Raw genomic sequence first — 114751 nt, 5'->3', positions numbered from 1 at the left:
TTTTGTACAATCGAATGAATGCTCTTGAAGGAATGTATAGTGCTATGTGTATATGTACATACTATGTGTACACTATATATAACACCATTTATGATATAGATAAGCCATTGGATTTCTTAATTTAAAACTCAAGATAGTTTCTATAGTGCCTTGGACCCTAACGATGGGTCGTCTGGCGGTGGGTTTCGGAATTTATGGACGGTGTCGGACTCGAAAGAAAGAAGAAACAGGTAAAGAGGCAAACGAAAAAAGACAAAGCAAAAGGTAAAAATACCAACAATGAGAAGGAGAGCAACATCAACGAGAACGAGTGTAACAGGTAGTCGACGAGGCTCGGCCTCTCTCTCTGTCTCTGTCTGTCTGCCTCTATGCTTCAGGGGAAAATCCCGCTAAATGTAGTATACCATAGGAGAGTCGCTCTAATCACGTTTCCTTCCATACTCAATGCATGGGACATACAGGTAAATAAATCGTTGGAAATAATCAGCGCCTGTGTGTGTCTGTTTGGGTGTGTGTGTGCGTGAGTGTGTTTCAAAGTACTATAGAAATGCAGTGAAAGCCGGGTTGCATCCTCTCTTAGCCTTTGTCTCAACTTTGCTCTCCTGCTCTATACGGTTCGCTCCCTGTCCATCTCTATGTATCTCTTGGTGACTTGTTTCTTTGTTGACTGCAACTGCAACCCCAACTCCAACATCAAACAACTCCAGCATCCACACACAACCAACTCCATTGTACTGCACGGGTTCCAAGAACTTGTCGCACTGCAAAGAAAACACAAACACCAGCACACAGCAACACACAAAAAATGTTTCGAATATGGGAATATGGGATGCTGTTGCTGAGAGGGAGCGCAACAGAGATGCTCAACTGCAGTTGCAACATCAAGAGCGGCGGCGTTGCCAGACTGGCACACAAATAACATTCCTTTCCTGGCTGCCACCACATCACTCAAGCCAGGCCAGCGGATAATTAGCTGCAGCTGCTGCAATTTCTTTTAGCTTCACTTTCAAAGGACCATCATGTGGTGGCATCACTAGTGAGTCACGTCGCCCTTCCTCGCGCCCAGTCCCCCCGCTGAAGTGAATTGTCACCCTTTTTGGGAGCACAGCTTCCATGCCGATGCGTCCATTAAATCATGTTTAGCACGCGCTCTCTCTCCCTCTCCCTACATGCACAAGAGAAAATACAAGTCTGGCCTGAGCGGGAGAGAGATTGAGTGGCGACTCAAACAAGATCCACCCCATAACAGCACAAGTTACCTGCCCGGCTCTCACGCGCCGCGCTCTCTCTCTCTCTCTCTCTCTTTCTCTTTTTGTACAGCATAACTGGGTGTTTGGTGGTCGTTCCCCCAGCCGCGATAATGCTGCGAGTAAGAGGGCAAGTAAAACGACTCAAGCGGAGCGCGCTCTCGCTCTCGCGCTGCGCTCTCTCTTTCCGTGGCACAACGAAACGCGGGCAGAGAAAACACTGCCCTCCAGTTTGGGCTCTCAGACGAAAACCGATATCCGAAGTGTACGCTTTAGTGCCCGCTGCTGTGTCGGCGTTTAATACTACCTGGGTAACACCGCCGCCAGCCGTCGCCGTTGTCGTCGTCGTCGCCGCTACCGCCACCGCCACCACAGCACCACCACCCGACCGCCCGCGCTTTTCGCTTGAGTTTGAGTTCGAGTTAACGAGTACGATTGTCGCGTTGTCCGTCGTGTGTTTGAGAGCGTTCGCACCCGAAGACTCCGCCGAAGCCGAAAGCTCGCTGGGGGATCTAACAAGAGCGCGCCTGTGTGACCAAATCCAAGACCAATTGTTGATCGTGCCCAGAACCAGACGCAGGCGCACACCACCAAACAAGCACACACACACAAATTAAGAATATTTTTTTTTTTACTGTTTTCGCTTGATGTGCATTATTCTTGGGCCGGAGACTGAAGAGTTATGTTGGACAAGTGAGCAGCAGGCCATAAGCAAGAGCAGCAACAACAAGCCGTAAACGAAACAGCTCGGCAATCGGCAAACGGCAATCAGTCAAAGGAAGAACGAACGGTAAAAGAAGGCAAATCAGCAGCAAGAGCATTATTAACGCAGCAGAGAAAACACCAACGCCAACATGTTTGACGTATTCGGCTCCGTTAAGGGCCTGCTGAAGATCGACCAGGTGTGCATCGACAACAATGTATTCCGGATGCACTACAAAGCCACCGTGATCATCCTGATCGCCTTCTCCCTGCTGGTGACATCTCGCCAGTATATCGGGGATCCGATCGACTGCATCGTCGACGAGATACCCCTGGGTGTGATGGACACCTACTGCTGGATCTATTCGACATTCACAGTCCCGGAACGCCTCACCGGTGTGACCGGCAGGGATGTGGTCCAGCCGGGCGTTGGCTCCCATGTGGAGGGGAAGGATGCGGTCAAGTACCACAAGTACTACCAGTGGGTGTGCTTTGTGCTCTTCTTCCAGGCGATACTCTTCTACGTGCCGCGCTACCTATGGAAGTCGTGGGAGGGCGGACGTCTCAAGATGCTCGTGATGGACCTGAACAGCCCGATCGTGAACGATGAGTGCAAGAACGATCGCAAGAAGATCCTCGTCGACTACTTCATTGGCAATCTGAATCGGCACAACTTCTACGCCTTCCGCTTCTTCGTCTGCGAGGCCCTCAATTTTGTGAATGTGATTGGACAGATCTACTTTGTGGACTTCTTCCTCGACGGCGAGTTCAGCACATACGGCAGCGATGTGCTCAAGTTCACCGAAATGGAGCCCGATGAGCGCATCGATCCGATGGCGCGGGTCTTTCCAAAGGTCACGAAATGTACGTTCCACAAATACGGTCCCTCCGGCGATGTGCAGAAGTTCGACGGACTGTGCGTGCTGCCGTTAAACATTGTCAACGAGAAGATCTACGTGTTCCTGTGGTTCTGGTTCATCATCCTCAGCATATTATCGGGCATCTCGCTCATCTACCGCATCGCCGTCGTTGCCGGCCCCAAGCTCCGTCACCTGCTCCTCCGCGCCCGTTCCCGCCTGGCCGAGAGCGAGGAGGTCGAGCAAGTGGCCAACAAGTGCAACATCGGTGACTGGTTCCTGCTCTACCAGCTGGGAAAGAACATCGATCCACTCATCTACAAGGAGGTGATATCCGATCTCTCGCGCGAAATGGTCGACGATGAGCACAGTGCTCACAAGCGACCATTCGATGCCTAAAATCTAAGCGATGACAAACACGAAAACGAAGACGAAGATGGAAGATCAGGACGAGGACGAGAAAAAGAACGACACCGGGGTGCTCATCCATTCAAGGAGTGGGCGTGGCAGTGTGCCAGAGTGCCAGTAAGTGTCCCCCACACACACACCCACACACATCCACACACACACACAAGAAAGCTCCATCTTTAACGTTTACATATACATATTCCCATTCCAACTCCCAAAAACCCAAAACCGAACCCTCCATCGATCTTAAGACAAAAGAAAGACATTAGTTCGTAGTGATTTAGTTGATAAACCTTTCAATTGATTGTAAACTTTGATTATGATTACGATAATGCATCATTTTCAAAAAACAAAAGGAAACCACCAACACCCACCATTTTTTTTAAACCATTATCTTTAGTCTTAACAAGCGAACGAACTATGCGAGATCTTCATAACGACAATAAAAAAAAAACAATGTTTTCCAATACAGCAAAGAATCACTTTTACATAGAGAGACAGAGAGAGAGAGAGAGAGAGAGGGAGAGAGAGACAGAGAGAAGTTCTTCTGGTCTTACGCGCTCATTTAAGCGTAACCCAAGCAGCAACAACCGGCTCTGGCCTCAGCTCTGGCTTTGGCTTGGGTCTTCACTTGATTTCCCTTAAAGTCAAAACGAGACGGCAACTGCGCATGCGCAACAGCCATCGTAGCCATCTCTAGCTCTGTCCCACTACCACACACACACACACACACACACACACACACAATTTCATAGAAAGGAACAGGGAAAACCAGTTTGACCAGCAGATAGTAGCTGGAAAGATCATTGCCAACAAGGCAAAAGATTCTTACCAACTTCGACTTCGACTTCATCTGGCATTTGGCATTTCTCTTTCGGCTACCCTGTGGATGGTCGAACCTGTCGAGACTGTTGGGATGTACATACATATATATTAACTGTGAGACCTTTGAGACTGCTCGGTTTCACTCACTTTGCTTTTAAACCTTTTGTATATCCCATGAAATGCGGCTGATTCCATGATCTCTAGTTATACCTGATGATCGCTCACTTTTCCATCTCTAGTTACATTTCTCTCTCCTCACTAAGGCTCTCGTTACCGTTATCTCTGTACCGTTTGTTTGTTCTCGCTCCTCACTATCTCAAGCTCTCGTTACCATCTCAAATTGGTTCTATTTTTCCTCAATTTCAACTCAACTCAATGTTACCTCGCTGTCGGGTCTCCGTTCGTCCGTTCGTCCATTCGTCCGGCCGTAATCAGCATTTAGTTACTCAATGTCTGCGCACATTTCGTTGTCGGCTCTCCGTTCTCTGAGACGACATGCAATGCCAATTAGAAGTGGGGCAATATGTGTGGTCGTGGTCGCGTACGTGACAGCTCCCACTAAGTATTGCACTTATCTAATCGAAAGAAACGTGGTTCTCAAAAGAGCGAGAGAGAGAGAGAGAGAGGTAGCCAACCCAAAAAAGGAACAAAGTTGTGATAAGATACCAGATACAGATATACAATAGCTACAGTCAGGCAGAAAAGAGGCTGTTGAGGCTGATGTTGCTGTTGATTGGCGACAAAGTGTTGCAATTAGCACACATTTTCATTCGCTTGGAGATCAGAAAAGATCACAAGATCTCAGTTCCAGACCAGGCCCGTGTCCGTATCCGTGCCGGACTGTAGTTTCATTAATGATAGCAGACACACACACACACACAATTCGTCTCGGGGTCTCTGTCGCTGTTTAGCCTCAACAGCTTTTGATGATCATCATAATCAACAAATAAGCGAATGAAATTTTTGTCTTGCCCTCTCCACATATTAGTACAAGTATGTGTACATCGTATCTGTGTGACCGCCAATTTGGGATATCAATGAATGAATGAATGAATGGTCCGGCCCGGCCCGGACCGCACCGGACCGCTCTATCACACCCAGTACACCTACACATCCAACCACCACCCCCCCCCACTGCACCACAGCCCCACAACCCCACATGGCCTCAACAGCCTTTCCCTGATCGAGTCAATATGAATGAAATGAGAAACAGACACGCGAAAAGCTGTTGGTCTCCATTAAATGCTCTCTGCTTTGTGGTATACCCCGCAATCATTGGAGAGCTAGGGTATACCTGTGCTTTAGAAAACTTTGAGTACGATATAGACAGCGCTATCGGATTTCGATTAAAGCCAGAATTATTCAATATATGCATCGCTTTGGAATTTTTTGCACTTCAGCTTGGGTTACAACATTTCCAGATTAGAAAAGTGAAGGAAAACTGAAGGTATCCAGGTATCCCATAGTCGGAGAACTTGAGCAGTTGTTTATTATGTTTTGTTGTTGTTGTTTATATTAAATTTACTACGCACGCACAAAATTTGTTTGCCTCTCCTTCACACATACATTTCTATGGGATTTTAATTGCATTAATTGGTTTCAATTAGCAAAGAGCATGAGAACGCGAAGAAGAATGCCCCTTACTTGTCGTTGATGAAAATCCATACATATCCCATACATCTGCGAATATTATCTGAGAACAATGGAGGTTCGAGTATGATTTATAGATTTATTGCTTCCCTTTAGTCGCAGGTTTGTTTTTTTGAATGGAATGTAAAGATAGTAAAACAGCTGTGCGATTATCATTCATGGCAGATGTATTGAAAAAGAGAGAATGAGAACAGATCCAGGTACAGATGGTGTTTGGGCACCATCCACCAAAAGGATGATAGTAAGATTAGTAATAGTAATGTATTATAATCAATGGATATTAAGCAGTGTCCATAATTATTGGAGCTACAAAAAAAAAGATTATTTAGGAATGGATCTGAAAGGTTTATACCACCACCATAAACCCAAAAGCTACACCAAACAAATTGTTTAATCTTATCTGCTGTTCTTTGAAGAAGCTTTCACTATCATTTTGTCATAAAAATAGGTTAAACCCATATAAACCCCAGAGAATGATCTAGCACTATTATATATGTATTTAATTTCTTATTGCAGTTTCACGCAGCCGAAATTGGATTAAGATGAGGTTAAATATGGACTCTCCAAGTCGCTGGATGTCAATGTAGACGAGGCCTTTCGAGCTAATTGAACACATATCAACGAATTCCATGATGAATGGAATGGAATGCAGTTTGGAGTTTGGAGAGATGGCGAAACGTATACTGCTGTAAAGGAAATATGAATAACAATAATAGTACACAAATGAATGTAACAAATACTAGCCGAGCCCCAGGGGCTGGGGGTTGCCCCCAAGGGCGCACGACAATCAGAATTTATGTGTGTTTGCATGTATGTATGTATGTTCCGATGCCCCCACACCCCCTGGGCGAAATCCATAAAAGACAGGACAAAGGACATTTTTCAACTATACTATATACTATATTCCATATTGTATATTGTATATGTCGAGGAGCAGCTGCTAACGAATTAAGTTATGGGATAGAGATATATACATACACATCCATGCATATATAATATATTTTTAATAAGCAATTACACAGATATTTATACATACGAAGAGACATACAATATATATTTACGAATGCCACATGCGAGTAATATTTATGCTAAGAGTTGTGATCATTGATTAAGACATCTAAAACAAAAACACAAAAATTACAAAAGTAACAAAAAACAAAAAAAAAAAACATACGGATATATATATCCACGAAAAAATAACAATAATTTACAAGTAGTAAAGAAACGCCAGCATAAAGAGAACCCTATTGATAACACTTATATACAATACCATATATTATATATTCTATTTCAATTTTTACACATATAATTTAGCAATTTTCGCCAGCAATTAGTAATAGTAATTTTTCATAATTTTTATTAAGATTTCCCTTTTTTTTTTTGCATGTTTTTGGTAGCATTTATATAGTTTAGCGCAATTTTTTTTACAATCACAAGATAAATCATCCATAAATGAGAGGAGGAACGGAGAAAAATCTATATATATTTATACAAGATACTAAAATATAGTATATATAATATATATATACATAAAAAAACTAAATGTAAGTTCATGGAAAAGACAAGCAACAAATGAAAGACTCAAAGGCAATATTTAAAAGACAGTTAAAATCGGAAAGCAATCAAAAAAAAAAAAAAAAAAAAAAAAAAAAAAAAAAAAAACAATGAAACATAATGTTTGTCATTTTAGGCTAAGTTTCAATTTCAATTCCATATTTTTATGCCTAATTATAATTGTACGAAATTAATCGAAAACATGATGATTTTCTTCTAAGATTTATCGTTTGTATTCATTCAAGAACAACTCCATTTCATGCGGAAATAAACGACAGAATAAAACAAGGAAAATCAAAGACCGTTTTCTTATCGGGGTGCGCCAAAAGCAATTACAGAACCAAACGACAAAAAAACAGTTGTCGAAACTTCAAAGGTTCTCGCGGTGGAGTGGCACGGCGAGCGGGTGCAGGTGCAGGTGCAGGTTCCACCTTTTTACTGACGAGAACCAGCCGAAACTTGTTGACTTTCAGCAAACATCGGAACGGGTCCCAGAACGATCTCTGGGTGCTAATGGTCTTTGACCCATCTGCTCATTTCGTCAGAATTATCTTCAGAACTTTGTTCTCCATGTGGCTTCATCTGGCGTGTGATTTACCTGGGGGCTACCCCATCTGAAAACCAACCGACTTTCAGAGAGGAATACGGACAGAGACTCATCTTCAAAAGGGTGACCCTCTATGCGTGATGATTTCTTAAAAGAGGCACCCATTCAGCGGCCCAAAAGGGGGCTGTTTTTCCTTCGGAAATTCGGCCCAATAAATATGATTAGCGTTTCCATTAATTCAATTATTTGATGACTTAACGATTACGTAAATCGATCTCTGAGTAAAGTCGGTGACAAAGAAGTCGCATTTATCACTCGTTATTCTGGACAACTTAAAGTTATACGTCACTCGAAATATTCTAAAATATTTGGAAGATGGGCGGAGGCCTTTTTAAAGGAACGCTGGAACTGGAGTCCACAAAAACCCAAAATATATCTACTTTCTTATTCGAAAAGTTGAAAAACGATTAGTAGCATTAGTGGATATCTATTGAAGTTCAATTTTTGTTTTGTTCCGGAGACTGGAAATATTTTCCCTTTCCGGATGGGGCATTGCAACGGAATGCAATGCTGTAATCGCGAGGCGGGGACCAAGGCGCGAGTATTCCAACAATTCCACAATAAAACAAACATTGCAAATTTATGCTGAAAGTAAGGCAATACTAGCCCGTGAGCTGGGGCTATGCAAAAGTGCTGAGAAGATGTTGAGCAAATTACGGGTATCATATCAAATTGAATTAAGCGCTGCAATTGCCCTCAATAAATAAATAAATATAGTACATACATATACTCGTATAAATATTACGGCATGGCATTGCCAAGAAAACGCGAAGACCAAGCGTGGCATAGAAATGGGTATCTCTCTTCAAGCGACAAATGTCAAAGTTCTGAATTGATTGAATTGAATTTTTATTTGCCCCCTCGCTCAAACATTCCGCCGTTAAAATGTACGTACAAACGTGGGAATAGCACGTCTTAGGGGGAACTCTAGAAAAATGAAAAAAATATAACAGTTTTCTTTGGTTCAGTGGAATCTCCAGGGGGTAGGCTTCCTAACTCGTACAGCTACAAAGATCAGGAGGTGCTCTGTGAAGGACAGACATAATTCATAGATTCAATGATTCTTTAGAGGGCCACCTTATGGTCGCAGCTGCTTAAGCGCGGATTTCAGCCGGAAAGGCCAACCGACCGAGTGGCGCTGCTCCATGACGCGCGACACGTTTTAAGACCCTGCCCAAGCAGCACGAGAACCATTTCGTGTATTATGTACTTGTTTCCAGACGAGGAGCTCTATTTGGGTAGATAAAAATACCTCCCCCATTGAAAAATACACATGGATGCATGATTTCTCGGTCGACCTTGCACTTGGGGTGAGTGGGTGTAGCTGGGGGTCTACCGTTTGTTGTCGTTGTTTTTGTTTCTCGCCGGACAATTGTCAAATTAATTTCCCGCAATTTGCACAAAAGCGCTGCAAAACAACACCCACTGCGGCGATCAATTTCAAACAAAATCCGTTGAATCCGTTCCCCAACCGCCCCCAAAAGCAGTGGCGGCCTCTGTCGGTGGCAACACCTTACGTAATGTAATGGTCGTCACGTAAGCGGCTTGCGCCGTGATCTGTGCGGCACTCGTCTAAATTTCAGCTTAGACACAATTTATTTATTTAAAAAGTTGTTTTCGCTGATTTTCAGACAGTCCCCGTGAATCGTTTTCGGTTTGCCTCCTTTTGTTGCCGCTGCCAGATTTATTGTTATTGCCTTTTATTTTTTCCGTGCTGTTTGTCGCAATTGTTTTTTGGTTTTTTTGTACTTCATTTCATTGTGTGTTCTGCCTGAATGCTGCAAATTAGCTGTGAGGGGGAGGAGCAGCAGATCAGCAGTTCAGCAGTTTATTTATCACCTTGCTAAGTAAACATTCTCGACACAAATCGGTCAAGTGTCCAGTCCTTACTTCTACCCTTTTTCTCTATAGGTTCTTGGGCGGGCATCTGCCTGGTTTGGGTTTTTCAATCACATGATTGCAAGGAAATATCTATTGGCAAATATCAAATGGTTTAAACTCTCTGTCTGGTTGAACTATCTACATTTTCTAGCCTTTCTCTATTGTATTATTCCTCTTCTTCCATGGAGACTTGTTTCTATAGAGAAAAATACTTTAAGTGTTTCGGGTATCTTGATGTTGAGGCACGTGTACCTCTATTTTTAGTATATCCAGGTCACAAACGCCTCTACCATTTAAAAGTTTAGTATTTTTTGGGCAAATCATGCTTAGCACTCTATATTCTAGGGTTGCGATTTAGATCGTTTAACGATAAACGAAAAACTTATCTTTGGAGAAAAATGGTTTTTTCTCCCAAAAAAAACACTCGTTTCAGAGAAGTGGAAAAAGTGCTTTGAAGATTGGTTTCAGCAGATGCAAAAGTGTATACTTCATCATTGATCATATTTTGAAAAAATGATACATATTTTGCTGGTCCTTTAGAGACTTACAAGGCCACCCACGTAGGAATTGTTCTACTCCCTTTTGCTCACTCTTCGACTGAAAAGGCGAACATCAGGCGACCTTTAACCTTTTATAAATTGATTAATTAAAAGCCATTTGCTGACACTCGTTAGCCATGAGTATTTTCCACTAATTATGTGGCTGACACCAAACCCAAAACACAGATACATAGTACACATGTCGATGCCTGTTTATCAGCTAAAACTCCTGCATTAGCATAGCACAGATACTACAGTATCTCACAGAGCCCCGCATGAGAATATGAGTGCCTGTATGTAGATATCGTATGCGTGAGCAATTAATATCTTTTTGTTTATCAAAATTGTGTGACTTTGTATGCAAATCCTCGGTGACAGACAGACAGAGACCCGAATGTACGAGTCTGTATACATATGTCAGGTTTATTTTGCTGGTTCTGCGTTCAATTTTTCGGGGATTTTGTTTATGGGTAGGAACACAATTAAAGACCCCAGAATGAGTAATACCCATAGCGAATGACAAAGAGGCGAGTGAAAGAGGGTAGCGGGAATGACTGTATGTATGTCTGTGAGCCAGAAACACACTTTCCGCTCTGCGATTGCGATTGTGATTATGATATGTTCGGGATCATACTATAGAGTAGTTTCTGGCTTTTGGTTTTGTTTCGTTTTGAAAGCATCTTCTTTCATTCTTCCATCGACTTGCGGAAGTTTCAATCGTTTTTAATGAGCACCACAGAAGTGACACACAAAGTCCACTTAGATATCATACCCTTCTGGAACTATCGGTTATTTCGGTTGGGGAAGGAAGTGTAAAAGTATAAAGGCCCTAAAAATTGTATTTTTTTACACATCTCGGGGTGTGAAAATTTGAACAAGAAAAATTAATATGAAAATATTTAATTAAAATATTATTCATATAAAAAAAAATATTTTTCATTTTTAAATATATATTTTCATATTTAAATGAAATTAATTTCCTACAATTGTAGTACATACTGCCTATATATTAAGTTTATTTTAAAGTTTAAAAAAAAATTAATGTTTAAATCAAAGGGAATTCCGCTTAAGGATTCAAAGGATCTGATAGGCCTAGAATGCATTCTAGCACCGCTGAACAGTGGTCAAAACAGCCAGTCTAGCTGAATTAAAGTCAAATTTTTAAATATACAAAGCATTTTTTATGTTGAATTCGATTAACAATACACTAATTAGGCTATCGGTAATTTTTTTTTTTTTTTTAATTTCATCATTGTTATAATGTAAGCATTTGAAGGTAATATTATTTGCAATGTTCATATTTTAAATTGAAATAATTTTTTTTTATTTTTACTGTCATCCAAAAATAAATCCACCATGAAAAGATACTTCTTTATTACCATTAGACTTAAAAATAAAAATAAAAAATTATCATTAAACAAAGTATCTTTTTATTATTTATTTATTATTTCAGCTAGATGGGCTTTTTTGCCCACTGTGCATAGGGCTATACTCCTGTAAAATACCATCAATGAATGATTCGAATCCACATCAAGAGCAGGGTATGCACTCATGCATTATAACCGATAGCATTGCCGATGGATTGCCATATGGATCTGTTTTCTGGCACTCAAATCCCCCCCTCCAGTCCAGCAGCCGCCCGCGTGGACACAATCAGCGTTTCTAATTAGGTGGCCAGACGTGCCAGGCGAGTGCTTATTAGACATTCTATGCACCAGACACTAGAGGAGAAGGAGGAGGTGGAGGAGGTGGCGGTGGCACCGGTTGCTGCTCTGGTTTATAGTTTTCGAAACGATGTGGGCCGATCCAATTGACGCTGGCCGGTGCGGTGCATTCGACACCTTTCGCAAAGTTGGGCAAACAGCAATCAAAATCAACAAATATGCAACAAAGCAGCAAAGCAAACAAGTAACAAGCGAGGCAAGACAAGAGCTTAAACATTTGCCTAGTGCGGCGACAACAGGTTGCATAAATTATTATCGAACAGCGAATGCAATTGCTATTGCAATTGCACGACTTGCCCGAGCACCACAATGCCACCCATCCCATCCTCCATGGCAGAGCGGAGGCCTTACAACCTTGTTACTGCTAATGACAAATGCATGTCGCTCGAATTTGCTCTGTTGCTTGTCTTTCACTTAACTTTTTGGTTGCCGCCCGAAGGCTCCATTAGCTAACGCAACGCAACGCTCCCCTCCCCCCACACCCCACCAGAAAAACCGTCTAAATGGGGTTGTATTTTCATTAAAATTCGATTAGAAAAATCTTAATTCAGCAAAGAAAATATATATCCAACAAACTGTGAAAAGCGTCTGTCTGATTTTATCTGAAGTCTTCAGGTGTATACTAAATCCATACTAGCCAGAAGGAAGCTTTCCCACCCTATATATTTTATAGAGATACATAGATGCATATAGGCATTTCCATATGTGATCGTTAAACACATTCCAAGTGAAAAAAGTCAAAATAAAAATAAAAAATTAATCTCTAATGGCGCTGAATTTTTTAAGTGCAAAAAAACGAAGACATTATCACGAGACAAAAACAGAAAATATCTATCTATCTTTGGATATCTGTACGTTTAAAAAATTATACATACATATGTACTTTATGAGAATTTAATTTTAAGCACTGTTTCGCACCATTTTTCTGGATTTTTTTTTCAGTTATTATAGTGGAATTTTCTAGAGAGACTTTTGGTTAGAATTTTGATCATAAATCATAAGAGATGTAATAATAAAGTAAGATATTGTTTAAAACAAATGAACAAAAAACACGGGAAAAAGATTTTTACATTAGAGTTGAGGCGTTCTGGCGATTTCTGTCAACACATTTCATAATCTTTGATTCTGATTATCGAAAAAATAAATTAAATAAGAAATGGAGCTATCCGAAGGAGTCAAGGAGCGTTTGGGAGTGGTCGTCGGCGTGGTCCAAACGACATTCCACTGGGGATTCGTGCCAATGGTGCTTTATCTGGGATTCTCAAAGGGAGCCGAGCCCGGGATGCCACCATTGTCCATCCTGAGCCTGTTGTGGCAGTAAAAACAAGCTAAGCACACTCTAACCCGAAACATGCCGTGGATCTTCCAATACCGCGGTGTGTGCCATAATTTTGGTACGAATTGGATTTCCTGGCAATTCCGTATTACCTGAAACTATTGCAAATACATTTTGTTTATAAAATATATGTTTCCCATATATTGAAACAGAAAACATTGGGATCGGACTTTATTTCGATTCAAAATAGGAATCGCAAACTTTTCCTTGCAATTGGCATTTCTATTTCTGCCAAAGATACATCCTTATGACTATAGAAATTTAATGTGGAATTATACAAATTAATTGAATATTTTTCCTTGATATGTATATTTTATGAAAACCATACGCTTTAAGAGTATTTCGATTGTGTGTTAACCTACGATAGATTTTGTCTTGGACAAACATTTCGAGCCCAAAGTAGATCAAATGCAAAGCATCCATGGTTATGGGAGGAGGAGATTGCAGTCTTTGGAAATCACTTAGCAGGGCGCTAGAAGTAAAGTTTGTTGGATGGGACAATCAGACAAAGCCGACAGTAGAGTACATATGCCGCAGAAGTCGATGAGCTGCAGTTGAGGGCTATTTTTTTGTAGTTTTTCAAGCGCCAACTGCTGCTAAAGGTGAAATCTGTGAGGTTTCACAGCACAGAAGGTTATCGGTGAGGTTTGGCGGAGAGAAAAGCCAGCTATGGAAAAGATCTCTGAGGTCTCTCAGCGGGGAACTGAGAGAGAGCTGAAGGAAACCCTATAAGGTTTCTATGAGAGGAACTTCAGATCGGATTGTGGCTTATGTGAGAGGTCGAGCCAGAGATCTGATCTATAAGGTTTCTCAGTAAGAAACAACAATTTGTAATGAGGTTTTCGAGCAGCACCTGAGGGCATTCATGAGGCTTGTTTAGAAGTAAATTCAATTGCTACAAATAATCTATAAAACGTTTCCCCCAGAATTACCATAACATTACGTGTATTCTGCGGCTGCCGCTGGCCGTGCAAAATGCAAATGAGATGGAAAACAATTTATAATCGATCCGTATGAAATGGGCTATCAATTACACCAACTAAATGCCAGAAATACCTATGGAGAAACCTTTTACTAGGCAGGGGGCGAATGTGTGCCGGCAGAGGTGCCAGCGTGAATGGAGGAGGTGGAGAATGGAAGCCATAGGAGGGCATAACGAAAGACTTAGGCAACGAACCTGAATCAATGAGCATTTCGGGGCATGCTCCATGCCCCATGCTCCATGCTGTGCAGCAAATTGTACCCCTCTCCACCCTCCATCAGCCCTTTAAAGAACTCCATCGCATAGCTCCAAATAGGCATTTCCCACGCTTGAAAAATGGCTCTCGAATGCAGTCAAAGCAAAACGGAGCTGGAACGAGGCTGGGGCTCCGACCAGACCAGCACAGCTATGGCCTGGTCTGTTAAGGTCTGGTCAACTCCGATTCTGGCCAAGAGATCTCTCTGTGGAACTGTGTCTGTGCCTGTGCCGAGGCCTGTGTCTGTCTGTGTGTACAACATGTCTAGCCATGGTCCTCGCCTTGGCTTGGTCGACGGTTTTGGTGGCGCTTGTTGGCTACCGTTGCACGCCGCACCCAAAAGACTGTGGAGCTTGAAGCTGTAACTGAAAAAAGGCTGAAAACGGTGGGGAAACCGGTTCCCGGCTCAACTCCGTCGGGACACAGAAAAATGCAGGCTGTATGAGGAGATAACAAGAAAAAGACAGACAGAGAAAGAAAGACAGTAGGGTCTCTGGATGATGGCTTTTACCTGGTGCTTTTCTAGACTTTGGTTCGCAAAACAAAAAAGCTATCCTAGAAAATATATTGAGATGCTCTCGGCTCAAAGTATCTAGAGGAGTGCTTGAAAACTGTTTACGAAATTACAATACAATTGTATCTTTAAAATATAGCTGCCATGAAGAAAGAAAACTCTCTCTCTCTCTTTCTCAGTGGTGCTTAGCAGTTAAGGGTGAGTTTTCAGGCGCAGCATCTTTCTTCTAGTGAGAATCGTAGTCCCAAACTGTTTTTTATAGAGAAACATCGTATTTCGAGTGTCTTAAAGGCAAATGTATCTATCGAATATTCTTTCTATTCAAATAAAATGATTTGGCTATTTGTAAACTTGGATAGTGTGGATCTTTAGCTGTTCTCTTTCTACATATCCCTCCTACCAGTGCTCCACTGTGGCTCAATTCATACGAGTATGTATGCACTTATATACAGCACCCAGCACCCAGCAAACATAGAGGTATGTACATATGTATACATATACACAGTATGTATGCGGTATGCGTTGCTAGCTGGCTGCAAAATCAAGTTTTGCATTTTCATTTAAATTTATTGGTTTTCTGCGTTGTCTGTTGCCATGGCATGCCTTACCTTGCCACGCCACGCCACGCCACACCACTCGAAGACCCGACTTGCAACTACGTTTCCAGTCAAGTATTGAGATTCGATTCTCGCTTCTTTTATTCCCCATCCGTTTTGTTGCGCTCTCAAACATGGCGACGAGCCACCACACAACAGAACGCAGCGCAACACACACCACAACGACATTGGAGCCTGTGGCTGTGGCTTTTTTATGGACAGAGAAAGGAATGGATATAGATGGATGGATAGATGGATAGATACAGATAGTGGGGTGACAGAAAGCAAGGTATTTGGAATACGCTTAAGATGTACGCTTAATTAAGGCTGGCTGCCGTTGTCGTTGCCTGGAAGTTAGGATGGACGCCATTTGTCTACATTCGCACTTGAAATTTGCCCGCCTTTGTCAGGTATTTGACGCCCTTGAAGGGCTTGTACTTCTCCCCGTACATGTCCAGGCGATTCACCTTCAGCCCGGAGACGGCCAGCTGGGAGATCTGGAATTGCACATTCACCGACGGATTGGCATCGATGTTGGTCGTGCCCGGTGTGATGGACACCTTTTTGGCGAGAAAAAAAATGGAAGATATCTTAGATATTGTATATATCAGCTAATCAGATCTGGTCTTACCGATCCCCGTATATTGGGCAGCTTGGAGACATCGATGCGGCCCACATCCCAGGACAGCGTCTTGCTGACCGAATCGAAGGTGTACTTTCCCTGATTCGGCGTCAGCAGGCAGTTGAGGACGCACCGCGGCATCGTTAGCTCCAACCTCACCTTGTCCACGGTGCGTCCCAGCGTGTTGCGCGGTCCGATGGTCAGATCCAGGCGTCCCTGTTCGCCCGTCTTAATTGAGAAATTGTGGCGAATGTAAATGGGTATGGCCACCACGGACTGCGAACTTATGTGGTAGGACATCAGGCGGAAATTTCCATCGGGCGGAATGAAGGAGAGCAGGCGCTCGGCCTCCCAGCGCTTGAAGCGCACGCACGGATGGAACGAGACGTCGTCGAAGAGGCGTGGATTCATAAACGACAAGGTAAGATCCGGCATGCCCGACAGCTTGATGCAGCAATCGATCTAAAGGCGCAAAATTAACTCATGCCAATATGTCTTCTACTTCAATTTTAGAACTTACATGCCCCTGGATTTCGGCAAAAACAGTCGATCCGGACTTATCAATGATGGCATCCACCTCCTCGATGACGTCAAAGTAGGCCTCGTTGTTGGTGTAGCGCACACCGCTCCGACGCCAGGGTATGGCCGATAGCTGGCCCGACGGCAGGATGGTGCTGACACTGCAATGCAAAAGGGGGGACGGTTCAGGGAGAGCTTTCTTTTCGGTGATGGCCGAACGGACTTGCTCTTGCCGGTGACGGTGTTGGCAATGGTGCGGAGTATGTTCGGCGGCTTGATCAGCTCCTTCAGGATATTGCTCTCCGTGGCCAGCGGGAAGCCGTTGTCCAGCATCTCGTCGAGCAGCTCGTAGACAACGACATAGTTGTCCTTGATCACCGTCTCCGAGCAGTCGCCAAAGTAGTCCTGAAATGTGTCCACCACACGGTGCAGGAACTCGATCACAAAGAGCGGCGGCACCTCCTGCTTGCAGGCGGCCACCAGGGAGACCGCCTCCCGCTGCACGGTGATGAGGTAGTAGTGGGGCGTGGCTATCACCGGCGGCACATCCTGAAACGAGCTCAAGCTTCAGTACGTGGCAGAACTCATTGTGATGGTGGGAGAGGGGTGGGGTCTTACATATGGTGCAGCGCGCTGGGCATCGAGAAAATATTCGCAAACGGATCGCGAAACGACGGACCGCCAGTGCTTCTCTAAGAATACTTCGCTGTTGGGAGGTGGAGTGGCTGAGATTTTGCTGTTGCTGATTCACTCCTGGCTGTGGTCGCACTTACCCCCCGCTGTTAACAATAAACAGACTGTGTATCATATTTCGGCCAAAATTTGTTTACAATTTGTTTCTTTATTTGTAATTTCTGGCAATGTTGGCATAACGATAGTATTTCTATACGGTAGTTTCCTCAACAGCGCTACCAGACCGTTCCATCGATCAGCTGTTCAGGCGGCGGAGCACACGAATTTTAAGTTTTGTTGGACAAAAATAAATTTGGCAGCTACTTCGCTGAGTTTACAAGCTGCTCCGAAGGCAGAAGATCCAGGGATTGATGGATGCTTGAATCCGCAGAGGCCGCCACATCAAACAGACCGCCCACTCCACTTGAGCTGCCGGCAGAGAGCAAGCAATTATATAATCCCTCCGCTGCGGCTACTCACACATGAATCTATATAGCGGCTCCGTGCGACGTCTGCTCGATAGCTGGCCCGGCAAGCGACGCTTCGGCATCTACCGCTTCCTGCCGCTCTTCTTTGTGCTGGGCGCCGCCCTGGAGTTCTCGATGATCAACTGGACCGTGGGCGAAACCAATTTCTGTATGTCGCTCCCCTTCTGAGCACCCATACCCGTCCTGTCTAATATCTGGGTCTTATCCGCTTACAGATAGAACATTTAAGCGTCGCCAGGCCAAGAACTACGTGGAGGAGCAGCAGCACCATCAGCAGCAGCAACAGCAGCAGCAGCAGTAGTCGTGTAACTGTGGGAATCATGCCCGCTGGCGTGTCGTGGGGTCAGTACACCAAATTCCTGGCCAGCGCAATGCTGGCCATGATGGCCGGTTCCCAGGCGGTGCATCTGTACTACAAGCCTCTCGAAGATCTGCCCGTCTACATAGAGCGGGAGCAGAAGCCGCCCGCCAATCAGGACGCCAGCCCATAAACTACATATATTTGTAGATTCTGTAAGAACTAATGTATTGACTAATGCTAATTAAATTTCAGTTGTTAGACAGAGAGTTCCAGTGTGTGTCCAGTGCGTCCTATTTGTCGTGGACCTTGCGGTGGTTCTTGAGGCACGTCTGCTGCCGGAATCTCTGGCCACACACATCGCACACATAAGGCTTCTCGCCCGTGTGGATGTACTCGTGGTGGCGCAGGGTTTTGCGCGAGGCAAAACACTCGGAGCAGTACTTGCAGGCGAAGGGCTTCAGCTTGAGATGCACCGCCCGGATGTGGGCCTCCAGCTCGAACTTGCGGGCGAACAGCTTGCCGCAGTGCTCGCAGGGCATCTTGTCGGTGGAGTGCATCAGCATGTGCTGCAGCAGCATGAATTTCTTGGCCATGCGGCGGCCGCACACCTGGCACTCGTGCGGCAGGAGGCGCTCCTGGTCCCCGTGCTGCTGCATGGTGTGGTAGCGCAGCGTATAGCGGGAATGGAAGTGTTTCTGGCAGAGCTCGCAGAAGTGCTGATCGCTGCCGCTGTCCCTGGCGGCCACCTCATCCTCGGTGGGGTGCTTGGTGCGCCGGTGGTAATTCAGATTGGCCGACTGGTTGAAGGTGGCGCCGCACTGCTCGCAGATAAACTTGCGCGCCGGCTCCTTGGGGCTGTGTTTCAGCCGCTTGTGCTTCTGCATGGCAATGGAGCTGGTATAGACGCGATCACAGCCGGGCTGGTCGCAGGAATAGCGGCGCTCGCGGGTCGCATGGATCTCCTTGATGTGCGTGTAGAGGCCGCCCATGAAGCTGTAACACTTCTCGCACTGGTCGCACTGGAACGGTCGCTTGCTGCCCTCGTGCACCTTGCGGATGTGGGCGGACAGGGTTAGCTTGTGGGCGAAGCTGTGCTGGCACTGGCTGCACTTCAGGCTGTTTCTCACGCCCCGTGTGGTTCGCTTCTCCACCTTGGCCTGGCTCTTTTCTGGCGGTGTTTCTGCAGCAGGCTCGTCGATGGGATCGGGATCTGGATCGGGGTCTAGGTCCGGATCTGGTGGCTCCAAACTGTGCAGCAACTCTTCGTCCTGCCCTCCAGTGGCCTCCAGTGACTCCTCGTACACAATCTCAAATGAGGGTTCCGTGTACTGCTCCTCCTTCAGCAGATCCAGCAGCTGGAGCCGGCACTCAATCGCCCGCCGGCGGAACTGCTCGAAACGCTGCAGCTCCTGACGACAGTGCTGGCACAGCTGCTGCGGCAGCCACTTCTCTAGCAGGTGCTCTCCCTCCAGCGGCCAGTCCAGGTGTTGGTGGAGAAGATCCTGCAGCTCATGGCGGCTGATGGCCGCCTCATCCGCATCCTGTTCCTGTTCGCTGTCCAGCTTCAACAGGCAGGTGAGACAGTGCTGCTGGGCCGTCTCCCTGGTCAGTTTCCGGTTCATCCTGGCCTTTTCCGCGATATAAACAAACGATTTTCTACGGACGACAACAAATAACAATGGAAAGAGTGTGACCGTATACCTATACTGACGAATTCAAGTTATATTTTACATATTCCTCGTTTTTTATATTCCGTGGAATATTATGAGCTAGATAGAACATTTGGCCACGCACACATAATTGTATCCGATTATTAAATAAATTTCCTACACGACTGGTTAAATTTAACTTTTCATCTGTATTGCATTGTTTATAAAATAAGGTTTAAACAAAAACGATTCCCACTAAATGAAATGTTTTACTTTGTAACTACATGGCAACTACACATTCGCTACATAGCTACTACATTTGTAATGTAATTACCAAAAAGCGGCAACTGAAGGGGACGTAAATACCAGCGAGACCAGCTTTTACTACACAGCACTGGCCGTTGAGGTTGGGCGCTGCCAGATGGTGAATTTTCGAACGTACTCAGCCGAAATCGTATGGTATTCGAGCTTTGGAGTTAGCGCTTAAATTTGAGTGCCAGTGATAACAGATGAAATGAGAAGATTTTTCTATTGTAATTGTAATTACCGCTTGCGTTGCCTGGGGGGAAACTAGAATGATAATGCATTATTAGCCTTCTGGGCGTGATTCCAAAAGTTGGCTCATTTAAGGAACACCTTCCTCTATTGGCAGTAAGCTAAGTTTTTCCTCTATTAATATGTAAAAGCTTTAGTCAAATATAAATATATAACGCGTTGCCATGGAATAATGGCAAAACCAAAAAGCCAGCCAAACCAATTTGAAATACATGCAGGTATGCGCCCAGCAGCTGTGCAGCCGCTGTTCGAAATTTCGAACTCGGCAACAGCTGTTCCAGACCTATAAAAGCTTGACGCCAAATTTTGCGCCCTCTGATAATACACGATATGCTCGAGAGCAGCACTACCTCTGGCCTGCTCCACCAATCGTAGCGCACGCACTGCTCCCCCCCCGAAACCGTGTTGATTTTTGGCGCGCAATTTTTGTGAACCTGCAGAAATTGCCATTCGATAGAATACAATTTTGTTGTGGTTTTTTGCTGTGTCCGTGTCTGTGTTTGTGCGAGGATAATTGCAGGGCGCATTTGAAATATTGATGGGACCAGTGCAGCGATAAATCCCTCAATAATTCAGGAGACTTTCCGAACGGTTTTCTCCCTCTTTCTCCTGTTTTTGGTCGCATTTTCTGTTGTTGCAAGAACAAAAGAAACGGAAAAAAGGAACGGGAACGGGAACGGGAACGGGCCCGGGAACTACAACCGAAACAAAGACCAGGATGAACATGTAAATCCAATTGGAGGCGATGGCATCGAGCAGCAGCAAGCCCAGGTCCCATAGCGCGGCCGGCACGCAACTCCGTTGGCTGGACTGCCTCATCCAGCTGTGCTTGTTTACTCGAGGTAAGTGGCCACCACGAGGGCTTGGGAGGGGAACCATTACCATTCTATTCTGGTTGGCCAGACAGGCCTTGCACGCGTGGTCATTCCATTCGGGAATACGCGGCGTATGCGTAATTTATGGGACTGCTCCCATTGCAGTCCCTCCTCCACCCTCTCTCAACCCCCATCGTAACATAATGGTACTCAAGGAAATTAAAACTGAACAGTTCAGTCCCTCCACCCCTACCCCCTTTTGCCTGCAGCTGCTTGTGGAGGCAGGCAGCCGCGTTAATGTGTAAAATGGACAGCCCCCCGCCCTCCAAAGAGTTGCAGAAGGAAAAGTTTATGGCATTTTATTGAGTATTCTCGGAAAACTGTAGCCTGTTGCCTCACCACAGGGCCCCGTTACCCCTCCCACCACCCAACAGCACTCATTCTGCATGCACCCAAAGAAAATTTGCAAAACAAAGAGGGATGGAAAAGGGGGGAAAGGCAAAGTGCTGCAAAGATAATCCAAGCTAAGTGGAAAACGTATGAAAACAAAACTTTTCCTGTTGACGCAACAGCAATGCAATTATCCAGGCCAAAAAGAGCTGAGCCTCAAGTGTCGAGACTATAAGCCGACTTCTGAGTGGTCAAAAGGGCAGCCGAAAAGCTCGCCGCAGGTCAAGGCTTTAAAAAGGAATGGACCGAAAAAAAAGGGAGATGTCCCTAGGGGGCTGGACTTAAGTTACAAAAGTTAATCAAAATCTATGAAATTTCTGGGATTTTTTCCTTTTTGGGCTTCACAACTCGTCTTAACTTTGCCGAACGTCAAGAAACAATATTGCACGTGTTTGCTTAGACAACCAACGACGTCATTTGGAAGCATAAGTGGAATGAGCGAATGGATTTCAGAAACAGGTTTAAAACTGGATCCGCGCCGATGAGTTCTAGTGGTGTCTCCTTGCAGGTAATTGCACTTTTCCTGATGCGCAATGCATACGATCTGAGTCTTGTTTGAATTGGAGCGCTTGACATGGGTACATTCTTTGTCCATAGCTTCAATCAGCACTTTCGGATGAGCGGAATATTCAATATTTTGCTCGCCCTCGAATAAGAGACGAAGAAACGAAGCGGTTGTAAATGCTCGTTGTACTTGGCTTTGGCGTTGTCTGCCGTTTTCTTTGCTGTTGAACCACAAACACCGTGACACCAGATTTGTAGGTATTCACAAATTATTCTACACCCAAAGAAAAGTCTCTTAGATCAAATGGCACCTTGGAACCATGATAATTTCTACCCCCATTAGGGTTAGAGGGATTCATGGCGTACTTCTCCTGTTGGATTGGTTTGCCATTCACGTGCTTAACTGCCTTGGGGGCATACAGCCACAGATAGTAGCTGTCTTGGACTTATCTCCATGGGATTTACCCTTCGGCGAGCCTCCATCGGTGGCATTCCATAAATAGACACGAATCGCAGTTGGGAAATCTCATCACTCCGCTTAAGCGTGCCACAATGAAAACGCCAGACAACAGGCAGACTCCCTTCGGGCAGTGGACAGTGCACTGAGAGAAATTCCCGTCTGAATGCCAGACATTTTCGAGGGACGTGCGCTAAAGGTGCGACTGTGGCTTCTTCTACGGATTTGTTACTGGTTCACGTGGCATCTGGTAAGCAGATCCCTTGCTGGGGGACCTGTCTTAACTGGATTACAAACGGACTCCCCGGGGGGGCTGTCACAAAAGGGTGAATTCCGCACCCTAGTCGTGCACCTTGCTCAATATGGCGACACTAATCCCTCATCTGCTTCTCAACGCCCTCTCCCTCCCTGCCAGCCGCTCACGTCTGTGTTTGCAGCTGATTAGATGGCAGCACTCAGCGGCAGTGACACTCCATTTACCTGTCATTCGCAGTCGGACCCCCTTCAGCCCTACAGTTGGTAAGGGGCAAGCGTGCGTCTTATGAAGTTGCATTACGCATTTGCCGTCGACGGGGGACTGTTCTGTTGGGTGGCAGCCCGAGTGCTTACGTCTTTTGGCCACGTCAGAGGGACTGCTCAACCTTGCAGCACAGAAGCAGGGGCAGGGGCATGGTCTGCGGCTGAGGGTCTCTTATGCATCCGTTACTCAATTATATAAAAGATTCAAGAGATTTCCACTCCTTCTTCGTGGAAATGAGGGAATAACTTTGGCCCTGATGAAATGTGTCAACAACAATGTGAATAATATGAATACATTCATAAACGTAGCGGGTTTCGTTTCCTACTTTGGCGAATATATTGAATCATAATTCCTGGGCTGCCATTCCGTTCCTTCTGAAGTCTTAAGTGTCTGTGAGTTCGGGCAACAAAGGGATAAAAACATCAAGGGGCTACCGAAGTCTTTGATGCCCTTGCACAGGGATTGTCACCATGGTAGCGATAGGATGTGAAAAGGAAAACAGAAGGATCTGTGGAGACTTTCAAGGCACTATAAAGCCTTAAGTTGTCGTAAATTCGTTGCTTTCAGTGTAAAACGGAATACCCTCTTTCAGGGTAGTAAAACAGAGACAAATAAAGGCATAAACAACGTTTAACTTTAGGTGGAACAGAGATAACCATTGCCCTTTGGCCTTGATGCCACAAGCGATCTAGAAAGGAAAGTTTCAACTGGGCAGGAGATGCGATTGGGGGGCAGACCAACCACCACCTTAACCACCTTTAAGGCAAGCCTCTAGCCCCCATATTTAATAAACTCCAATGAGAGATTACACGTACATCCCATAACTTATTGGGCTATTAATAAGGGGAAATCGGTGGGGGGTCTTGGCGGCTTGAGGAATATTAAATGCCAAGAAAAATGAAAATTTCGCAGGGGTGTTGAACCAAGTAGAGGGGACTCGGCGTCGGGGTCGGGGTCGGGGTCGGGGAGGTACTACCCTTGGCATGTTTATAAACATTGGACGAGCGCCGAAGAAAGTTTCTTGTTTATGTTTTTTTTTGCGAAAATAAACAATAAACAATATGAATTGAAGGATAAATGGAAACTTGAATACACTTTTTGATAGGGGGATACAGAAGTGTCGTCTTTGACTTGGCTTATGGCTTATGGATCCATTTTCGAACAAAACTATTGAGTAATGCCTAAAAAACTATTAACCTTCACACCAATTGTTGGCCCAACCCCCATTAAGCTCTTTGGAGGAGCTACACAAAACTTTAAGCCCTCAAATCTTGGTAAACTTTTTATAATCTATATCTATAATCAGTTCCTTAAGTGGAAAGTAGACCAAGTCTTAAATCATATTGATTTCCCGCACAAATCGTTAAAGTTTTGTTCCTTGGGAAGGTCAGGGTAAGTACAGCGGCATCTTCAACAGTATCTTCAACAATTTGGCACATTATTACACACACAACCACACAACCACACCCCCGTTTCAGATATTCAATTGCGAAGCTTTTCCGATCCCCCGCTTCGTTTCGTTTCGTTTCGTTGGCCCGAAGGCAGCATCTGGCTGCTGTCGCTGTTGCAATTTTTCCAAATTTGTCAACTTTTGTGGTCGACACGCCTCCCCGTTGCTGCCCCCCAATCTGCTGGCCCTTTGTATTTCCTCCAGCTGTCCTCCAAGGACGCGCATGCATATGAAATATGTCGACTTTATTTTGTTTTAACGTAACAAAAAACAAAAAAAAACAATAACAGATGTCCAGGGAGAATGGACTAGCTGATACCCTGTCTCGTACCAGAAACCAGAAATCCTTATCGAAAAGCTACTTTTTCTCTTCACCAGAAAATCAAATACAGAGTGAGCGAGAAATAAAAACCGAAATTTTCGCATCTGACATTGTGTCAATGATGATAGCTGAGATTTGTTTAAGTGTGGCAGAATTATAGTGCGTTTCGGGCATTATGTTCTGCACTTTTCGCATTTTGGTCTAGCCTGGCTTCGGTTTTCGAAGAATAAGGCGCGGGGATCAGCTGGGATCAGCTGGGAATGATCATTGGAATGAAATGAGTAGAATCATATATGATATATAAGGGAATTAGAATGTAGTAAAAAGGGGTAATAGTTGGTTAAATGGAAGCAGGTCTAGATGAAAATTAAAATGTTATTCTTGTTAAGTAGAGCATTGATTAAGCATTATCCATGACGGGCTTACCGGTTCATTTGGATTGATCTACAATACTTTTAATACTCGTATGTTGAGTTTGTTTCTCCGTTTCTCCTTCTCTTGGGCTGCCTGAAATCTCTTGGGATACCCTGCATATACGCTTACACACATTTTCGGCTGCCTCTGGGCCCTCTGCTCGGTGACAGGACTCTGCTCTTCCTCCATTCCATGTTTGCCAACTGCTGCTACTGTATTTGTATCTGTTTCTGCTCCAATTTGGCCCAAACAATTGTTGGCTGTGCCGCCAGAACATCGTTTCCTTTGTGTTCCTTTGACTGCCGCGGGATGACAGCAATAACATTTTGTGCGTGATGTCACGCCCAACAACAAGAAAACTGCAAATGAAATAAAACGCATATTAAAAATAATTATGTCCAACGGATCCTCGCACAGCGGGGGCCCGTCGATTGGGAGTGAGTGTAGGCCTTAACCCTTAACCGAAGGATACAAAACGGAAGGGGGCAAGGGCAAAGGCCACACATGAACAGCGTCACGCAATCGAGTGGGGAATTGCCCTTGATGATGATGATGATGATCCCCAAAAGGTCTCCCCACTTAATTCCGGCTAACATGCAACAACATGCAATTACAGGCCATACCGGCTAAGTGCAACATCTCACTTTTCCTCTAATTTTATTTTCGGTCTGCCTTTTGATTGGCTTTCAATTGAAGTGCATTTGTTTTTTTTTGGGAAATAAACGCCGTGGAGTTCCTTGGAGTCAATCGATGGGTCTAATAGATCTTAAAAATTCACTACCACATGGAAAGTTGAGTCCTTGAATTCCCTGTGTAGCTCAGATGCAGATTCAGCTTAAGGTCCTCAATTGTTTCTCTGGGAGCACTCACTGTTCTCTCTTCCGGCAAGCATTAGCACCCTTTGATTAAAATAGCACTCAGGACACATACTATATGTGCAAGGACATGCACATGCTGATATTTTCAAGGGGCACAGGGCACGGGGCACAGGCCACAGGGCACTGGACACCGGGCACTGGGCGCCCCAAGTGCTTGCAACACGAGACTATTGTTTTCCACCTTCAAACGGAATTTCGCCATGTTTAATTCTTGAATATTTGCATTCATTTCCCACAACTGGTATTAAATTATAGCACATTTCATGAATGCATCATTCAGTCGTTTAATAAGGGATCAAAGGAGTCGTAGGAGACCATGCTCCTTTGGGATCTCCTGCGAGTGCCTTTCAGATGTTAGATACTTGGTCCTTACATGATTAGCTCCTCTCGAATGCTGTGTTCCCCTGGGCTTCTTAATTATTTAAAGTGTCGAAAAGTCCTCTTGTCGTGTCTTTTGTAATTTCATTAGTGCTGACAACATGCTCGTTGTTCCTCCTCCTCCACCTCCTCCTTTATCCTATTATCCCTTCTCCTTGCGCTGGAAAATTGAAAGTCAACTTGAGAAACAATTCGACTCGACTCGACTCGACCCTCCCACTCTCTGGAGCGCATTGAATATACTAATGCAAAGTGACAACCGCCCCCTCCGAAACCGCCCACCGTATCCTGTGAGGGCTCTTCGCAGGAAGCATCGCTGGCAGTGTTTTTGGCTGTGAAAGTTCATTAAAAACCCATTGAGAATAGTCGTATTTAACGTGTGAAATTTTTAGATGGATTACCAACGCCCCTGCTGCAAGCCTTTCTGCTGCTGCTGCCGGCACGCCCCCCACAAAAACATCCCAAAAACAGCCCGAAAGTGAAATGATATATGAAATGTTTTCCCATTGCTCTAATGACCAAAGTGCGGTCGCAATCACAGGTACTCGTAGGCAGCACTGACAGGTAGCTTCAGCCGCTAATCACTTTGAGAGGTTCTACAACAGGTACTGCCTCCCTCCCCAACCAGGGCCGAGGGGTAAGTGGTGGCTCTAATTGAAATCGTCCATCAGGGGAATTTGAGGTCCCTTTGCCCGTGCCCCCCGTCTTGGGGATTAAACTTGTAAGCTGCTCAATGGATAATTACCCAAATGGCCACCCAAAACTATCCTCCTAACGATGTCCACGGCCTCAGGCTCGTCCTCATGTTCGTCCTCATGCTCGTCCACATGCTCCTCCTCTTGCTCCTCCACATGCTCCTCCTCAGGCTCGTCCTCATGCTCGTCCTCCTGCTTCTCCTCATGCTCTTCCTTATGCTCCTCTTGCTCGCCCTGCAACAGTTTTCGTCCACTCAAGTCGAGACTGGGGCCTGAGGATTGCATCGAAATGCAGGGAAATTTGTTTCAGCTTTGTGATGAGTGACCCCCACAGCTGTCTCCAGTCTGTGGGACGCTCGTTCTGTGATGTGTTCCCATCCATGGTATTGCATTTTGCGGCACCCAAAAAAATGCAATTGGTTTTAGGAATCACTTTTCCTGAAGGAGAACTCTATTCTAGCCCTAATTCCTGCAAAACAATAGTACCCAAAACTGATTCTCTCCTTTCTAAAGAGCTATTTGAAAATATTTAATTACAATTTGGATGCGAAAAACCCTACCGCCTTCAAGTGGATTTGTGCAGTGCAAATCCCACAACCAGTAGCCACTTCAACAATGCCAACACCTAGTCTGTGCCATTCCAAAAATGTTTCACATTTTCCATGGCCTCTCGAAAAAAATGCGAAAATTGCATGTTCGTAGCAGTTTTTCACAAGAGAAACAGCCAGAACAGCAGGCAACATGGACAGAGCCAACAAGAGCTGCAGATGCTGGATGCTGGATGCTGGCTGGTGGCTGGTGGCACAGACACTCGTCTGCATCATTGCCAAGCGCCACTCAACACACTGCACTCTGCCCCATGAATTCGTGCAGTTCCTGTATTTTAAAGCGAATTTCCATTTGGGAGATACATTTTCGGATACGTCCGCTTCGCATATTTGATCGGAATATGGGCCTGGCTATTGCTTTTTGTTTGCATTTGAATTCTAATTAAAAGTGTTCGCTTTTGACATGTGATTTTCCTGTTGCTGTTTATTTTTCTCTTCTAAATTTTTAGTATTTCTTGGCCGCACACTGAGTGCGAATAGGGTGGGTCCAAGTGCAGGTTTTTCAAAAGTTTGCGGCACAAAAAACTTAACTTGAATTGATTTCGGTAAAGGGAAACTCTACTAAAGATTTATATGACTCACTTGAAAGATGAATCTATTTCTATCTACAATAGATGGAAACTTTCAAACTGCCACAATAATAGAATAATATAATATTGCCTAAAGATCTCAAATTTCTTTAGAATTACATTAGAAAAGGAAAATTTCTGCCTGGACAAAAAACTTTATCGGAATGATAAAAGATATCTCTATAATATGCAGTTAAATATATATGATAAATATACCAAAATCTATCTAGAGAAAAGAACTTTGAGCTTGTAATTTTAAAACCTTTTTTGGCTAAAAAAATTTAAAAAAATAGTAAAGTTACAGAAAAGTTGTTTAATTTATCCTATAACATTGGTTTTCCTTTAAAAATCGCAATGGAAAATCTCAGCAAAAAGCAGTTGATTGACAAGCTATTTCTGTGCTCATACTTAAGGTAGTGACTGTACATAAAATCATCGAATTAAGCATTCAGGAAAGGAATGTTATAGAACAGTTCTTAAACATAAAATTACCCTTATTAGTCCCCATAGTCCTATATGTTTTCTTCGTGTTGAAGCAGAGATATCCAGAGATACATATAAATATTTATTCATGTAATCCCGACTGGGATAGTTCTCACTGAAGCGAAACTTTTACCTCGATTTGCCTCGAGATATTATGAAAAAGATATATATCTACATAAATATGAATATTCATTTGGTTGGTACAAAAAGTTTTCGGGAACAAGCTATCCCCCCACCAGGGCCAGGGCCGCGTCTGCAGCAGCCCCCGATGATCTGTTGTGCTTGAATGTAAACAAATATTTGGCCATCATCATCAATCAGTGGGCTGGACATGAACTGTTGCCGGCTCGGTGTGCCCACCCCCCCCCCCCCCCCCGCCTGGTCCCATCAATTTCCATTTAGACAAATGCAAAGGTGAAAGCAGGGGGCGGGTCGTGGGTGGAACAGTCGTTTGTTTGTTTGAGTTATGCATATCGGGTCGAAAGGTAAACATGCGAAATATGCTGGCCATCCCAGAGCCCCCCCTACCTCCCACTCTCTCTCTCTAGAAGCCTCGAAGCATCAAATAAACCTAACCTCTAATTTAAATATTAAAGCAACAGACTAAACGGTAGAGAAGATGGACAAATTAGAAGGCAAAAGTCAAAAGCTTAACCCACAATTATGACCATGAGGCAGTGTGAGGCATGAGGTTGTTGGTGGGCGAGCATGGGCCTCTGGATGGTTTATTTACATTTGAAATCAATTTGACGGCTCTGATAATCTGTGGAGAGAGCGAGGGAAAGGAAAACGACAGACAGACAGACAGACAGAACAGAACAGAACAGAACGGCACAGAACCAAAACAAACGAGACAATGCCAGACAAAAGAAACCAGGGCAACCGCAGGCAACGGATAAGGGATAAAGGGGTCTCGAACAAAGGTTGAAACCAAAGCAGAAACCAAACTAACGCACCACCAGCCCCATCATTATAGCCCCGACCCCGACCCCGTCAAACCGCCGACAAATCCTCACTATGGATTGTCTCTGGTCAAAGTTTATCAAAAGTTTCCACTGCATTCGGCCGCGCTCGGATTTCCTTGGCCTACGCGCCCATTGTACGATTCCCATTGATTTTGACTCTGAATCTGAATCTGAATCTGGATTCAAGCTCCATTCAAGGGCAATGCGACGGTCGAACAGGGTGTTTTCGCTAAGTGAGGAATTATGCAGCCTCAAGGACTACAGCGGTAATAGGAGAAAGGACACGCCATTTCGGCACTTCAGCGAGAGCCGGAGAGACGCGAGACTCCAGCAATAATCACTCGTTGTTACAGCACTCGATATGAAAGCACTTTCTATGAATGCATGCATTCGCTATAAAAGCACTCGTTATGAACAGCAGCGAGATCGCAAAAAGAAGAGTCAGTCGGAATTTGTTTAGTTTTCCCTCTTTTAGAAAGAGAGCCAACACGATAGAGAATATGCTTCTAGGAATAGGGAGCATAGGCATAGGAGCATAGAGCAAAGGAATCCATGAATGGATGGGAGGGAAGAAAGGACATCCCCAAAGGCAAAGCCGACAAATCCGAAGCTCCAAAGCTAGAGCATTCGCATATCGCTGTGAGGGAAAGCCAGTAGACCAGGGAAGTCCCTGCTCCATGGGTGACCCAACAAAGCCAGCTCTTGACAAAGTTTTTGTGGTCGAAACCCAAGACATACATATGCTCAAAGGATATGCGGTGAGTGGCTCGAGGGGCGTGTGCGTGTGTGTGTCTGTGTGTGTGTGTGTGGCATAAAGGCATCAATCGTGCCTGATCTGTCACTGGGGCAATCATGGTAATTGGCACTTGGCCGGCGAGGAGAGCCCTGAAGAGCATTCGAAAATCGTAGTGTGCCACACGCCTCCTCCTTCCGTCACTCCACTATCTCTCTTCAAATTACCTTCGATTTTTTTTTGCTTCCTTCAAGGTTGCCCCTTTAAATTCCACCTCTTTGGCTGTGGCTGTGGCTTTGAGCTCGTCCCAAAATCATAAAATTTAATATTCACATTGTGGGCAGGGAGTCGTGGAATTTGGTATGGGAATGCGACTGCGATTGGGTTTGGAATTGGGCTTGGTGCTGCTGCTCCTGTACCTGGTCCTGGTCCTGCCCTTGGGCCGTGCTCTGCAATTGACTTAATATCCTTTTGGGCAAACAATCAGGACAGACGATGGGAAAAAAAACAAAGGGCAGCTAATAAAATGGGGTAAAAAAGCGGAAGAACCCGCAAAAAATAAATAAAACGCGAAATAATCATACACAGAAGACAGGAGAGGGTTCTGGACCCTCACGGCGGGGTCTATGGTAGGGTTGATTAGGCTGAAGGGGGTGGAGGATTTGCAACGCTTTGTTGCACAATTTCCACGCATCCCTGGTAATGATTATCGCTCTTCTGCTCCCTTTTTATCGAGTCTCTTTCAATTCGTTCCCCCATCAAATGGGTCTTTAATGGATTCTGTTCATCCAGGTTTCCATCTGGAGAGTCTGCTGCTTCTTTAGCTGCTTCTGTGCTCGATCTTACATGGTCCATCTTCTTATGTTTCTATTGTTTTTGGTCCACTATGTCCCCTTTCCACTTCACTTCACGGTCCACTTTCACCATGTACTCGGTCCTCCTTTAGCAGAAGATACTCTGATTATTCTCGGATCCTCTTTTGATCTTTCTCCATGGGATTTAGCTACTCATTCCAGCGTTCCTCCTGCTCCTGCTCCTTTCCGTCCTCCCCCTCTTTGGCTGCTCCTTGCATCCTTTTGTTTCCGCTGCTCCATTTGATGCGTGCAATTATGGCGTCATATACATTCTTGCCTTCAAAATGGCCAATCCATGGGACACATCCCCCCCTGGCTCTCCTTGAGTTGCTCCAGCTGCTCCTCTCCTCTCCTCTCCTTTTGCTTTTATTTCAATGGCACTTTCATTGCTGAAGCGCCCTGCTAAGTATACTATAGAAATTTCGTTCGCTTTTCTTATGCTTTTCTTTTCTTTGCCATTTCCATTTTCATTCTTTTGCTCAACTTCTTTGTTTTAGTTGGAGCGAGGCGCGGGGGGGGCCAGGGAGGTGCAGGGAGGTGCAGGGAGGGCCAGGGAGGTGCAGGGAGGGCCAGGGAGGTCCAGGGAGGTCCAGGGAGGTGCAGGGAGGCGGCCCGGCATGTGTATTGAGATGAATGATGGTGAATTATGAAAAGAATGAGAATGCGAACATTTATTGTTGTGCATTTGCTTGGAAATAGTAGGTGGCACTAGTAATGGGTGTGGGGCGTGGGGTGGGGGGGCGTGTGGCCAGAGCAGGTCCCAACTTTTTGGGAAGCTGAAAGGTAAAGCCGGTTTGTTTTGTGTTTGCTTTTTGGTAAGGCAAACAACGAAGGCAACAAGCTGGAGCCCCGACCAAGTGCAAAGTGAAAGTAAATATGGAAGATAAACAAATGCACAAGACTTACGGTAAATATTCTCGGCAAACTGAAAGCAAACTGAGCTGAAAGTTAGATGAAAGCACAGGGCAGGCTCCGCCTGGGAAAGATGCATCGAGATGTGCATCTGTTAGATCCCGAGATGCAATTAAAAGATGCCTGAAGGCTGTATCCATAATATAAAACTCCATTTTCTTGATTTACTTGGGTTTATTTTGCCTCGTTTCGGCCTGCTTTTCTGGCGGTGTCCTTGTTCTCGCTTTTTAATTGCCACTTACGCGTTCTGGCTTAGACCAAAGTCCCATCAAAAGCTCTTACCCCACCCCCGCTGTCCCTCTGTCGCTGTCCTGCTGCTGCCCAATTTATATATATATGTATTTTTTGTTTGGGAATGCTTTTTTATCCCTTTGTCATTTTTGGAGAAGTGGCTGGCGGAGAGGCTGCGACATAAATTAAAGTCAGCTAATTGCGTATACGCCCCGTGAGCCTTAAGTGGGCTTCGGGCCCAAGGACAGCAGGTCTCAGGGCTTCACTCTAAGTCCATGTTGATCCGCTCTCCGCTCTCCTCTCTGCTCTCTCTGCCGTCTGTGTACTTTGGTCCCTTCTCCGTTTCTCGATTCCGTTTTATTATCCCGAAATTCGCTCGAATCCTTCTGAGGATTTGTGCGACCATGATTTAGTAGTGTGCAGTGTCATTAAAATTTAATTAAACGCTCCGAGCACACACATAAAGAGAGAACGCAGGACACAGGACACAGTACGGAGGAAAGGACTCTGATGACGCCACATCGTCATCATCGGAGGGGGCACATCCTCAAATGAAATTTGTTTCGTCTTCGAGCATGTAATAATTTATAACAGGATGAACTTGTCACCTCCCCCCACTCCCTGCCCACAAGGCAGGCGCATACGCATACGCATGCACACGCACATACATGGAAATGAACTGTTATTTTTCTAAATGGCGACAGAGGGACCCAAGAGAACAGACCCAAACTGTAGCCTGTAAAAAGCTCAAGATATGGGAAGGACTATCGAACGTGTCCTGGGGGCCCCCACTTTAATGGGGAAAAACGGATGATCACGATCTGTTTCGGGTCTCGTTTTGGTCTGTTCTGATTTCCAAATATATGAGAAGCCTGTGTGACCACTGCCCTAGCCATGGGAGTATCCTCTGTCGGCTATATAGAGAAATACAGACCAGATTTCTTCAGAAATTCCGCCAGAAATTCTACACTAGGGGTATCCAAGTATCGCATATGAAAATAACCCAGCTATAAACAGATTTCTAATCATATTCTGGTCCCTATACCCGGCACACATGTCCTGTAGCTCTCATTAGCTCATCAGAAATTAATTCTAAACTGTTTTCATTGTCGTATTACTCTCATTTCATAGAGCACCACTCATACCCCTTACATTCGATCGGTATAAGGACAGACCTTGATCGCGAGAGGCGAAGACATGGAGGCAACACCAGAGACTTATTTCATTGTCGAGTCCAAACCAGATCCCACATACCCTGGCAGTCACATGGCAATCATCATTATCATCATCCTCATCGTCATCAGCCAGGTCATGATAATGATAACAATAACAAACAAGCGCAGCGACAATGCCTGTCCGAAGAAGGGGCCAGGACCAGGGGCAGGAGAGGCAGAGGCAGAGGGAGTGAGAGAATGGGTGGGGTGGAAAGATATAAAGATTGTTGCCATATTGCTATCATTTGCACACAATCAACGGCGGCCTCAGCGACAGCGTCAGCGTGAACGGGATGCGAAACGAGGCAGAAAAAGAAGGAGGAGGAGCAGAGGCAAGAGATGGAGAAAAAGTGGCAAAAGAAAGCGGCAAATAGGATAGGCAAAAGGACGGGGGAGTAATGTATGCATGGGGCTCGAACCTACCTCTTCGCCCTCCCTACCCCCCCCTTCCAGGAAATCAAACAGGATGACGCGGAGATTGCTCATCATCGTCATCGTACCCGTTCCCCGTCTCCGTCACGGCTGTTGATTTTTCCCAAAGACTAGATAAAGTATAAATAAATTTCAATAAATAGCGTAAAATCAAATTTCCCATCAGAAGAAATATAAATATGCCACGATTTTGGCCGCCCGACTATTCCACTGGGGGACAATTTCCATGTGGTTGGACAGAATAATACTCTGATTAAGTGGAGCATTGTCTAAGGATGGGCAGAGTGGTTTCACCTCTCCCGAGGCCCAACACTTGTTAAAATCTTATCGCATGTCAATGGGGACATTCTTTGCCCAATCAGCACTTTCGGATGAGCGGAATATTCGATATTTGCGAATAAGCTCTACGTACTTGTTGGCGTTGGCCTCCGATTTTCCATTCCCCAAGAATATTCCGAGTGTCTATTATGTGATTTATACATTCGCGGAATGGCAATGATGTGTTGAACAAACTGCTTGAATGGAAACCCCCATCAATCCCTCAGAGTGTTCTACCGAATATCTGCACAATTAATGGACTAATGGACTCTCAGCTCTGACCAATAATATTTACTCTATTCTCTGCATTGCAAACATCTGTTTCAGATCGTAATACCCTCTGCCAGCAGAGAGAGCCGCACAGAGAATAGATTTGATCGACTTTCTCCTCCACCAGCCATCGTTTAGTGGCTTCTCCGTTCCGACATTTGCCTGTGCCTGTGCCTGTGCCCGTGTACCCGTACTCGTAATTGCCTATTAGTTTCCATTTGTTGATTTTGCTGCGCTCTGACGTGACGTCGACTGACTTTGGTTTTTGGCTTTTGGCTTTTGGCTCTGGTTTCTTGTATCGATTCGACATTTGCTGTCCCTGGCCTCTGGGGTTAATGGTCACAGTGTCGCCATCGGATCAATGATGGATATTTGTGGCCGGGCCGCATCGATGGGCTGCCTGACATTTGAGGGGTCTGTGTGCCAAGGGAAACCTCCATCAGCCAGTTAAATATCGGTTTATTTTTCATCTATTCAAGAAAGCGTATAGCCCTTCGTCGGATATGCCATTAGCGTGGTATCTTTTAGACGGAATATCAGCCATAGCTGTCCCTGGATTCTGCCCAAATTCTTCTTTAATTCATCTATCGACTGGCTATCTTTGTATCTTTGTATAGAACATAGTAAGCCCTTGAAATAAATGTCAAAATTGGAATATATTGTGTGCTTTAATGCATATTTTTACCGATGCAGTGTCGACGCCACTGTCCAATGTGCCACCCCACTGAACATGATCCTTTGTGGCTCCTTACTGAGCAGAAAGCCGCTCGTTCTCAACCCATGCTTACAGAAGAATCTTAAGGAACAAAAGCCACCATTACACGAGCAAAGATCAGTTTATTGACCAACAAATATTCAAGGTTTTTCGTGTTCAAACCAAAAGCAGCAACTTGGTTCTATAAGTCCACAGTTTCTGGGCGCTGCTGCTACTCCGGCTGCTGTCTCTCCGGCTGCTGCCCCTCCGGCTGCTGTCCCTCCGGCTGCTGTCCCGCCGGCTGCTGTCTCTCCGGCTGCTGCCCCTCCGGCTGCTGCCCCTCCGGCTGCTGTCCCGCCGGCTGCTGTCTCTCCGGCTGCTGTCCCGCCGGCTGCTGTCTCTCCGGCTGCTGTCCCGCCGGCTGCTGTCTCTCCGGCTGCTGTCCCGCCGCCTGCTGTCCCTCCGGCTGCTGTCCCGGTATACGCGGTATTGGCGGTCGCGTAAATAATGCCTTTGCCAAGCGTACTATGAATTTGACAAGGAAGTACAGCACCACGATGTGGGATGTATGGTCCATCAAAAATTGCACAAAGTCGAGCACCATCAACGTGACGATGCCAAGCCTCTTCATGGCTGTATTCTGGATAATCTGGCTCACATTTCCGGCGGAAATATTTGCAAATCCTCTGCCACATGGTTGGCTCCGATTCCAGCTTAGCGTTAAGGAGTTCGCGCAGTTTTTCCAACATATTGAAAGTTTCGAACAAAATTGTTCACACAATAAAAATCAAAAATGGTTTAAAAATATTTCTTTTCGATTCCGGATATAAACTTTTTGTGGCAGTTCCTTAAAGGGTAGCTTGAAAACGAATTTCCCCATCAATAATCCCCGACATAGCAGGCTGGTATTCCGTATTTTGAGAGATTTTAATCCATAGCCATAGCCGTATAGCACCACCCTAGTAGGCCCCATTTAGTACTTATTATTTTCATTGCGTTCAAGTGCTTTTCTCTTTGTTTGCCGCGCGTTTTGGGGGTTCGTTCAACCTGACAAATGTTGCAGATATTTCACAGTGAAATTTGCATGATTTGCCACTGGCCGCAGACGGCATGTGGATTGTTTTGACGAATGAAGTGCATCCGATTGGGGGCAGCTAAATGTGGCACCCATCATCAGCCGTTGCTCAAATTGTGGCAAATTGGCTGATTGAAAAGTCATCAGAAAACTTTCTGCCAAAGCGCTTCTGAATGGGGCAACCGCCAGCCTAAAATCGGGCAAGGCCCCCCCCTCCGAGGAACAGCAATTGCTAGAAAATATTCAGTTTTCATTTTCATTTCTCTCTTGATGTCTGCCTTTTGTCTGTTGTTGCATATCATTATTGCTTGTTGTTTCTTGGCCCGGTTCTTGGTCTTGGCCGGCGGCAACTGATTAATTGGCTCGCCTCTCATCTGTCTAACACCCATCACCCCCAGCCACAGCCACAGTCCCCGCCTCAGCCACAGCCACAGCCACAGCCCCAGCCCCAGCCCCAGCCCCGGTCGCATTCCGTTCTGACCCTGCCCCACATTCTGAGTGTCTACTTCGAGGCATTCATTATGCCTCGCATCGCATCGCATCGCATCGCAGCGCCTCGCCATTTCGTTCAATAATTGTGATGCTCTCGATTCTGAATTCTGTGAATTTTAATCGTGCTAAAAATAGTGGCAGAAAATGTTTAAAATTTTGTTAATTATTTGCTGTAAGCACAATACCGAATGGGTATAGCGAATCGCTGCAATCGCTTTCGATTTAATTACAATTAAATATTAACAATTATCAACAAAACATTTTTGATTCAAAATACGATTTTCTTTAATTATTTAGAGCCATTTATGTTATTATTGATATATATTAAATTTTCATTGTAGATGTTTCATTGTATTCCACATTACTCCTTGTATTGCCCTTGTAATTGATACCTATCGAATATCGAAGCTTGGTATCGGTATCGGTGGGGGTCTCGCTGGGATACAGGCATCGGCCGCTGTTGTTTTCTTGTTGCTTTGTGACTGGGGAATATATTTCCAATTAAATCAATATGAATTTTGTGTATTTTGTTTATTTTTGAAAGCGCTGGCTAGACCTCTAGACTGGCTTAGAATATATCGTATATAACCTTAAGAGTCGTGTTCTTGAATCGAATCCATAATCTTTTCATAGAAATCGAACTGCATTCCTCTCTGAATTTTTCAAAAGTGTTATCCACCCCTTAGCCGCTCTTTACCCGCCCCTTTTTCACCCCTTATCCACCCCTTAATCGCCCCTTAATAATTAAAATAACACCTCATCCAATTTCCTTTTGCTTACGAATTTTATTCAACTCTCTTACTGGAAAACTACTAACTAGGCTTACAAGCTATCACAATGTTGGCTTTCTTTTTTCTGTGTCTTTGATGGCCGCTTCTCAGATGCGCACGAGCCGCTCGCCACGCTGCGAAAAGTGGAATCCGCCGTAGTACTCCTCCAGGTCGCGCAGCTCCCTCTCCAGCTGGGCCTCCAGACGGGCGCGGGCCTGGTCTTGGGCCTGGGCCTGGGTCCGCTGCCGAGCGGAGGAGGGCCGGCGCAGCGGAGTGCGCAGGCTGAGGCGACGGCGCACCTTGAGGTTGCCGACGTAGTCGTACAGGGGGGACTGGAGCGAGGGCAGCGGCTCCTCGGGCACCAGGCAGCGGCTGGGGTCCGTGTGCGAGGGGAAGCCCCGGGGCGTGGTCTGGCCGGAGAGGGTCTCGCTGGTGTTGTGCTGCTGCTGCTGTTGTTGCCGCGGCTGCTGTTGCGGCTGATCCTGCTCGAACATGCACTTCCACTGGGCGTAATGCAGATCGGCGGTGGATATAGCTCTGGAGCCGGTCGTGGGGCAACGCTTGGTGGGCGTCAGCAGGGTGCCGCAGGAGCCAAAGGAGGAGCATCTGGGCATTGGTCGCAGCAGGGCCCGTCGCTTGGCCACGCTCTTCTGCTTCTTCTTCGGCTTGTTCTGGGCCGGACCCAGGTGGCGCCGCAGCATCCGCAGGATGGTGGACAGTCGTGGCGGCCGTGGCACCACGCAGCAGATCCCGTCAGAGGCCCGACTGGTAGTGTCCTCGGAGTCCTTCTTGGAGTGTGTGCTGCCCATGATGCTTGCTTCGGTTCTCGCTGGCAACTGATGCCGACTGTCCCCGGGCCTGGTGCTTATATATCCCTCCGCTGGTACCTGGATCCAGGCCTGAGGGATACCTGCCTATAGGGACCCGATCCGGAGTCTTATTGCTACCTCTATAAAAACCCCGCCTGACCATAATCCCCTTGTTTTTGCATCGTTTTATGAGTGGCAACATTTGGCGGGGATTTGGATTTGTTTTTCGGTCGCGACTCCCTTTTTATGGCCATCAGGTTGAGGTTGCACGTGCAACCAAAATTAAAGCCTGCCCGAAGCCTGGCCGTCTAATGGTCTGTCATTTGCTGGCGCCTGCTGGCACCCTCTCTACAGGCACTACATGGACGCGTCTGGTAATTGCTAGAAGAGACACGGAATGACGGGCGGCAGGCCACTTAAGTCGTGGGGAAAGCTGCTGCTGGGGGGAGGGGGTGGTGTGGGGGAAATTGTTAATGAATTGCAGTGGCAGCCATTACGGCCAGGGATCAGGGACGAGCCATGAGCCCCATACAGAGTGCCACACAGAGAGAGAGCGAGAGAGCGAGTGGCATGTGGGTGGCCAGAGGGAGGGGGAGGCCTGCAGATTGCTTGCTTTGTGTGTCAATCAGGCAGCATTGGACGTGGCTTTTTCATGTCAGCAATGCCCTCATCAATATTATTCTCATTGCTCTAGCTCTCCCTTTCTCTGCCCCTGTGCTTGTGTCTCTGTCTGTATGTGCCACAGTGTGTGGGTGTGTGGGTGTGTGTGTAAGCGGCTTTCCTTGCCCCTCCTTAAGGCCACACACTCGACCACAGTGGACACGCAGCTCCGATCCGATGGTACGTGAATTAGGAGCTGCCCTTAAACGGACACACAGCTCTCCTGTGTGCCCATTAATTAGATTTGCTATTTGCCACACACCCTCGGTGTGGCAGCAACTTTGAATGCATTCCCTAATTGCGTTTAAATGGAAACAAAACTCTTTTTCTCTCACTTTAATGAACCCGAAACCCACACCGACACCTACTATTTTTGCCACACCCTCTGCCGCCCCCCGCCCCACGCCCCCTCCCCGGAGCAGGAAGCAGGATGTGCGGCCTGCGGTCTGCAGTGTCCGGTGCAGTGCGGAAGGGCGAAAAAAAAACAAAGCCAAAAATTAATTTGCAAATTCCAAAAGAGGATTTTTGTGCAGAGCCAACTACGATGTACCCTATAGGGGCGTTCTAGTTGGAACATCTAAGGAGCGGCTACACTGATTGGATGGCAAATACCAGCCATGTATGGCAATGGGACTTTGCTCTACCTCGGAAGGGCAACCTATCTGTAGCCCAGAGCCGTATACCCCCCATGTAGAAGTGGCATGGAATAGAAACAGAAACTGGAGGCGGGGGCCAGGAGGCAGAGATCATTGTCAGTGGCAGGAAGGGTTCTACGAAGGTCGCAGGGGGCGGCGAGAACCATGCATAGTTCGGGGGGAGTGGCAGAAACCATTTATCAGGCTGTGGGCGAAAGTATGCTTAGGGGAAAACCATGTGAGTGTGGCATCCCTGAAGGGAAGGCAGGGACCTCCTCCTTCTCCTATTTGTGCACTCGCCTTTAATCGAGTTTGTTCTACAGTTTATTTGATGGAAAAAACTAAATGAATGATTGCATCATTATTGCATCAGATAGATACATTTGTATCTGCATCTGTGGGTTGTATCTGTGGGTTGTGGCTTGCATTTGCTCTTTAAATATTTGATGGATATGCACGACTGCTGTTACCAAAATTGATTGCGATTTGCATTTTTCCCGTCGGGGTTTTCAATTAAATTTTCCCATTTCTGCGACTCCTACCTGGGGAATAAATGGAAAAATGCGCAAGGCGAGAGGCGAGAGGCGAGAGGGCGCCTTTACGACCTGGCCAACATGTTGGCGTGTCATAAAACGCAACCAAAACAAATAAAAACGGACAAAAAAAAAATCAGCGACGTTTTTTACTGTTATTCTAACCCTTTATTTCTGTAGAAAATGCATCTGCAACCCTTTTGCCCTATGCAAATCGAATTCCCTCTCCTGCTGCTGCACATGCGAGTCCTCTCTCCCTCTGTGTGAGTGTAAAGGTGTCAACGAATTCCCTAGAGACAAGAGATGGCAGCGAGTGGGGGCTGTCCAGAAAAAGTTTGTCCTCCGAAACGAAGATAAAAGAGCCAAACAGTTTTGTACAGATGGATGGTTCTCTTGTGTATCGAATGCCACTCGTGTTTTATGGGGCTGTCACTGAAACAGAACTTCAGGGCCAGAACAGGTCTTAAGTTTTCTAAATCTCTAATTGAGATACCGGTCTCTGGATCTGGATAATCAGATCTATCCATCCTTTCTCCATTCCCAATGATAATCCTTTCTGTGTCCTCCATTTGTGCAATCTTCTGGCATGTCTGGCACATAATCAAGCTCTGCCCCAGCAGATTACAAAGTTAATACAAAGTCAAGTGTAAGCCAAATTTGATAACACTGATACGAGTCTGTATGTATAGGTGTATCCACACACACACACACACACCCATTCGCACCCATTCGGACATTCGTTGGTGGCCTTTTGATTTAGTTCTGTTTAATTTAGTGGCACGAAAGAAAAGCCATTTGCGGATGACCGCAAATCTGCTGGGCAAAGGGGGGAGGCGTTGGGTGGAATCGGCTTAGGATAAGGGCAAGGACAACAGCGTGCGTGTGTGTGTGTGTGTGTGTGTGTGTGTGTGGCAGGGTTAAGGACAAATCACGCATCAATAGCAATCAATCAATTTGTGGGCAAGCAAACAAATTGAACAAAAAAATATTGATGGGAAAAACAAAAACCGATATTGAAGCCACTGACAAAAGTTAACAGCATCTAATGTGATTTTGACACACACACGAAAGAGAGAGGGAGAGAGAGAGGGAGAGAGAGAGAGAGATGGGAGCCAGTCCTTGGTTTACAATTTGTGCGTCTGCTTCACTCCCTTCCTTCCATCCATCCATTCGCTGGCCAAAACTCTTTCTGTGTCCTGCTACCCTGTAATTGAGCATCAACTTTTTATGGAATTCTTCGAGAGAGCAGTTTTGTTCATAGAAATACATAGACCCTGAGTTCATGGGGTATCCTGATGTCCCGGCACGTGTGCCTTGACTGCTTGGCAGCACTCGGCAGTACGTATTCTAGCCAACAGAGGGACAACTGTACACAGCTGAAGTGAGAAGGAAATGGCAATCATATCTCTACTTTTTCCCTAATACACAGATAGATTGAAACTAATTCCAATATAGCATCATTTATTATTGGAAGAACAACAAAAAGGTTTTCGGGGCCTACGATTCAAGCGCCCATTCCGGCAAATATTTGAATGAGACTAATTTTTGTATAATGCCTTTGATTTGGCTCAAAAATGATTGATGGTTGGTTTGGTTTACTTTAATATTGAGGGACATAAATAGTCAATGGAGAAATTTGCTGTTCTTAAATAGTTTTTTTGTAGATTTTTTTCAACTAGCAATAACCGCACCTCAGTATAACTTTATCGGTTGCGGTATTTCGTAATTATAGAATGAAATGTGGTACTAAATAAACCAAAAATGAACGAAAAAATTGAGTTTTTTTAATGAGCTTGAGGTTTTTTTTTTGGATTTTTCCAATATATATGCTAGACAATTGTATCGTAATTAAAGATGTTTACGACTATTTTGTGTGTTCGTCTGATTGCTGGGCATTTCCGCAGTCGCAACGGAGCCTCGGAGCATCGGAGCCATGGGAAACCATGGGAAAACATGATTTTCATAATTGCGTTTGATTAAGCGTCAAGCGAAAAAGGAAAATGTTTTTTGTTTGCTGAACTTGGTTTTCAATTTCGTTGTTGATGGAGGGGAGGGCTCTTTGCCTGCCAGCTCCAATCAATGGAACTATCCATCAGAAGTGTGTGGAGCCAGAAGCCGGAGCTTTTCCTGTTTGCCCGCATCGGATTCCCGCATTTTCCATCTCCACACATGAGGAAAATCAATAAGCAAAGGAGGCAGGGCAGGGCAGAGCAGGGCAGGGCAGAGAGGAGGACGATCCCATAAATTCATCAGCGTCTCTAAATGGCTTAAATGTGGCTTAGAGAAACGGTACAGGGCTAGAGGGCTAAAACGGAGTGCGTGGAGCAGCTGCAGCATTAAAACCGCAAGATGGCCTAATCCCGCCGCTTCGTGGATTTACAAGCTTAACCACGCCTACCGCACGCTCTCTCGTCCACTCTGCCTCCGAGTCGAGAGAGAGTCTCCCTCTTTCGGTGCCCCTTTCGCTCCATGGAATCCCGTTAATCTGCGGCCATGATCCCCGGCCCAATCCTTAATCTTCGGCCAGATTTCACACCGCAAAGCACGCGACTTGCCAGATTCCGAGACAGAGCAGGATGGAGAAATGATTAGAGAAATCTCCCTCTCTCTCTCTCTCCCTCTCTCTGGGACGGCTTTGGTCCTTGGTCCAGCACACGCAACGCCGAGCAATCCTCAATTGTGGCAGATTGTAATTAGAGCGGATCACGGTACATGCGGCACGATTTGGCATTTCGAGGGGCTTACGGCCGTAAGCGGTGCGGGATTTATGTGCTGCTCCTGGTCCTGGTCCTGGTCCTGCGCCTGGGGAACACAAAGGATGAGGCACTCGAGCCAGCACTTGAGATTCGCCCTCCCGCCTTTTGTTTTCAAGACTCTCTCTTTGTTTGCTGTGCTGTGCCATGTCCTGCCCTGGTCTGCCCCCTCGGGGCCGGGAGGAAGTGTCGTGTCGCTCTGGAGTCAGCCAAACACTTTGGGCTGTCAAACGGCAGCAAAGTCCCTTTTCGCTTCGGCTTCGCTTCGCCTTTGCCCTTGCCCTTGCCCATCGGACCTGTTGTTTGAGCCAGGTGCCGGTGGCTGGCTGGCTGCCTGCCTGCCTGGCGGAATTATGCATTTTGCCCGAATAGTTTGTCACTTTAAAGTTTGGTCTCCAAAGGGGCACGAACGGTGGCATGTCTACCTGCATATTTCATGGAGGTCGGGGGCTAAATGCCAAGAGCAGACCAGCGCCAAAGCCATTCCACGAGGGGCCGGGATTTAATGAACGGAAAAGCTGTCCGGAAATGGCAGAAATCCCTTCTCCTAAGGGAAGGAAACACCCAATCATCGCTGTTTTCCTTATTTTCCTTCACTCTTTGGCCACAAAGCTATGGGGCTTTCCTTCTCGACCAATTCTTCTCGGCGGAAGAAAGTGGTAGAAGAGGCACAGAAAGTGAAGAGAATAAGACATGAGAAGCGTAAGAATTACTTTACAAATTTTCATATTTCTATTTAATTTAATTTAATTTGTATTTATTATATTATATTAATTATTATATTATATTATAAATTATTTAATTATATTATTTTTCCTCTTCTTCTTGTGGCCCCTTCTCTTCAGAATCTCTAATTTTTTTCTCGTCCTCCGTGTCAGCTTTCTCTTCCCAATAGTCCTTGCTTTCATGGGTAAGCTCCTTGCCTTTGTACTGTATCCTATTTCCCATTATTCTCCATAATTTCATGGCACCCATGCCTTCCTTGGAAAACCTAAATTACAATTTCAATTTTCAGTCAAAAGAATCCCTGAGAGAGGGTGTCTCTTTGCAGTTTCATTCATGCCTTAAATGCATATAAAATAGCTGCACACTTTACTATTTATGAAGGAAAAGGGGCAGCCCCATAGGGGGCCCTCAAAGCCCAAGAGCAAAGCCTCCACTGGCTCCCCCCTGGCTGCTGTCCGGCTCTCCACTGGCTCCTCTCTGGCTCTCCTCTGGCCCTCCTCTGGCTCTCCTCTGGCTCTCCTCTGGCCCTCCCCTGGCACTCCACTGGCTCTTCTCTTCGGGTTCTTTATGGCCAACGGGACGGAACGGCACACAAAATGAAGAAATTTAATAATTCTATATAATTTTGATGTGTGTGTGTCCCCCCCCCCCCCCCCCACACACACACACAAACACAGACAGCGCGAAAAGTTGAATTGAAAATTGAGCACATTAAATTACAAAATTCTCGCACTCTCGCACCATGAGGCAGCAGCAACTGTAACTTCTCACCAACATACCCCCACGCCCCTCCCCTCCCGCCACCACTCCATTTTGCACCTCATTTTCCCAAGGCTCCCTGCAACGGTGCTCGTGCGGTGACCCGACCTACACTTTTCACTTTTCATTTGTTTCCCTGTCCCTGTCCCTGTCCTCGAATGAGAGAGAAAAACTTTTGCAATAATCAAGTCCGGAAAGGAACACCTGCCCTGGGTCCCTCCTTGGAATGCAGCTCTTAGTGGCGGCAATTAGGACTTCTAGGACCACCCCACTCGTTGCCCCCCCTCCCTCACTCCATTCGAGTGGCCCTGCACTTTGGGTCCGCCGCAAGACCAAAATTATAGCCCTAGGGTTCACGTCCAAGTCCACGTCCACGTCCCCGTCATTGGTGGATTGAACGATTGAGGGCCGCTGCCACCAATTATGGCAGCTCGCGCTCTGATGCAAGTCCCCCCCACTCTGTTGGGAATATCAATTGAATGGAAAAAGAAGGTCCCAAAGCAGCTTGTCAGCACAAAAATCGTGAAGGAAAAGGCTAAGGTATCAGGTGAAGGTTTCCGTTGGTAAATAATCAGCGCCAGAGGGTGGAGTGTTCGGAGCAGGCAGGGAATAATGGTCACTAAAGACTAAAGACTGCACAAATCAATACTATCCACAGATATCCTGGAAATATCCTGGGGATATGGTAGATATGGTGGAACATTTTGGGCTCTTTCATTGCCCCTTCAATGGAGATTACTGCAGAATTCAGGGGTACAAAACTACAAGAAACATCATTTATATGACGGAATAAATAAGGAACCCACAAATCCCAAGTAGAGATGGAAAATCTGCCAGAGCTTGGATCAATCTTGTGCCTCAGGGATCGTGTGGATCCATACGCAAAAAAACAAAATCAATATGTCTTTCGGGTACTCCCCATTCGAGTTCTTTTCGGTGTTTTTTTTGTTTGTTTGTTTGTTTCCTGTATGCAAACATTCGGACTCGTACACGGCCGTTGCCGCGGGCAGCCATAGTCCATAATCGTTTTATTTGGTCCGGGGCCATATCTCTGGCTTCGATTTATTTGTCCATTTCGGTTTCGATTGGTTTTGGTTCGTTTGCATTAATTATTGCGGCTCCTTTAAGCGGAATGGGCGAGGAGGGGCAACATTTATTTAGAAAACAATTTCATTTGTGCGCCTTACCCGCTTTTACCGCCATTATCCCTGGGGTGTGGTCGCGGTCTCCCCTCTCTATCTGGCAGCAAATTATGAAATGCCAATTAAGCCATTTTGTGGCTGGCAATCAGCTAATTAGTTGGCTTAAAAACGAGTGAATGTCCAACAAAACTACTCCCTCACAAACGTAAATCCCCATCAAAAAACAGACCATTCTGTAAGCAGTTCTAACTTTTATAATCCTGTAATGCAGTTTTTTAAATGCATTTTCATTTCATTCAATTTATTCGTCCTAAAAAACCCACTTGTTCCTGTATCATAAAGTTATTTTTTAAAGACTAGTGGTATTTGTGGAATCTCCTCTAACCATTCGCTGTTCCTCTTTAGTTTTTTATCCAATTTTGTTCTGGCACTGACTAGAGGTACATAGATCGGCAAACTATTTATATCGGATCACGTCTGGCTCCCCTCCGACAGAGGCTGCACACATTGCACGACGAAGAGTGTGTGGGAGAGAGAGAGACAGAAAGTGGAAGGCGTTGCGTAGCCCCTGGTAATAGATTTGTTCCTTCGATCTGATCCAGATTCGGCAATGTCCTAGATATGGTCGTTCTCCATGAATCTGGTTGCTCTAGCTCTTCTAGTCTCTGATACGGAAATGGCTAATGAAGAATCTATATTCTTTGAGTGGTCGGAAATGCTTCCACGGGGTGTAACACACATTCATTTCCCCACAAATCTAATATAATCCTATACACTTTTAGAGTATCGTATATATCGTACTAGTATAATTAGTAATTGTAATGTAAGTCCTATCTTAGGACCTAGATATTCAGTGTTGCTATGGTCTTTGTCAGGGCTTGTCCCTCTTGAATTCTCACTCTCTGATTTGTTCCTGCCTAAACCCCTTCAAATGTCTCGCCCTTCAATGCCTCCTGGGACTGCCCTCCTTCTTCCTCTCCAGCAATTAGTAAAATGTAAAAGTCTTTTCGTTTGTTTGAATTCATAATTATATTTGCATTATCCAATCGTTTACAAGTCGTTGGATTGTCTCTCACTTATGATAAAATTAATCTAGACAAAAAAATATACGTGTATATACATGGATCGAAGCAATCCGTTTATAATTAGCATTGCTGGGCAATGGGAATGGGGATTGCCTGTCTGCCCAACTGTTTGACAGCTGGCACACCTGTTGCCAGTCGTTTGGGGGCCACCGAGAGACGGCTCCGTGCCAGGCGGAGCTGTGCGGTAGCCCACCCTACAGGTCCGTGGTGATGGTGTGCGTATGCCCTGCCAGCAGCTGTGAGGTGGTGAAGAGGGGCTCCTCTTCCGGGTCGATGGCCATCTGCTCCTCTATTTGCACGTCCACCTTGAAACGCTTGGCCGCACTCTCCATGTCCTCTAGATCGCTAAAGGCCGGAAAGGTGGTGGGGCAGAAATGGCCGGCAATGGCCTCCGGTATGTGGGTGACGTTGTGCAGCATGTGGGCGGGGGTGCCCTGCAGATAGTTGCGCCACTTGTTGTAGGAGTCGCCGCCAGCCTCACCGCGTCGCTGGCTGATGGGCGACGAGGTCTTTGGCATGATGCGCTGCGCCTGCTGCATCATGTACATCTCCCACTCGAGATTGCTGACCATCGGCGCGGACTCAATGGAGTCTGTGGACTCATTCGATTCGCTTGATTCTGCGGAGCCCGTGGAGCTGTTGCCCATGTCCTGGGTGCGCATCAGCTGGTGCTGCTGCTGCTTTGTGGGTGTGGAGGCCGAGCTGCTGCATGTGTAGTAGCCGCAGGATCGCTCCAGGTCCAGCTCCCTGATCTCCTGCTGCTGCGGCTGCTCGGAGAAGTCATCGCAGATGGCCCTGCTCCGGCTCCAGATGCTCCGATTGCTGCTCCGCGTGGTGGTGCTGCTGCTGCTACTGCAGGAGCTGCTGCCCATGCCGCTGCTGTTCCGACTGCTGTACAGACGCTTGCCACTGCCGCCGTTGCCTGCCGCCAAGTAGATGCTGCCCTCCAGCTCTGGCCTGGCTCTCAGCTCCTTGATTTTCATGCTGCTCGAACAACAACCCATGCTTTATGATTTCTCTACGAATGTGCGCTCTCTCTAGGTGGTTCTCTCGCTGGAGAAGTTCGTGGTCAACTGTTTGGCTTGGCCTGGTGGCAGCTGCCTCTTATATAGGCAGCAGGGACAGGGCCTATCTCCGAGCAGGTAGCTTTCTCCGAGTGTTGCGAATTTCCTGGAATCCACCACTGGCCAGAGGTCTCTCCCTCTCTCTATCTCCGCTGATAACCTACCTGATTAGCCTGGCCTAATCCCCGCGACACGGCCAAGGGGATTTCGTGAGGAATCACGACAAATGTTTTATGGCCCGGCAATTTGGTCAAAACAACATTTTGATCTCCTCTCTCGTTCTACGGGGTCTACCTGCTCGTCCGCACCGATGTCCGTCAAGGTCCTTGATTCGAGCACTTTCGATATGGCCAACGAGTTAAGGATCTATCTCCCTGCCATTGCAACCATCAGCCATCCATAAACACTGTACTCTCTCCCTCGCTCAACCCTTTTACTCGAACGAGTGCTGTCCTCCGGTTCCAAACTTTCCTATAGACCGGGCCGGGCCAACGCATCCCGACATCGTCGCGCAGTTGTCCTTGTCGCTTGTCGCTTCGTTGTAGCTGCGTCGCGACCTTGGCCCATTGTGCTCTCCTCTGCGGAGGCCGCCGCTTTCCCTCTGTCACTGTCTATGGCTCTGCGGCAATTGTTGTGCAAACGCCGTGGCGCAGACCCCGGAACGCCGTTGACGCCGGCCACAAGTGCACCGATCGCCCGATCGAATCAAACACCAGACCGAGCCAGAGCCCAGCTGTCCGCACCGACCGATCGGCATTCGATCCATTGTTCCGCTCTCCGTTCTCCTTTCTCCCGAATTCCCTCAATGGAGGTTCGGTCCGCTCCTGCTGCTGCATTCATTCTGGACTAGGACGAGGTCCCGATCCAAGGCCAAAACCGAAACCGAAACCGAAATCAACATTGAAATGCCAATGAAAGTGAATGCCGTTTCAAATCACCAAATCATGGACTCTCGCTTTGTGCTCAATGAAAGCTGGCGAATGGTCTTCGCAATGATGTTTAATACTCAAGAGAAAACCACTTGTGATTTGTGCAAAGACAAATTTCTATCAATCCATCAGTCTGGATTTCACTTCACAAACCTCTTTTAGTTATTTCATGAGATGTTGAGACACATTTAACCTGTGGAATCAACCCGACTGTTCGACTTGAGACGCACAAGAAAATTCTGCAAAAGGGAAAACTTTAGAAACCACATACATGTCGTGTGCATGACGCGGCTCGTTGCTGCTTGATTCCAGTATTTCGTGTGGTTGGACTTATTCTGAATTTTGTAAATCTTAACACATTTATTTTATGATTCGCAGGATAAATAGTTGAAAACCACATACATGTCGTGTGCATGACACTGCTCATTGCTGATTGATTCTAGTGGTTTTTTGTGGTTGGACTGCTTTGAAATTTTCTATTTCTTAACACATTTATTGTATGCTTCTCAGGATCAATCGTTGAAAACCACATACATGTCGTGTGCATGACGCAGCTCATTGCTGCCTGATTCTAGTGGTTTTTTTGTGGTTGGACTGCTTCCAAATTTTCCAATTCTTAACACATTTATTTTATGATTAGCAGGATCAAGTGGGTTTTTTGGTTTGAAACGATCTCGCAAAGATCCCCTATCCAGAAAGCAGCTGATAATCGTCCCAGCTTGGGGGTCTCGTGTGCCAGAGGTGCCAGAGGTTAGCCCCGTCTTTGTTTTGGACTAACCTCAAGCCTGACCTCGGCGGCAACATTTGGTGTTCCTGCCTTTTGCCTTGTGTGGGTGTGGGTGTGGGTGTGGGCCGCGCCTCTCGTTGCATTTTCACACGCAATCGTGAAAATTCCCGCATATTTGGCTTGGGAAAACGAGCGGACGGAGTTTCCTTTCCGTTCCGGACTTTCCTCCTCGATCTCCCTCTGCCACTCTCTGTGCCGTGTGTTTGCTTGCTTATCCGATGTTGATCCTAAGTCCTGCATCTAAATCTGCATCCGTATTACTCTGGAGTGGGAGCGGCAGTCGAAGTCGGAGTCGGAGTCACGTAACCCCGGCATTCCGAGCCGCTGGCCGCCGCATTTGGCTGCACGTGATTGGAATTGATTTCGCAATGAGCTGCCATCCCACGGCAGAAGCAAAAGCGGACACGGAAACGGAAGCAGACGGCCCTGAGAGCCGGCAAAATGGAGCTCAAAGTGTAACGAAATCTGTGCAAGAGTTGCAGTCCACCTGAGAAGCCCCCAAGCGTAGGATGAAGCCTTCAATGTCGATTGGTCCCTACAAATTCTTTGCATTTCGAAAAGTCTCTCCGTGCTCCAGCCGGTGGACGAATTATCTGTGCCTGGATGAGCCCCAAAGGATGTGCAGCGGAGAGCCAAACAAAAATTGCAAAATCAAAGCCAAGGGTTGGCTGGCCAGTGGTGCTTCCTGTACACTTGGTTCGATGCACAGAAAGCTGTCAATTAAGTTGGCTCAAAGGATGAGATTCCGCACGAGACCCCCAAGCAAATGGCCACGAAATTGAAATGCCATTGACACAGAAGGAAGGACACTGCCGGGAGTACAAAGAGCACTCCACTCGACTCTGCGCCCTCAGAGGACGTGCCTGGGACCCTAAATATAGTTGAAATGAAACTGAAACGGAAACTGAAACTGAAACCGAAACCGGAGCTGAGTACAACTTTTGGCACAAGTGCAGGCGAGGCAATGGTCAGGGATATTTTTGTATTGAACCAACTTGAGGCAGAGCCTGGACCAGGGCCATCTGGCCGAGAAGAGAGGGTCCCGAGGGGCAGGACAATGGCAAACGGCAAGGACATGACCATTTCCAGGAGTCGCTGGCCGCAGACCATCTGTGATCAAGCATCAATGCAACTTCTCCTAAGGTTTTTGCATTTCTATTGCATTTTTTGTTTTCCACAAAACAAAAAAAAACAAAAAAAAAACTGAACGAAAACAACAATTACGAGGACAGGGGAGAGGGAGACGAAGAGGGCGAGCCCGAGTGGGAGTGGGAGGAAATATTCAAAAATTAGATTTGAGGATTTTTGTTTACGAAACGCATTTTCCGTGTATCGATGTCGAGGACGTCCCACGACCAACTCCTTGCCTTGCCACGGGGCCATAAACCCATAAAATATACCGCGTGCTCGCTGTTGGCATTGTCAGAGGATCGAACACAGGTAGCACACCATTGCATACCATACCAAACCATACCATGCCATTCCCATCCCTCCAATGATGATGATTGAGACGAAGATCCAAGACGCGCTCGTCTCGTTTCGTCTCGTCTGATTCGATTCGATGGCCATGGTCATCCATACCTTGGGCGCACTTGTTGATCCATGGCCCGGGTCAAGTTGAATCTGGACATGGTAGGCCATGCCATGCGGTATTTCCGCATCCTGTGGGAAATTCACGCACAGACTGAGCGGCTAAACCGGGGGAAATACATGCCAATGGCCATGGTAGCATCGATCCAGTCCACACATGTCGCGATTTGGTCGTTAGGCGAGGCTACTTAGGCCCTAATTTCGACAATAACAACCTGATTCTATCCAGGAATCAGTGTCGCACAGCTGGATCCAAGTGACGTTCCGTCATGGGATTTGCCCGAACCAAGCCAGAACTGTCCAAATCAGGCAGGTGTGTGCGTTCATGCAATCGCGATAGATGATATTTAGGTACAGTCTCCCTCTAGTACCGTTGTGCTTGCTCGAAAAATATCAATTGATGGGGAAATTGCAATCTTATTGCCCTTCTGTGTCCAGCGTCCAGTTCTCCCCCAAAGAGTTTCCATTTAAAGGAAAGTTCCCGTCGAAATTTCGAGTGGAAATTAAAGTGTCATTCCTCGAGCTGCTGCTGCTAGTGCTGGTGGTGCTTTTCTCTGTGGCAAACAAACATCAATTAAGCATCCCTCCCTAACTCAATCCCTGGCCGCCACTTGGCTGTCCTCCGCTTTTTACGATGGCCACTTTACGTGCCCCATCTCCACCGCCAAGTCCGCATGCTGGAAGCCTTTTTGGGCAAGCTTTAAAGTGGCTTTTTTTTGGGGGGGGGGGGGGGGGGGGGGTTGTGTGTGGCAGGAGTGTCCCTTTTAGTGTCCCTTAAAGTTCCCTATCTGTTTTTAGTTGACTGCCCTGCAGGGCTCTTGCTGTGGTCCATGGAACCATATTTCAAGCCATTTAATAAGAGATATATGAATGTATGAATCAACGAGGTTTAAGCATCGGATTCTCTGGAATTTGCGATGTTTTTCAGCTGTTTGTCGCAAATCGAAGCCTTTGACAGGGGCCCGTGAGTAAGCGGCTTTTGTGACAGCCCCCCAGTCTCCTGCCCCACCTGATTTTGGAGTCTTACGGCAAACTTTCAACGTGACTGGCGCTGGGCCCGTCCCCCCGCCTGCTTTGCCCCACCTGTAATCGAAGAAAATCAATAGAATTTCCTTACTTATAATTGTATTTGTGTTATGAGTGTGTGTGTGTCTGCCTCAGTGTTTGACATGTGTGTGTGTGGGGCGGAAGGGGCAGGTGGAGTGGGCCCCCAGAGGGCACGTGTCTGGCCGTGTGTTCTTATGAATTATTGAATGGCTTATGGAGTTTTTCCCCCCTTGATGTTTATTTACATTTGTAATCGGCATTTCAGCCTCCAGTTTCCAGAGAAAACTTTGCCGAGGGCGAAATAAACCCATAAATCCAGTCGATGGAGTGTTCTTTTTGCAAATCATCAGCGGAGAGTATTCTCCCTAATCAAATATATGTCAAAGATACAAAAGAAGGCCTGCCTGTTGAAATGATTTGGGGTACGCATTCGATACCCTCTGGAGTCAAGAACATACATCGAATAATTGCACATTTAATCATTTACATAGCACGAAATATTGCATATTTTGTTTATTTTTTATAAATGTTGTTGGAGGAAACGTTGGCGAAGTGCGACAAGCCCAATACCTTTAGTATGAGGTATTTCTTCGATATAAACGTATACCCGCTCATTGCCACTTGGGAGAGGCTGAAGATACTCAAGATCAGGAGGCCCACGATGAGGAGCAGCTCAAAGAACTCTGGCTTCCGATTCGGCTCCTTCCCCATCTCCTCCAGAGTCGACTCCTCCTCAACTGTAGACTCTCGCTGGGGTCTCACGCCAGTCGCAGGGATAGTGGGGACCAGCCGGTGCCTGCGGAAAGGCTTCAGCGATTTCTTTCTGGCACGAACTGCCTTGATGCCAATGCCATGGCTTAGTTTGAAAATATCCAGCCTAAAGGCCAGGCCATCCAGCGATGACTTGCCGATGCACAGCCTGGGGCCATGCTTTTTCTCCAATCGCTTACGAAAATACATAATGGATGCTAAAAGAAAAAAATAAAACACACGTTTTAACAGTATTTTCCACTAGGTATTACAATTTCTTACTGCTGCTGTTCGTACTGCTTCGATTGGAATATTCCTAGATCGGAGTTTGAGTGAATGATTCAAAGAAGCCCACTGGGATCGGGTATGGCTGTGGCTTAGCCTGAGAAATCAACACGGAATATGTTATCATAAAGATATAGAGCCTACTGATATAGTACTTCCTTTGGTACGAATATGTCTGACTCTTTCCTGAACCTAATCCCTATTATTGGCTCTTTAAAGTACAGAAGAGAGCCCACTAGGATCGGGTATGGCTGTATTCTGAAATCAATACGGAGTACCTTATCTTAAAGATACAGATCTTACAGATATAGTACTTCCTTTGAAACTTCCTGAAACTAGACCCTGAATGGACATATGTCTGGCTCTTTAAAGTACAGAAGAGAGCCCACTGGGATCGGGTATGGCTGTATTATGAAATCAACACGGAGTTCCTTACCTTATCTTAAAGATACAGATCTTACAGATATAGTACTTCCTTTGAAACTTCCTGAAACTAGTCCCTGAAAGGACATATGTTTGGCTCTTTAAAGTACAGAAGAGAGCCCACTGGGATCCGGTTTGGCTGTATGAATGCTGTGGCTTAGTCTGAGAAATATAGATATAGAACCTACAGATATAGTACTTCCTTTGGTACGTATATGTCTGACTCTTTCCTGAAACTAGTCCCTGAAAGGACATATGTCTGGCTCTTTAAAGTACAGAAGAGTATTTTGGCAACAAATGCCTTCGAAGGACAACAGCTCGCCGCAGAAGGCCTCCCCAAGGATACATATATGATAAGTAGTTGGGCGGACAGTTGTCGTAGGACCCCCCTATTAGGGATATCCCTTGCCTATCGCCAATCAATTGAGTGTGACAAATTGCGTAAAATGTGTGTGTCCGTTAATTGCTCTGTGAGTTTGCTGCCATTTGGGCCGTTCTTTGTCTGCGTTTGGCTACTGATTATTGAAATTGCATTCGATGGCTGGCTGGCTGCTTCTGTGGGTTGTTTGTTTGGCTCTAATGAGCATTTAATGGCAATCAGATATGGGGTTTACCTGCAGCAATGATGATTCCCTTCCGGTTTCCATTTTACCCTTTGTCCTGGCTCTCCTATTCTCTCATCCCTCTCGCCCTCGGTGTCTCTTCAAATTTCCTTTTTATTACACTTTTACCATTTCTCTGTTGCTCTTTTTTTTTGTTGTTTTGTTTCTGCGGCACTTCATTCATAAATTACGGGGAATTTCGCCGGAGTTTGTTTTTTTTTCTTTCTTTTGCTTGGGTCTTGTCCCTGTCCTTGTCTGGAATTCCCTCGCCGGCGGGCAGGGCAGGGGAATTGCGCATAATTCGGGCATCATAGGCTTGTTAATTGGTTCGTTGCGGGCATAGATTTGCCCTAACACATGCCGTAATTAACCAAATTAGGCAAATAAAGCAGCAGCCGCAGTAAATAGTGGGCCAGGGGGTGTCTCTTAAACTCTTCAAGGGGGTAGGTCTGGGGGGGGGGGGGGGGGGGGTTGACAGTGCTAAATGGTAACGCTTTGAAGGTCATTCGCCTGGCTGCCTTAATGGCCAATTCTCTTTTATGTGCCCTCCCCCTCGCCACCCCTCTTGACAGCTCCATTTGGTGTCTGTGTTAGGGGTTTATTTGGAGATAATTTGTCTGTTCTGTGTGTGTGTGTCTCACCTGTGTGTGTGTGTGGGTCTCACCTGTGTGAGGGGGTGGGTCGCTCCCATTCGAGTGGGCTTTGGCTTGGGTTCTTGCGCCCTTCTACGGAAAACTTTTAATGCATTAAATAACTACGAAAAGTTTTGGGCCCTGATGCGTTAACTTCTTGAAAGTCAGTCCCCCCCCCCCCCCCCTCTCAGGCATCCCCTGGCAGGCATTTTGCATATGTTTTCTGTGCGAGAAGTGCATTCGAAGCACTTAAGTAAAACTTCTAAACTGCCACTCAGGGCCCCAGCCCAGAGGAAGCCCTGAGGAAACCACTGAATACTCGTACGAGGGATAAGCCAGTTATATGATGCTTGGAGTCCTTTAAGATTGCACAAGAGATGGCGGGGCATGGTCAGCAGTTTCAAGTGACACAACTTGAAATAACACTCGTATACGTATCCACCACTTGGCCATCAAATCAGTCTGTTGGCAGAGCGTGTTTATGGCTATTTCACAGTTGGATTTGCATTCTACATACTCGAACATCTGGCAGCGTATTCCCGAGAGTGACACATCCCACCCAAAGCCACAAGGCACAAGCCACCCACCCATATGTACATACATATAGTATATCCTGTTGCCAAGTCAACAGTTTTCGCAAAACCCAAGTCTGAAGTTTGTTCTTCGTCGATTGCAGCTGTCAGGCTGGCGGCCTGCGCCGAGGAGGTCACCACTTCAGGCAGCCTCTCGGAAGGTGAGTTCCCATCCGAGTTCCACTTGGACGATAATCAAACGTTCATCCACGCAGAATGGGGCTCCGGCTGGCGGGGCACCAATTTCCTGGTCGAAGTGGAACAGACGGCACCCTCCCTTCCGTCGGGCACAGTGTCGGGAGGAGGAGCCAGCGGCAGTGGCAGCGGCAACGTTGAGGACTACCTGGGCAGCCAGGAAGAGGATGGCGGATTCACAACCGGCACCACACCGGGAGCCTCCAACGGCACCACCGTGGAGACGGGTAAGTCCATCACCAGATCTCGCATCAATCAAATCTTATTCTATTCCGAGAGATATATATTCCATTTCCATAAGTAGAGGGTCTCTCGGTAAGGATAGAAAGTGGAACGAGCATCCTAGTGCGGGGATTTCCCCACAGATTGATTTCCCTCTTGACATCAAAGACTGCCTTCAAGCAGAATTTTCCACACATTGTTCCACACCTGGACGATGCCGTAGAGAAAATCCCCCTTGTCGGGTTTTGGCCTTTCGCTGGGAGGGGATTTACTGTGAGTGCTTAAAGTCGCCGCCGATTCCAGTCCGCAATCCGTTGCTTATCGGGGAGATTTCGCTGCAAGGATAATTGAATTTCGAGCCTGACTCTTGAGTTGTTTATGCAATGTACGTGCAACCATAAATACTACAAACAAATAAATACAAATGTCGAAGACAAGAGTCGGGAGACGGGGAGACAGGGAGACACGGGACAGCGTGGAAAACACAGATGGGGCAGCCACTTGTAAAAGCATTTTCTTACCTTTGGATATGTCGGATCAATAAATATGTACATATATTCCTCTCGAATCCAGGTCCCAAGATCATTGTGCGCACCGAGGAAGTACTGATTGTGGGCCTCGTGCTGGTCCTTTGGGTGGGGGCCATCATGCTGTTTTTCAATCGCTGGGGCAAGATCCGAATGCTGGAGCCGTACCAGCCCAAGTTCCAGCAGCAGCACCGCAGCTCCTGTCCCCTGGTCGATCTGGATGCAGTGCCGACGCATCAGGTGAGCATATCCCATAACCCATATTCCATATCCCATATGTACATAAATATATTCTCTTTCTCGTTACTCTTGACTCTCTTTACCAGCGCACATCCGTCTCGCGTATGTCGATGGGCATGGTGCATAATCTGAATATGCCGACGTGTCAATTTGCGGCCTATAATCCCAACATGTATGCCAAGGGTATGTACCATGCATACATCCTCTGCTTCCTGGTCTCGTCCTGGTCTCGTCCCTGAGCCCTCTCGCTTTTTCTTTGCTTGTTTTTAAACCCTGCCTGAGTGCCGAATGCAATTAAAATCGAACAACACATCCATCGAGTATAGTATCCTCCTCGACTTCTCTGAGTGGAGGACCGCCAGAGGCCCAACGGCACAGTGGGACAAAAGCCATAGGGATAGGGAAATCGATTCCCAGACAGAGCGAATGCTACATTGAGGAATATTTATTTATTTATTACTTGAGATACATTATAGTTTGAGAGATCAACATGATTGTTATAGCAGTGGCATCGGAGGACTTTGGAATATATGGGACCTTAGAGATATATTCATGGGACAGCACTTGTGTTTTTAGAAGTGTGATATAGTTCTTCCCTTTGTAAATTATTCAGAATGAAATGGAACTCATGGATATGCCGCGTCATGCACACGATACGTGCACATGTATGTTTTTCTGCTATAGCACTGGCATCGGAGGACTTTGGAATAGATGGGACTTTATAGATATATTCGTGGGACAGCACTTGTGTTTTTAGAAGTGTGATATAGTTCTTCCCTTTGTAAATTATTCAGAATGAAATGAAAGCAATGGATATGCCGCGTCATGCACACGACACGTGCACATGTATGTTGTTCTCGTATTGTGCGTCTCGAGTGGAGTATCCAAGAAATCTCTCTAGTTTCTGATGCACTTTCGCTGTCCGTTTGCGAAAGATACGCCTTAATCTTCTGTAATATGCTTGAGATCCTCTTCAAAAGTCAGTTGTTCAGAGAATTCGCTGTTCAGAAGCTGCACCCATTAGGCACACACTTGATCCCCTGGCCCTCAGGCAAGTCATTGCAGAAGAGCAGATTACAAATTTACTGTAAATCGGAATACTTATGCGTAATGCCCGCTGTAGTGTTAGCGTTTGTTAATGCCAACAGACGCCCCACACATCCCGCGTCCCGCGTCCCGCGTCCTGGTGCTGGTGCTGGCTTTTTTAATGAGTTGCCAGACAATTAAGTTGCCCGCTGAGCGGAGGCAGCAAATACAATTTTAATGCCACTGCTCTGATGCTCAGATGCTTTGGGGCTCTGCCCTCCATCTCGGATGCTGCGCAATTAAATCCCATGGAAACGCATGGAAGACACGAACAGGAAGACCAGGGCAAGGGAGTATGGGGAAGGCGGGGATGAACACACATAAAACATGCAAAGGAGCATGATAAAAATGATGTGGGGATGCGGCACCCCCAACCGGAAAGAAGTCTATTAAGTTGGTGGAGCTTGAGCTTGAGCTTGAGGGGCTTCCCCAATCTCAGAGTGCCCCAAAGAGCAGGGCACGTGACTGGAACGTGAGTCACGCAAAGGCAACTCCCATCCATGCCACTCAAATGAGGCCTACAAAAATTTGGTGCAGACTTGATCCCATCCAAAGGGTTTTTGGGAATATTTCAGCTAGATAATTGTATGTCCATAAGATACGTTTGATTTGCAAATTATGGATTACTCTCGGCGGAGGAGAATTATCGTGTCACGTGCCCCTCCCTGTGGCATTCAGCGTTGACATTCACGCTCGCTTGATTGTTATGGGGGCCAGGGCCGCCCCCTTTTAACCATTTTCAGGAGCATCCCACAAAGCTGCCGCCTTCAATGTCTAACAATTTTCCCGTTTCAGGCTACGTCTCGCATGTGTCGAACGCGTCACGGCCTCGCCAGAACTCCGTGTTCGTGGGTGCCAGCACCAGTCACTACCTGATGCCGCGGGCTCCCCGCAAGACGCGCTCGGCCATGGATCTGCACTCCATGGTGCTGGACGAGAGTGCCGAACAGGTGTAGGTGTCCCTGGCCCAGGATGCACCAGAAGGAGCAGCAGCAGCAGCAGCAGCATCTGTATGTGTACGTGTGCAAGTGCTAAGAGGAGGGGACAAAGTGTTTTATTTGTTTTAGAAGTGAAAGAAACGCTGCCCAATGCTTTCAACCATTTACACTTAATGCCTATCTCTATCCCCCTCAGCGTCTGTCTGTCTGTCTGTCAATGTTTGTGGGAAGGATAAGTGCTTAATCCTTTCATCGGTTCATCTGTGCCGGCACAGAATCCATTCACGTCAATTTTAGTTAAAACTGACTTCTGTGACCCAGCAAGAAGAAGTACCATCTATAATAGAGCACTCGTATTATTAGCTTTATCCAGTGTTAATCTCGAACGTAGTCTCTATGCTAACCCCCCCGTTTCTCTTCTACTTCTACTTCTACTTCTATAACTTAGCGTGTTTTACTCGTACTCGTACTCGTACCGAACTTCTGCCACATGTATTGGATACCAGAATAGATACAACATATACTTAGTGAAATACGAATGAAAATATTTCATATACATATACAATATTGTGTCGTTAACATCTTGAAAAACTGTTTAGTTTGTAAGCGTAAAGCTCAAAATGGATCAGAAAATACTCTAAAACCTGGACCAGAACCTGGAACAACTTCACTTTCCGATCATTTGGTTTTTTTTTTGGCTGCCGCAGAACACTTACTCGAATGATCAAAACTAACTTTACTAACTGTCTACACTACTCGTAAGTTGTAAGTATTTGAAGACCAAGAGCAGATTGAAGCTGCACGTAGAAAGGAGAGATATGATAATGTTGGGCAGAAGAAAAACTAACTAACGAAAGCTTTAAATTCCTTTGGGGCCTCTACCGGAACGGGGCCGGGGTCTACTAGAAACCAAAGAACCCATCCAGAAAAAACCGAATATTGTATTCTAAGTTTAAGGTAAATAACTCTCAACCAAATGTCTATGGAAAATATGTGGAACAATGTAAACTAAACTAAAACTAAACTAAAGCCTATCCGAAAACCAAACTCAAACTCGAACTAATGAACCACAAAAACCGACACACAGATACAGAGCAGTTTTGAAGGGATACCTCAAAAGTATTCCCCGAAAAAATGGTCCAACTTGTTTACAATATTTACAAGAGCCTCAACAAATAACGTTATATACACATGTGTACTATATCAAATGCTAAATCTATATATATATACATACAATAAATAATTATATACGTATACATATATGGAGTGGCAAATGCCACAAACAAAACTAAAAAAAAACCCAAAAAAAAAATACAATTATATACAATACATTTTGAAAAATTCAATTAAAACAATTATATTTGAAGCGACTAGGGGTTTTGCTATTTTAATTTTAAGCGGCGGGACTGCACTCGTTAGTTTTTTCCTCAGATTACGAGTAGTCGTGATTGGGTTTTCGTTACTCTTTAATCGTTATTCTTTATTCGTTAGTCTTAATTCTTTATGATACTTCAAGTTTATGGTTGAGAAATTGGCCTAAAGTGGAGAGTAATCTTTTAAATCGTTTTAAGATTCCACTTGGCAACTTTTATATGTAGCTTCAAGCTCTGACAACCCTCGGGATCTAATAGATGTTTTTACTGGTTAACGGACCGGCTGGCACTTGCCTGGGGGGCATAAAAATCTTTCAATTGATGTGTTTGTGTGTAAATGTGTAATAAAATATATTCAGCCATTTGGTTTCGTTTCTTAATAAATCCAATTGGAGCGGCTACACCCCATGCTGGGGCACATTAACGAGCCACATTTCTCTGGATGTTCTCCGGACGCTGAAGCAAGGGATCCATAAACATTTTTGAAAAAATGGCGAGAAAACGACGCGTAAATTGCTGACAAAGGAGAAGAGTGAAGAGGTCAATAAATGAAGTACATTCGATGTTCCGTCCGGGCATCGGCCGGGTTCAAGTGCAGGGAATTTATGACATTGCAACAGTAGTACTGGCGCTTATGGCAGGGCCAGAGCCTGACCTTGTCGATGTTGCCGGGGGCCACAAATCAAACGAAGGTCGTGACGACGCCCAACCGCCATCCTCCCCATTCTGCTGACACTTGCAACTTGGGGTGGCAGTGGCAGTGGCAGTGGCAGCCAAGTGTTTGTGCCACTGTTTGCGCGACAAGCTGGAGGCATCTCTCTGTTGGCAGACATGACTTCCTCTGGCTATGCGAGTACTTATATATCTCCGGAACTGTCCAATCATTGAATGAAATTAAGCCAGTTTTCCATGGAAAATCCCCCCTCTGTTTAGAGGAGTTTCTGGCTGCTTCCTCCACTGCTCTTGCCAACAATTTTGAACATTCTCCCAGGGCTTTATCATACGAATTTGTCGCAACAAAATGCTGAACAATAACCCAAGCAATATGCATAGCTATGTAAATTAATTTTAGACCCAGGCACAGGATCCAGCCGCCATGCCATTCAAATCTCTGCACAATGCCACAAATTTTGAGCAGGCACACACACGCATGTAATGGGATGCCCCCCCCTAGCCCCTTCCGGTTCATGGAGGTTGTCAAAGATTGATTGACATGGCAGCCTGGACTGCCGGCGTGGAATCTCCATGAAAATGGAGGACGGAACCGGGTCCGGGACCCCCTTCCGCCACTTGAGTGTCTAATCAAAAATGCTTAGTATTATGTTTTTCGGGGCGCAGGATGGGGCCAAAGATTTATAGACGCTTGGGTCAGGGGCAGAACTTAATTGCCTTCTCACATTCGGTGCTGTGGCAAATGGACGGAGCCCATTGCCACCTCCTATGGAGTGGAGTCAATCACAAAGATAAAGTCTCAGGTTTTCAATTTACTTTTTGACACTTTCTACCAGTCGCTCTCTCCGTCTCTGTCTTAGCGTTATCTTTGATTTGTCCACCGAGAGACATTCAAATGAAAATTTTGCTTAGTTTCAACACAGACGAGACCCCCCACCCGCACGTACGTATACACAAGCTGCACGAAGAACAAACGCCGGAAGCCTTCAGTCTTACTCCATCGTACGGTCCTGTTCAAACGCCTCCTCCTTCGCCTTCTCCATCTCTGGACTGCTCCCATGACAAAAAGATATGCTTGATTTGAGGTCCGACGGCTTAAATACCCAGCCAGGTCGCTTGCATGCAACTAGTTTTGATTTCTACTATATTTTTGATATATAAAATACTAGGGTGGTAGGGCCCACGTTTCCCTGAGGCGCTCATTGTGGTTTATAATGCCCTCTGTAAGGGTATTCGAAGTAACTGCGCACTTACAATGCCTTTTTCCCCTCGCAGCTCCCCCTGAACTGCTGTTGCCACATCAAATGTTCAGTGCACCACTGCCCCATTTCTCCCCATGCCCCACCGCCTCCTTCCCCCTTCGGCTCCCACATGAGCGATCACTTTAATAGCTGCAGCTTTATTTTTAACGTATCTTATTACTACTGCGGGAATTTCCCGTTGCCGGACATAATCATACTCCTGTTCGGATGTGTAAATCGGAATTTTTTAATGGCCAACAAGTAATTTTCTTTTTGAGATTTACGCAGAGAATATAAATGGAATGTCCAGCTGATGGATGGGAGCCCATTCCGGTGGCTCTTTCGCCGCTATCCAGTCGGACTGCATGAGTGATGGGCTGGCATGGAGTGGTGGGGGGGGAAAACGAGCATGTGTGCATATATTTCAAGTGCAAAGAAACATGATATTTGATTACCAAAACAGGAGAGCTTCTGTCCAGCTCCCGCACAGAATGGCTAAACATGGCTGCTTCCGGGCCAGGCAGTGCAGTAAATCGTCTACAACAGCATGGAAGCAAACGGGGAACTGGAATGCTAAACACCCTTTCCGTACACCCAACAAACATTTTCAACGGTCGTTAGACGTTAGACAGCGCCTGTCGGCTAATTATGCTGTGACTGCTCATCGACTGACCTTGCTGACCAGCCACCCATCCTCCAGCCACAGACAATGTGTGTCTTTTCTCACCATCTCCATCTTGGTCCCGTTTATTTCTTACACCCAGGCTTGGGTCGACACTTGGGTCCCACTCCTCCTGCCACTTGTGTCGTCCGTCGTGCGGTGACAAATGCAATAAAGACCCAAAAGGAGAAGCTTTTGTTGATGAAGTTGGCACAGTGGACAGCGTAGAATGGGGAGAGCGTTTACTGTTGCCAGTTTGATTAATGACAGCGATTGCCGGCAAACGCCGACTGATGGCTGAGAGTGAGGTGGGGGGTGGGGATGTGTAGCTTTGACAGTGAGGGCCACTCTCATGGTCAGGGCTGGGTGTTGGTAGTCCTCAAAGGCAAACTAAGTTGTCTTATACCACAGCCTCCCTCAGTTTTATGGGCCCTCCTCGGAGAGTCATTTTAAATCACAAAAATGAAACTGTAGCCGAAACTAAGAATCAATCAATGGCAGGACTCTGGAGGGCGTACCATGACTGCATCGCCAGCAGCTGCCCCCCGGCTGTCATCAATGTTTACGAGCACCCATAATGACGAAACATTGCCAAGCGGCAAAGAGATGGCGATGGCATAATCAAAGGACACGCAGCCTCATCAAGTTTTCTCCATTCTTCTCTGCGCTTTTGTGGGCCGTGCGCCGGGCAGAACAATGCGTGAAAATAAAACGAGTGATAATGAGTGCGTGGCCGAGACGCTGACCCAAGCAGAGTCCCAGCCATTCATCCATCCCGCAAATGGTCATGGGCGGTGCCTTGGGGCGGGGGGTTGGGGCGGGTAATGGTGCCATGTGCTGACAGCAAATTGTCTAGAAACTCAAAAAGGCAACAAGCCGTTGAAGCCATAAAACGGACAGAAGCCCAAAAAGCAAGCAGAAAAAGTATTCCCCCAACTGTCAAAGACAGTCCCCCCAACTGAAAGAACTCATAAAGATTTGCCAAAAAGGTTTATGTTGCATTTGCCACCCCCATAAGCCACGACCAGATGTGGCCAAAAGCAATAAAGCTCGTAGAAAATGTGCTGGGGTGCACTTGTCAGCTTGGTTATGGCCTTCAAACGACAATCAACGATCTAATCCAATTGACGATAACGGCCAATACTTTCCAAAGGATACGAGCTTATTTATTAAATCTGCGCATTTATTTAAAATTTCGCGCGCATAAATGGAAATTGAAGCTGAAATGGTATACATGGTAACTACACTTCCGCTACACTGCAACTACATATTTATGTAAATACAAACAGAGACACCTGCCGAGGAAACCAGTCACGAAAAAAGGTCTGCATCGATAAGCCAGAGCGGAAAAAAAGTTCACAGAAGTTAAAATATATAAAATACTGAAAAACTTAAAACATTTTTGCAAAGCGACGAAGCTAAATTATTGAATTCATTTTACTTCACTAGCTTCCTTGACTGAGTATCGGTTATAAATGCAGAGTCTCGTTTTAATCAAAGCTTTGTCGATATTATGTAGTTGTTTGGCGCGTTGCAACTGCAGGTTCAGAGTTGCCTAGTAAGAGTTGAGACAGGTGAAGTAAGTCGACTCGCAGTTACAGATAAGTGTCAGCGGCCCCTGACGGCAAGCTCCGTGAAATTGGCCAACCTATTCTGTGGCATACTTTCAGGGTAGCCGATCGTGCGCCAGTGTGACCGTACAAGTCGGCAAAGAAACACGACAAATTTTAGTCTGCCGTGTTGCGGTGTTTATGGTTTAGTTGAGATCAGGTTATTTCCATTTCGGACTCAAAAATGATCGGACGTCGGCCTGCTGTCGGCTTCTAGCGGTTGCTTTGACTTTGTGTTCACTGGCGCTGTGGCAACATTATTTTTGTCGTCATATCTCACGTCTTGAGGGTGTGCTGTGCGCGCGTGTTTGTGTTTTCTTCTTGTGGTTTTGTTTGCGTTTGTGCACTTGAATCTTTTGTTGATAGTGAAGATATTTTGTCTGTTTGTTTTGGGTGTTTTGGATTCGCAGAACGACAAACTGTTTGATCGGCTATCGGCTATCGGCCATCGACCAACGTCAAACAACAATTAACCATTGGCATCGTTTTATCAGCGATTATTGTGGCTGTGCGGCAAACCTGAATCCCCAGCAGCTGAAAGTTTGTTGGTGTTTTTTGTTCGAGTGAAAGCGTGTGAAAAGTAGCCCCCCAACATTGGCCAACAGACGAGGCCGAAGCCCCCAATGTCTGGGCCCTCCATCCCCGCCCTTTCGTTGGGTGTGCATTGTGCGTGTGTGAGTGAAGACGACAGGGCTTAATAAACTTAATACCCTGATATCCATATCCTGTGTTGCGGCCAGCCAAAACTTCCGGTCAACTGGCGTGAACAAAATGAAACCGCACTTGTTGCATCTAGTATCAAGCCAAGCCCCATCTTCGTCATCATCTTCGACCTCAGCATCAGCATTAGCATCAACATCAGCTCCAGCATCATCCTCACTTCAGGTGTAAAGAGGTAAGTGAATATCGTATAGCGATATTTGGATGGGGCAAAGATCACCTGGGATAAACCGATCATGGAGGAAACAAGATCAATCAATCAACCAGTGATCGTAGCGTGGTCGGGGGAATGTGTTCCATAGAAAAGAGAATACCCAAAGACTACAAGTGGAATGGGAATCGATCAGAGATCAATGGATTCATGTTTTATTATGCAGTAGCTCTACACTTTGAAATCTACACTACAATCATTTAGGATCAAGGATGGCCAGAGGAAAACATGGAGTCATTTGAGTTCTGTTCAAACTTAATCATTTTGGTGAAAACCTTCAGATGCGTAAAATACAAAAAAATGGCAACCAGAGACAGATACAGATTCATGGCTTCCGAAGGCCTCGCAATGCTCTTTTTGGGCACACTGATTTGGCCAGTTCTTGGTTGGTTTTTGGACACACTTTTTGTGCAATGTTTGCGGTGTGGCTTCTCTGCCAATATATTTTTTTGGGGTTTCGGGGTCAGCGCTTTTCAAGCGATACGATCGTACACCAGAGTTGTGCATGCAACATTTTGTACGTGATATATTTGACATATCTCGGTATAAAAACACCGGGAACTGATTGATGGCTCTCGTCTCGTTCGGCTATTAGATCTCTGAGGGTTGGACTCTCCCCGAGCAGCGGCAGCGGCAGCGGCAGCGGCAGCGACTGCTGTCCCCAATTGCGTAAAATTTGCGTTGAGTTGGTTTTCACCTGCCAGTGGCAGCGCCTTTGGATGCGTAGAGGTCTGCTCCGGTAATCGATGCGTTCGATAAAGTCCCGTTAAATGTTGTCGCCGCCAAAAGATTGTTAATTGCCATTGCAGTGAGCAAAACTTGTAGCCAGAGTGGGGTGGGGGCCTGTGAAAGAGGCCGCGGAAGGGAGGGGCTGGTCGGTCGAAGAAGCTGCTGGCAGAGCTGCCATGTAATTAATAGCCATTAGCCAATTGGGTATTTTTTCAGCGTCGTCTAGGATGTAACGAAATTTTCTTCAGACAAAATTTGCACACATTTTTTTAGAGTTTATGGTGGGTTTTTTTTTCTAATTGGAGCAAGCAGCCAGACACATACAGAAATATAGCTAAAGATACATGTACAGATACAGATACAGATACATACTCGTACAAGTGAATGTCAATTTAGCAATTGTTCGAAGCAAATTGCGTGAGACTCATTCGAGTTTGACTCAGACTCTGGGTTGACCCAATGTCAGAACTTAGAAATAGCCCAACAAGAGAAAGAGAAGAAAGTGGGGAGAAAGAAGGCGAACAAAGGGTTGAGCTGGGGAAAATAAATTGCAAGAGAAAAACAGAAAGAATCTGCCAAGCATTTTACATCCTTTCCGTCGTTGAGAATAGCTTTCTCTTGACTCTTCTACTATACTCTCGTATCTATATTCGGGAACTGCTAAAAGTGGATGGAAAACAAACAAAAGTTCTCTCGATATATGAACCTGTCTCTTCTCAGTGCCCCCTTTTGGGCCCCCTGGCTGCCACTTAAGTGACTTGGAATAAAGAACATGAGCAGGAACTTTTGATTCCTAACCAATTGGAATTCCATTCCAATGTCTTCAGTTCCCGCCCTACAAATGGCCTATAAAATATAAACAAAAAACGATATCGAGTGCACCGAGACGTGCTTCCCATCATGCCGGGCCTCCCCCCCTCCTGGCTATCGACTTTCGTTTGCCCCTAAATCAACGTTCTCCAAATTGCAACGAAGGCGGCCAGGGCAGCCGATTGTGGCAGGGGCAGGGCACGTGCCTGGGCAGCTAAAAACGATCCCGCACAGATCCCGGGGGTGCTCGCCATTCGTAAACAATAAACAGATCTTTGTATGTTGCAGCACATGTGCAGGCATACTCGTAATGTACTCCAACTTAGGACTGCCTTGTTTTTTTGTAAAGAGAACTTCTGGGACCGACAGATCATTGAACGCTACATTTCTGTTTTCCCTCTTTCTCGTTTTTTACAAGGCGAAATATATGTAGATCTAGAATTATGTTAGTTTCACAGCTTCAATATCAATATTGCTCTGAAGAGGCACACCCATAAATTATTCTCTTTCCTACTCTTACTGGATCCAGAAAACTTCACTCCGAACGAAGAACGCGAAACGACAAAATTTTAATGAATTATAATAGTGTTGAAGATGATTATCTTGGGCTGTCATTGAACCTGCTGTGCCGCTGTGTCCCAGGCATTGTCTTGGCTTCATTCGGCCCGCTCTTGCCATTCACATCGCACCATAGCCACCGCCACAGCCATTGCCACTGCCATAGCCATAGCCATAGCCATAACCATATCTATGTCTCTGACTCTATCTCCATCTATCTGCGGATGGCGGTTCCATCAACCATTTGTCATCTTGCCATGTAATCCTCCCACCCGACTCTCCCCTTGAACCGATCGGTTCTGTTGTTGTGGGCGGCGGAACGGGGAATGGAATCGAATGGATGTGGAGTGGTAAAAGAACCCAACTCAAGACGAGTCAGAGCCGTAACTCCCCGTTCTGGGGTTCTGCTGTTCTGATGTATCTCTGCCATCATTCCATTTTTGGGGGCCTGTAATTATGTTCGATTTTCGTTGACGTTGCGTGTTTGGGCTCTTGTGTTCCGAGCTTGCCCCGCTTTGGGGCTTGGGGCATTCAAATTTCAACAACATCTCAACTAAGACACCAAAATGGGCAACTAGTGGCCGTGACAGGAGCCCGACCAGCCGGCTCTCCTTTTTGGCCAGACTCTTTTCGTGGTTTCTTTTTTAATCGATTTTAAATTGCGGATTGATTGATGGAGATACCAGCCGTTGGCTGGTTTTTGGCTTGCGGATCCTTGTGGCAGCCGTCCCAAATGTAATGCAATCCAGTGCACTTGTCCGGCAACCTCTTGAACTGCATTTTCCCCAACAACAAAATGTTCAATTTTTGGTCTCAAGTGGCCACGGTCTTTGGTTTCCCACATGTCAGGTCTCACATCTTCCCTCTTGCCTCTTCCCCCTTGCCTCTTCCATTCAAAATCGTAAACTAATTGAGGATTTTCCGTTAGAGTTGTCGAAAATTTGATACGCCTTGAGCCCGCTTCGCATGTGGCAGCAATCATTATCATTATTAGCACTGTTATTATCATTATCGTCATTATCATTGACTTTTCCGTTGGAGGATTTTTCCACATTTTCGGTTCGGTTTTGCTTGAGCATGCTCTTTGTGTTTCTGATTGATTGAATCTCTGCGATCTGCGGACGCGTTGATTTGCATCATCGGAGGGGTATCCAATTTCGTGTCCACATATGTATGTCTAGACTCTAGGCCATGTACGGTCCATCAGTTGCTATTGCAACAGTCGATCTAAGCCGCCATTTCATTTGTTATGTATTCCAAGGAACTCTAACTGTTTGATATCGAAAAAAAAGGTAATTGGTAGTTCTGATATTTAGTATAAATTCGAATCAATGAGGCAGGCCGCATTTTTCAGCCAAAACGTTTCGTTTTTAGGTGCTTCCGTTTTCGAAAACTTTTGTCACATTTTCCCATCCACAATTCAGTGCTGTTGAGCGCACAATTTAGTGCTGTTAAACGCAGAATTTAGTGTATTGCGCGCACAAAAGATTCTGAAAGTTTTTGCAAAGATATGTTAAAGATAAATGTTGAGTTTAATTAAATCGAAAGTCAGACAGATGCTATTTACTATCCCTCAAGACAAGGTTCTGTTTCGAGGTTGTAAAACCATATCTTTGAACCGCCAGAATAGACGGTGTCCCCCCATATGTATAACCAGCCTGGTGTCTGCAGCGCTTTCACCCCAGCCCCGCCTTGGGAAACACCGTTAAACGCTCTTCGGTCAGCTCCGAAACCTGTCCAGATCGATAGACGTACGATTTCCCCCAAAATGCAACACGCACGCAACCTGTGCAGCAGTTGCAGCAGACCATGATTAGGGTAACCGGGCCTGGAGAAAACTATGGCCACTAGTAGTAGGATATCTGGCGAGAATATGCGGCATGACATGACTTTCCGACAAACAATTAATGTGTGTGCCTGTGTGCGTGTGTCTGGGCATGGCCTGAAAAAAGAAACCCATTAAAAAATGTTAATTTCCATAAAATAAAACCGTCTGAACAGACAGACCGGGCCATATCGAGACTACTCGCCTAGGTGGAGCAGGAGAGAGAGCGGAGCGAGATCAGCACGTGGCTAAAAGCCACAAAATATAAGACAAAAAACCAAAAAAAAAAAAAAAAAACGTTGAGAGAACAAGGCAAGGCGTTTGTGTATCTTAAAGTAGTTTTTTTTTTTTCTTAACTCTTTTTCTCTATCTTTTTTATTTACGTGCGGAATTTTGTGGTGTTTTTCGTTCGACTGGGAATGGAGTTGCGTTTGTCAAAATTATTATGCGTGAAATTTACATATCACGCCCACCAAAAATCAATCTCTTTCTGTGTATTTCGATGTGTCTGTATCTGTATCTTTGACTGGATCTTGTTAAACGCATCTAACGTGGATTTATAGCCGGTGGTATAATTAACTGGTCGGAGGTGTTGCTAATGGCAGCCACCACGAACTGCTGGGGTCGATTCGCTAATGAAGCCTACATCTGATAGGCCTAGGCCTGGCCAATAACCAATTTGCATACCTCAGTGATGATGATAATGGATATGGAGATGGAAATGATGGACCTAGTCGGAGATGAAGCCGGAGATGACCACCGCTGTCAGTTATGAGTGCTGTGGTCAGGGAGGGCTTCGCTGGATGCCACACACAATGCTTAGTTTCCATTCGATTGGGCACTGTTCCTTACACCAGAGTGGACGCATCGTCTTCGCGCAGCTGGGACTTTGATGGAGCTTGGGCGGGGCACGGGGCACGGGGCACGGTACTCGTGTTTGTCGGCAAAAGAGTCAAATGCTCAAACGCTGGTGACGCAGTTCAAATCGCGAAACTATAAATTATGCTGTCAGTCACAATCAGCCATTGTCTCGGCAGTTCTCCATGGTACAGCCTCTCTCTCTCGCCCTCTTTCTCTCCCGTGATGCCCTGCTCCGTGGCCACTCTTAAAAATTTTCCGCACAAAGACGCCCATTTTTCTTGATTGCGGCGGCCGCTGTGGCTTTGTGGCTTCTTGTAGCGTCTTCCAGGGGTGGTTCAGTCTTTGGAGAGTATGCCTTCGTAGAAAGAAATACATTGTTTCAGTGATTCTTGCATCCACAAGGCCAATGAGTAGAGCCCCAAATATACCATAAAATGGCATTAAATCAGCTGATCCATATTTTATAGGTTGCTTGGACTTTTCTCTCCTCCACCTCCACTTCCACAGTATTCCCTAGTCCATCAGTGTCTGGTGGAAGCTTGCATTCTTCTCCTTCTTTTGCAATTAAACTGCGCAGCTGCCGTCGCCTTAGCGCATGCTCTTGCGCGTCCAATCGCGGTCGGACCACCGCACTCCGCTCTCCGATTTGATGCGCGACGATTGGGAATGCCCCCGCGCGCACCTTTAAGTGCAGTCGGAATGCGTCGCGACATGTTCGGCAGCGAGAGCAACGAACAGCTCCAGAGAGCGGGAATCTCTCTCTCACTTTGTTCGAATATACCTTCGTGAGCAGATCGTCTCGGTTCGCCCACATCAGTGCGGGGGCGGCTATCGCCGAAGCGTTTCAATACATAAACGTTAAATTGTCAAATTAAATACAAAAACCAAAGAGGGACAATGTCTTGCGCTCTCGTTCCCACCGCACCGCAACCCTCCCCCCCCAGAAACACACCAGCAGCTGGTCAATTGGAGGCTTCAAGCTACGACACGTTCAAGCGTTTCATTCATAGCCCAGCTACAGCGCAGTCGAACCGAATCGTTGCATACCCTACCCAACAGAATTTGGTCCAAATATCCAAGAGCCCACAAAGATCATTCCAATGGGAGCAGGTCTGATGATTGATTTTTATGGAAGAAAAGTATAAAGTGAAGGTTTAAAGAGGGGAAACATGTATACCCGAGAAAGAGTAGTGATCCTATTTAGAAGTATGTACATACGTGTACATATGGAAAACACCATTGTACGAGTACCGTCGGAAAGCGTATAACAAAGACTGAGAAGAAACTGCATTGATTTCTCAGGGTCGGAGACAAGCCACTCGTTTGCCTGCTGCAACTGCAACTGCAACTGCTGTCGTGCCAGAAATGATGCCAACAGGTGCTCAACATTCTTGGCATAGTTTCTAGAGCAATTGAGGCTCGATCATTGAAAGGAGGAGGTGGGCATTGAAATGGGGATGGCGCTCGAGACTAGGACTGGGGCCACAAGCCACAAAACTAAAGCAGGTGGCTGGGTACTTGATTGAGCTATTGTAATTGTCAGTCATGCAGAGTCATGGCTGTGGTCTGGCGGCTGGCATTGGGAGGCACCGGGCACCGGGGACTGGCGTATGGGCCAGGAGGTTGCCACAATCTGTGGCAGTGAAGAAAGTCTCTAGCCCACCCCCCCGTTACCAGCAGTTGATCGAAATTGGTCTAATACTGCACGAAATCCGTTTTCTTGCCATGACCAATCGCCCCACCATTTGCTGCGTTTTCGATTGGCCACCGATTAATCGATAAATAGCGTGTGGGCTGGACTGGTAATAAATGGGTCATTTATAGGATAGGACTATTATTAGGACTACAAGCAAAGACGAAGAGACTTGATTTCGGTTGATCTTTTGAACAAATTATAGAAGTTTCTAAGGGAACCGATAGTATTTCGATTATTCGCTTAATAGGCCTATGATGGTTGGTTCTCTATTTCTGTGGCATGATATCACTACTCAAAAGGTTTATATCCAAGTTTTGCGTTCCCATTTACCTGGTGACCCCCACACAACACTCGCATGCCCTCCCGCCTGCCCCTGCACCCTGAATCCAGTCAAAAACCAAATCATTTTGTGGGCAAGCACACCGTGGGCCACTATCTGCTTGGTTGCCGTGTGATTTGCATTATGTCACGTTTTTCCGGCGAGGTCAATCCACTCAACTTGAGTCCAAACCACTCTTGGCTCTGCTCTGGACCTGGCCAGAGGGAAGAATCAGTTGCTGGCGCCAGCTTGGGCCGGTCTACTCGTACTCGTGCGCATACAGGCCAGAACTTAATGAGTGACCAGAGCTCATTAGCCTGAAGTCCGAGTAATTGTCGCAAAAATTCGAGTGCGTGACCAGGCAGTGCACACTGTGTGTGGCCCATCTCCCTCACCCTCTATCATACGAAGAGAAAGTGCCTTCGTCTCTATGCAAAATCCAATTTCGAAAAGAAACCCAAAGAGCATTGCGTGAGTTGCGTTGCAGTTGGTACAATATATACTCCTAAGGAGAGGGTACGGCGAGTATGCTCTGCCGAGTAGGGAGATAGCGAGTAGCGAGAACCCACAGCTCCACAGAAGAATAGATTGAGCCGTTCAATGCCTATGTCTGGCAGGGCTCTTAAGCTGCCTTTTGAAACGATTTCTTTTGCCGAGAGCAGAACTTTTGTGACTTTGTATCAAATCCAATCAAACTTTGCAATTAGTCAGTTCATTTATTTCAACATTACTCATTTAAACGCTATCAAAATCGTGTACGAGTACAGTTTATTCGATGAGCAATGGGTCTGTCTGTCAGATTTCCTAAAGCTGTTGCCTTTTCTTGCAGTCTCGTGTCCGATCGGGTCCAGTTTTCTTGCAATTTCAGAAGAATTTCTAAATTAGGCTTTCCAAAAAAAGAGCCAGAAGAGTGGAAAATGATGAAGTTTATCAACATTTATGATGTTGTATGTCCAGAAATTGAATTGACAGCCAGACGATGGCGAATGTTGATTGGATCATATCATGCCACAAATTGTGGCATTTCACGCAACAGCAATTGAAATGCCTCACCTATCCCATTCCATTCCATTCCATCCCCGCCCATCCTCTCTCTCTCTCTCTCTCTCACTCCAATCGAATCCACGAGGCTCCTCTGCCAGCTCTGGCTCTGGGGCCAAGCTCGATTAATATGCAAAGCAGTTGTTCTTTTGTTGCAGTCGCAGTTGCAGGTGCTCGGGCCGATTATGTTAATTAACCTGGACGGTGTCGAAGGTGGAGAGCCAGCCAGTGTTGCAGCTGAGGCAGCGGTGCATCGGTGCAGCAGTGCCCTGTGGCAGCATTAATCAATTAGCAACGTTTTGGGCCATTTAACAATTAGCATAAAAGTCATTCGTTTATTCACTCTTTCCCCTCTGTGGATAATTGGAAAAACACAAATATAATTCTGGGAATCGAGGGCAATCGAATCGGGAAAATCGTACATTTCAAAGAAAAATGTATCGAATGGATTTGTGTTTGGAATTGGAAATTGGCTAGAACCACATAGGGTATTTTCTGGAAACTAATATTAATCGCAGGGAATATTTAAAGGAATGACTGTACGTGCAGGGAATGCCACTCCACATATATTGGGAGGAGGGGAAATATTTGCTAGAAATTTACATGCTTTTCGGAATTCTAAAGTATATTTTATATTTAATAAACTGGTAGTAGTGCATTGTGGAACATTTAAACCAACTATTCCATTGTCTTAAAATAGATACCAAGCCTGGTCTCTGGACTCTGGACTCTTCGAATATCATATAAAAGCTGTGTCGTTCAGTGGGTTCCATGGTGTAACGGTTAGCACTCAGGACTCTGAATCCTGCGATCCGAGTTCAAATCTCGGTGGAACCTTTCACAAGCCACTTGTATTTTTTTATATTTCTCTTCCTTTTTTTTGCCCGTCTGCACATTTTATGTACATATGTACATACATATGTACATGTTAGAGAGTACCTGAGAAAGTTTTTCGCTGTCAGCGCTCTGAGCGGGTTGCTCAAGTCTTTCTGCTCGCATTGCAGACGGACGGACAAGAAAAATAAACAAGAAATAAAAAAAACATGAAAATAAAACTGTGCACGATTCATTCGTGCAATTTGATGAATGAATTGCGAATGAAATGACGACGGCTGGCCTGCAATTAGCGGTTGCATAATCCCAGTTGGCCATTTCCGCTCTACCGACCGTCCGTCTGTACGTCCGTCCGTCCGTCTGTACGTCCGTCCGTCCGTCCGTCCGTCCGTCCGTCTGTTGGCATCCAAGTGACACAAATTTTACTCTACGCACGCGGCATTCGTCATTCGGTGGCATTCGGGGAGCGGACAGCGGCTTTGCTCTTGGAGGCGACTTTCCCCCGCTTCGAGGCGGACCCGGACAGATCGTAGGCGAAGTTGGAAGAGCTATAATCTATCTATAAGTCTACAAATATTTTATATCCAGATTTCAAGTATTTAAACGAGGGGGAGCGTTGTGAGTTGCTGCGGACACCGCAACTCTACAGTTATACCCTATACTTAGTCAGTATGGCTCTCCTCCGGCAGACGCCGCTAATATTGAACGACACGACAAAGAGTGCGTGCGAGAGAGACAGAAAATCAGTCTGAGCGTGACGTCGGGCGCTGCGTAGCCACTGAAAATTGATTTGTTCCTATTGGCTATAAAAATGATCTGATCTGATCCAGATTCAGCAATCTGATAGATATGGTCATTATCTATGATTCTGCGTTTTTAGTTTTCTCGTATGTGCAATATTGTGAATGCAACAGATTTTCGTCCTTTGTGTGGGCGGAAGGGGGTGGGGCGAAATTTTGAGATACACGTTTTATAGTAAGATCTAACTGGAGTGCGAATACCAAATTTGGTTCCTCTAGCCTTAAAAGTCTCTGAGATTTTTGAATATCCCCAGATTTTCGTCCTTTGCGGGGGCGGAAGGGGGTGTGGCGAAATTTTGAAACAAACTCGTCTCGGTCCGATATATTAGGAGTGTGGATACCAAGTTTGGTTGCTCTAGCTTTTATAGTCTCTGAGATCTAGGCGCTAATGTTTTACTCTAAGCAAAGCCACCTATGCCACGTGTGTGTTAAAGAGAGACAGGGCGAGAAAAAATAAAATTGTTTTCTTGATGCTGGCTATAATAATAATACGATCCAATTCAGATTCCGCAGTCTTAAAGATATGGTCATTCTCTACAATTCTACGTTTTTGGTTTTCTCATATCTTTAAAATTGTGGATGCCACAGATTTTCGTCCTTTGTGGGGGCGGAAGTGGGCGGGGCGAAGTTTTGAAATATTTTTGTAGCAGTGACATATCACAGAAGTCTGGATCCAAAACATCGTTGCTCTAGCTCTTATAGTCTTTGAGCACTAGGCGCTGAAGGGGACGGACAGACGGACAGACGGACAGACAGACAGACAGACAGGGCTCAATCGATTCGGCTATTGATGCTGATCAAGAATATATATGTATACTTTATGGGGTCGGAAACGATTCCTTCTGGACGTTACACACATCCACTTTTACCACAAATCTAATATACCCCAATACTCATTTTGAGTATCGGGTATAAAAAAAAGCTCTGAATAGCCACGAATGGTTACACCAAAGAAAAAAAATTAATAAATATTAATAAATTTAAATTAATAAATATACATAAATTTAAAAAAATATATTTATATATTGTATTTAAATATATATGTATATGTATATTTTATATTGCCCCGAGAGTGTAAATATTAAACGTTTTCATTTACATTTTGAGATTACCATGAAATATTCATCTAAATATATTTATCTTATAAACACAATCTTTTCATATTAAGATTAAATATGTTTCCTTAAATGAAAATAAATATATTTACTTTAAAGAAATGAATTCTTTTTAATTTCCCTGTTATAGCTATAAAAAAAACAAATATTTCATTTAAATTTAAGTTGAAATATTTAATTTAAAGATTGGAAAATTGTTTAATACATATATAAAATCTATTGAATTTCCCTGTTCTTGCTATTAAAAAATGAATATTTAATTTAGATATGGGGGAGTTTCTTGTACTATGCCATTTTTCGCTCAGTGTATTTCTAAGCCCAAAAGTCAACGCATCTGCTTGAAGGCTGATTCCTTAGCAATCGCTTTGCTTACTCTCTTATATCCTTATCCTTATATCCATAACTCTTATAGGCAAACTTATAGTACATGTACGAATCCATCAATCCATTTAGAATGTCTAATCAATGTCTTTGGAATGCTTTTCTCTAATACTTGCCCCCCCTCTGGCTCTTTCAGATCCCACCCGAATGTCAGCCACCGGTCGCCGCAGAATGGCCAGTACTACGACCACGCCCCTCAATGCTGTGCCCAGTAGCACAGTGGCACTGTATCGCCTGGCCACACCTGCCACGCCCACGCCGCATCAAATGGGCGCACAGAGTGTGTATGGCCAGGCGGCGCCAAAGCCATTCGCCGCCGGCTCCGTGGCCAATGGAGCGGAGCGCAGTCGACTACTGGAGCTGCTGCGGGCCCCCAACAGCCTCACATCGGCCTGCCTGGAGCCGTCCTCGAAGGGTCTGCTCAACGGACCCGGCCAAAATAACTGCTTCCTCAACTGTGCAGTGCAGGTAGGTCATAGGTCTTTACTTTGAGTCAATGGTTGTGTTTGAGACATCTCAAATGCCACCAAACTGTGGTTTTCCCCTAACCGATCTGCACACCCTTGACCTTTGCTTGGCCTCGCATCGATACTTGGGGCAGCCTTCGGGCTTGGAAATTGTGTTAATTGTCTGCTCAACTTTGTGGAGCAGGTCCCACAATGGAGCTGCGCCTTATAAGGCGCCAACCCACCCACAGTCTCTACACAGTCGCCACCGCACGTACTCTCTACAGACTTCACTCTGCTCTAAACACTCCCGAGGAACAGATCCACGGGTTTTTTTTCACATGGCCAATTGTTCTTCTTTGGGGAGGGGGAGGGACAAGGGACCCTGTTGGAGGAGGAAGCGCCACCCAGTTGCATACATTTTGTGAGCAACTCTTAATAAACATAAATTTGTATATTAATGATTGGGGAGAATGGGGCTACGGCTAGGAAATTATGCAAAAGTAGAAATTCATACAACAATTAGTCCGATTGCAACAAGAAATGGGATGGAGCTGGTAGTACTGTGTATTGTAGGGTCCCTTGTAGGTTCCCCTTTCCCATAGGTACAACATCATAGATGAAGTTACCAATCCACTATGACTTTGAAATATAGTTCGATAGTGCCAATAGAAGGGTAAGCTTCATATCTTTGGATCATCAAAATAATCGATAGCTGCATTTGTGACGATAACAAATGATATCAATCCTACAAAAATATAGAGTTCTTTGATTGTTCGGAATTGTTAAAATCGAAAATTACACGTAGAATTGATTGATCTTGATTGATATGAATGGAATCGATCAACTGTCTAAACAGGTTCCCATCTTCAGACGCTCTCTCTCGCTCTCTCCGCAGATTTGCATCGCATTCGGTTATCGTTGGGAGATTGCCTTTAGTCATCGCAACGCTCAATTATCGATTGAATAAATCTCAATCACCATGACTCACATATAACAAGATACAGTAGTCCCCATAGCCGCCATAGCCCCCCTCCCAAGTGGGATCGTTGGAGGTGGAGTGGAAGCTGGGGAGCTGAGACCCGAGCTGGAAGCTGGCAAAGGCGAGGCCTAGGTGCGGCCACTAACATTAAACTAATTGCACGGACGGCATGTGCTCTTATTTCGATTTTATTTCTTACACACGAGTCTCTCGAAAACGCTTGTTTCAATTGCGCCACATACATGACCGACAAGGGCGTGGCATGGTGAAAAATGATACGTGCCTCAATGGGGGCTACCCTGTATTTGGTTGTAATGGACGCAGGACAGAGCTCTTGCGCTACAGGAAGGAGTACCCTTAATCGTGTCTCTCAAAATGCAGAGCAGACGATTGCTTCGGTACTTCTACTGTACTGAGGAGGCCTGTTCCCTCTCCAAACGAGTCTCTGAGCGTATGTACCCTCGGTGGCACTCAACACGAGACAATGGCAATCAAATGTGGCCAAATCGGCGTGGGCCAAGCCCAGGCCAACATCTGTTGACAGTTGCCAGCCTCAGATTCGTCTACGGTTTCATTGTTTGCTCTCAGCCCTGCCACCGCCGATCTGCCGATCTGCCTACTACTCTGCGGCCTATACGCACAATGTCATTTGATTGTTTTGAGTGTCGAACCCTCTTTTATTGAACTGTGACTGTCGATTGTTTTGACATAAACAAATTTTTCCAGGGGCAACAGTGAACAGTTTCTTTTGGCCAAGACTTCCGCTGCAGCTGAGAACACGCTGATGATTTCACTTGATATGCTTTTAATGTGTTTCTTTTGCCACAAAGTCAGAGCTGGAGAGATGGACTCAAGAGGCAAGAGGCAGGGGCAGGGGCAGGGCAGGGGCACTCAACTGCAACGAAAGACCCTCGGAGACTCGGCGACTCGGCGACAAAAAACTAAAGAAGCAGAATAAGCCATCCAACCACTTGGTCTACGGGTCTTGGGCCCTCGTCTTAAGCGCAGAGTGTAATAAAGTAGCAGTCGCACCATTTTCCTGGGCTTCAATTTCAATGGAGTGCCCCGAGATGGTCAACAATCGGATCAGACCATGATACGAGCCCACAAAACAGGTGGAGCGGGGAGTGGGACTCGTCTGATAGGTACATATATTATGCTCATAGACTCGCACATCATTTCACAGCTACGACTACGACTCGGACTCAGAGCCGGGAGCCGGGAGCAGCTACTCCCCTTAGATTAGTTCACACGATAAGCCAAACAAACGGCATGTCCAGAAAGAAGGCTGAAAAGGGGGGAGTACCAGAGTGGTTAAGGAGGGGTGGGGAGGGAGGGTTCTGCTTGGTTGGCAGCTAATATGAATTTGATATTTATGGCCGAAAGCAAATGATGATTGGCTGTCATTAAGAGTGTGAGAAAAAAGCAGACTTTTGGCCCAGACTTTTGGCCCAGCCAAGTGCGTGCCAAAGATGGCCCCAAACACACAGCCACCATATACACACATACATATATGTGTGTGTAATACACCTGCAGTCAAAGCAGCTGCCAAAAAATAAGCCAACTTGGCAGAACAAAAAGTTGTTTCAAGTCAAGTCAAGTCGGTTCCGCCTGACGGAGTTGCCTGTGAAATAACCAAGACGTGTATCGTAGACTCCTTTGAGAGCTCTTGCCCTGACATAGAGTTGGACGTCTTCAACGGGCCCTTCCCGGCCCTTCTTCCTACTGTTACTTTGTCTGGTCAGGGCCTGGCTGTATGTACACATGTATGTACATCGCTTAAGTTTAGGCGTATGTACTATACATATCCGACTTTATTTTGTAAGAGTCGGGGCTTGGCTTTGGTAAAAGACATCCCTCGTGAGAGTCAAGTGAGAATGAAAGTCAAGAATACGATACTATACTCGTATATTGTGTTTTTTGTTACTGTTCCTTGTTTTACCATCATTATAGGTTGATCTATGTCTAGTTTTTCTTTAAGAAAGATACAAGATGGAGATACATCCTTTAAATCTGGGTAATGATGAGAGTTATCGGTTTGCTTAAGATCAGATTGAGTTCCTATTCGTCAGCAGTGGTATATATTTCTTCTATAAGAAAGTTGATTCTTAATTCAAGTTCCTCAAAGAGGAAAATTATATTTTTTAAATTAAATTAAGAAGAAAAAAACTACAAAAATATTTACCCATAATTATAGCCATAATTATATTTGAAAAGACATTTTTCGGAATTTCTCATCAATATGTTATATGGCCGCAACTATCGCTGAAATCTGAGTAGAAATTGAATGCCACTTCCGTGCGAAAGCCTTGGTTTTTGCAAAATAATTGCCGAATTATAGGGCAATGAGAATTTATTTTGATCTTTTTACCAGCTGCAATGTGTGCAGATTCATGTATTCTCTGTGAGGAGGGCGAGCCCTTGGAAAGTTTACGAAAATGGACGAAGTGTTGGCCTCGACTTCTCACCAGAATCATGTGAAGAACATGAAGAACAGAGATACCATGAGAAATATTCTGTAATTACCTAATTCTGTCGTACTGGGTTCGGCATTAAGCTGGACTTTTCGTTGATAAACTGAAAGTAATACTAATCTGAATAGTAATAAAATAAGGAAGAGTTGAAATTATACCCAAAATTCTTAAGAGCGGTAACGTTGTGAGCCGCGGCCCTTGCCGCTATACTTTCTGACACGTGTTTGAGTTCTTTTCGTTTCACTAAGTGATTCATTCTAATGGCAGAGCTCCTTTGATTCATTTATCCGCTGCTGGATTCTCTAGTCCCCATCCATTCCCTGCCCGAAAGGAAGTCGCAATCAGAGCTGGCCACAAAAACCCATTCGGAGACACTCGATAAATATTCATGAGATCAACAAAGTATGTAGCTCCAAATGGGATTGCAATCAGAGCCCAGAACAGTGGCCGTTCTCACCCAGCAGACGAGACCCTACTGGCGACTAATTGAGACATCAATTGAAAAAGGTTCAGCCCGGAAAACACTCTCCATTTGGGCTACCGTTGCCGTTTCCAGAGAGACGAAAATTCAATTTCCATGAGCGTTCGACACGAACAAAAGACTCAAGGCACGAACTCGAACTTGCCACAAGGCAGCCAGCAACAGCCACAAGAAATGGTAACAGTTTAAAAGGTTCATTGAACATGGACAGCCAACAGCCAACAACCACCATGAACAACTTTCGAATGGCCTAACATGATGTTGTTTTTGTCGTTGTTGTCGTTGCTGTTTCTACAATTACCGAAACAAGATTGAAGACGCTTGGCCGGGCATTCGAAATGCGGGTGTATCCCCCATTCCCAGCCCCCAGCCCAACCACCGCCACAACATTCGCTTTTTTGGCCCTGAAAAAACACAACCGCTGGCCATGATGCTGACCAAAATTTCACACACAGAGCGACAGATAGACAGACACATCATGACCAAGACTTTGCCGGACACAATTACCGAATTTGAATAAATTTTTGTCGTTTTTGGGGGCTTTTTGTTTTACCTGAGCAATTGCCAATGACCACTGTGCTACTGCGTGGCAGAATCTATAAAAAGATGCTTTCAAGTACATTTTGTATTATTGAAATGTAAAAGGCTTCAAGAGTTCAAAGGAGAACTCCAATCCGCTTTTCTGGAGATTTATAGGGCTTCATTTTCTATTATTTCAGACTCTCCTCTTCAGACTCAATCTCCCACCTTTGTTGACTTTAAAATGTATCCAAATGCATGTCAATGGATCCTCATTAGCCACAAAATTGGCATCTTCTCTCATTAGGGATAGTGTGGTGTCCGCTGGGGCCGAGCAATTTGCCCCTAATTGAGACACAATCAATCACCGGGCAACCAAAATCGATACGAATCGAATTGGTTTGATTGGCCAGGACTGGATTGGATTGGAATGGGCGCTACACTTCCGTTGCCCCATTCATGTTGCATTTTCAATTAGTCCGCTCGCCGCTTTGTATTTACACGGCATTTACATTTCCGTGGTTGGGCCTGAACACAGAGACAATTTTAGACCCGAACCCAGACCCAAAAATCACACTCGGCCTCGGAAGATCGAGCCTCAAAAAGGTGAAAGCCACAGAAACGTCGGCAAGATTAGAAATTCTCTTTTATACTTGTTTGTTTGTGTTTTGTTTTCTTTTTTTTTTTTTGTTTTTTTTTCGGTGATAATCGTAATGGTTATTGCTATTGCAGGGGCCAAAGAATGCCCATTTCCTGTGCCTTTTTTGCGGCTCTTTGGCGATTTTCCATTTCCATTTCTATATCAATTTCTATCCGAACAGGTTTTCGCCTTGAAGATGAATTCCTCTTTCGATCAACTGTGGCCAGCTTCTGGGCTGGGCTCTAATGCTCCACATTCTAGATGGAATTTCGGTGATGCACTTGTTGCCTGCCCCGAGGCTGCATTTCCCGCTGGGTGTGTGCCTGTGGCCTGGGAAGACTTTGATGTGTGGTCTCTTTGTGTGTTTGTGGGGCCATTAGCCAGCCACCCACAGAAAGAGCTAAGCGTAGATTATGGGAGCGCATGGACCACCCTGGTAGGGCGAAGGGATTGTGAGTCAGGGCAAGAGGCTTATGGGAATGCTTTTGAGGGAAATCCGATGATTAATGAGCATGGGATCTGCTCTCCCAAGAAAGATGAATGATGCTTGCCCCGTATCGGATGTGGGCTCTGCTCCACGGCCATCCAGCTTGAGATCGATAGATGCGGCAATTGGATTCAATTAGCCAATTACACATGCCAATTGCCGAGGCACTGACATTTATAATTATATATATAAGCGATGCCATAATTTCCACCAATTTCCACAAGTGCAGCAAGTGCCACAAGTGCCACAAGTGGAGCACGGAAGTTGCACAAGAGACTGCCTGGGTTCTAGCCGTGATTATGGTGACGAGATCCAAGAGCCAATATCCAATTGCTAATTTGCAGTTGTCTCAATCAAAACGGAAGTCCCCCATAGGTGGGGGGGGGGGCCCAGCCCCAGTCGGATGTTTTCCAGCCCCAACACGGCTCTGTGCTGCTTCCGTTTTGGCGCCACACAATGCCAGAAGGAAGTGATCTTCCCCTCTAATCGATTGATTGCGAAAAGTGCCCCCTTGGCGCGAAAGGAGAAGACCAGATCTCGAGCGAGGCTGTGGTTCCAGCGGGACATCTAAGGGGATAACTGCACTCCAGGCCATCAGATCAGATTTATTCGGTCGAAACGAATTTGTCTAGCCCCAGGCCGCGCCCTGGCCCCTAATTAATTACGAATTCCACGTCACAAGGGGGCGCAACCCTGCGACCTCAATCCGAGCGTTTAAAGATTTATAAACTGAGAAAAAGCTTTTACAAATTGATTGTTGCCGCTAATGTCGTGGCCGTGGACCTGCAGGCGATCTGGCAACTCTGGCGCCCAGCGACAAAACCGTTGCGTAATGCTGGAACTTCTTCTCTTTGCGGTTGCCACATACATATGTTGGTATATTGTGGCATGTCTGTTCTGGGTAGCGGGACTCTGTCGTAGGCGGCTGCTCACTCACCGAAGTCATCGTCATTCTCGTCACCGTCGAGTGCCCCTTTGGAAGACCCAAAAGTGTGCATAATTCTTGGCTTTCTTCGCCTTTTATAGATCTGTTTTCGATGTATTTGCAATTGGTAATATTCACTACTCAACTATTTTTAGCTGGTGAGGGGAAGACGACCCCCCCTTCCGCCTGGTCAAAGAAATATGATACAAATTCGCAGTTGTGGCAGTGCTAAAATTTGCCGGCTCTACCCTAGAGTTCATTCTTGTTCGCATATTTGTAGATCGTCAACATATAGGCTCGTTGGTCTAGTGGTATGATTCTCGCTTCGGGTGCGAGAGGTCCCGGGTTCAACTCCCGGACGAGCCCGACAAGTGTATAAATTTTTTTTTTACTTTTTTTTTTTCTTTGGTATTGTTCTTATTTTTGTTGGTTTTTAATCAGCGGCCACAATCGCTGTCGCCTCGGTTTGGTTCACCCAAACGGGAAGCCATCGCGAAAAGTGCTCTCTGAGTCACCGTCGGCAGAGCGTCGCTGAAACAATTTGCACAGCGTGTGAACGGGAAAGTGACTCACAATTGGGCCTCCAAGGGGCCTCCCTCCATGGGTCACTCATCCAGCCAGGTTCGGAGCTGGGCGTTGAGTTACTTTGGAGAAGAATGTCAGAATTTGTAGCAACCGACGATTTGAAACTGTCTCAGCTAGCTCTTGGCATAGAGCTGGGACGCCTCCTGCGCCGCTTGTGGGGCACACGCCCCCCAAGATGAAGTTTGGCAAGACCTTTGAGACGCACCTGACCATCGAATGGCGACAGCAGTACATGCGATACACGGTGAGCAGCTGCTTTGTCCAGTTTTGCTGGCCAGTCCCCATCCGAAACTCGAATCTCGAATCTCGAATCTGCAGGATCTGAAGACGATGATCAAGCAGGGCGTGGATGCTGCCCGCGCCTCGGACACGTCGCAGGAGTACGCGACCGCGGCCTACTATCAGGCCTTCGAGGAGGCATTCTTCTCCGAGTGCCGGAACGAGCTGGAGCGCGTGAACAACTTCTTCATGGAGAAGCTGGCGGAGGCGCGTCGCAAGCATGCCACGCTCAAGCTGCAGCTGCTGGCCACCGCCCGGGTGCCAGGCCACACGGCCAGCCTCACATCGCTGGGCTCCCAGCGGACGGAGCAGGTGCGACCGGAGCCGGTCAACACCTCGGGCAGCCGTAAGATGATGACCCAGCGGCAGCTACGGACCGCCTACAGCGAGTTCTATCTCAGCCTTGTGCTGCTCCAGAATTTTCAGTCCCTCAACGAGACGGGCTTCCGCAAGATCTGCAAGAAGTACGACAAGTATCTGAAGTCCTCAGCTGGTGCGGACTGGTTCCAGCGTTATATTCCGCAGGCGGCCTTCACGGATCATCGCTCCCTCCAGCGCATGGTCATCGAGGTGGAGGACCTGTACACGTTCTATCTGGCGGCTGGGGACCGAGCGCAGGCGATGAACAAGCTGCGAGTACCGCCCCTGGGCCAGCCCACGCCGGCGCAGATGGTCTTCCGGGCCGGCCTCGCCCTGGGCATGTTCGTGATGCTCTTCGTGGCGACGCTGATCAGCTGTAGGTGGCCCTATGAGATGTCTCGAATCGAAGGGGAGTCCCCTCTATCACTGGAATCCCTTCTATCCCTTCTAGACTGGCGGCGACCGCCGTTGCAGGGCAACATCCTGGCGTTCATGAGCCTCTACAGGGGTCCCTTCACCTGGGTGATCTTCAACTTCTTTATGGCGGCCAATGTGACCGGCTGGCAGCGGTTCGGCGTCAACCATGTGCTGATCTTCGAGATCGATCCGCGCAGCCACCTGCAGCCGGCCACCTTCCTGGAGATCGCCTGCACCTTCGGCATACTGTGGACCCTCTCGATGCTCGGCTTTCTCTATCACGGCCATTTCCATGTGGCCGATCCGTTCGTCTTCCCACTGGCCCTGATCCTGATCATGATGCTGCTGCTGGTGGTGCCGCTGCCGATCATGAACTGGCCGGCGCGCTGGTGGACGATGAAGCTGTTGGGGCGCGTGATGACAGCCCCGCTGCACTACGTGGGCTTCGCCGACTTCTGGATGGGCGATCAGCTGAACTCGCTGTTGACCTGCATCGTGGACCACTACTACATCGTGCGGTTCTACGCCTACTCCTGGCTGCGGGGGCAGCCGGTGCCCCCGTACCTGAGCACGGACGTGCTGGTGCCGGTCATCTCCTGCCTGCCCGCCTGGTTTCGGCTCGCGCAGTGCCTGCGCCGGTTCCGGGACAGCGGCTCCAAGTCCATCAGCTACCTCCTCAATTCCGGGAAGTACTCGACGACCTTCTTCGTGGTGCTCTTCTCGACGCTGCGCGCTCGCACGGATGGTGTGCGCCACATACCCAGCCACGATCCCAGCCCCACTGATACCCCACTTGCCTCCCCGCAGATCGGTACGCGAACACGTTCGTCAATCCGTACACGTGGCTCCTGCTGGCCGCCTCCGTCGTGTCCACCCTGTACTGCTTTCTGTGGGACGTGATCAAGGACTTTGGCCTGTTCCGGATCTGGAAGGGCAAGCAAATCTTCCTGCGGGAGAAGCTCGTCTATCCGCCGGCCTTCTACTACTTTGTGATCGTCGAGAACCTGCTGCTGCGCTGGTTCTGGGTGATCGAGTTTGCGCTCCACCACCACGAACTGATGTCGCCCTACAACACCAAGACCCTCGCCAGTCTCCTCGAGATCACGCGGTGAGTGTGGCGGCCCTGCGACTCCCTTGTATGCTCCCTGCCAAGCCCATCCATCCAGCAGGCGGTTCATCTGGAACTACCTTCGATTGGAGAACGAGCATCTGTACAACTGCGGCAAGTTCCGGGCCATCAGGGACATCCATCTGGCAGCCCTCAATCCGCGGCAGGAGCGCATGCTCGAGTCGATGATGGACGAGTCCGATGGGGTGTCCAATCGCAGGCACAAGCCGGACGAACGCACTCGACTTGGCAAGGAGTACTTCTAGAGCGGTTACTCGTATGTGGCAGCTGCCACTGATCATGCCACGCGCTGTCGTTTCTTCTCTCCCCCACCCCCCTCTCTCTCTCGCCCTCTCGCTCTCCCTGGAGTCCCAGCTGTGTCCGTTAATGCTAATGGCCCTCTGCATCTCCGTCATCATCTTTAATTAATTCGTTTGTGCAAAAAAAGAAAAGGCAAGGAGAGCAACAGAGAGAGAGAGGTATGAAGCAGGCCTGAAGAGCGAGAGCGAGAGAAGGAGGGAGGGAGGGGGGAGATCGGATTGGATCGGATCGGATCGGGCACGCGCCAAACCGGTCCACCAGCTGCACCCAAAAGCAGCTCCCCAGATCCCCAGCTCCCGCCCCTCCCCCTCCCCCGATGTGTCTCCGCTGCGGTCATTCGGGCGCATCCAGGAGATCCTCATTGCGTTCGCCCGATCGCACGGATCCCCTGCTTGTGGGACAATCATCTAATTGACTCGCATTGAGCTTTGATTACCGAAGTAATTAGTGGGGGCTGTCGGGGCTGTCGGGGAAAGCCTTCTGGAGCCGGCCTGGAGAAAGCCAACAGAACGCTTCTCTAATTTATGACTAACTTTTGTTGTTGTTTCTGTTTCACAAAAAAAGCTTGCAAAATTCCTAAATAAATTTATACTGCAAAATTCTTTCGAAAAAAGGCGACAAAGAAAGGCAAGAGTTTTCTTTTTATAAAAAAAAATTATTTACGGCCCAAGATATTTCCTTATAAAAGTTCATTCTTTGGTTTTAGCCACAAAAATATATTATCTTTAAGCCACAAAAACTACAAACCGTAGAGGATTAAAGTCGCCGAGATTGGCTATAAATTTAATTAATTTGAAAATTAAAATTAATTTTTAAAATAAATATATTTCAATGAAATTCAAAATTCATTTAATAGATGTATTTTTAAGTGGTTTAAAGACATTTAAAACCCGAATATTTATTTTAAATTTAAGTGTTTTTCCTTTTACGATGACATTTTTCTGTCAGTGTAGCTCCTCCAAGGGAGGACACAGACTGGATTCATACGTTCATTCTTTATGGGGATTATTTTGGAGTCTTTTTTTTGACAAAAGGAAAGTTTTTAATTATTTAAGGAACCCAATGACATCTTTTTTAAGTCCCAGATGGATCTGATAGACTTATCCTCCATTTGTGTCAGGGCTAAGACCCTTAGAAACCCGTAAGCCAGCCTTTTGTTGGGGCCTTTGCCCAATCCCATCAGTGAGTCGTGCACTCGAGCATTATCGCATTAGTCTGAAATCGGATTAGCAATTATCCCGAGACATTCCGGGAGTACAAAGGGATGACTACCAAAGAACTCCCCCAGACTCTGCGCATCTCCCTGTCTCCTGGTAATTTGATCTTCCCTCCCGAGCGCATTCCTGGCCTCGTTTTGGGAACCCTGGAAACGGGGCAAGGGAGGGGAGGGGGAGGGGGAGCTGGGCAATCAGTCTGCATCATTGTTTACGATGATGATGAGTGCCGCTGACGATGACGATGACTGCACAAACAGGAGAGCCAGCCAGTTATCCAGTTAACGTATCTTTCACTCGAGTTATGTTTTTCTTTCAGTCGCAGGCCTGGGCACGAGTCAAACATAAATTTGCCATTGACTCCTTGATGTTGCAGTTGCAGTTGCAGTTGCTGTTGCTGCCGTTGCGGGTAATGACAACAGCAATTTATGCGACAACAGACGCCAGACCCCAACGCTCCAGTGGAAAGGAGACGGGTAGACAGAGAGCGAAAGAGAGAGGCCAGGACGGAAGGAGAAAGGCAGAGAATGAGCCTGTTGCTATTATTAATTGCCACTGCCACCGATGCTGCTGCTGCCGCTGCCACCGATGCTGCTGCTGCTGTGTCAATTAAGCTGCAACATGAGTGCAGTACTATGCTCGTGTGCGCGGGTCCATGCGGCCGATGTGGCACGATCTTGGTACAGTTGCACACGCGCCAAAACCAGACCGAATAGACAAACAAACAAACCAAAAGGCGAAAGCAAACAAGCAAAGAACAGCCCCACTGATGGAGCCCAAACAAACAAACAAATCCCAATGCGATACCAGCCAAATCGAGTCGCGTCTTGCCAATAAGGCGACGGACTGCCAACAGGCAACTGGCCAAACAAGGCCCAAACTACTTCGGGGCCCAGTTCAGCCAGAGAGGGTTGCTCCCAGACTTCCGAGAGAACTTGGCAGAAGCTATAGAAAAGCTAGGTAAAAAGGGGAAAACTATGTTGAAAAGGTATGCCTTTCAAGGGAAACCCTTCGACCATTTGGTTCATGGCTGGGGCAACCCTCAGAGGCCAGTTTCCATATAGATAGCCTCCATGTTGGGCTGGCAAATGGCGCGTAAACAGCCACGAACAGGAAAGGATTAGGATATATCCTTACGGAGCCATCGCTTCGATATAGTCAAGAAGGAGGACTTCTTTTAGCGTTGCATAATCATAGCACCCTCTGGAAAGGGTAGCCACATCAGACAACAAACAGTCGACAGGGAAACAGGGGGAAAACAGAGGAAAAGACGAGCGTACAAAGTCCAAAAGTCTTTTTCGGACCTGGCTGAGTCGTTGGCCCTTTCAGCCAGCTGAGAGCCAGGCTCGTGCTAAATTTAGCCAAGGAGCTGCAGCAGGATCTGTGGAGCAGGGAGCAGGGCAGAGGCAGGGGCCACTGCCAGTTGCACACAAATGCAGGGGGCAAGCCGAACAGCAAACAACAAACAACAAACAGAAAACAGAAAACCAGTTTCTTGGAGTTGGCTCCTTTTCCTGGTTTCATGTTTTATGAGCGCGCGGAATGATCCCTGCTGCTGCTTGCCTCGTACCCCTTTTATGGAACAGCACGCGCCTGTTCCTGCCTCTCCGCGGCTGCCCCTTGGGAGCTTTATCGCGAACTTCTTGGCCGCAGCGGGGATTTGGCCTGACGCAGCTCATAAATTTATGTGGCAGCCTTTTGATTGCCTTTCTGCTGCCGTTTTTTTCTTTTAACTCCGACTCTCTCTCTGTCTCTACCCTTTCTCTACACGTCTCTCTCTCTTTGGGCTTGTTAATTTGTGCACATAAATTGGCTGGCAGCCAAGTTCTAAGCCAAGTTCTCCATTCTCCTGCCCAAGGCTCGTACGAGTATCACTTTTGAAAGTTTCGACTGAAAGCCAGCTGCCCCTTTTCGGTGTTTCTTGTTCGGGTCTTCAGTCCTCAGTCCTCGGACGTCAGTCGCCAGTTTTTTAGTTTTCAGTTTCAGCTGCCAAGTATTTCAGTAGATCGCTAAGTCCTGCAAAAGCAGATGGTTCCATTTGCAGAAAGTGGGGATTAATCAGTAGAAAGACAATTCGTTGGGACTACTGGAGTGAGGGCTTGTCCTTTTCAGATGGAAAGGACCACCTTTTGGGGTCTAAAGTGGGTGCTTTTGTTTTGAAGATCCTATGCGGGTCTTTTCCCAAGTCGAGGGTAGAATCAATTCTCTTTTGTTGGCCCCCCAAAACGCCGCTTGGCCTCCGCCTGCTCGACTGCTCGGAATTGGCGGATTGGCCAACCGATCTATGTAGATCATTGCGCATTTGTGGCAGTTGGGCAATGCTTTGGGCGACCTTCCTCTAACTGGGCAGGGCCACGCCCCCACTGCGCCCAGTTGCAGCAGCCGTATAATGAGCTGTTTTCGTTGCTGTGGTCGTTGCAGCAGCATGAAGCATGGAAAATTGCAAATTATGTGCTCGAGCCTCGGGGGGGGGATGCAGGGGGCCAGCGACAAGTGCAGCAGCTGCCAATTTAATTAGCTAATCAAAACTGCTAGTGGAATGTAACTGCAACAACAACAAACCCCTTAAATCCTTAATATTCTTAGATCTTAAAACAAAGCATTTCTCACCTTGAAGGCGATACGTGGGGCGGTTCAAGGGGAAAAGGGGTGCTGGGGGAGAAGCACACCCTAAGCGGATTTTTTTTTCGCCAGTGCGTGCTTCTCTTTTGTTTAATGATAAGCTCCCCAGATCGGCTACCCATCCCCCATCTCCAGGCCCAACTCCAGCTCTTCTTGGCTTGGCTTGGCTTGGCTTGGCTTCTGTGGCTTTTGGCGCGAAATTCTCCTGACCGCCGCGAGTGCCACATAAACAATGATTTTCGAAAGGGAAGGCATGGGGGAAAGGGGCAACCAGAGGAGAAACTGGCCCCCAAAACAAAAGCCGCGCCAATGCAGCTAATGGCCCATGAAAAAAAAACAACAACAACAACTATAAAATCCCAATAAGAAGATATAGCAGAAGAAGATGGGAATGGGGATGGGGATGGAGATGGAGAAGCATAAAATGAAAACGAAGCAGCAGCAGCACCTTCAGCCTCCAGGTCTCCAGTGGGCCCCCATCATGAGCATTGTGGCAGCAGAAGAACCCCAACGAGAAAGGAAAAAAAACAACATCATGATCTGCCCCCGCTCTACCTGTCTCCCCCCACCCCCACCCCCACCCCTCCACCTTCTTTGGCAACCTCAATAACAATATTTTGTTGTTGTTTTCGCGTTTCACTTGATTTTCTACCTTTTTGGCTGCTGTTGCACGCTGAGTTTGGAACAGCGACAACATGGAGCAAAACTCGTTAAGTCTGTAAACGTGTTTTTTTCGTTCGCTTTTGTACCTTTTTTCTCATTTACGTGCGGAGTACAGCGAGTAACGCTGTTTCTTCGTTTTCTATGCTGATCTTAACGGCCGCCATTTTGTATGAAGCGTCTGTCTGGGCAAGCAGTGCTGTGCTGGGAGATTTCTGGTTTTTTTTTGTCGTCGTCGTTTTTGCCTAAGTTTGACTCAAGCTGGGACCCCGAAGCTCCAGCTTTGAAACTTGGCTGGCAAGAGAGCGCGAGAGTAAAATTCCCTTTGTGGGATTTCTGGCTCGAGCTTGGTTCAAAAGAGAGCGCGAGAGATACATATGCTTGAGAGCGTAAAATTCCCTCCTGGGTATTTTTGGGTAATTTGCTTGGACACTAGAATTGAAAAAATTTCTGGTTTCAAAAACTTCACAAAATACTGATCTGGACATCATGGAAGGTATTCAGCAAAATGTCCATCGAAATAATTATAGTTTAAATAAAGAACATCGAAAAGTGCTTCGTCTTAAATAGCAGCACCCAAAAGTAGGCAACACTTTTGGGACTCACTTCGAACACGCTCGAAATGTCCCAGCCGAAAGGCAGATAGAGGGAATTTCCCCTTTGAGCTGCCGTTGGCACTTGCGCCACTTCGAGGGGAATTTATGCTCGAAATGTCCCAGTCGCAGTCGAGAGCGCGAAAGAGGGAATTACCCATTACGAGCCGCCGTTTGAGCAGGCCAGGCCACTTCGAGGGGAAATTGTGGTCGCTGCTGGCGTTATTACCGCTCAGTCGACGCCGTTGCGCAGTCGCCGTTTGCCGTTGCCATCGCAGCTCCACAAAATAAAAAGAAACAATAATTTTTTTTGTGCTCTGAACTGTGTATAAAACTATTAGAAACAAAAGCCAGAATCAAACAACAGTGCTTTTTTTATACGTGTGTCTGTACAATTGTGTGTGTTTTCCACGTAAACGTGACATTAAAATCAAGAAAACACCGAAAAACTCCGTAGCTTTTCCCCAAGCTGGGCGAAACCATCAACACCTTCAACACACTTCAACACGAAGCCAAGAAGAAACAACAACAACAACCGAAAAAAAGTTTAGTTAAGTGAACGCAAACAGGTGCAAAACGAAGTAAAAGAAGAAGAACAAGAAGTGGAGGAAAAAAATAGAAGCAGCAGCAAAAAGTGGTAGCAAAGGGTTTGTAACTTCCCTTGCGGGCTTCTTCTTGCGGAAGTTGCAACAACAATAACAACAAAAACAACAACAACCATGTGCTAAAACACACACACACACACACACGGGGAATACCCTTTTTGTTCTGTGTGCGAAACGCTTTCAATATGGATACGGTGGCCATTAAGACAGCACTGCCGCATGCCCCATTGGCTGCCCAACAACAGCAACAGCAACAGCAGCAACAGCAACAACAACAACAACAACCAATGACTGCCCAAACAGCAACATTGAATGCCAAAAACAATATCGGGGCATTTTTTCAGACCTGCAAGGTAAGATCTCGATCTCGATCCAGAACGACGAACCGCGAACCGATTTCATCAAAGGTCAGCCGGGTTCAAGCTCTGCAACTACATGGCCATAAAAAGCATTTTCTCGAATCTCTTGAACTGTCAACTGCCGCAACGACAACCTTTGCCCACACACTCTCCCACTCTCTCTCCCTCACTCTGTCTCTGTCTCTGTTCTTCCCCTTGTGCTCATTCTCTGGCTGGGAAATGTAGAAATTAAAACGCGGCTGCAGTTGACAATAAAAAGCCACAAAATTGAAATAATTTCTGTTGTAGGCGCACATTTAATTGTCTGCCTCTCTCTCTGCCCCCTCCGAACGGACTCGGTCAAGCGGCGTGCAACGAGGCACGGAACAGCAAGGGAAGATCACTCACTGATCAGCGGATATAGATATTCCATAGAAAGGGAAATTCTTTCGAAGAACTGTACCTGCACGTATGGGGATTAAAAGAATCAGAGAAGACTTTCCAAGAACACATTCATATACCCAATAAAAGGGCTCAGGAAGGGCATTAAGGAAAAAGGGATAGTGTAAGGGTTACGTTGAGGAGATCATAAAAGACTTTCAGCTCTTGGATTCTGCTGGAAATGAGCACAGATGATCACAGATCATAGCTGATGGTTAAGGATACAGGTACAGTCATCAAATTTATCCTAGAAGGATTGGAGAATCAAGACTTCACAAAGATGATTCCTCTCACGATTTCCCCCACAGTAATTTACGCAATGTGGGATTGGTAGATCATGTGCTGATCGTTGATCGTTGATCGATGGGGAGGAACAAAAGTCATACGTATATGTAATTAGCATCCAAATGAAGTCAATCAGAAAGTGATCAAGCGATCACATGCTCCTCCAGGGATCTCCATGGGGAAATCAAGTGATGTGCAGAAAATGCCACAGAAAAAGTGTAAATGTGTCAAATGATGATGATAATAGCGATAGTGAAGCAGGGGCCGAGGCTGGGGCTGATCATGTAACTTAAGACCTTACCCAACCGTGGATTGTCATGGCTCGACTCCGCCTCAGCACCACCCCCGCCACAAAAGCCGAAAAAAAAGACACAGAAAGAAAAAAAACATGGAGTGAAAAGTGAACCACTTATGGGGCGACCAGCCAGCCTCGTTTACGGGTCTTACATAAGGTACTCGCACTAGTAGTTGTGTTTATAACGATGACTGTGACTATAGCTGGGAGTGGGACCTGCCATGTATCCCGTATCACTCAGCGGGTGCACCACTCGAGGCTGCCGCAGGGACACAGTGGAAGGCATCCGGAGATCCTTTGTTTCCGTTTGTGTATCTGTGTATCTGTGCGAGCGTGACAGCAGCGTCATGCCCAAGATCTGAGATCTACTATGTGCCCGATGTGGAAGGGATAGGGATCGCTCAAGCTACCTGCTCCGGTCGTAGTCGTAGATTTTCCGCTTTTCCAAGAGTACTAAGCGCATGTGCGTACCGGTGTCGTGTTTGTTTATCCTGGGAAATATCTAAATGCTTGTGTTGCAACCTCACTCCACTTCTCTTTGCCTCCCTGCCCCTCTGCATCGGTATTTGTTCCCCTCTACTGCTCAACGGCTGTCACAAGTCTCGTTAAACATTTCGCTTTAATTTAATTGAATTTCCTCCATGGCTGTTTTCGGTTTAACTTAATTATGTCGGATTCGGAGTCGGAGGCCCTAACGTGGTGCAATTGTTTTACGCTCCAGTAAGAGGCTCTCATGGGGGTGGGTGCTCCAGTAAAAGCCTCCCCAATGGCAGGCGGAAATGGGGAAGAACCCACAAACCCACGATGATTGCAAATGCATAATTCAAAATTTCCAATGTATTTCTAAAGAAATTCCAGCCAATAAAACTAGTATGCTAATCAATTTGAATGAGGCTGCGATTGATACACAAAGGGGCGGTAGGGGGTAGGGAGGGGGGGCAACAAACATGCGCAGCTGTGCCAATGGCAATCGAACAAATCCCAACAAAAGCAGCAAAAAGTCTACGAAGACCTCCAAAACTATTGATACTCTCTCTTCGAACGATGGCCTCAGCTTCAAAATCAAAAATGTGGCCACATTTCTGTGGTCTTTGGGCTCTTCACTTCAGAGTCGATATAACCCCCGATCAAGCGAGGGTATACCCGATCCACAGCCACATCTAAAGCCAGCAGCAACAGGTTGAGCATAAATTATGATCAAAAGTTTAAATATTTATTTCTGCCACTTCCACTGCCGTGTGGCTGTGGCTGTGGCTGTGGCTGCTTCGAAGGGAAATCTTTTGGGCATATGTATGTAGTACCTGTATTTCTTTCGATGTGTGTAACTTTCACAAACACATTTCGGCCGCCCGTTGGTCAGCAACGTGCAACACAAGCAGGGGTAGGGGTAGGGGCAGGGGCAGGGGTACGGGTTTGTCGCCCAAGTCTTTTGTCTTTTCCGTGTTGTAGCTACAGCTCTTCTCCCTTTTCTACTTCTTTTCTAAGCTGCTTATGTAACCGAAATACAAAGACTGCCAACTCATGGCCAATCGAGGCCTGGCTGCTATGCCTACAAGGAGCTGCTATTCTGCTTGAAATGGAATCAGAAATCAAAGTTCATATCCTAAACTTTGGGCTAAGATCAGACTTTTAAAAATGCATATATTTTAGGAAAGAATTCCAGAGAAATCAAAATATGGATATGTTTTATCTTAGCTCTCTTCTGATGGCGCTTTCCGTTTGATCTGGGATCGATCTTAGATCTGGTCTTAGATCCATCACCTGCCCCTGTCTTACTTCATCCTCCTATGCCCCACAGACCACCCACAACGTCAGAGTCCAAGTCCAAGTCCAAGTCCGAGTCTAGCCTTTCGCAGCTCCACTTCCGCTGCAGCCCCACGTGGGCACCCACCCACATATAGCATTTTCAATACCCGCCTAATTGGCCCACTCTATGGTCACATTATGGTCGAAATGTGTTGTGTGTGTGTAGGCCTTTTTCTACAAAAAAGAGCCAACGGGGGCGTGAACTTCGATGTGGGCGTGGGCGTGGAGCAGTCAGCAGTTTCGGTAGCACGTGCTAAGCGACATCTTCCGATTGTCAGTGAAGAGACAGAGAGAGACATAGACAAATAGCAGAGGAGGAAGTAGAAAGAGAGGCAAAGACAGGCAGAGGCCCCTTCCCCCCCGCCACTAATGACTTCCTATTTTGGTGAAATTGTCAATTGGGCATCGTCGATGTGGGGATTAATTAGGCTTGTAAATGCCCAAAACGACAGGAAATCATTCCAACATTCTCCACGCTTCGGGCATGACAAACTTCCCCGTCCCCCTTCTACTCCTACTCCCATTCCGTCCGTCTTCCTTTGGCTCTTTGAATGCTAATGGCCGAGAACTCTAGCACCGAAAAAAGATGCGATCTACAATGGGATCTTCCTCTCTAATCAATTCATATATCTCTGATTCGAACTTTATCTCTTTCTGTGGTCTTATTTTTCTCAAATAATGCTTTATCTTTCACAAATCAATGAGTATTCTCTTCCATCTTGTATCGTATATACTATATATGCATTTTTAGGTATTTATATACTCATCTTTGAATCATTTTCAAAGGTTTAAACAATGCCTTTCCATTGCAATCCTTGCTCTCCATTCAAGCACTGAATTTTGTATATTTTTCGAGTTTGTGGTGCGAGTATGTATATGGCTATACACACACCTCTATAAGAACCACTTAATTGTTTTTTTATTTTTTGGCCAAACAGCAAACAGGCTCGTGCTTAGAGCTGGAGCTGGGACTTGGACTTGTGGGCCAATGCAGCTGCTCGGACACTGCGGACAGTTGGGTGCCCAAATCCGTGAACCGGTTTTCGTGCTCCAAACTGCTCCAAATCTAATGGAGTTTTGGCTTAGCCATTAGACAGAGTGAAGGGAGCCTGCCTGCCCGCGGGGTCTGCTTTCGCCGAGCGAATGCTAATTACAGCTCTCCGGGTCTTGGGCCTCTTGCCAGTGAGAGGCAATTGATATGATTCGGCTAGATTCGGCTTTGGTGGGATCTGTAGGGCCACCCCACCCCCCCTTCGATGGCCATGATTCATCGCTTGAACTCTGACTCGACATCTTTTGGGCTTTCCTCCTGCCACGAAACGAAACCAAAAACGAACAACGAACAGCACTAAAAACGCGCCACTGTCGAAAGGCCGCCAAAATGAAGAAAATCCCCAAAAGAGGGAACGGAGACCCGACTGGCGGGTTTTCCTCTCCGTCTGGGCCACCCAGTCTCGATCGCAGTCTCGGCCAGAGTTAGAGCCAGCGTCAGAGTCAGATTCAGATTCAGAGTGGTAGCGGGCTAAGATCGCCTCAGACAAGATCTGGGCTTTTGCAGTTTTGTAGCTGCGGCTGTGGCTGTGGCCGAATGCGAAACGAGTTTGGGTACACACACACAGCGGCAGCACTTTGTGGCGCGACTTTTGGGCAGCGCAACTCTCTTGAGTCTTTGTCCCGGCCACAAGCACACCTATGCACACACAGACAAGCTCAAGATCTTTGGCAAGATGGCGTCGGGTTAACCGGTTTGGGCCTCTCTTGTTATACACACTCAACGGAGATTTTGTAGAGATATCAGTCCTCCCCCCCCCCCCCCCCCCCCCCCCCTTCCCACACGCTGCTTGAACACCATCTCACACGCTCTCTCTCTCTCTTTCTCTGTTTGGCTCTCTTGCAGGTCTTGTGGCACTTGGACGCCTTTCGACGCTCGTTCCGGGGCCTTAACCAGCATGTATGCGGCGGCCAAGACTGTATATTCTGCGCTCTAAAGGTAAGTTCGAAACCAGTTCGAAATTTCGCGAATCTTGTGTACCCACTAAGCGGGTACACAAACCACACGACCACGAGGCATTGCTAAGCGTAGATTTACTCTTAAATATAATTTTTCTGGCATTTAAATCATGAAGAAACGCATATAATTAAATAATAATAGTATTAGTTCTGTATAAGTACGCGACGTGTGCAAAAATGAACTCTTTGTTGCTCTGGCTGCCTTCTGAGGACCGCTTTATTGATGCCCGCCCGAAAGTATGCAGCATAAAATTCATCTGCGAATCTCGGTTAAGAAAAAATGCCATGGAATACGCATTCGAGATCTGCTTCAAAGAAAATTCCTGTTCGTTTGAGGCAGTAAAATAAATTTGTCACAATTCTAAGAAGATTCAGATTTTGCACACAAGTAAATACATCCACTATTCCATAGAAATAAGACTGTAAAAATGTATCTACTATATTTATTTTTGGATTATTGGTGCCATACTTTCTTGGGATTGGAAAATTCACCTTATGATATGTGCATTTAAATAAGAGTCCCTTTCTGGCTTAAGCAGAAACCCAAACAAATAAAGCAATTAAGCGCCTGTTCGGACCAGGCCGGGCCAGGGCCAGGGTCAGGGTCAGGTCAGTCATAGAAACGTCTCTGGAAATTTTCCCACTCTGCTGTCTGCGCCCGTCTGGCTTTGGATGGATGCATTTTTAGATTTTCCACAGCAGATTTCTTTCTTTTCGCCTTAATTGCCCAGCCAGTCAAAGTGAGGAGGAACATGTTGTCTTGTCTCGCTTGTCCGTCTCCGTGTAGATCTCCGCTACCGGCACCGTCACCGATCCCGTCGTCATTTATTCACACGCACCCACCGCTCCCGCTCTCGTCAGCTGCCAAGTGCATGGTTTTCCATTTCCCAGTTTTTCAGTTTTCGTTGTTGTATTTCCCAGCCAGCCAGACAATTGCAGCAGTTGAGAAAGGATGTGTGTGTGGGGGTGGGGTAGACCGAATCCTTCAAGCCGAGAGTCCCTCGATCTGAAATCGTTTTCCCTGAGATCTTAACTGTATAGTAGCTGAGTGTAAGGTTCACACCCCATCCACTGCACACATGTGTTCCTGCGGCCTGTCGCAGATCCCGGCCCGGATAAGTCCTGGCCGCTGACAGGGGCACAGGGTCACAGGGTCACGCCCCGCTCAGGACCTGCAGGATCCGCTCTAGCGTGACAACCTTTCAACGCTCCTGCCCCGCTTAATAGTGGCCTAAAGTGATTAATATGCTTCTCACCTTTTCCAGTCCGAAATGAACTGAATTATGCAAATGTCTATTCGAAATCCTTCTGGGAGTCAATAAACTTTGACTCCCCCATCCAGCCAGCCATCAGAACTCCTGAGGCAAACTCCTACAACGAGAATTTCCATAAAGTGGAAAAACTGAACACACAGAAAACGAGTCGGAGTCGGAGTCAGAGTTAGAGTCACCCTCTCAATGCTTGTACAACCCAAGAAAACCAGACCAGACCCGACCAGAAGATGATCATCATCATTATCATTAGCCAGAAAGAATGAGAGAGGGGGAGAGAGGGATAGTGGGTAGGGGTAGGGGCAGCAGAAGAGGCTGTGGAGAGGAGCATCTTCCATGGTTAGGCCGTAGGCAAGCGACAAACTCGTGACGTTCGGGAAAAACTCGGTAACCGTCAAGACAAAAGGCAACGACGTGACTGTACTTTTGAGCAACGCAAACCACAGCGTTTCACAGGGTGTTCCCAGTTCTACCGCTCGCTCTCTCTCTCACTGTTCTCTCTGTTCGGTGTGTGTGAGTGTCTGCATTGATGACGTCGTTTGTCGACGACGAAGTGGAAAGTGTTGGCCGTTGGCTCCTTCTTGGGTCTCTTCGTTGGCTTTTGTTTTTGTTTGCCTGTTTTGTTTTGACTGCTTTGAACGCTTTGTTATCCCCCCCCCTCCCCACGGCACTGCACTGCCCACGTCTCTGGTTGCCATAGCCACTTCCCCCTAACGAAACCCCTTGTTTGCGACACAGGGTTGCCAGAGAAGCCGCTGAGAAGTGGTTGGGTCTTGGGAGGAGCGAAGACTTTTGTCTTTTCGCATTAATTATGCTTGGTGCTTGGTTCTTGGTTGTGGGTTCCCGGTTCCCGGTTCCCGGTTCTCGTTCCTCGTTTCTTTGGGAGATGGTCGGCTCTTTGGCTCCGCCACTTGTCGCTGCTCGGTTGAGTGGAGTCGCTCTTGGGCTAAATTAAATTTCCTTCCACCTCTGGCACCCACCGGCAGTAGCCCGCGGGAAAGACGGCAAGACTATTTAATTATGAAAATCGTCGGAGGGCGAGTGCTAGTGGTAGTGGGAGTTTGACTAAGAAAAGTAGAAGACATTGGCCCCTTTTGGTGGGAAACTCCCACGATTGCGATCACTTTGACCGTTCCGTTTCCCCCCGTTGATTGTTTCACTTTATATGCTTCACTTCAGCGTGGGTGTGGGGTACAGGGAAAGGTTCTCGACATCTGGCCATGCTTCAATGCACAATTCCCATTAAGAAAACCCCGCCATCCGCCAACCGGCATCGACTACTGATGGAAAAAATCACTCTTCCCCTGAACCAGGACGGTGACAAGGACAAACTCATTATTGCAGGTCCTCTTCTCGGGAAAGCAGTCTCTCCAGACCAGAGATCAATCCCAACAATCATGATGAGGCAGATACACATAGACACAGAGATACATAGATACATAGATACATAGATGATCGTGTGCCACATTGATAAGCCCTACAAATGGAGCACTCTCCAGCCCCAGCTCCAGACCCCAGCTCCAGCTCTTATCGCCACTCTAAGCTTTGTTTACTCTATCCACTCCAGATTTTTTTTCTGTGGGTTCTCTTTAATCTCGAACGTATCTATAGTAAGTGCAAACAAAGGTTTTTTTTTGTCGAGTGCAGCCTTTGATGCATTTCGCTGGCTCTTCTTGCGTTCGGGTTTTCGGGTTTGTTGTTTGCTCTGCTCAAGAGGGCATAAAAATGAAATTAACATGAATAAAGGTGGGCTAAGGGAGGCCAGGGCCAGGGCCAGTGCCAGCCAGGTAGATGGGATGGGCATGGCATTGCAGGGCAGAGAATCGTATTGCACGAGCATGGTAAATCAAGTGCTAATGGAAGAGCCCAGAGCCCCAGAGCCACTAGCCATCTTTAGGCACAACTCCAGTGTGGAATGAATCACTATCACTCTGCCCCAAGATCAGATATTCGACTGATGTTGTACGAGTACCCGTATGAATATCTCGCTTTAGCGACAAGCTTCAATTTTATTAAATTAAATTTTGATTGTTGTTGTTTTTGTCGAATTTATGCACTCGACGTGCTGTTTGAAGGTTGCTTTTGTGGGCAAACAAAAGACCATCTTTTATTTATTTGACTCTGAAGAGAAATGCAATCAAGAGTCTTTAATCATAGAAGTCATCAATTATTGAATGGTCTGCCTGCCTCATTCGCGACATCTGATCAGATCAATCCATCAAACTTCTTTGTCTTTTGTTTCGGTTATCGACTTGCGGGGAGATAGAAATGGTTAAGAACTGGTTAAGCAGTCTGAATTCTTTTAAAAGTTGAACTTTGGAGCACTGGTAAAACCCTTCCTGGTATACTTTTTCCTGCGCTGCTCTGCTTCTGTCGCAGTGCCATCCCCACTATCTCATTGCTGGCAGACGCCACTGTGGCTTGCGCTGTCCAATCAATCAATTTCTCCTTAACACCGATGCAGGCACAGCATGAGTCATGACCCGCACCCGAACCCGCACCCGAACCCGTCTCCAACTCCAACGAAAGCTACGGCTCGCTGTGTAACTTCCTCGCCGTGGCTCTCCTCCAGCTTTGAGCTTCATGAAAAGACAAGCTTTCAAGCAACAAGAGCGTTGCCTTAAAGCTTTTCTGCTGATCGGTGCACAAATGCTATGATCAAAGTTTGGCTATTTTACATACATATACATATGCTTGTATGGGGGGGGGGTCGCGTGTGCCTCCTCCCTCATGATACCTTGTGCAAGAGCGAGAGAGCGAGTGCATCTTCCCTGCACAACAGATATGTCTCTTTGTCTGTCTCTCTGTAGGAGTGGGAGAGGATAAGCAACAGTGACACGATAACGGATAACGTGCATCGGAACGTGGCTCCCCCCCCCACCCCCCCCCCCCGCCCACCTTTCCATGCCCTCTCTACACCCGCTTTAATCTGAAAGATATAAAATGAAATTTGGTTCCCTCGTGTTTTTCCCTCTCTTTGTTTTTTTGTCTGTTATGATCGGTTTCGTTTTTGATGCTCGCTTTTTTTGTGGTTTTTTTCTGTGTTTTGTGGGTGAACCTTGGTATTGGTCGAATCGGTTTAATTTACTTGGGGGCTTCTTGGAAATTCAGCGTGTTGCTGGGTCGGCGATATTTAGTGCGTCACTGGCCTGGGATGCGGTAATAGTCGCGCGCGTTTCCGCTTACAACTCTGAGTCACATTTGGAGTCGGAGTTGGAGTTGGAGTCTGATCTGCCAAACCATGGCCACAGACGACTCCAAACGAGTTCTACATCGACTATTATCTAAGTCTTGAGATGATTGGGAGATTTCTGCTCGACGATCCTGATGCCACTTGAGCGGCTGCCCGTTCGTCGTCGTCTTCTTCTTCTTCTACGTCTTCTGGCTGCATTTGTCATTTGAATTAAGGCAAATCTGGGTAGCCAGCCACAGGGTGACTCCTGTCAGAGAGCGTGGCCGAGAGAGTCAAAGCAGAGAGAGAGCCTACTTGTCGTTTACCTGCTCACCCAAGCCATTTACCTGTTTGCCCTACTACTCGTACAAGACAAACTCCCCCCTGTTTCGGGGTTCTTGTTCGTCTCGTCTCGCCACCAAACCGGTCCTGTCCCCGTCTCTTTCCCTCTCTCTCTCTCTCTCTCTGCCCAAACGTCTTTTGTTTGCCGATGCGCTCCGCGCTCTTTCGTTGGGTCCAAAACCGTGCGGCCCAAACAAGTTTCAGTCGCGAGACAGTGCGGACGTGTTCGATCCAACCATCCAGAAACAGCAGAAACCATAACCGAGAATCCAAAAATCGCGCGCGCGGCAAAAAACGCTGATTTCAATCATATCTTGTTTTTTTTTTTTGTATTTTGTTTTATCTGAATTTTGAGTGTGTGCCGTGCCGTGCCGTGCCGTGGCTGACAAAAGTTGAAGATTGAAAAGACCAACCGTGCAACAAAAACAACAAGTTGTTTGACTGGCAAAAGTGCAAAAAGTGCTTTTTAGCTGGAAAACCATTTGGGATTTGGATAACCCAGCGAGAATCGAGCCTGGAATACATGAATACTACTCCTTCTATTATAATGCCGGCGTAAGTTCTACACAGAGTGCCGCACTCGGGGTTTGCCACACCAAAGTTTTGTTTATTTTCAAGGGAAGTTTGTTGATTTTTCCAGTGGATCGTCTTACCTTTTGCCAGATCATTCCAGTCGGTATTTGAGATGGGCCATCAGGTCTGGGTTTCAATCTTACAGTTGAGAATTGTGAGCTGTTTTGCATGGTCTTCCGATCTCGGCTCAAATCGATTTCCAGTTATAGCCATTGACTCTCTGGCTTTGTTTTGTCTTCATGTTCGCCATGTGTCCATATAGCGGTACGGCACTGAGCCACTGAGCCACAAAGCCACCGCTAACTTGTTTCCAACGCAGTTTTTTTGGCCTTTTGTGAGAGACATCTTTTGGTATGTAAATGTTGGCCAAAGCCCCCCACTGCCCCTTACCCCTGTAACCACCTGCCTGCCACAGTGGGCACTCTGCTAATGCATTTATGCTGCATATTAAAGATTAATCTGCTCATCGCACGCAGCTCAAAGAGTGCCATGGCTTCTCAGGCCAATTGTCTTTCCCTAGGGAAAGTCCAGAGAATCACGCGATTCCCCATCCAGATATACATATATGTACATATATAAGAAGAGAGACTAGCTAACATTTAAGTGCAATTTGTGGGCCAAGCCAATGAGGGGGGGGAGAGCACTCGAGCACTTTGCATTTTCAATTTGCATTGCCAGGCCATAAAAACCAGTACCCAGTACCCAGTACCCAGGCCCCTCTGCACCCCTCCGTCGACCGACAACTGGTCTCCGCCCCCACTTGAAATGCAAGCCATCAACCCGAGCCGGAGCCGGAGCCCAAACCCGAGACCCAACGAAAGACTTGGGCCACAAACTCCGCTTTAGGCCCCGTCTTCAGTGTCACCATCCTTACCATCATCATCATCATCATCATCCCCATCGATACGAGCATGAATGCCTCGATTTCTTTGGCTTTCGTCTCTGTCTTTGGAGCCTGCCAGCATATTAATGCGTGGATTCTTGGGGGCCAGCCACTCGGAGAGATACATATGTACATATGAGTATTTATGGTTAATTCTCAAAATGCTGGCGCATGTCTGGCATGTGTAAAAGAGCCCCCCATTAGCCCCCCAGTTGGACGATTGGCAGCCGGCTCACGTGCCTCGGGCCTGGCCCAAGGCTGGGCCCGGCGGTCACCTGTCGTCTACCTGAGCGTCGCCTCCTTCTCTCTATTACCACTCTTCGCGGCTGTCTACCTTCTTGGCCGTGCAATCTGTGCATCTTTCGGGTTGGTCTATCTGCCAGGTATCTGCAGCATCCTTTTGTCTGTGGCAGGTTGCACGTGTTCGGAGTTCTCACATTTGCCTGCCAGTTCTCCCTGGTCTCGCAATCTCTCAATCTTTGGCTGGGAAAAAGGTCAGTTCTTGCTGTTGTCTCTGTCTCTGGCTCTTGCTCTTGTTGCCGCTGTAATTGCGGAAACAGCGGCAACAGTTTTGCCATAAAATTTCGTTTTAGCCCCCGCTTGTGGCTTAACAATTAAAGCTCATAAATCATGAGACTCCAGCAGCAAAAAAGCAACAAAAGACCGTAATAATAATAATAATAAATGAAAAGATTTAGCTGCAGGCCAGTGGCTGTTTCCAGCTTGTTTGCATTTCAAATACAAAACCGCTCTCAAATCCATCTGCAGCTGTCTGCCTGTATCTGTATCTGTATCTGTATCTGTATCTCTGTCTGTGTCTAGCTCTTTCTGTTGCTGAATGATTGAGATTGAGGTGTGCAAAGATCTATAAATAGTGCCAGCCATGTTTCAAGGACTACAAGTTCCCCTTCGAGTGCTCAAAAGCAAAAGCAAAACAAAAACCCAAAACACAATCCACAAAGTCCACACAAAGATGAGGGCTAAAATATTAGACAGAAAACACTGGCAGAAGATCAATTGGAAAACATGGGAGCTACAGAGTCCAGGAAATCTAGTGGTTACAACACTTTCCAGGGCTAAGATCCTCGTCTCCAATGACAGCCTCTTCGGTTCCCTTTGGGGCCCACATCGAGTCAATTGTTGGCCAACAAATATTCGCCAACACTCGTGGTGTGGCAAGACGGGTTGGTCCATGGCCGGGGGATTGGGCCATCGAATGGGTGGCCCTCAGCTAATGGAAATTAAAGAGCGTGACGTGTGCTCTGGACTAATTAACATGCAACTGTTTTGTCCAATGAATGGGCAATTACAGATACACCAGTGCACACTCCCCCCCCCTCTCCCCCTTCCACCTGACGTCTGTTTAGTTGGAAAAACAATTAGGGAAAAAAGTAAAACTGGAAATCGTTTGGGTTTTCGGAGTGTCCCCGGCCCCAACTTCCGCTCGGCTTTGCCGCTTATTAAACACTTTTTTTTGTACCCCTCTTGTGTCATAAACAGTCCAGAATTGTCACAAAAGTGCAGTCAACTCGAATCGTTGTTTTGTCGTTGGATGTTAGCCACTTTTGGGTGGGGTCTTCGTCGCCCTCTTCCTTCCTGTGGGGTCTAGCGCCATCTGCAGATGGTTTTTCCTGAAAGAGTCTCCGAATAGAACGTAGATTTGAGGTGTGTAGGAAGGTATGGGATTGGATTGTTTGTTTCCACTTTACTCTGCTTAAACTCCTTCTTTTGCGATATTTTCAATAGTTTCCCTGAGCCTTGATGTTGCCCCAATGGCGAATTCCTTATGTTTCTGGATGGCTTTCTCTTCTCCAAACCCTCGCCCGCTCTCTTCTCTCCTCCTCGCATTCGAAGGCTTCTTCCTACCTTTGAATCAGTGCTCTCCCTTGGAATCCATACACTCACTTTTGCTGAATGTCCACCCCCCTCTCCCCTTCCCCCGTAGCCCTTTTTCGGGCCACTTTAGCCAGTTGACAAGTGTTAATTGTGCCGATTCCCAATTCGATTCCAAGTATCGCATGTCTATAAAAACGACTGCGACTGCGACTGCGAGTACGTGTAGTATATCCCATATGTTGGTATCGGCATTATTTGTTCTCGCTGCTGTTGTTGCTCTTGGCCAAACAATTGTAATTGGCAGTGCCAACAAAAGCAAAAGTGAAAAAAAGGCGTTTACAGAGAGCCATATGTCGCATATGGCGTCATTCCGTGTCGGGTCTGGCTCTGGCTCTGGCTCTGGGACTGGGCCTGGGCCTGGGGCTGGGGCTCTGGGGTCGACTCTTGGCATCAGGTTCTATTTAGAGCGACTTCATTTTCAAGGCGTCAGCAGTTGTCAAGTGGAAAACATTAGAGCGCTGACCGCTGCACATGAAACTCGAAGTTGCCGCAAACTGCTGCATTGGCACTCTGCTCAGTGGAAGGTGGATAGCTATCAGGCGATGAAGGAGGTGGAGAACTTTGGGTCCGAGTCTGGACCGGTTTGAGGCGAAACGAAACTTTCGATCGGCCCGCAAATGAGGTCGAGACCAAAAGCGAAAGTCCCGAAAGCCAAGCTCTGTTCTTCGGCCAGTTGTTGCTGTTTTGTTTTTGCATTTTGGGGTGTGCCTGGCCTGGCCCAATGAACTCTCCATCTAGCACTCCCCTCACTCCCCTCGATCCCCCAGCACGTGCCCAGGCGAAGTCCGAGTTCAAATCGATAGCTTTGTGGCTCAGGTTTTGATTTCCCTGCAGTTTCGTATTTGTTTACCGTTGGGTCTTTTGCCCACTTCCGTTCTACGACGTCAACGTCTTTGGGCACTTCCCCCTGTCGGCGCTGACTCAGGGAAACAGTCCCCTGGCAAACCCCGAGTCGCCTCCTCGAAGAGGTCTCAGCGAACTGACCTAAGCAATTTTTTTCGAAACAAACCTTACAGTGAAATGCCCAACTGAAAGCCCAGCGAAACCCAATCGTCCAGCGGATCACCCCACGGAGCAGCATGATCAAGTTTCGGTACAAGCGAAAGGAGCCCACGAATGTGGTGGCGCAGGGAGGATGCTCGGGAGCAGCCCCACCGAGCCACGGCCAAGGAGCCCCCCTGGCGGCACCGCCGTCAGCAGCGCCCCTGCAGCACCAGCAGCTGAATCAGCTGATCAGCAACAATGGCACCCTGCCGCGTAGCAGTCCCCGGAAGCTGATGATGATGGAGGCGGGTGGCGAGGGTGGAGCCCACAAGGCGGCCACCCTGACGCGCCAGAGCAAGCAGAAGGCGTCGGTGAGTGCCCTGGCCAAGGTGGCCAGCAGCGTGGAGCTGGCGGTGATGGGCTACAACAACAACAACAACAGCCACAACATGGGAAATGGAACAGCGGAGAGAGATCGCTGCATCAGTGCGGTCATTGTAAGTCCAGGAATAGCCTAGGATAAGATTAGAAACGCCCTAGCAATGCCTCGTCCATAGACCAATCGATCCGCCCTGAGCCCGGCTATAATCGTACTCTTCTCTCTCTCTCGTGTCTCCCAAAACAGGAACTCTTCCAGCAGCTGCAGACCAGCTCGGAGCCCGCCCTCTGCCCGGAACCGCTGAGGCGGGCCCTGGCCAGTGGACCCTTGGCTGGGCGACGGTTCCCCTTGGGTTGCCTGGGCGACGCGGCCGAGTGCTTCGAGCTGCTGCTGCATCGCGTCCACTCTCACATCTCCGCGGACGATGGCGACTCGTGCGAGTCGAGTGCCTGCATCGCCCACCGGCGTTTCGCCATGCGCGTCATCGAGCAGAGCGTCTGCAAGTGCGGGGCCAACTCCGAGCAGCTTCCTTTCACGCAGGTGAGTCGCTTGAACTACCGCACAGGTGTACAGGTGGCAGGCGGGTTAACGGTCTAGTCTCCTTCCTCCTCCACCGATTGGTGCTGCCCCCAGCGATCGGGGCATCGCGATCAGTGATCGAATCACAGCCAGAGCTCCGACGTGGGCCTCAGCATTGGAACACCTGCAGCACTTGCACCGTCTGCCACATGAGTAACTGTTTACCGATCGCTGTTGATCTTGGGTGATCTTGGGTGATGGCAGAAAAACGGGTTTGCGCCATGCAGATGCAGAAATGAGCTTGAAAAGCCGCTGAACCAGTTTCCGAGAGCGACCGACTGGCTGACGGGGCAGATAGACACCAACGTAGAACCGACCCTTAAAAGGGGCAGATCACTGATCGAGCTGCGATCTGGGGCTTACGTCAGCACGTGCCACAGCGACTGTGGGAGTCGCACTTCCGCCTTGACCATAACCAAAGCCACACCACCTCTGACTACTGTTCTGTACGGCTCTGACTATATTCTTTGTTCGGTATCCCCCTCAGATGGTGCACTATGTGTCCGCCTCGGCCCTTACCTCGCAGAAGAGCCTGGCCATGCAGAGCCACCAGCAGCTGAGCTTCGGCCAGCTGCTGAGGGCTGCCGGCAACATGGGGGACATACGCGACTGTCCGGTAAGTAGACCCCACCCCACCGAAAACCTCTGCCGACGCACAGCAGCTCATCCGTTCTGTTTTTTTTTGCGCATCCGTAGAACACCTGTGGAGCCAAGATCGGGATACGCCGGGCCCTGCTCAACCGGCCCGATGTCGTCTCCATTGGCATCGTTTGGGACTCGGAAAGACCCGCGGCCGACCAGGTCCATGCCGTGCTGAAGGCCGTCGGTACGAGCCTGCGGCTGGCCGACGTCTTCCATCAGGTCAGCGAGCAGCGCTGGGCCCAGCAGGCGCAGCACGAGCTGGTGGGGATCGTCTCCTACTACGGCAAGCACTACACCACCTTCTTCTTCCACACGAAGCTGAAGGTGTGGGTGTACTTCGACGACGCCAACGTCAAGGAGGTGGGTCCCAGCTGGGAGGGGGTGGTGGACAAGTGCAGTCGCGGCCGCTACCAGCCCCTGCTGCTGCTCTACGCGGTGCCCCAGCCGCCCAGCTCCGCGGCGGGCATGGAGCAGCTATCCATCACAGGATCTCTGCCGTCCCCGGCCGCCTCCATCACTGCGGCGGGACTGGCCTCTTCGGTGGTGCGCCGGGCGGTGACCCCCAGTCCGGAGAAGCCCTGCCTGGGCAGCACCCGACGGGCGATTACGCCCACGCCCCTGCGCACGCCCACCAACGACTACCAGAACCTGAGTGTCATCCAGAAGAACATCTTCCCCATGCCCATGCCCATGCCCATGCCGATGGCCATGCCTATACCCATGTCGAACGGGGCCGGCACCGATGAGACGGATGCCTACATCAGCCGCAAGACCGTCGAGCACGTGCTGAGTGCCCAGTACCAGAACCTCAGCGTCATCCAGGACAAGATCAACGGCGGCGCCGGTCCCGGATCTGCGCCACCATCCAGTGGCGACAAGGACGGCGGCTTCCTCAACCGAAAGCCCATCGAGGCGATGCTCAGCGCCCAGCTGGCGCGCCGGCAGCACCTCCAGCTGCAGCGCAGCCACAGCGCGGAGTCGAGCTCCGGCCACGCCTCCAATGGGTCCAACGGCAGCTCGCCGCCCAGCGACGGCCTGACCATGCCCGAGCACCTAAACCAGCCCCGGAGACGTGACTCCGGCAACTGGTCGGGGGACCGGAACAGCGCCAGCTCCGCCAGCTCCACCACCCTGGACAATCCCTACCTGTACATGGTGGCCAAGCGGGGTGTGGCGGCAGTGCCGCAGAGTCCGACGCGCCACGGCCTGCCGTACGACCCCGGCTACGACTCCTTCTCGCTGAGCTCCACGGACTCGTACCCGCCCAAGCACATCCTCAATCCCCAGCTGGCCAAGATACCGGAGGCAGCCATGGGAATGGGGGCCGGGCCGGGAGGCGTTCAAGGAGCAGGAGTCGGCCATGGCATGGCCCTGTCCGGGGACTGCGAGAAGCTCTGCCACGAGGCGGACCAGCTGCTGGAGAAGTCGAGAATCGTGGAGGAGTCGCACGACCTGGAGACGGCCCTGGTGCTGTGCAACGCGGCCGCCGGCCGGGCCCGGGCCGCCATGGACGCGCCCTACAGCAACCCCCACACGATGACCTTTGCCCGGATGAAGCACAACACGTGCGTGATGCGGGCCCGCAGCCTGCACCGACGCATCCTCGTGGAGAAGGGCGCCGAGTCGGAGGCCATGCCCGAGCTGAAGCACATGCGGGAGGGCAGCACCAGCAGCGTGAAGCACGTGCGCCAGAACAGCAAGGACCGCACCCTGGAGAAGGAGCAGATCCAGCTGCAGCTGCAGATGCAGATGCAGCAGCAGATGCCCAGCGCCGTGTCCAAGAGCATCGAGATCTACGCCACGCTCCCCAAGCGGAAGAGCCCGCTGAAGGCCCTGGCCGCCGCCGCCTCCGCCTCCGCCGTCGGCATGGACGACAATGCCATCGAGTACGAGCAGCAGGTGGTCGTTAGTAGTCCGGCCAGCCAGAAGCCGGAGCGGGAGAGCCGCTCGCTGTTCGGGCGCAAGGACAAGGACAAAGACAAGGAGAAGGAGAAGCGCAGCCGGAGCGAGGACCGGAACAAGCTCACGCGGGAGTTCTCGCTGACGGAGACGCTGCTGGTCAACGCCAAGGACACCCTGAAGAAGCACAAGGAGGACAAGGACGAGAAGAAGGAGAAGGACAAGAGCGGCAAGAAGCAGCACAAGATCCGGCGCAAGCTGCTCATGGGGGGCCTCATCCGGCGCAAGAACCGCTCCATGCCCGATCTCACCGAGGCCGTGGACGACGCCGCACCACCGGCCAGTGCCCACCACCACCACCACCACCTGCACCATCCCTGCTCCCAGCCCGCTGCCCTCTTGGGCAGCTCCGTGGACGACAGTGCCGTGGGTCTGGGCAAGCACGCCTTGGCCATGAGCGGCTACATCTCCGAGGGCCACTTCGACTATCCCGGCCCTGGGGCGTGCGCCAATGGGGGAGGAGGTAGCGGCAGCGGCAACGGCAACGGCAGCGGGAGCAATCCCAATCCCAACCTGGAGCGCAGCAAGCTGATGCGCAAGAGCTTCCACGGCAGCGGCCGCCAGCTGACCATGCCCGTTCCGAAGGTGGCCCCGCCGCCGCCCATGCGGACCAGCTCCGCCCTGACGCCCCACCAGCAACAACAGCAGCAGTTCCACCACGAGGCCAATCTGTCGAACCTCTCCGCCATGAGCTCGAACACCTCCATTAGCGAGGACTCCTGCCAGACCATCATCACCACCTGTGCCCAGGTGCACTCCGAACAGAGCCCGCTCAAGGACATGCAAATGCTGGGCATGGCCCAGGAGGAGCTGCCACTGCCGCCGCCGATGGAGCTGCCCCCGTACCCGAGTCCCCCGCACTCCGTTTGCCACTCGCGGCAGGCCAGCGAGGACTTCCCGCCGCCGCCGCCACCCGAGCTCGATCTGGAGCCGCTGAACCAGCAGCTCAGCCAGCTGCAGCAGCTGGAGGCGGCCAACAAGCAGCAGCGCCAACAGCAGCTGGACTCGCTCGAGGGCACCACCAGCATCCTGGCCCAGCTGCAGCAGCGCCAGCATCTGCTCAAGCTGCGCAAGGAGCAGACGGGAGCCGGCGCCGGCGGCGACACCACTTGGCTGAAGGAGCTGCAGGCCAAGCAGGCCGCCGACCTGCGCACGATGCAGCGCAAGCTGGAGGCCTCCTCCCCCAGCAGTGTCCGCGATCTGGCGCACCGGTTCGAGCAGACGGCCACCATCCGGTCGTACGCTTCGCAGGAGCTGCTGGCCCAGCCCCAGCCCCGCACCCAGATGAACGGCCTACCCAGCCAGGCGAAGCTGGACGCCGATGAGGTGGACTGTGCGGGACCAGTGCGTGCCTCCCTCCAGCTGCCCCATCAGCTGATGCTGCCCAAGCCCAAGTACGAGATGTCGCAGTCCCAGATCGCCGAGGAGATCCGCGAGGTGGAGCTCCTCAACTCGATGGTGCAGCAGACGCTCAACCAAAGTGCCGCCGCTGGCGCAGGAGCTGGTGTGGGTGTGGGCGTGGGGGTGGGTGGAGGTGCCCCACCAAAGCGGGTGAAGAAGAAGAGCGTGTCGTTCTGCGACCAGGTGATCCTTGTGGCAACCGCCGGCAACGAAGAGGACGATGACTTCATACCCAACCCGATACTGGAGCGCGTCCTGCGCACCGCACAGCACCCGAACGAGAAGGTAACGGCCCAGATGATCCAGCAGCAGCAGCAGAACATGCTCAGACTGCAGACAGAGCCACAGCCCCGACAACAGCAGCAGCAGCAGCAGCAACAATTGCAGCTGCAACATCAAGTGCAGCAACAGCAGCCCTCTCCCATGCTGGGAAGACCAGCGGCAACGGACATGCAGCGATATGTGCAGAGAATGCAACAGCAGCAGCAACAGCAGCAACAACAGCAGCAGCAACAGCAACAACAGCAACAACAGCAACACCAGCAGGAGATGTACCGCCAGCAGACGCAACAGCAGCAGCATCGCACTAGCATGAGTGGCCTCGTCAACCAGCAACATTTGCAACTGCAACAGCAACAGCAACAGCAGCAGCAGCAGCAGATCGATTCCCAGTACACCAGCATGCACCGGCCACTGCATCATGCCCATCTTCTGCCCCAAAGCTACTCAGTGCAACTGCAGAAACACCAGCAACAGCTGCAACAGCAGCACCAACAGGCATCGCCGCAACTGAGCCTAGGATACTTCAGCAGTGGTCAGGCAGCGGCCAACGAGCAGGTGCCACTGCCATCGCCTTATCAGCGAGTGCCCCTGCCACATGGCTACCAGCCCCCCGGCGGACCCTACTACCCCTTGCCAGCCCAACAGCAGCAGCAGCAGCAGCCGCAACAGCTTATTATTGCCAATGGAAAACCTGCCCAGAAGAAGGTCAGCTTCGAGCCAGGGACCAAGGGCGAAGCCGACTGCCTGCCACCGCCACCGCCGCCGCCCCAAACGAAGCTGGCCCTGCAGAATGGTCTGCCCGAGTCGGCCAGCCCAGGAGCTCCCGGCTCGGCCCCGGCGGCCATCACTGCCATACCCACCCGCGTCTACAACAATGCCATCGTGAAGGCCTCGGCCAAGGCCGTGGAGTGCAATCTGTGCCGCAAGCGCCACGTGATCGCGCCAGCCGTCTACTGCACGAACTGCGAGTACTATCTGCAGATGCTGAACCAGCGCAGATGATGCACTCCCTCAGCGGGACATCGATTGTCTCTAGTGTAACTTTCTAGCCGTACATGGAAACTGTTAATCTCAAGCAACGCAATGCTGCCACGTCGCCCCTAAGGATCCCACGGGATGTAAATAGGTCGTAGGTCTAAGAGTAGGACTGGAGGAGGAGAGGAGAGGAGAGTAAGGAAGGTCCAGCTGAAGGAAGCTCGCTGCCAGGCGGAGGATGAACGTGACTGGAGGTCCCGCACAGTCCTTCTATGGTTCCACATGAGAAGTACCAACTGTGCCCCACCCGCCCCCTACACACACACACACACAAACGCACACATCAATGTTCCCTGGCACACGCACACAAGCATATACGCACCAACGCCCCATATATACTTGCCCCGAAATTAACACCAATTGTCGCTCCACATCGAACATCGATCAATGCATTCCCCAACAACATACCACCCCAGCCTGGCCGGCCCCCTCGCTGCCACACTAACCGCATAAGTGTTTTTTTTTACTATTCATATTCATATTTTGATACATTGATACATTTGATTCATATGGTTAGCCAGAAGTTTGAAACTCAGTCGCTGAGCTTCCTTTTGCGAGCTGTTGTCCAACGACACTCGCATCTCTAAATTGTTTTTCCATACACTAGAGATATGTATGCATAGTTTTAAATTATTACATAACTATTTGATTTTGACTTTTTTTTGTAATCTTCGTACTTAAATAGCATTTAACTACATTCAGAAGACGATTTTTTGAAATCTATTTTGCATTTGAACGATTTTGTGTATTTATAGTTCTTAAGTCGACCTAATATACTATATTTAATGATTTTATAATGATTTTTTTTTATACAATTTCTCTTTGCAGAAAACGAGTAACGAGAAAAGAGATGTCTGCATCCACAAAAAGATTGCTAAAGAATTATTTTTCTAAAAAAATAAATACAAAAAATAAAAATAAAAGCAATTGTTTTCTTATTTTGGCAGTGGATTTTATTTGTTAAACTATTACAAAAAACAGATGCCTAATTTGTTTCATTTTAAGGAAAAGTTTTCATTTTTCAACTTGAACTGTAACGGAAAATGTTCACAGTGGCGCTGCGGAGCATTTCATGTAGCTGTCATGTAGAACTCCTGTAAAAAGTATGTAGAAACTCCAGCTATGGTCGTATGACACTACATTACGACATTTCATATACGACATTTTACATATCATGTAGATATGTAGAGGTGCCAGTTTATACAGGGAACATGTCGCTAACGAACTTACCGAATTAGATCCCAGGGTCCTCGGCTCTGGTTCTGAAAGTCCTTTTTTCCGATGACAGTCGATTGGCAGAACTCTCCCGATCACGGAGAGGCATGCCTCGCACAGATCGGTCCGTAAATAGTTGAGATATAGCGTGCAGAAGATCGGTGAAGGACCCACTCTCCCAGAATCGTGAGGGTCCAGACTGTCGTTCGGCATCACAATCTCGACTTCGAAAATGAGGCCGATTTTTTGAAAATTTAATGATGGTTACATCATGATTTTTTGCGAAAATCGTGAAGAAATGGATGTCCTTTTTTCCGATGGCAGTCGATTGGCAGGACTCTTCTGATCACGCAGAGACATGTCTCGCACAGATTGGCTTCCGTAATGCAGAGATATAGCGTGCAGAAGAAACCAGTATTTTAACGAAATGCAAATCCAAGTCTTCGGAAGGCTATATCTTAGACAAATCGGGCCAGATCGTTGAAGGAACCACTCTCCCAGGATCGTGAGGGTCCAGACTGTCGTCTGGCATCACAATCTCGACTTCGAAAATGAGGCCGATTTCTTGAAAATTTAATGATGGTTACATCATGATTTTTTGCGAAAATCGTGAAGAAATTGATGTCCTTTTTTCCGATGGCAGTCGATTGACAGGACTCTTCTGATCACGCAGAGACAAGTCTCGCACAGATCGGCTTCCGTAATGCAGAGATATAGCGTGCAGAAGAAACCAGTATTTTAACGAAATGCAAATCCAAGTCTTCGGAAGGCTATATCTTAGACAAATCGGGCCAGATCGTTGAAGGAACC

At 47.4% G+C, this 114751-nt stretch overlaps 12 protein-coding genes and 2 non-coding genes across 17 annotated transcripts; 9 read left to right on the top strand and 5 right to left on the bottom strand.

The window, feature by feature from the left end:
• Positions 1-1484: 1484 nt before the first annotated feature.
• LOC108161241 (innexin inx2) lies at positions 1485-7537 on the top strand. The gene is made up of 2 exons (XM_017295469.2): positions 1485-3331; positions 6206-7537. Exon 1 carries the CDS (start codon positions 2102-2104, stop codon positions 3203-3205), a length of 1104 nt encoding a protein of 367 aa, XP_017150958.1. The 5' UTR covers positions 1485-2101; the 3' UTR covers positions 3206-3331; positions 6206-7537.
• A 5545-nt stretch (positions 7538-13082) lies between these two features.
• On the top strand, positions 13083-13469 carry LOC108162758 (mitochondrial import receptor subunit TOM7 homolog). Its single transcript, XM_017297645.2, has one exon. It carries the CDS (start codon positions 13151-13153, stop codon positions 13313-13315), a length of 165 nt encoding a protein of 54 aa, XP_017153134.1. The 5' UTR covers positions 13083-13150; the 3' UTR covers positions 13316-13469.
• A 2280-nt stretch (positions 13470-15749) lies between these two features.
• On the bottom strand, positions 15750-17703 carry LOC108162772 (AP-3 complex subunit mu-2). The gene is made up of 6 exons (XM_017297671.2): positions 17593-17703; positions 17438-17525; positions 17043-17368; positions 16821-16980; positions 16310-16762; positions 15750-16238 (listed from the first exon to the last, which is right to left on the bottom strand). The coding sequence occupies exons 1-6, from the start codon at positions 17625-17627 to the stop codon at positions 16053-16055; spliced, it is 1248 nt and encodes a 415-aa protein (XP_017153160.1). The 5' UTR covers positions 17628-17703; the 3' UTR covers positions 15750-16052.
• A 33-nt stretch (positions 17704-17736) lies between these two features.
• On the top strand, positions 17737-18304 carry LOC108162780 (small integral membrane protein 4). The gene is made up of 2 exons (XM_017297682.2): positions 17737-18127; positions 18195-18304. Exons 1-2 carry the CDS (start codon positions 17974-17976, stop codon positions 18278-18280), a joined length of 240 nt encoding a protein of 79 aa, XP_017153171.1. The 5' UTR covers positions 17737-17973; the 3' UTR covers positions 18281-18304.
• On the top strand, positions 18282-18546 carry LOC108162790 (uncharacterized protein C12orf73 homolog). The gene has a single exon (XM_017297694.2). The coding sequence runs from the start codon at positions 18300-18302 to the stop codon at positions 18468-18470; it is 171 nt and encodes a 56-aa protein (XP_017153183.1). The 5' UTR covers positions 18282-18299; the 3' UTR covers positions 18471-18546.
• On the bottom strand, positions 18487-20000 carry LOC108162767 (zinc finger protein 782). Its single transcript, XM_017297657.2, has one exon. It carries the CDS (start codon positions 19900-19902, stop codon positions 18571-18573), a length of 1332 nt encoding a protein of 443 aa, XP_017153146.1. The 5' UTR covers positions 19903-20000; the 3' UTR covers positions 18487-18570.
• Positions 20001-20798: 798 nt separating this feature from the next.
• LOC108164807 lies at positions 20799-60266 on the top strand. The gene is made up of 6 exons (XM_017300727.2): positions 20799-21326; positions 55875-55931; positions 55986-56192; positions 56761-56954; positions 57041-57137; positions 58836-60266. Exons 1-6 carry the CDS (start codon positions 21230-21232, stop codon positions 58994-58996), a joined length of 813 nt encoding a protein of 270 aa, XP_017156216.1. The 5' UTR covers positions 20799-21229; the 3' UTR covers positions 58997-60266.
• Positions 37983-38883, bottom strand: LOC108164809 (protein nullo). The gene has a single exon (XM_017300729.2). It carries the CDS (start codon positions 38794-38796, stop codon positions 38095-38097), a length of 702 nt encoding a protein of 233 aa, XP_017156218.1. The 5' UTR covers positions 38797-38883; the 3' UTR covers positions 37983-38094.
• LOC108164808 lies at positions 47009-48164 on the bottom strand. The gene has a single exon (XM_017300728.2). The coding sequence runs from the start codon at positions 48091-48093 to the stop codon at positions 47284-47286; it is 810 nt and encodes a 269-aa protein (XP_017156217.1). The 5' UTR covers positions 48094-48164; the 3' UTR covers positions 47009-47283.
• Positions 52956-53649, bottom strand: LOC108164810. The gene is made up of 2 exons (XM_017300730.2): positions 53539-53649; positions 52956-53474 (listed from the first exon to the last, which is right to left on the bottom strand). Exon 2 carries the CDS (start codon positions 53464-53466, stop codon positions 53020-53022), a length of 447 nt encoding a protein of 148 aa, XP_017156219.1. The 5' UTR covers positions 53467-53474; positions 53539-53649; the 3' UTR covers positions 52956-53019.
• A 4453-nt stretch (positions 60267-64719) lies between the features above and the next one.
• Positions 64720-113523, top strand: LOC108160864. 3 transcript variants are annotated; one of them, XM_017295129.2, is made up of 6 exons: positions 64720-65430; positions 76572-76903; positions 97216-97308; positions 107075-107368; positions 107895-108023; positions 108104-113523. In XM_017295129.2, the coding sequence occupies exons 2-6, from the start codon at positions 76583-76585 to the stop codon at positions 112691-112693; spliced, it is 5427 nt and encodes a 1808-aa protein (XP_017150618.1). In that variant the 5' UTR covers positions 64720-65430; positions 76572-76582; the 3' UTR covers positions 112694-113523. The 3 variants fall into 3 exon arrangements, with proteins under 3 accessions (XP_017150618.1, XP_017150635.1, XP_017150626.1); XM_017295146.2 differs by lacking the exons at positions 64720-65430; positions 76572-76903 and adding an exon at positions 91787-92506; XM_017295137.2 differs by lacking the exons at positions 64720-65430; positions 76572-76903; positions 97216-97308 and adding exons at positions 102289-102668; positions 106482-106946.
• Trnaq-cug lies at positions 74071-74142 on the top strand. The gene has a single exon. It is a non-coding gene; the product is annotated as a tRNA-Gln (tRNA).
• Trnap-cgg lies at positions 83684-83755 on the top strand. Its single transcript has one exon. It is a non-coding gene; the product is annotated as a tRNA-Pro (tRNA).
• On the top strand, positions 84048-87079 carry LOC108160885 (xenotropic and polytropic retrovirus receptor 1). 2 transcript variants are annotated; one of them, XM_017295157.2, is made up of 5 exons: positions 84048-84218; positions 84293-84989; positions 85065-85775; positions 85838-86138; positions 86200-87079. In XM_017295157.2, exons 1-5 carry the CDS (start codon positions 84150-84152, stop codon positions 86402-86404), a joined length of 1983 nt encoding a protein of 660 aa, XP_017150646.1. In that variant the 5' UTR covers positions 84048-84149; the 3' UTR covers positions 86405-87079. The 2 variants fall into 2 exon arrangements, with proteins under 2 accessions (XP_017150646.1, XP_033241992.1); XM_033386101.1 differs by having other exon boundaries at positions 86197-87079.
• Positions 113524-114751: the final 1228 nt, after the last annotated feature.

The sequence above is a fragment of the Drosophila miranda genome, chromosome XL, assembly GCF_003369915.1.
Source record: "Drosophila miranda strain MSH22 chromosome XL, D.miranda_PacBio2.1, whole genome shotgun sequence".
Lineage (NCBI taxonomy): Eukaryota > Metazoa > Arthropoda > Insecta > Diptera > Drosophilidae > Drosophila > Drosophila miranda.
Note: the sequence above shows the minus strand (reverse complement) of the source record. Positions and strands in the feature narration are given on the sequence as shown.

What these genes read in the sequence shown, in the direction of transcription:
- LOC108161241 (XM_017295469.2), top strand. Translation starts at nt 2,102, where the DNA reads ATGTTTGACGTATTCGGCTCCGTTAAGGGCCTGCTGAAGATCGACCAG.
- LOC108162758 (XM_017297645.2), top strand. Translation starts at nt 13,151, where the DNA reads ATGGAGCTATCCGAAGGAGTCAAGGAGCGTTTGGGAGTGGTCGTCGGC.
- LOC108162772 (XM_017297671.2), bottom strand. Translation starts at nt 17,627, where the DNA reads ATGATACACAGTCTGTTTATTGTTAACAGCGGGGG. An exon ending in CCCAGCGCGCTGCACCATAT is followed by an intron (nt 17,369 to 17,437) that starts GTAAGACCCCAC and finishes AGCTCGTTTCAG; the next exon opens with GATGTGCCGCCGGTGATAGC. An exon ending in TGCCCAATATACGGGGATCG is followed by an intron (nt 16,239 to 16,309) that starts GTAAGACCAGAT and finishes CTCGCCAAAAAG; the next exon opens with GTGTCCATCACACCGGGCAC.
- LOC108162780 (XM_017297682.2), top strand. Translation starts at nt 17,974, where the DNA reads ATGAATCTATATAGCGGCTCCGTGCGACGTCTGCTCGATAGCTGGCCC. An exon ending in CGTGGGCGAAACCAATTTCT is followed by an intron (nt 18,128 to 18,194) that starts GTATGTCGCTCC and finishes ATCCGCTTACAG; the next exon opens with ATAGAACATTTAAGCGTCGC.
- LOC108162790 (XM_017297694.2), top strand. Translation starts at nt 18,300, where the DNA reads ATGCCCGCTGGCGTGTCGTGGGGTCAGTACACCAAATTCCTGGCCAGC.
- LOC108162767 (XM_017297657.2), bottom strand. Translation starts at nt 19,902, where the DNA reads ATGAACCGGAAACTGACCAGGGAGACGGCCCAGCAGCACTGTCTCACC.
- LOC108164807 (XM_017300727.2), top strand. Translation starts at nt 21,230, where the DNA reads ATGGCATCGAGCAGCAGCAAGCCCAGGTCCCATAGCGCGGCCGGCACG. An exon ending in CGGCACCACCGTGGAGACGG is followed by an intron (nt 56,193 to 56,760) that starts GTAAGTCCATCA and finishes TCTCGAATCCAG; the next exon opens with GTCCCAAGATCATTGTGCGC. An exon ending in ATGCAGTGCCGACGCATCAG is followed by an intron (nt 56,955 to 57,040) that starts GTGAGCATATCC and finishes TCTCTTTACCAG; the next exon opens with CGCACATCCGTCTCGCGTAT.
- LOC108164809 (XM_017300729.2), bottom strand. Translation starts at nt 38,796, where the DNA reads ATGGGCAGCACACACTCCAAGAAGGACTCCGAGGACACTACCAGTCGG.
- LOC108164808 (XM_017300728.2), bottom strand. Translation starts at nt 48,093, where the DNA reads ATGGGTTGTTGTTCGAGCAGCATGAAAATCAAGGAGCTGAGAGCCAGG.
- LOC108164810 (XM_017300730.2), bottom strand. Translation starts at nt 53,466, where the DNA reads ATGTATTTTCGTAAGCGATTGGAGAAAAAGCATGGCCCCAGGCTGTGC.
- LOC108160864 (XM_017295129.2), top strand. Translation starts at nt 76,583, where the DNA reads ATGTCAGCCACCGGTCGCCGCAGAATGGCCAGTACTACGACCACGCCC. An exon ending in TCCTCAACTGTGCAGTGCAG is followed by an intron (nt 76,904 to 97,215) that starts GTAGGTCATAGG and finishes GCTCTCTTGCAG; the next exon opens with GTCTTGTGGCACTTGGACGC. An exon ending in GGGACATACGCGACTGTCCG is followed by an intron (nt 108,024 to 108,103) that starts GTAAGTAGACCC and finishes GCGCATCCGTAG; the next exon opens with AACACCTGTGGAGCCAAGAT.
- LOC108160885 (XM_033386101.1), top strand. Translation starts at nt 84,150, where the DNA reads ATGAAGTTTGGCAAGACCTTTGAGACGCACCTGACCATCGAATGGCGA. An exon ending in GCTGCGCGCTCGCACGGATG is followed by an intron (nt 85,776 to 85,837) that starts GTGTGCGCCACA and finishes GCCTCCCCGCAG; the next exon opens with ATCGGTACGCGAACACGTTC. An exon ending in AGTCTCCTCGAGATCACGCG is followed by an intron (nt 86,139 to 86,196) that starts GTGAGTGTGGCG and finishes CCATCCATCCAG; the next exon opens with CAGGCGGTTCATCTGGAACT.